The 138,335-nt window shown below is 34.8% G+C and overlaps 18 protein-coding genes, 1 long non-coding RNA gene and 1 pseudogene across 34 annotated transcripts; 12 read left to right on the top strand and 8 right to left on the bottom strand.

Annotated features, from left to right (window-relative positions):
- Nucleotides 1-1,812: 1,812 nt before the first annotated feature.
- Nucleotides 1,813-5,551, top strand: LOC8287408. Of its 2 annotated transcripts, none has more exons than XM_048375084.1 (7): nt 1,813-1,831; nt 2,858-3,248; nt 4,125-4,266; nt 4,359-4,489; nt 4,831-4,893; nt 4,999-5,067; nt 5,178-5,551. In XM_048375084.1, the coding sequence occupies exons 2-7, from the start codon at nt 3,057-3,059 to the stop codon at nt 5,259-5,261; spliced, it is 681 nt and encodes a 226-aa protein (XP_048231041.1). In that variant the 5' UTR covers nt 1,813-1,831; nt 2,858-3,056; the 3' UTR covers nt 5,262-5,551. The 2 variants fall into 2 exon arrangements, with proteins under 2 accessions (XP_048231041.1, XP_015584290.1); XM_015728804.3 differs by lacking the exon at nt 1,813-1,831 and adding an exon at nt 1,842-2,092.
- Nucleotides 5,552-7,508: 1,957 nt separating this feature from the next.
- On the top strand, nt 7,509-10,131 carry LOC8287407 (probable E3 ubiquitin-protein ligase RHB1A). The gene is made up of 5 exons (XM_002509786.4): nt 7,509-7,730; nt 8,066-8,201; nt 8,615-9,047; nt 9,197-9,306; nt 9,404-10,131. Exons 2-5 carry the CDS (start codon nt 8,136-8,138, stop codon nt 9,431-9,433), a joined length of 639 nt encoding a protein of 212 aa, XP_002509832.1. The 5' UTR covers nt 7,509-7,730; nt 8,066-8,135; the 3' UTR covers nt 9,434-10,131.
- Nucleotides 10,132-17,426: 7,295 nt separating this feature from the next.
- Nucleotides 17,427-23,334, top strand: LOC8287406 (AT-rich interactive domain-containing protein 2). 4 transcript variants are annotated; one of them, XM_048373972.1, is made up of 4 exons: nt 17,427-17,458; nt 17,744-17,836; nt 18,107-19,221; nt 21,828-23,334. In XM_048373972.1, exons 3-4 carry the CDS (start codon nt 18,145-18,147, stop codon nt 22,719-22,721), a joined length of 1,971 nt encoding a protein of 656 aa, XP_048229929.1. In that variant the 5' UTR covers nt 17,427-17,458; nt 17,744-17,836; nt 18,107-18,144; the 3' UTR covers nt 22,722-23,334. The 4 variants fall into 4 exon arrangements, with proteins under 4 accessions (XP_048229929.1, XP_015571454.1, XP_015571452.1 ...); XM_015715968.3 differs by lacking the exon at nt 17,427-17,458 and having other exon boundaries at nt 17,575-17,836; nt 18,139-19,221; XM_015715966.3 differs by lacking the exon at nt 17,427-17,458 and having other exon boundaries at nt 17,576-17,836.
- Nucleotides 23,335-24,926: 1,592 nt separating this feature from the next.
- Nucleotides 24,927-29,889, top strand: LOC8287405 (ubiquitin-conjugating enzyme E2 4). The gene is made up of 6 exons (XM_002509784.4): nt 24,927-25,096; nt 25,201-25,280; nt 25,779-25,893; nt 26,013-26,065; nt 26,237-26,365; nt 29,213-29,889. Exons 1-6 carry the CDS (start codon nt 25,053-25,055, stop codon nt 29,341-29,343), a joined length of 552 nt encoding a protein of 183 aa, XP_002509830.2. The 5' UTR covers nt 24,927-25,052; the 3' UTR covers nt 29,344-29,889.
- Nucleotides 26,373-29,200, top strand: LOC112537179 (annotated as a pseudogene).
- A 780-nt stretch (nt 29,890-30,669) lies between the features above and the next one.
- Nucleotides 30,670-36,466, bottom strand: LOC112536496. Of its 2 annotated transcripts, none has more exons than XM_025159270.2 (5): nt 36,329-36,466; nt 32,731-33,354; nt 32,295-32,625; nt 32,069-32,187; nt 30,670-30,901 (listed from the first exon to the last, which is right to left on the bottom strand). In XM_025159270.2, the coding sequence occupies exons 2-5, from the start codon at nt 33,351-33,353 to the stop codon at nt 30,889-30,891; spliced, it is 1,086 nt and encodes a 361-aa protein (XP_025015038.2). In that variant the 5' UTR covers nt 33,354; nt 36,329-36,466; the 3' UTR covers nt 30,670-30,888. The 2 variants fall into 2 exon arrangements, with proteins under 2 accessions (XP_025015038.2, XP_048230157.1); XM_048374200.1 differs by having other exon boundaries at nt 36,325-36,455.
- Nucleotides 36,467-47,257: 10,791 nt separating this feature from the next.
- LOC8287400 lies at nt 47,258-52,030 on the bottom strand. 3 transcript variants are annotated; one of them, XM_048373500.1, is made up of 3 exons: nt 51,434-52,030; nt 51,160-51,329; nt 47,258-50,436 (listed from the first exon to the last, which is right to left on the bottom strand). In XM_048373500.1, exon 3 carries the CDS (start codon nt 50,366-50,368, stop codon nt 47,369-47,371), a length of 3,000 nt encoding a protein of 999 aa, XP_048229457.1. In that variant the 5' UTR covers nt 50,369-50,436; nt 51,160-51,329; nt 51,434-52,030; the 3' UTR covers nt 47,258-47,368. The 3 variants fall into 3 exon arrangements, with proteins under 3 accessions (XP_048229457.1, XP_002509825.2, XP_048229456.1); XM_002509779.4 differs by having other exon boundaries at nt 51,676-52,030; XM_048373499.1 differs by having other exon boundaries at nt 51,160-52,030.
- A 5,544-nt stretch (nt 52,031-57,574) lies between these two features.
- Nucleotides 57,575-66,188, top strand: LOC8287399 (puromycin-sensitive aminopeptidase). 7 transcript variants are annotated; one of them, XM_048374036.1, is made up of 33 exons: nt 57,575-57,725; nt 58,547-58,627; nt 58,749-58,786; nt 58,959-59,099; nt 59,177-59,252; nt 59,374-59,450; nt 59,825-59,938; nt 60,067-60,141; nt 60,242-60,349; nt 60,440-60,652; nt 60,756-60,817; nt 60,955-60,982; nt 61,075-61,161; nt 61,285-61,310; nt 61,568-61,631; nt 61,719-61,799; nt 61,896-61,943; nt 62,043-62,061; nt 62,210-62,214; nt 62,327-62,338; nt 62,441-62,497; nt 62,616-62,725; nt 62,830-62,910; nt 62,994-63,177; nt 63,597-63,745; nt 63,832-63,970; nt 64,111-64,257; nt 64,340-64,421; nt 64,514-64,689; nt 65,028-65,138; nt 65,233-65,349; nt 65,450-65,521; nt 65,710-66,188. In XM_048374036.1, the coding sequence occupies exons 4-33, from the start codon at nt 59,037-59,039 to the stop codon at nt 65,788-65,790; spliced, it is 2,664 nt and encodes an 887-aa protein (XP_048229993.1). In that variant the 5' UTR covers nt 57,575-57,725; nt 58,547-58,627; nt 58,749-58,786; nt 58,959-59,036; the 3' UTR covers nt 65,791-66,188. The 7 variants fall into 7 exon arrangements, with proteins under 7 accessions (XP_048229993.1, XP_048229995.1, XP_048229991.1 ...); XM_048374038.1 differs by having other exon boundaries at nt 58,742-58,786; nt 59,005-59,099; XM_048374034.1 differs by having other exon boundaries at nt 58,742-58,786.
- A 3,072-nt stretch (nt 66,189-69,260) lies between these two features.
- LOC8287397 lies at nt 69,261-72,373 on the top strand. Its single transcript, XM_002509776.4, has 2 exons — nt 69,261-69,570; nt 70,730-72,373. The coding sequence occupies exons 1-2, from the start codon at nt 69,448-69,450 to the stop codon at nt 71,984-71,986; spliced, it is 1,380 nt and encodes a 459-aa protein (XP_002509822.1). The 5' UTR covers nt 69,261-69,447; the 3' UTR covers nt 71,987-72,373.
- A 990-nt stretch (nt 72,374-73,363) lies between these two features.
- LOC8287396 (BTB/POZ domain-containing protein At5g41330) lies at nt 73,364-75,144 on the top strand. The gene has a single exon (XM_002509775.4). The coding sequence runs from the start codon at nt 73,555-73,557 to the stop codon at nt 74,977-74,979; it is 1,425 nt and encodes a 474-aa protein (XP_002509821.1). The 5' UTR covers nt 73,364-73,554; the 3' UTR covers nt 74,980-75,144.
- A 12,411-nt stretch (nt 75,145-87,555) lies between these two features.
- On the top strand, nt 87,556-88,215 carry LOC125370036. The gene has a single exon (XM_048373612.1). The coding sequence runs from the start codon at nt 87,556-87,558 to the stop codon at nt 88,213-88,215; it is 660 nt and encodes a 219-aa protein (XP_048229569.1).
- A 4,197-nt stretch (nt 88,216-92,412) lies between these two features.
- On the top strand, nt 92,413-94,862 carry LOC8287395 (cytochrome P450 86A22). Its single transcript, XM_002509774.4, has one exon. The coding sequence runs from the start codon at nt 92,875-92,877 to the stop codon at nt 94,510-94,512; it is 1,638 nt and encodes a 545-aa protein (XP_002509820.1). The 5' UTR covers nt 92,413-92,874; the 3' UTR covers nt 94,513-94,862.
- A 3,939-nt stretch (nt 94,863-98,801) lies between these two features.
- LOC8287394 (mitogen-activated protein kinase kinase kinase YODA) lies at nt 98,802-106,162 on the top strand. 3 transcript variants are annotated; one of them, XM_002509773.4, is made up of 12 exons: nt 98,802-98,976; nt 100,031-100,798; nt 100,916-101,632; nt 102,050-102,137; nt 102,258-102,320; nt 102,617-102,777; nt 102,895-102,970; nt 103,129-103,188; nt 103,273-103,380; nt 103,527-103,766; nt 104,086-104,177; nt 104,920-106,162. In XM_002509773.4, exons 2-12 carry the CDS (start codon nt 100,260-100,262, stop codon nt 105,431-105,433), a joined length of 2,658 nt encoding a protein of 885 aa, XP_002509819.1. In that variant the 5' UTR covers nt 98,802-98,976; nt 100,031-100,259; the 3' UTR covers nt 105,434-106,162. The 3 variants fall into 3 exon arrangements, with proteins under 3 accessions (XP_002509819.1, XP_015571189.1, XP_048229707.1); XM_015715703.3 differs by having other exon boundaries at nt 100,003-100,798; XM_048373750.1 differs by lacking the exon at nt 98,802-98,976 and adding an exon at nt 99,014-99,902.
- Nucleotides 104,518-105,027, bottom strand: LOC112534452. The gene is made up of 2 exons (XR_003078741.2): nt 104,897-105,027; nt 104,518-104,798 (listed from the first exon to the last, which is right to left on the bottom strand). It is a non-coding gene; the product is annotated as an uncharacterized LOC112534452 (long non-coding RNA).
- A 757-nt stretch (nt 106,163-106,919) lies between the features above and the next one.
- Nucleotides 106,920-109,474, bottom strand: LOC8287392 (short-chain dehydrogenase TIC 32, chloroplastic). The gene is made up of 8 exons (XM_002509771.4): nt 109,084-109,474; nt 108,699-108,930; nt 108,517-108,596; nt 108,147-108,294; nt 107,869-107,947; nt 107,709-107,793; nt 107,246-107,292; nt 106,920-107,164 (listed from the first exon to the last, which is right to left on the bottom strand). Exons 1-8 carry the CDS (start codon nt 109,187-109,189, stop codon nt 107,000-107,002), a joined length of 942 nt encoding a protein of 313 aa, XP_002509817.1. The 5' UTR covers nt 109,190-109,474; the 3' UTR covers nt 106,920-106,999.
- Nucleotides 109,475-109,786: 312 nt separating this feature from the next.
- On the bottom strand, nt 109,787-114,813 carry LOC8287391 (short-chain dehydrogenase TIC 32, chloroplastic). Its single transcript, XM_002509770.4, has 8 exons — nt 114,505-114,813; nt 113,244-113,475; nt 112,929-113,008; nt 112,443-112,596; nt 112,183-112,261; nt 111,454-111,538; nt 110,314-110,360; nt 109,787-110,176 (listed from the first exon to the last, which is right to left on the bottom strand). Exons 1-8 carry the CDS (start codon nt 114,608-114,610, stop codon nt 110,012-110,014), a joined length of 948 nt encoding a protein of 315 aa, XP_002509816.1. The 5' UTR covers nt 114,611-114,813; the 3' UTR covers nt 109,787-110,011.
- A 1,828-nt stretch (nt 114,814-116,641) lies between these two features.
- On the bottom strand, nt 116,642-119,657 carry LOC8287390 (probable aquaporin PIP1-2). Its single transcript, XM_002509769.3, has 4 exons — nt 119,174-119,657; nt 118,603-118,901; nt 117,061-117,201; nt 116,642-116,949 (listed from the first exon to the last, which is right to left on the bottom strand). The coding sequence occupies exons 1-4, from the start codon at nt 119,499-119,501 to the stop codon at nt 116,854-116,856; spliced, it is 864 nt and encodes a 287-aa protein (XP_002509815.1). The 5' UTR covers nt 119,502-119,657; the 3' UTR covers nt 116,642-116,853.
- Nucleotides 119,658-123,152: 3,495 nt separating this feature from the next.
- LOC8287389 (signal peptide peptidase-like 2) lies at nt 123,153-130,175 on the bottom strand. Its single transcript, XM_002509768.4, has 14 exons — nt 129,928-130,175; nt 129,093-129,251; nt 128,818-128,929; nt 128,175-128,294; nt 127,805-127,956; nt 127,508-127,690; nt 127,224-127,258; nt 126,378-126,534; nt 126,159-126,212; nt 124,788-124,880; nt 124,547-124,689; nt 124,025-124,095; nt 123,760-123,843; nt 123,153-123,655 (listed from the first exon to the last, which is right to left on the bottom strand). The coding sequence occupies exons 1-14, from the start codon at nt 130,066-130,068 to the stop codon at nt 123,531-123,533; spliced, it is 1,629 nt and encodes a 542-aa protein (XP_002509814.1). The 5' UTR covers nt 130,069-130,175; the 3' UTR covers nt 123,153-123,530.
- Nucleotides 130,176-131,418: 1,243 nt separating this feature from the next.
- Nucleotides 131,419-135,774, bottom strand: LOC8287388. Its single transcript, XM_002509767.4, has 2 exons — nt 134,759-135,774; nt 131,419-134,025 (listed from the first exon to the last, which is right to left on the bottom strand). Exon 2 carries the CDS (start codon nt 133,864-133,866, stop codon nt 132,094-132,096), a length of 1,773 nt encoding a protein of 590 aa, XP_002509813.2. The 5' UTR covers nt 133,867-134,025; nt 134,759-135,774; the 3' UTR covers nt 131,419-132,093.
- Nucleotides 135,775-136,081: 307 nt separating this feature from the next.
- On the top strand, nt 136,082-136,999 carry LOC107261514. The gene has a single exon (XM_015721449.2). The coding sequence runs from the start codon at nt 136,082-136,084 to the stop codon at nt 136,997-136,999; it is 918 nt and encodes a 305-aa protein (XP_015576935.2).
- The last annotated feature ends 1,336 nt before the right edge of the window (nt 137,000-138,335 follow it).

Below are 138,335 nucleotides of genomic sequence, written 5' to 3'. Positions count from 1 at the left end.
TATTCTAGAGTACTAATATGGTTCTATAAAAATTTATTGGAGCTTGTTAAATGATATTATTAAATAAAATATCATAATATTACCAATACTTTATAATTTTTATATTCATACGTACTATCATAGATGTAGAAATATCTATTGAAATTTATTTATTACAATAAAATTACAAATCTTAATAGATGATAAATATTTTAGTTTTTGAAAGAATAAATAAACATTAATTTTGATAAAAAATCAATTTAATAAACAGAAAAGACTTTGTATTTACAGAAAGAACTATTATTCCACAGAATTTTAGACATTATTATTATTATCTACTCGAGCGAGAAAGGGGAAAAAGGAGGGAAACGAGAAATTGAGAGAGAGAGAGGGAAAGTAAATGAGAGCATGTGAGAGGTGGGGTCCAGCCTTTGAATCCGAAAATCAGGAAGCGGGATTCTAGAGTGCGCTCCAGCTGCAACACCGGACTTCAAACCCAATTTCAAATTTATTCATTCTCTATTCTGTTTTTCTCTTTCTTATTTTTCAAATTAAAATGTTCTAATGTATTGTAATAATACATTTTAACTTGCTCGGATAAGATCCGACAGCTGGTTTCTGACACGTGTACGTCACTTTCCTTTTCTTTCTCAAGTAACCGGTTTTCATTGACTCCCCTTTTTGTTCGGCTACTTGGCTCGGCTTTTTTATTCTTTTATGACCATATTGCCCCTGAAGGTGAACTCACTTCCTGCTGGATATTGTTTGCCAATCCTGACCGTTTAAAATATTTTGCTGTCGGATTATTTGTATACATTCAATGTTTCTGCTAAATATCTCCGACTCATCTGCCAATTTTTTGTCAGTATATTCCTTCAGTTTTCTTTCTTAAGGATCAGCAACATAAAATTAATATTATATTTATTTATTTGAAAATTCTTGCTGCTTAATTTAGATAGGTGGCCAAAGTTATTGGTGAGTATCAATTTAATAATTCATGTTTTGCAGAGCTTAAAATGGAAAATAGAAAACATATGGACCACATAATTTGTCGCCTGTTAATAAACATGCATGCATAGAAACAAGTCATGATTCGATTGAATTTACTTAGCTGAATCATTTGGGTTACATCTAGGATTAATTCATTTTAATTTGCTTTGTCACAATTACATTAAGTAAATCATCCATATTCAAGTTGTAGATGAAAAAAAAATATAAAAAAAACAGTAAGAGATAGAAGTTATAATGATTTAAAAAAAATACAAAATAGTTACCCCTTCATGGTATGATTATATATAAATATTCTGATTGCAACATCAGGAGGAGTAGGAGATGACTGATGTAATTATAGTCAGCAAATACAAAAATGATATAAAAATTAAAAGAGTCTCAGAAATGACAATCAAGGCCTTAGCCAGAAAAAAGGAAAAGAAGAACCCTTTTCTGGATTGCAAAAATCTAAAATTATTATTATGAGTAATAGCAGCACACAACAAATTAATTAATTAATTAATTAAGGCTCTGTACACGCACAACACGACACACGTGAACACATTCCATTGGCTAAAGCTTGCCCCAGTTTTCAAATCTCTGGGCCCACAAAATCACGGCGCTACAGTACCCAGATTTTATCATATACGACAAATTATATAACTTAAAATTCAAAAAATTAAAAATAAATGCTGCACCGAGCCGAGCCATTAGAGATTGCACAAATCTCAACGTTCCTCTTGGGAGGGAAAGGATGCTTTTTCCTTTTTCCTAATGATAATGACCGGTAAACCGGTATCGCCTGTAGCAGAAGTCGAGACCGTACAGCACATGGCAGGTCGTTTGGTATCCATGGCAGTTGGTAAGCATTTAGTGTGTGTGTGCTTTTGCTCTTTCTCTCTCAATGATATCTGTTTTCTCTCTCTCTCAAAAGCTGTGCATTTTTTCACTTCTCACTTTCAAAATTTTTATATCCTTTTTCTTTTTCCTATCTTTCTCTCTCACACTAGCTCAACCCCATCAGATACACTTCTCAGATCCGATTTGTTTATTCTCCAAAATCCGATTTCTAGTCCCCGAAACAATCCGAATCGCTGGCATTACACTCTGTTTTTTCTTAAAGGTACAGACTGTACATTTCTCACTCCTTCCCCATCTCCCACTAGAGCTTTCTGTGCACAAATATATATATAGATGGAGAAAGACTAATTTTGAAATTGTTTTCTTATATTGAATTTTCGTTTTTACTGTTTTATAATAATATTTAGGTGAATAGTTTAGTTATAAGTAAAACAACTGAGTTGAATTTAGCAATTTAATGAATCTGCTTAGTGCTGTGCTCGAGTATAATTGGAAGACGAGCTGAGTATTTTCTTTCTTATTTTTCTAATTTTCCTTGTTTAATTGTATTTTTGTCGAAAAATGTTTTCTTTTTTAATTGAAATATGTTTGTTCGGTATTGTAGTTATGGAGCAACTTCACATGTCCAAATTTGGATTTTTTGCGCTGCTATGCTTACTGTACTGAAGGAATCAAAATTGGGTTTCTTGGAACTAAAAGAAAAAAAGATAGGATCTTGTGTTTAAAATTGGTTACATAATCACTTGAAATTTAATAAGTAAATCATCGTAGTTATAATTTTTTTAAGAAATTATTGATTGATATTGGTCTATTTGTATTTAATTTGATTGATGAGAAACACCCATTTTGATCTGATATCAATAGCTGTTCATTTATTGAGCTCAATCTTAGTCCGTGACTCTAAAGTGATTATTCGACATTCGAAGTTTTTTCTTATCAGCTCTCTCTCTCTCTCTCTCTCTCTCTCAATTAAGAATCTAAAATTTTATCTAATCCTGCTTTTTTCTTTTATAATTTCTTTTTCCAGGAACAAAAGTTGGAACTTGGAAATTGCTAAAGTGAAGAGTAATTGAGAACTATTATTCTTCTTTCTACCTAGATATGATGGGTTATCCTGCAAAATGTCAAGGGTTTGGGTAGTGGCTTACTGTGTGTACCTTTCTATCAAAAAATTTAGTGGCATTTACATTCTGGGTTTCTTTTAATCGGAATTTCTGGAGGTAAAAATGCTAGAAACGGAGCTTTATCCTTCTAGGTTACTTTCCCCGTTTAGAGAGGAAAGTGGTGATGAAGAGCTCTCTGTGCTTCCTAGACACACCAAAGTCATTGTTACTGGAAACAACAGAACAAAATCTGTACTGGTTGGTTTGCAAGGTGTGGTCAAAAAGGCGGTTGGTCTTGGAGGCTGGCATTGGCTGGTACCATACTTTAGTTAACTTGCCTATTGTTTCTTATTGCTAGTGTCATTCAATAATATAACAGAACCTTTTGTTTTCTCTGCACCATTGAAGGTTAATTTTATATCTTATAGATCATATCATAGAAGACTGCTACTAAACCAATACAGATGGGTGACATAGTTACTTCAGACATATTTAGGAAGTCAATATCTGTTAGATCTCAATATACTATTCAGGACAAAGAAGTATTCTATATGGAAACAGGATTGCTAATGATCTGATTTATAGGATCTCAGAATTTGCTTTCCCTGATTTGTTTTTTGTTTTCCTCTTTCACTATTTTATTTTAAGTTGGGGAATTTGGTGGGCGAAATTCTTTTGTACGGTTTTTCTTTTTTAGGTGATTTTTGTAACTGTCAACTGTAAAATTTTGCATGGGCATAATTTTGTGTTTACTTGTGGCAACAATGCGTAAATTTGACAGAAACATTCTCTATATAGAACACAAGCTTGTTTTATAAATGCCATTTTTTCGTTAAAATCATGTGTGATGTGTTTTGGGAGTTCTAGTTCTTCAGTCTCAGCTTTGGAGCAATTTCTTGCTTTCTCGCATCTCTAATTAGGTGGCCAAATCATGCTAGAAGTATTTTGTTGAGGTCTGAAAGTACAAACTACCATAACATAACGTTAACGGTAAATTTGTGTACTAAATTAGCTAGGTTAATTGTTTGAGGTCTGAAACTTGTGAACTGTATTATTTATTTGCCCTGATTGGGCCTAAAGATTGTGATGTTTTGACTCTATGAATCATAAGAGTACAAACAGTATGGTGCAATTGTGTAATCAGGTTAATTTTGCTTATTACTGCTCTATTTGATTTTGCATTACTTTCAGGTTTTGAAAAATGGTGTTGAAGTTAAGTTGCAAAGGAATGCATTGAGTGTGCTGGAACATCCTACTGGGAATGAAGTGGACGAGGATAATGACTTTGATTCTAGCAGCGGCTCTGACATGGGTGAAAAAGACCATGATTTCTGTATGTTGATAATACTGCAGAATTAGTTGAGTAACATTTTTGTTGTTTAGTTCTATAACATATTATTCTTATTCTTGATAATCTGTGGGCAGCTAGTGGCGGTGAGTTCCACAAAATAAGCAAGCAAAGAGTTCGGCCTATGAGACCATGCATGCCATCAGTAAAATCAACAAGTCGTAGCAGTTACAGAGATGTTCAGTCGATTATTCACCCACCCCAACTGGTAAGGTTTGGATATTTCAAGCTTTGGGTTCTTGGTCAATTCTTGTCGAACAATTGAGCCACAAATTTGATACATAGTCAGCTTGTATTACTATTGTGTGGAACTGGAAAAACTGGCTGGTTATTTCGAAGCAAAAAGAGTTGTGCATACTCGGGCTTTTGTCATTGTAGCTATCATTCAGACTACTGGACATCTTTTTCTTTATCTTCTTACTAAATTTTGATGTTTGATTTTGGTGCTTCTCTCTTAGAAACGTGGTTATACTTTGCCAGTAACATGCACAATTTAGAACTTTGCAAAAAGTGATATTAACATGTTGGATAATTTATGTGGATATTCAGAAGGTGAACTTGGCAAAACTAGGAACAGAATCATTACGAAGATATTGCAGGCGATTCAACCTTGTGAGTTATCACTTGGCCATTCCATCTGTTTATTTATTTTTTAATCAAAATTCACAAGTTCTAGAATAATATTATAAATTCTGTGTTATTCAAATTGTAAATTAGGTGGGTATCCATTCGGATGCATCAAGGGAGCAAATGCTTAATGCCGTGCAGAAACATTTTATTTCACAGGTCTCTTTTTTCTTGGCCATGCATGTTTATACATTAGCAGATTGAGAATAAGGGGGGAAAACCTATGTCGCTCTATCATCCTGTAAATTTGATATTTGTAATTGTTGCAGCCGCCGGTGGATGAGGTGCGAGTGATTGCAGAATTTGCACATGCAGCAAAAAAACTGAAACCAGCCGACAAACCAACAGAGTGAGAATGCTGAATACTGGAGGCTTTATGTAATTACGTATGTATATGAATGAACTCTAACGTCTAGATTAGATTGATCATATATTGATATGGGAGAATAGTTACATTGACGCGCGCACACATTTCTCCTCAGTTCCTAACCATGTAACATTTAGTTGGGCTTATTCAAGGTATCCATCCATTATTAGCTGGCTGGGAGTGCTCTCTCTATATATATAAGACTTAACGAAGTAAAAACATGGTAATTAATTGCTGAATTTCAGCAATTTTTAATCTTGGAACTTCTCTTTGCAACTGAAGCTCTGTACATTTGTAAAGTAAGGGATAGGAAATATGCACTGTTCAAATTCTTATCAGTGTTGCTATCTGTCTTCAACTGTAAATAGAAAATCTAAACATCATCCATAACTCGCCTTTATTTGTACAAATGAAGTTAATTGCTTGGGCGTTTAGATACCCATGGAGTTGGCCTCAACTCAGTTGAGATAATAATGATGATGGGCAAGTAGGGAAGGTGTCGCGGAAAGTACCTTAAATAATACGGTAGTGTTGGTGAAAAGGCCAGGCTGGAATTTGGTGTTGTACTGTATAATGATATTGTTTTTTTACTTAAACAGTTTGGGGGTGATGGAGACTTGTGGGACAGGACGTTTCTGTGAATTATGTAGTGTACCCTAAAAAGAAAGCGTCGTCTGGTCCTCTAGTGTCACCTCTTACTTGCCGTGCTCGGGTGTTGTTTATATTTCAAAATCAAATCAAAAACGACACAACGCTGCTGGTATTATTATTAGCTTGCTTTTGGTCGCTGCTAAAAAGTCAATGCCATTCTGACCCTTTTTTGTTTTTAAGCCACTATTGGCTACGGGCAAAGATTTTATACCAAAGGTGTTTTCTTTACCTTTTGCTTTTCTAGATTTCTTTTGGTAGCCGTTTATTTTATCTTATTGTGCATTCTCTTAATTCATAAATTATTTGAATAGACTAGAAAATCTTATCCAAATAAAACTCAACACTATTTTAAAAAAACTTTTATCATGTTCTACCAAATACCAATTTATAAAGAATTGTTAGATGAAACTATTATGCGCCTAAATTATGAAAACTATTTGTGGACTTTTCATTGGAAAAGAATGTTAATGATATCAACGAAATAAAACAATCAATTGCAATTTTAGATTATTACTGGTCGTGAAATTTCTAAGATAATTTGTAATCATATCGTGTCCTTCCCATTGCTCTGCTCTTATTATCTCCGACATAATCCCTATATATATTGTGAAAGAAAGCAACTTTTCTTTTGCTCTCGATTTAAACATTGAAAAAGAAAAAAGGAGGAAGAATTGGAGACCCATGAATTCACAGCCCATTTTCCATTCTGACAGCCCGCATCCAGGGTTCCTTGCACAAACAACGATGTCATCATTTAGGCCAGCCCAATCTTGTGGAAGATCTTTGTCCAATAATCCATCTTAGCATTCTGCATGTTGGATGATGAGTAAGCCTAACATATGGGTCTTTCTCAGAAAACAAAATTCATTACAGAATTTCAGTATATGGAATCTCTTTTCTGAAAAAAGAGAGAGTAAAAGAAAAGAGACAGGGTGATGAGGAGAGTATGAAATGAATTTTGATAAAAGGGAATTAAATCCTTATTGTATTTTAGGTGATATCTAATTTTTCTTTTAAAGATCTGTGAACATGGTACAGCCAGTTGGGTGATATCCAATTTTGAAATAGAAGGAAAAGGATAAAAATGATTTGGTATACAACTCTAACCTACTTTGTTTTTCTTGCATATCTGTTTTAACAGAAAGTCAGCAACCATTTTGTCTTTTATTTATCTTTAGAGTTTTATTATCAATGCTTTAAATATTGTTATCCTCTCAAGGATTAAAAAGATATACATTTATGCCACTATATTTATATTTAAATCTTGTCAAAGAAACATCATTAGCAATTAGTTTTGAAATGAAATATTTTAAAACAATATGGGTTCCTTCGAAATTACTTTTAAAAAAATAAGTATATTGGTGTTTATTTCAAAAGTTTTAAAAAAAACATTATAAAGATTTTAATTTATTAAATTGTAAATTTAAAATTAATTTTTCAACATTAAACAACAACCTCAAGTCATCTTGTACGAAGAGGAGGTGATATAATTGTTTATTAGATAACTTTATAATTTATTAAGAAGAAGATTATCTAATTAAGTTAAAAATAATACTAATGCAGCATGATTGGCAAAAAAAAAGTCTTCCTTTTTCAGTGAAAGTCATTCTCTTGCACACAAAAGAACGCCTCTCTTTCTCTCTCTCGCTCTCTCTGTCAAAGAGAAACCTCTTTTAAGGCTCTCCATATTCAAAACTATTCATAAAACAATACCCAATTCGATTCCTTTTTTATTTCTTCATTTCTTTTCAGTTTTCAGTTCCTATTGCACTTCAAAGTCTCATCAAAATTTCAATCAAATCAGGTACTGTTTCCTTTTTTTTTTTTTTTTTTTTTTGTATTTGTTATAGCTGTAATTTTGATCACTTACTGTTATTTGATTATTTATTTATGAGCTCAAACAGATTAGATGTATATTTATTAGTTTCATTTTACAATTTAGAAAAACAAAATTTCACTTATTGGGTTTTATTGCTCTTGAATTTTGATTGATTGCTACAGTTTCGTGTGAGTTTCACTAGGGTTTTATTGGGATTTAATCGATGGTCTTTTATATCTTCAGATGTGTTTTTTAATAGGTTTTTAGAATTTTTATTGGATTGTTTTAATAGAGTTGATAAAGTTTGTTGTGGATAGCAGGTAGCAGTTTATGGGGCAGCAAAAATGAGTAAAATTTTAGATGGGATATTGGAGATAAAGTAAAAGGATAATGGGAGGTTGCTGTTGCTGTTCCTCTAAGGGAGCTGAAATAAATAGTGCACCTGCTTATTATTATGTCAGTACTTTACTCTTTGCTTCTCTTGTTTTGATTAGATGCTTTGTTTCTTTTAATTGTGTTTTGTCTCCGTTGGAAATATATGTATACCGTCTTTCTTATTGTGAATGTTAAGGTTATTTTGAGAAAAAAAGAATAAAAATTGTCTAGCGTTAGTGTGTTCAGCTAGTAGGTGCTGCTCGGAGAGCATTAGAAACCAGTTGAGATACTGTATGCACTGTTATTATTTCATTTTGACTTGGTGGTCAATTCCCTCATGCTCAGAGAAAGAAACTCAATCTATTGCTAGATATCTCGTTGTGTTAATTCTTGATACAATGGATTCAGTTGCTCAGTTATGGCCCTCTGAGAGTAAAGAAATTGGATATGTTATTTGTTATAGTAATTACTAGGAATTCTCACTCCTTCTGCAGTACCCTAGAGCATCAGAAGAGCATGTCCCGCTATCATCTCGCCATGGTTCTGTGGCTACCCTCTCAACAGGACTCCTGGTTGATACAAACCTTGACACATCAGTCCCTGATGCTTATAGGCCACCCCCTCCTCCTATCCCATTTGAAATGGCTATAGGATGTCCCCAAACACCACAAGGGGCTCAGGAAACTTCTTCTGATAAAGATGATGGAACAGTGCAAACAACAAATTCTGGTTCTGTTCAAGAAACAACCTATACTAATACTCGAGAAACTTCAATTAAGTGTGAGGATGTGAAAGAGCCGGACTGTAAGGCACAAACTAATTTAGAACTTGATTCAGCAAAGGAGCTAGAAGTTGAATTCTCAAAGTCAGTTGAGCTTCTTGTTTCTGCAACAGAGGAAGAGGATGTTTGTCCCACTTGTCTAGAAGGTAATGTTACCATATTTTCTTTTCATCTCTTGCAAGTTGTATGCTTCTTATTGTAATAAAATTACTTCCTTTTGGTTGTTTTAGGCGTATTCTACTTTTTGTTGTGCTGGTACTGATGCATCATCTAAGCTTTCTTCTGCTCTCTGCAGAGTATGATGCGGAGAATCCAAAAATAACCACAAAATGTGAGCACCATTTTCACCTATCATGCATTCTTGAATGGATGGAAAGAAGTGACACGTGTCCTGTTTGTGATAAGGTTTGCCTAGTAAAGTTTATTCACTGATCATTTGATCTGATAATATCTTCCATTAGCATTGATGGGTAACAGCATGTTTTGCTTTCTGGAAATGCAGGAGATGATAATTGATCCTCCTCTTGATTAGTGGTTAAGCAGAAATTTCAACCTTGATCAAGTTCCTAGCTGTTTGAAATTTAAGTATGAGAAGCGAAAATATAGAAATGCACAAAAGTTTTAAGTTCTGTTGCAGCGACTCTTCAATGGTTGCCACAGATTTGGCTGCAGCTATTCGTTTTATTTTTTTAAAGTCTCAGTGCCATGTCAATGCAGAATGTGTTAATTTTTGCAGGAAAAAGAAAATGGGGAAGGAAAAAAATAGGGGGAAAAAAAAGAGAAGAGGAGAGGGGGATTGGAGGGAAGAAATAGAAATGACAATAGGGAGCAGCTCATCCTACACCATTCCTTTTGTCCATTGCTTCCGTACTTGTTTCAAAATAGTGCAGGTGATATAATGCCTGAAATCACATAGTTTGACCAAATATTTTGTTATTGCCCACAGAAAGAAGTCAACAGTTGGGTTCTCCCCTTCATTCCCCTCTCTCACAGTATAGCTTTTCTACAGTTTGCAAATTGAATACCGATGACAGTTGCTTCTTTCTTTTTAACTGTTTATGTAAACGACGTATGGCTGTTACTGTTGTCTTCATTTTATCTGCTTGTGGGGTTACATGGTCAGTGTAAGGAAGGATGAAAAAAGGAGTCATTGTTTTTCTGGATGATTTATGTATATAATACTCGGTCCAATTTTTACATGAAGGTTTGGTTTTGTTGATTTGCTGATAATGATATCCACCACATTTTGAAGCCTTCAGTTTACTGCAGTTGACATGGGAACTTGCAAATGCAAGTTACTTGGTGTATTGACATTGATTTAAAATGCATACATCCTTTTTTCTTTCATTTTTTTTTTTTCCTTTTCCACCTCTGTTAGATACAAGAAATTTAATACACCAGGGAATGACTATTTTCCTCTTGTTTCAGAAGAGATTCTAATAATTGGACCTGCCTGCTACAGAAGATTCTCACTTAATGAGCGGGTAAACAGTTATTTGTGGAGCAACTTTCATCTTTATGCTCTTTTTAATACCATTTAAATAACTACGGGAAAAGCTTTTTTGGGCAGAGAACATGTTCTATGATGCAACTGGTTAGGGCATCAAATTTGAAAGATTTGCTTCTCTCTCTTCAATCAGAAAAGTAAGAAATTATAGGTGTTTATTTGTGTATTTACACTGCAACTTTGAAATTTTAATGTGACTAATGATAATGGACTACTTATGTAATTTAATGGATTAATGGAGAATTAAAAGAATAAAGAGAGTTTGTATTGTAATCTGTAAAAAGCAAAAAAGAACAGCAACAATAATAATAATAATAACAAGAAGAAGAAAGCTTTCCTGAGCTGGGTCTTCGTGGAACAAGATGAACGGAGGTGGGTCGATTTTACATAAAGAGCCCATCACATATGTCCTGATCCGGGCAGGACTCTTTTTTTGAGAATGAAGACTTTTTCTTTGTAATATATGAATAATTTTTCTTTTTTCTTTTCTTGTCTAAAATAATAATAAAAAATACCTTGTAAACAGGTAGTTTAAGAAGGCTGCATATTTATATGAGAACAAATAATCATTTAAAGCAAATAAAACTTTTCTAATCTTATAAGTATGTATTTCTTGAAAACTTGAAATAATGCAAAAACAATTTTTATTTCTTATGAATTTGTTATTAGTATACATGCGATAAAGACATAAATATAAAGATATGTATTTTTATTTAATTTTTAATCTTTTTATATTTTACACTGCCAGAAAAAAAAAAAAAATTTAAAAATACATAATTAATCTTATCAATAGATTAATCGAGCTACGTCATTAATTTTAAAAAGAATTTTGGCTCTTTTGTATTTGTATTTAATCATTGAATAAATGATGTATAATTTGAGTATCTTACTTAAACAATAAAAAATATTTATCCATAGGAAAACTTAATAAATGATATAATAGAATTTTAGGGGCTCTTATCTTCTCATAACAATAAAGTTGAAGAGTTATCATTCCGGTCATAAATAAAAGAAAAATATTCAAAATCATAATAATCTAACTCTATTTTCATGTTTTTGAAATTATAATTACCTGTCCCTCAATGAAATTTGGACGATAATCAGCAATTAAAAGAATAACCAAGATCGTTTTCTTTCTACAAAACAAGTTGTGATTCCCTATTTAATTTATATATTTTGTTCAAACTTATTAAAATACAATCAAAGTTTTCATTTTGTTGATTCCACTTTGAAACACAAAGGAATGAAATTAATTTTTTTATTTTAATTTTTAAAGAAAAAAAAAATCATTGATACAAAATGATAAAATTTATGTGTACATCGAATGAACTATTATTATAAGTTTGATTATAAATTATTTTAATAAATGACATAATTTCAAAAATATTGCAATCAAATTCAATAAAATATTTTTAATATTTTTAAGAATCTTTAATTATATTTAAAATGACGAGTAATAATGTAATTAATATACTACATTTAGGCTTATAATTATAATAAATGATGACAACAATTTGTCAGTTAATATATAATTATATTTATATATATTAATATTCAAATAAAATATAATACTCGTGATTTGTAATTAAAAAAGTAGTCAATTTTATTTATATTCACTGCCGCAAACTTCTTTTTTCTCCTCCTTTGCTAGTGTCGTCTTCTTCTTCTCATTTCTTGTTGTCGATGACGAGTTGGAGGAAGGAATATTTCCTCCCTCGCTGCCACCGCAAGAACAACCACCTATCATTGCCCTCTCGCCTGTCTGACGCTGGAATCAAGCTCCCCACCGTTGACAACCCTAAACCAGCTCCTCCCCGCCGTTTTTCCTCCGCCAGCAGCCTCAGGAGAGTATCACCGGAGCAACTCCCTTCTCACCGCGATCTAGCGGCTTCCAGCAAGGATTAGGCAATGGTTTTGGTGTTTCTAAACTCCTCGCAACTCAAGCTTTGCATAGATATCTCCGGATTCGAAATCCAACACTGTTGGCGGTACCAACTTTTGGACCCTAGTGTTTTTCGCAGAATTTTGGATTTCGACTTGGTATAATTTTATTTAGACCTTGAAAATTATTTTAAAATAATTAGAAAATTTTTGATGTATCAATTGTTAGTTATTAATAATTAATTAAATTATTTAATTAATTAATAGCTTGATCCTAGAAATATTGCAGATTAATTATAGAAGGAATTACTATTTTATTGTGTAAATTGAAGCTGTGATTAATTAAATTAAATGCGAGAAAATAATTGTGTCGTGAATAATATTATTACTTTGCGAGACTGTTAATTTTGTATTGTGATTTGAGTTGTGTTGCAAAGTTGGAAAATAATGCAGTTTGGGTGGCCCAACTCCCATTAAATAATTGTGAAATATTTGAATTATTTCTAGCAGGCTCTGGACCCGTTATAAAGGAGGTAAACGTTCATATTTTAGAAAAAATTCTGCCGAATTTTCGGTAGAATTTCTTAGACAATCTAATCTAGGAGTCCAGGTCTATAAAAAATTATGAATATCTTATTAATTAAGTTATTTTCGTGAATAGATAATTCGTCAGTATAGCCGGCTCCATCCGAGGCATAGGAGCAGACTGCGGAGCGCGACAAAACTGTGAGTTAAAATCATATATCATCTACATATGTGCCATGCCAAATTTTATAGCATTTTTATTAATAATTATTACGTATATTATTATCATCGTGTATATATATTGTTACGATGGATATTACTTTAAAATTTTTATTATTTCTTATTTTATATTTAATTAAATGATTCATAAATTTAAATTATTTATTTATTAATTATCTAATTTATTATTCATCTAAATAATCGATTTATGGAATTAATTATCTATTTACTATTTACCTAATTAATTAAGTTTATGTGTTTTTCAGTATTATTTAATAAATTATTGAACAATAATTAAATTGTTTGCTATTTATATCATTTTTCATATTGTTAATATTATGATTTCATATTGACTCAGGATGAGACGACAGTAGAATATGCCACCTGATGGGTTGCATCATGACCGTGTGTGCACCGGTATTAATCAGAGGCAGGAAGCAAAAGAATATTTTTGAAATTTGCCCTGGTTGAGTATAACTTTCTGCGCTGTGAGAATTGATTGCCGGAGGAAAGGTCTCTAGTTGAGCGTTGCTGTCTGGGCGCCGGCTATATTGAAAATCAAGAGACCATGTTGGATTTAAGGACCCTGGTTGAGCTTCGCTCTCTAGACTCCAATCCTATTGGAATAAGAAAGCCAAATAGCTACTAGTATTGAGGTTAAGGTTTTTTTGAAGTGCTAATCCCTTATGAATTAAAAATTATTTATTTTTAAATTATGTTATGACACGTACTTATTATTTTATAATGTTCTACATTATTTTATCAACTATTGCATATGTATATTTATGGATGCTTTACTTTAGATATTTGATTTTAACTCACTCCCGAGACTGACAGTCTCAATTTTAAATTTTTCAAGTGACAGCTAGGTTCTCCACCGACTTCTTTTTGTAGCCCGACTTCCCTTTTCCTTTCAGACTTATTGTAATTAAATCTTAACTTTTGTATTTTAAATTATTTGGAATTCTAGACTCTTCGTAATAATATATTTTATACCTTATATTTTAATTTGATCTGTTAAAAATTATGAAAACTTTGCTAGTAAACTAGTTGGAGGATTAATTTAACTATGTGTAGAGTTGTGAGTGAACTGTTGGTTTATTTTAATAGTATATAATCATGTATGCGTTTATTTGGATCATTGGCTAATTAGACTTGCTATGAGTTTCGGTGGTCTTAAGTCTACCAATTTTCTAGCGCCGGTCACGGGCCCACATATCGAGTGGTGACATATTCTATATCTAATTAATTGATTTATAGATTTAAATTATTTATTTATTATTTATCCAATTAATTGATTTATAAATTTAGATTAGTTATTTATTATTCATCTAAATAATCGATTTATGGATTTAATTATCTATTTATTATTTACTTAATTAAGTTTATGTCTACAATATATGTGTTGTTCAATATTATTTAGTAAGTTATTGAACAATAGTTAATTTGCTTTCTATTTATATCATTTTCCATATTGTCGATATTATGATTGCATATTGACTCGGAATGAAACGGCAGTAGAACATGCCATCTGATAGGTTGCATCAGGATCTCGTGCACACCGGTATTAATCAGAGATAGGTAACAAAAGAATATTTTTGAGATTTACCCTGGTTGAGTATAACTCTTTGGGTTGTAAGAAATTGATTGTTGGAGGAAAGGTCTTTGGTCGAGCGTTGCCCTCTAGGTGCCGGCTATATTGGGAATCAAGTGACCAAACTGGATTTAAGGACCCTGGTTGAGCTTTGCTTTCTGGACGCTAGTCCTATTGGGATAAGAGAGCCGAAAGGCTGCTAGTATTGAAGTTAGGATCCTGCTGAAGTGCTCGTCCCTTATGAGTTAAAAATTATTTACTTTTAAATTATACTATGACACGCACTTATTATTTGGGATGTTCCATATTATTTTATCAACCATTGCATATGTATATTTTTATGGCTACTTTATTTCAAATATATGATTTTAACTTACTCTCGAGATTGACAGTCTCAATTGTAGCCCGACTTTAATTTCCTTTCGGGTTATTGTAATTAAATCTTAACTTTTGTATTTTAAATTATTTGAAATTCTAGACTCTCCGCAGTAGTGTACTTGGTACTTTATATTTTATCTTGGTTTGTTAAAAATTATAGAAAATTTTCTAGTAATCTAGTTGAAGAATTAATTTAATTGTGCGGTGATTTGTGAATGAATTGTTGGTTTATTTAAAAAATAGATATTCATGTATGCGATTATTTGGATCATTAGCTAGTTAGGCTTACTAATGGGCATTATTTTATACATGGTTATATGCCCAATTAGTTACATTTTTGTGCATAGTTATCTTGTTTTATACCAGAATCACCTGTGTTTTGGTTCCTTTTATGTTTCAGGTCATTATCGATAGACATTATCAGTAATCGAGAGAAATACGTGTAATTACGGGCCAGAACCCATCAAAATTGAGTAAGGACTAGCATCCCAAGGTTGAGCACGGCCTGGACTCTGGCCGTGCTGAACCATCAAAACTTGACCCTCAAGAGTGCCATTTTGGCACGATTTTCGAGGCCACCACGGCCCGCGGTGGCTCAGCACCGGCGAGGACATGACTAGAAAGAAGCCTTAAGTTGCGGGACACGGAGGTCCAGCATAGCATGGACTCCGCCTGTGCTTATCAGCACGGGCTTGACCACGGCCATGTTGAGAGATTTATATAGGCAAATGCGATTTATTGATTTAGGGTTCGATTTTCTCACTTGATTTTACACATAAATGCATAAGCCATCTTTTTTTAGACTTCAATATTCGACTTTAGGAGACTATTTCATCTATTGAAGGAAGGATTATATTGGTTTTTAACATCAAATTGAAGATCAAGAGTAGATTTGGAGGCATTCAAGAGGCAATTTAGGGTTCATCATTCAGAATTGGGAATTTAGGATTTTTCATCCAACTTGAAGAAGAAGGGTGTACATGCTTTCAATTTACTTTTCTAAATTTATTTTTTATTTTGTGTTTGCTTATTAGTATGAGTAACTAAATTTGTTAAACCCATTGGGGTTCCTATGTTGTTGGATTGTTTTTAATGTTTATGAGACTTTGATTATCAATGCTTATCTCTTCTTACTTTCATTATTAATGAGAAATCACATTATTTATGAGACATTGTGAGTTGTGGTGTTTATATTGCTTTATGTAATTGAGAAATTCATTTAGTAATTAGAAATTTGAATAGCAATAACTGGTTAATGATCACTTAGAGATAAAGGTAGTTGACTAGCCGGATTAAGAATTAATAAAGCTTAATAGAGGCGGATTAAAACTTAATGCTAATTTAATAATCGATCGTTAGGAAGAGATTCCAACTTTAGATTCTTAGATTTAGGAATTCGGCTACCTCGAGATAGAAACCGAATTCAATTAAGAATTCGTCCATGGGTAATTGCAACTAATAATCAATATCATCGCTATCTTCACTAAAATCCAACTAGCTTAGGTCCTTTTGGATTTGCTTTTTTCCTTTGGCTGTTTCACGAAATCCTTTCAGTTTGTCTAACACTTGGTTAATCATTTGCTTACATTTAATCATAGAATATCAACTTCATTGATTTTATTAGGGTTAGATATCATAAGACGCTATAGTAGTTCTAGGATCACCCTTACCCGAGAATACGATATTAATACTCACCGTTAGTACTAGTTTGCATTGATAGGTTCACTGCCTTTAGCTACACAAATAGCTTATCACTTACAGTGGATTTCATAGCCTTAAACTATCCATTCCCTAACGCCGGTCACGAACCTATAGATCGGATCATAACATAAAATAATTACATTTTAAAATTATATTTATATATTAAAATTATTACTTTATATTATAGAATTTTTAAAATTTAATTTATCTATCTATCAATTTCTCTTTCTACATATTAAAACATTATATAATATTATTATTTTAACATATAAAAGTTTCTTTATGTTTTTGATATTAAATTAAGTGTAACTTTTATATTAATTTACTAATCAATATTTTTAATTAAATAATAATTAAAATTAAATAATATTTTAATTATATTAGCTTATGTATTACTTTATAGTAAATAATTATATATAGCCTTCAAAAGTAGCATACTAATAATATTTATAGTATCAATTATGTATTTAAAATTTACAAAATGGTAAATTAAATTTATGTTTATAAAAATTTAATAATTAATATTATTAACACTATTATGAGTATATGGAATCCATTTATTTGTATTCATTATATTATTTAATACTTTGTCCAATATTATCAATTATGTTTATAAATTAATAATAACATATATATATATATATATATATATATATATATATATATGTTACAGTTATGGTCAACTGCTTTGTTGTCAAATTAAATCCCAAACCCTTGTCCTACTTTTTACATTCACTATAGCATAACCCCAGGTAAAAATAAAAATGGAAAAGAAAATTAATTATATACCTATTTTATGTTTTGTTTTCTTGTAAAGTTGAGATTTTAATTGCTTGTTATTAAGTTAATTACCATCTATAATCTTTATTATTATTGAGAATTGAGACCCTAATCATAAATTTTATCTTTTGTCTCTTTGTATTGTTCAGTTAGATCCCACTATTTTTGCTTTCAATTTTAAATTCTAAATTGTGTTCTGCTTTTTCAAGAATCCAGATTTCTGTATCCTTAATTTTGGGTTGTTCTCTTTTGTACAGTCTCTTCAACTTTCTTTACATGAATTTGGTGGCTTTGCAAATAAAGAAACATTGCTCAGAAGAGCAAATTCAATTCAATACCCAGAAAATGAGGTAAGAATCTTTGAAAATGAAATAGGGTTAAAAAGCTGCCAACTTTGTTTGGCCTTAATAACAGTAGCATGCCATGTTAAGAGGATTTCTAGATTTATGTCAACTTTCTAGTTCTTTGTCAGCTATGAGTTAATTTTGTTGTATGATTTTCCTGATACCAATTTGTGAAAACGGCTTAAAGATGAGAGTTTTGTACTCTTTATTTCTTATTTCTTATTTGTTGTGGTTCTGGTTTTGGTCTTGTCTTTTATTTTGATTTATGATCACAAGGACAATGAGCTAAGAAGAGAAACAAATAGTAGGGGCTTATGGCAGGATGGTCGATGTTAACCAACGGGTCTTCTTTAGATTGTGCTGATGTTACCAGTGGATTTAAGGATAGTACTTGTCGCCCTGATGTGAATCATGCTGTAAAGGATCATAATGCTGTCGAAGAGTCTGATGATGATCACGAAGTTAAGCTCAGATGCCTATTTGATCAGGTTCTTTCGGTTTTTGCCAACGAGGCTGCTGCTAGAGGCAGCTTTAGGCCCATTCCAGCATTGCTTGGCGGTGGGAAATCGCTTGATTTATTTAAACTTTTCCGGGTGGTAAGAAAGAGAGGTGGATTTGATTTGGTCAATGGCTTCTGGAGTTTTGTGGTGAAAGAGCTAGGGTTGGATCTTGCAGCTTCAGCTTCAGTAAAATTAGTCTACTTTAAGTACCTGTATGAGTTGGAAAGGTGGTTGAGGGGAAGCAACAGTAGTAGGAGATTGGGAAATGGGCAGTGCCGACCTGGTGGGAAATTTAATTGCTTATCAATGGAACTAGAGGCAGAGTTTAGAAAGTTGTTATCAAATGGGTCTAAAAAGGGGAAAGATGGAAAATATAAGAAAAAGAGCAAAAATTTCGGTATCAATGTTGTGAAAAGTAAAATAGGCCTGCCAGATACTAAAGATGTACATAGTGCTGGTAGTAGACATACTGATGATGATGAAAATTTTCAAGAATATACTGGCAAATGCAAGGGAAAGTCTGCAGACATATGTGCCCATCCTCCCCCTACCCCTGCCCTAGCCGAGGAGCACCTTGTGCGCCGGGTGAAGCCTTACAATGAAAAATGTTCTACCGATAATGATGGCGACGACGTTGTGATCTTGGATCCTAGTATTGGGGAGAAATTGTTTAGTCCACGGAAGAGAAAACGAGAATCACTATCAAGAATGCTGAACTGGGTGATTCAAGCTGCAAAATCTCCTGACCACCCTTCAATTGGGAACATACCACCATTGTCAAAATGCAAGGACAATAAAGGCAATGAGTTGTGGGCCCAAGCAATCAGGGCACGGGATGCTCTTGTGCGAAGAAGGCAGGTTAATTCAGGCTGCGAAAGGTCTCTCTTGCAGGTACATCTCATCCATTGTGTTACGTTCACGTTTTTTCTCATCTTCACTTCTCGAACTCTTTCATGGACAGTTCTCTTATGCCTAACTAGAAGTTCTAATTCGGGAGTTGCCAACAGTAATAAAATGTGGCTTTATTATGTTGCGTTTATGATTTCCTTCTTTATGTAGTAACTTATGGAATACAGAATGCAAATAGATTCTTAACTGGTAAACAAACATTACAAGCATTTCTCATATTTCAAAGAAAGAAATAAATCAACATTAACTGATTTTATTTACCTTTGTTTTTCCCGTTCCACACACTCCTTTAAGTGATTTGTTTTGTTGTGTAGGTCAATAAATACTTGCATTTTAAATTATAGATAAAAAACAAAGACATGAGAAAGTAAATAAAATATTTTAAACCTAATGAACGCCTTTTAGTTCAGAATACTTTAAATGTTAGACACTATTAATTTTGTTAGATTTGTATCTTTTGTAGAAACTATATATTATTATAGTAAAAGGGGGAGCATAAGCATGGAGTATCTAAAGGACTAGATTTAGAAGACATATACACTAATGCTTCAAAAATTTTGGGAGGACCCTTGCCTCTGTCCGGATATGGCTCAACCACTGACTATATCTCTACGCTTTATATCTGCCTGAGGTTCTTGCATTTTGTGTGGGGTACTAACCTACTACTAAATGCCATTTCCATAGGTTAGTTGTCATGATTCGCACCATTTTGTTCTCTATTGGTTAGATTTGTTGGCAAAGGCTCACTGTCGTCGTTTACTTCTTTAGAATGATGTGGGAGCTAGGTAAGATAGTAAAGCCTGCTTTCTTTTCCCTATGGGAAGGGTGAAAAGCACCAGTTGAGTTATTCTTATTTAGGCTTCTCATCTTCGTTATTTAAATCAACATCCGGCAGAAATCTCGTTATCTTTTTCAATTGTGACTATTTTTTGCTATACCTATAATTGGAAACCTATATTAGTATTACTAGGTCTTAATAATAGATCATGCATCATATTAGAATCTCAGATCAACTGATTTGAAGGGTTATATTGTGTTGTGCTGTGTGAAAGTAATTGCCACTCCTTTATGATCTCAACAGGTATATGACTTAACATATCAAAGTTTACAGTGTGTTATGCCCTTGGTCTTTTTTATAGCCGTTTGTTACGATACTGCTTAATTTCTAGAAGAACATTGGTTGAGATATGGCTACCAATGGAGATGTGAACAAGCTGTTTCAATTTTGTATTTTAGGAGATTGAATCAAATTGACCATGAAATTGGTTTTTATTTAAATTTAGTTTTGAATATATTGAACACTTCTTTTTTTCATATGATGTAAGGCAAAAATATTGCAATTCTTTTATTTCCTTTTGGTATAAATTTATAGTTTTTATTTTATTTTATTTATATTAAATGTGTTTCTTGCAACAATCAAATTAATATGGTTGGCTTTGTTTGGTTTGTCGAGTTGTGCTAACATCAAACTCGATTCTGCTCAATTTAGTTTTAGTCCTTACGTAGTCTGGTTCATCTGTGGTAATTTTCCTTTGTTTTATTCAGTTTAGGGTTAATTCCAAATAAAAGTCTTAATGCTTTTAAAATCATTTTTCACTATTTTTCCACCCTTATCATCTCGATCTAATTCGCCTTCTTTTTCTGGTAGCTTTAATATGTTTGACCTTCTACTGAATTTGTTTGTCTACTTTTCAGTTGCTCACAGCTTATTTTCATCAGCGCAGTTTCCACCTTGTTACAAATGCATTCATTTCCTATCAATGTACACCTACACATCTACAGCATCCTCATCTTTGTGCACTAGTTTTATGGGCATGTTGTTTCATGACCACCTAAAACTTGCTGCTGTGCCATTTATAATTGCAGTAGAACCTCCTTGGCAACTTCCTGCCAGGTTTCTCAGTTTCATCCCTCCTGTTTTAGTCCTATGGTTGACATCATTCTCATTCTTACTTTCACTTCGTATAGTATAGTATAGCCTAGTTATAATAAATGTGCGCTTTACAAGATATTTTGCATCGTCTATATTAACTCCACTTGCTTAAATCCCCTGACTCCTCTATGACTCCAGCGTTCATGCTAAATCAAGCTTATCAACAAGCAACTGCATCAGGGAATCTCTTTGTTATGCTTTTTGATGGTTCACAACTAAAGCAAAAGATACAGGCTTAAGGCTGATCCATAGCGTAAACCTATAACCATAGAAAATTCTTTGTATCCTTCAATTGCATGCAAACTATTAAGGGGTTGTTTGGCATTTCTAACTTAAATTTTTATCTTATTTTATTTTATTAGTTTTGAAAATTGCTTTTGCCAAAGGCAGGTAAATGATGTTTTTACTAAAAGCAGGTTTGAGAAAAACAGTTTATAAAAAAAAAAAAAAATATTGAATCAAAAAATTCTAAACCTGCTCTTCAACACTCAATAATAATCCCAAACACAATCTAACAACTGCTTTGTGCATATTTCTTAAAACGTCTATGCATGTGAGAACTAGATGAGTAAATTTTAGTTAGTGAAAAGAAATCCATACAGAAGTTATTGTCACAATACTTGTTCTCTTATGAAACCATTTAAACTTGCTACAGAACCATCAAAAGATCCATCCGTCCATGTACAAGGATGCTATTCCTCCCAGTGATCCTTCTTCAGAGAGGGTAAGATGCAGTGAACGGCTCCCTGCTTTAGTAAAACCTCGTTCCTGCTCTTGTTGCAATTCATGTTCAGCCCCTAAAAGTCAATTGATAAGTCCTCCCAAGACAGAGTTGGAGAATGCACCCAAGGCGAAGGTGCTTATGGCTGAAGATTTATCTGCTGCAACCGCAACACTCAGCTCATCTGGGGATATACACATCCACAGGCATGTTTCAGTGGGTCGTCGCTTTCAAGCTGAAGTCCCTGAATGGACTGGCTTGGTTTCTGAGAGCGAGTCTAAATGGCTAGGCACACAGGCATGGCCTTTGGAATTTGGAGAGCACAATGCCATGGTTCAAGAAGATACCATTGGGAAGGGAAGACCCGAATCATGTGGTTGTGAACTTCCAGGTTCTGTTGAATGTGTAAGATTTCACATTGCTGAAAACAGAATAAAATTGAAAATTGAACTAGGCTCTGTGTTCTATCATTGGAAATTTGATTGCATGGGTGAGGAAATTGCACTTAGATGGACTGCTGAAGAAGAAAAGAGGTTTAAAGATGTGGTGAGGTTTAATCTCCCATCTTTAGACAAATTCTTCTGGGATAACTCGAGAAAGTATTTTCGTAGAAAGACAAAGGAAGAGTTAGTGAGTTATTATTTCAATGTATTTCTTGTTCAGCGACGGAGTTATCAGAATCGTGTGACTCCAAAACATATTGACAGTGACGATGATGAATCAGAGTTTGGATCCTTAAGTGACACTTATGGTCAGCAAGCAGTCACGGTTCCTGGCACCAAAATGTTGATGTGTTCAGAGAATAAGCAGTGCACTGATTTCAAGTAGTCAAGGAATTCACATTTAAAATTAGTGGCTTAGATTTGAAACTTGAACCATTGATGGTTTTACATCCCTTTGCCAGAGGTCAAAACTGTTGTGTTCTTATCTAGCAGTTCAGCATCGTTCGATGTTGCTGAAAATTTTGAGGGAATTAGTTAGTCACTTTTGAGATATGCAGTTTTGAAATATGCATAGTGTGGTGGAGGCAGCTGGTTGTGATTTTGCTGGCTCTAGAGCAGTATGCATAATGTGCTAAAATTCCCCTCTTATACATTGGGTATTACTTTTCAACATCTGGCGGGGAGCTGCGATACAGTTGAGATGGCGGTATCTGTTGGCTGTCGGATGTTAGATCTTGGTTGAAGGGGACAAATGAGGGAGAGAGATGAACACGGCAAAATTCTTCAGAGTCAACTTTGTAGTTTCTTTGTTTCAAGATGTTCTGTATGTGTATGCTTAGTGTCATTGCCATTTTATTACATCACGTTTCAAGGTGTTGGTGATGGGATATGGCAGTGGTGATTTTGATTCTCTTGCTGAATATTCATGTATCAGTTTGTTGTTTTGCTCAAGGTTCTGGATGAAGATCAGTACAGGAAGGAACAAAGTGGTTCTCACAGTGACTTCTCAATCTGAAAAAGCCTGGAGTGGACTCGCATTCTTCAGCATTGCTATGCTATTCAGTTAATTTATTAGGATAAAAACTAGGTATTGACAGCAAGTGATTAGCATAGCTATCTGATTGGAAGGCTAGATTAAACCCAAAAGGAATCTAGTTTTATCAAGAAATAGAATTTACTTTATTTTCTAGGGCCTTGAAGAGTTTAAAGAATAATAATAATAATAACAAGGCAGGCAGATTCTCTTCTGTACCAGTAAAATGTATATACATTACAAGATAGCGTGCCGGGCGAGACGGATTGGTGATGATAGGTACCATAAGCCAATTTTGTTATATATTAAAATAGAAAAAGCCAAATTGATAACCAAAATGATTATTTGGGTGGAGACGAGATAGGCATAAAGAACCCACTTGGGATGGTGGCTTTTGCTAAGTGGTTCAATAATTTGAGTTCAAATTTTGGAGGATGGCTTCTTGAGAATATTGTTTTAAGTGAGTTTCTATGTCTGATACCAAAGGTGGTGCTGCGTTAAAAGCTTTGGAAACTAGCTAGAATTGCTATATTTGATCCTCCTTTCCAGTTAAAAAGGAAATGCATAAAATAAAGAGATAAAGAATGTGAGATGAGTAATCAGCCTGCAACCTGTGTTCATTCTGGGTGTTCCAACTTGCATAGCATTTTATCTTTTGCCATCTATTCAGGGGAAAGAAAACAAATAATCCAACTTATATGAGATTATTGAGACTTTAAATCCTTCAAAACATAATTAGTCAAGGCCAGACATCATCAAAAGATTGAATAAGTCTTTATTACATTGGATTAACACCTACATTTGACATCCATATTCCATTGTTGTCCAATCTTTAGGAGTTGCGTTATGAAATTTTGCTCTATAATGTGGAAACTTTAAATGGCATATTCCCATATATAATACGCATAGAGTTTCCCTACTAAAGGCATTTGCTTATGCCTTTTTTTAATTTAAACTTATGGTTGTTATCTCAATTGGTGTTCTCACCCAAATTTATACTGTAATGTCTGCATAAAAAGAAAATTCATGTGTTGCACATATGCATATATATTCTAACAGTTTCAAATAGAAGTGTAATTTACATGTGTTTAGTGCAGTATATACAATTAATGTTTCTGTTAAGAATACACAACATAGCAGCATTGATGTCTCATGTAAAAATATGGAAAAGAATTTGCTATCAAGGATGAGTCATTATCTTGACATGATGATTAGCCAAATAATCACACTTATACTAATAATTCTAACATATGTTTAACAAACTTCTATGATCTATTTGTTGTTTCATGTGATTTTATTAGAATTGCCTTTAAGGCTTTTAATGTGATTTTATACAGTTCAAAGAATAATAAAGAAAACCCAATAATTGTGTGGTTAAATAATTAATATTTGGTGAATAACTATTTCTTAAAGTGTCGCTAAATATTTAACTAAGAAAGAAATCTTTAAACCAAAAAATTAAAAGAAAAAAGGGGAAGCAATAGTAAAGAAGGAAAATTACAGTGAGCTACCATGGACTCCAAAGTGGCAAAAGTGTAGATATATAAATACTGCCTACTTTCACTCATTGATGTCTGAACTACTTCTGGGTCTCTCTCTTTTCTTTCCATTTCAAAAAAAGAAAAAAGAAAAAAGAAAAAAAAGCTATCTTTCTCTCTCTTAGAGAAAAAAAGAGAGGCAAAAATGTCTTCTCCAAGCAAACGCAGGGAGATGGATTTGATGAAACTGTAACTTTTTCTTTTATGTTTCTTGTTAATAATTCTTTATTTGATTGTTCTTTTTTCCTTTTTCAAGATTATTTCTCTAATTTGCTTTTCTGGGTTTTGATTAGGATGATGAGTGATTATAAGGTGGAGATGGTCAATGATGGCATGCAAGAATTCTATGTTGAATTCAATGGACCAAAAGACAGTATAATCTTCTTTACCCATATTTTCTTTTTCAATTTCTTTTAACGATCTATTTTGTTTAACTGATGTTGTTCTTGATGTTCTCTTTGTGGGTTCTTTTTATTTCTTGTGTTGATTTTTTGTATAACTGTGTTGACCTCGTGTGGATACTTTGAGCAGTAGAGTTTTCTTTGGCAATTATAACAAGTTAAAGTTTATGCGAGTTGAGTTTGTTGTTTTGTTTCTTCTGTTGCCTTTTTCTTCTTGAGTTATTTCTTGCTGATAAATCAGTAATTGATCACTGATGGACGTCCAGACATGTGTACTTTTTCTTTTGGCGTAAAGTGTGAGTTTGATCAATGATATTGCTATTATCTGAATTTTTCTTTTCTTTGAGCTGCAACTTTGTTTTGTATTTATTTTCCTGAATGAGAATGAAATATATTGATGGATTGCTTTTAGGGAGTTTCACAAAGATGTTTTTCCCCTTATCTTTATTGTTTGCTTTGGAACATAATAGGTCCTTATCAGGGAGGCTTGTGGAGGATAAGAGTAGAACTGCCAGATGCTTATCCTTATAAATCTCCTTCTATTGGCTTTATCAACAAGATCTATCATCCAAATGTTGATGAAATGTGAGCTAGTTTACATTAAAGTTCTCGCACTTTATTTTGTTTCTGTGTTAAATTGCTTATATCTGGTGAATTTTAGACCATAAAATTTGACAAAAGAGCTGTCTGTTTTCGAGTTTCAGGTCAGGTTCAGTTTGTTTAGACGTTATCAACCAAACTTGGAGCCCCATGTTTGGTAAACCTACTACATTATTCTTTTCTCTACAAATAATTCATATGTTATTTGGGCAGCTGCTAAATTTGTTTCTTTTATTTGTAGATTCTTTTGTTATTTTTAGTCTTTGAGGTTATCATCTGAAGATATAATCAAATATGAATTTTCTTTTCCTTCTAAAATCCTTTCCAGATCTGGTAAATGTATTTGAAGTGTTTCTTCCTCAGCTCCTTTTGTATCCAAATCCATCTGATCCATTGAATGGAGAAGCTGCTGCTCTTATGATGCGCGATCGCACTGCTTATGAACAAAGGGTGAAAGGTAGCAACTCTAAACTTAAATTATGAACCTGCACATTCATACTTGTTGCTGTGAAAAACTCTCAACATACCTTTTTCTTTTCTCCTCATAATATTCAATATTCATTCTACAATTGCATTTAGAATTAAAAAAAATATCAATGGGATTAATGCATCTAAGAGGCTGGAGATAGAAATCCTTTTCTCTCTAGTCCTCCTTCATGTATCCTAATCAGACCACTTTGGAGGTTTGTGTGCTCAGTGTGGGAAACAAACTTGCAGTTTAATTTTTAAACCTGATGAATAGTAAGAAATGATTCAGTTTCTTTTTCTTAGAAATTTTGCATCCCAACTTGGTCTTTGTGGTTTCTTTAGCCAATGCGAGTGAGAACTAGCTTATGAGCTGCTAGTACTTGCCAATTTCCACAGCTCATTGGTTGCTGCCATCATCTATTATATCTGCATTTTAAGTTTCTTTGCATCTAAGTTACTTGTACACCATTATCATTTGAATTGCCCCTTTATTTCCAATATCATTGGAATTTGACCTATTGCTCTAGAAGGACTTGGAATATCTTCAATATCATTTGAATTGCCCCTTAAGGGAGAAACTATTCTGTTCTTTTAGGATAATTTGCACAGACGGTCCCTCAAATTTGCTCCATATATCACAATAATCACTAAATTTTAATTTGTATCACAAAACTCCTTTCCGTCAAGCTCCGTTAATGCACAAAGAAAATATACTTGGCGTCACATGTGGGTATTTAAAGAAAAAAGATTAAATTTTTTTTGCCACATCAGTATATTCTTCCTTCTGCTCTCCTTCTTCCTGGCGGTTCTACCCCTTCTGATCTCCCTCTTCCTTCTGCTCTAAGCCACACCAAGATTTCAAATCCTAGCCAAATAAACCTCTTCATATTCTTATACTCTCTCTCTATATCGGTCGCGGAAAGACTGCCAACTCTATTCACAGACACTGTCCCATACTCTAATCCCACCAAACTGTCCAGCACAGCAGATTCCATGGGAGGGGGCATGCTGTCAACAATTTTTTTTTTTTATTTCTTGCTGTTTTTCTTATGTAGTACGATCAATTCTGAAATGACTGTTGAGTAAGTACTTGTTTAGCATTCAATTTCTTGATAATTTTTCATCAAATTTTACAATTTTCATATTGAAATCTTGGAATTGTTAAAGAGGGATATGGCGAGCACAGCATGTTTAATAATCATCAATAGGAATGATATTCCTATTTATGAAGCTGAAGTTGGATGTGCTGCAAAAAGAGAAGACGCGGCTCAGCTACATCATGTTCTTCAAATTAATTGATAAGTTTAATGATCTGGTGGTTTCAGTTTATGTCACTGCAACCCTCGCAATGATGATGAATGAAGAGATTTTTTCATGAGGTTCATGAGCTTTATATTAAGATTCTTCTCAATCCCCTCTACGTGCCTGGTTCCTGCATTACATCATCACATTTTGATATGAAATTCCATGCACTTGCAAGAAATTATCTATGAACATTGTTCTTGCAGTTTGGATACAATTGTTATCTTGAACGGAGGTAGTTAGAGCTGCCCAATCCCATACAATTACAAGGACAAAGAAAACCCAACCCATAACATCACAAAAATCAAAATAGAAAGTCCTAGTCCGATCAGAGAACTCCCGGCCACCTGGCCACTGCCTTGCAACGTCAGACTCTGTTTACCATTGTATTTTTGTGGCGGCGGCCTGTTGACTGGTATATGGCTTGATTGGATTGAATGGTAAACAACGCTGTTGTTATGCTGGAATCTGAGACCCTTAAGTTTCCGATTGGTTTCTTCAAATACCACTACGATTATTCTTGTTGTTATTCTAAGATAGTATAGAGACCCTCAAGTTTGCCGTATAAATGCATAAGGAAAATGGAAAAGCAAAATGGAAAAAGAAAAAAAAAAAAACAGATCCAGAGAAAGAGAGAGGAAGGAAGATGGATGACATGGCAAAAGTTAATGAGGTGTATTTTATTCTATTTTTTGAATTAACATGTGGCATGCCAAGTCATATTTCCACTTGTGCATTTCACAGAGCCTGATAGAAAAGGATTTGGTGATACCCCGATTAAAAATTCAGGGAGTTTTGTGAAACAGTAAAATTCAGGGATTATTGTGATACATAAAGCACACTTGAGGGACCTTTTGTGCAAATTACCCTTCTTTTTTTTGTGGCATTAGTGGGGATCAGTGCCTACTACTGCCTTTTGAATTGACCCACTAGGTTGCAACCTACATTCTTATTTTGTTCATAGATTCAAAATGACGAAATAGATATTTAGGTGAGGTTCTTATTGAGTTTGCTAGACAAGGAAATCATGCCATATAAATTATTGGGAGCCTGTAAACAATTCTTAGCTGCTAAAGCTTAATGGTTCACTATCCTGGTCAATCTTCAGTTTCCTAATGCCTATGAATTTGGTTTTAAAATCGGAACTTTTTGAATGGATTTCAAGGTTTTGCTGAAAGCTTGTTATTAAATCCTTAGTCCAACTATTATCACCCAATTGGTGACCCCTGTCAGGCTGCATGCATCATGCTATCAGTTTGGTGTTTTTCTTTTCCCTGCTCTATAATCTGTATACATACTATCCAAGATTATTGGAAGCCAAGCATTTGTTCAAAGCGCTTTCTTGCTGTTGTCAAGTACCATTGATGCACTAGATCGCCACCACGGCCCAGAGCTTTCTCTTCTGACACCATTATCCTGATTGCACAGCACCACACTAATATCAAACAGTGCTGCACTCCATTTTCTGAATTCCTAATTGTTATTTGTTAATTGTTATTTGATCAAGTCATATAGCTGACTTTTATCTTTACAGAATACTGTGAGAAGTATGCGAAACCAGAGGATGTTGGGATAAAACCAGAAGAAAAATCAAGTGATGAGGAGCTGAGTGATGATGATTATGGCTCTGAGGATGAGCAAGTTGCTGGCAAAGCTGATCCTTAATTGCTGCTGCAAGCAATCTTATCTATAGATGATATTCAGCTATTGGAAAATGAAATCCAGAGAGGCTTATGGAAAAATTCCTACACCTTCTGTCTTTATTTTCCATGGATGTTTGTGTAAATTACTCAACTCTGGATAATGCCTTTATTATTCATTTATTGTTGTGATGAAGTTGCTTGCACCCTTGAAAGTCTTCTATGGCCTAGGTTGAGTGGCATCAAGAATTTCTGATAAATACCCAAAGAAAAATTCACAGGGTCATACTTGGGATTAAGCTATCAAACAAAGATGGAGAACTGGGAAATCTAGACGACCTATGCATCTAAGGAATGTAGCAGCTTTAGGAAGGCATGTCTGGGACTTGGTGAGCTTGAAGCACCTGAACTTCTGGGGGATTACGAAGCCTTATGATTGTGTTTGTAATTGGAGTTGGAAGTTAGCTACTCTTAGAGCTAAGATTATTAGGTTCTTAGTATGGTTATCATCACGATGTATCCTTTGTGACTCACTTCATGTGGAAATCGAATGGTATGCAGAATACATGTACATGGATAAAGTGCCAATTGCCTTTTAAAGTTCATATAGTCAATGGTCAATTAACTTATATTTAAATTATCTAGTAAAAATGATTAATTCAATCCAATTAAAAGATTCACAAAAATTTCAATTTTTTCTTGACGTTTTTTATTATCTTTCTTTTATCCTCCCTAATGAACAAAGGGTTGGACCACCCTATTACTTATTCTAAATAAAAAAATAAAATAAATTATAATTTCTACTAAATATTATATTTTATAAAAATAATTTTCTATTGAATTAAAATAAAATTATTTAATTTTAATATAGTTTACTTTTATTATCTAATAAAAATAATAAATAATATTTTAATTAAAAATTTAGATTAAATAATATTATCAAATTCATATGAAATTATTTTTTATATAATTTAATATTTTCAAACTTTATTTGAAATATTTTTGAAATTCTTTTAATATAATAAATATTATAAATTATCATAATTAATAGTTATGGATCATAAATATTATCAGAAATTTTAAAATAATTAAAATTAAAAAGTCATATATCACATAAAATATATGATTTGTATAAAAATTATAAAGTAATATCATAATATATTTTAATTTCAACAAGAATATAAGAAAACGTAATTGTCAGTTGAAATTAAACTATTTTTAATTCTAAATATATAATATTTTTGATAATATATTTAATTAAATAATTATCAATTAAGATAACTTAATATTGTTATATAAAATAATTTAATATTATATAAAATATTTAAATTTTGACAATATTTAAATATAAGAGAAATCCATGAGAGCATAAATACAGTTATGAAAAATACAGCCACAACATTTTACAGTCTTCAAATCCGTAAATATTATAGATCAAAAAGCAAAAATGGAAATCCTTCATAATTTAACAAATGATTGGATTTAATACAACACTCGCGCGCACACAAAAAAGAAAAAAAGGGAGTTCGTTGAGCTGTCAAATGTAACTGATGCATCATATTCTTCAGTTTTACTCACCTGACCTGACCATTATATAAAATGCAATTCATTTCATTAGAAATTACATGATAGGTGGATTTTTTTTTCCCCTTATTATAATGACTACTTACTTCTTGACATTTAGTTTGATATAGGAATCAGTTTTTATATTTTTCATTATATTAAATTTTTTTAAAATTTTACTAAAATTAATTACTATCCATTTCGTGTTAATTGAATGACTAAACTAATAATTTAATATTATAATTTAATTTTTAAATTTATTATCAAATACTAAATTCGTTAAAATTAATTTTATTATCAAATTAGAGTAAAGTCTTACTTTAATATAAGTTAGTTTTAATGTTATTAAAATAATACATTTTATATTTTTATACTTTAATTTTTAAATTTAATACAATTTGTTTTAAAAAAATTTAAACATTTTATAACTACTTATATTTATAACAAAATTATTAAATTACTATATTGTTTTATTTTATTTATTAAATATAAAATAAATAATTCTAGTTTAAAAACACCATTATATTATTTATTTTATTATATATTATAGTTAAATTATATTAAAAATAAAAATTAAATTAAACAATATGTCTTAATCTAGCGAAATAATCTATACATTAAGTTAATAAGTTCACTATCAATAAAAAAATTATGATAATTTTGTATGTTAAAATAGAGTTTTTTTTATCAACTATTCAAATGAGATTAATACAAGTAAGATTTTTTATTTTAATATAATTTATGTCAGTGTCTAATAAAAAATAAATCTTACCTATTTATTTTATTTAAAAAATTAAAATTAATTAATATTATTAAATAAGAAATAAGTGTTCGATACGTTTAAATTTTTTTAGAATTAAGTTATACTAAAAAAATAAAAAATAAAAATAAGTAAACGAGTATTAAATTTATTATTTTGATTAGACAATAAAATTAATTTATGTTAAAAATAAAATTTTACTATAATTTAATAATATAATTAATTTTAGATAAATTTAATCATTGACAATAAATTTAAAAATCAAATTAAAATTTTAAATTATTAATTTTAATTATTCGACTAAGACGGAAAGAAAAAAATAGTTAGTTTTAATATAATAAAATAAATTTAAAGACTGATTCATGTATAAGATGAAAATTTAAAAATATAATAAAAAAAATAAAGTGTATGATTGCTAGTGACGAACCTGAATTCTGTTAGAATACCATCATTCGTCCATAGTAGTTTTTGAAACTGTGCTATTTTGTCCGCAAATACGTGCATAACCATCACGTCGATATCCCGGTCATTAAATGCATATCCATACTGTGGAGAATTATTAAAAAGAATGAATAACTTTGGAAAATAAAAAAAATAAAATTCGGCAAAACCAGTCGCAACATTTTATAAATGTGGATATTATGTGGACTTACAGTTTTTCCTTTTTCTCTTAAATGAGTTCCCAAGTGCCGCCAGCATTTAATTAATTCTCTATTGATTCTCTCCTTATTACCGCTTCGATCATCAAATCCTCCATTTGTTCTTGTATGATAGTCGTAGCAATCGTATAGAGGACCAAGTGAAGTGTCGGAAATTCGTCCAGTCCAATTTTGATTTCTACCTAAACCTCTGGTTGCACGCTTATAACAGCCTTGCTGGTTCTTCGGTAATGAATGCTGTCTTTCCCAGCAATCAGTGAAGAATGATACTCTTTCGTCATGTGACATGATTGCAACATGTCTTGAGATTAAGTATTCATCTTCACTGTATGTGCACACAAAACGTAAATAAATTAATAAATCATCACCTGTATAAATTTGATTTTTTACTAAAACAAAATCATCAATAATATAAGGGCTTCTGATTCACCTTTGAGTACCAGAAATAAGAAGATCCAAAAAGTGCTGCATTTCCCGAGGAAGATGAAGATGTTGTTCGCCTGAGAACAGAGATTCCACAACTCGGTGCAGACAAATGAAATCATTATTCTTCGATCCCATCGACGCTGTAATGAATTGGACTTTCCAGAACTTCACTACTTCATTTTTTATTACAATGTTGGGCATGCCAAACCCAGCGGTAGAATATCCAGCATCATGAATATCAACAAGAAAAGTCACCATTGATTTGATCAGCTTCCTGTACTCATTGGGAACGTAATTTGCCGTATGGTTTGGGATAGTAGGTCCTTGACGATGTGGGATGGGATATCGTGCAATAGGATTGATCGTTTCACGTTTTAAATGGTTAATCCATTCTTGTAATGTTAAATCACATCTTTCATGAAGGATATTTTTCGAAATTCTGTCTATAATATAACATCTCAGAAAATTATCATGTGTGAAGCTGAAGGTAATACTACTTGTACCGGCATTCCATTCTTCTCCAACAGTGTCATCGTCTAGAGTAAACTCAGTCCCAGTGTCATGCAACACTCCTAAGAGAGTGTATGAATTATATTCATATGTTACATCAACCGATCTGTTCTCCATTCTGCATTACATACATATCAAATCATCCAAATAAATTATAGATACATACCAAAAGATTATATGCCCACATTATATAATACATACATAATTTAGTTTAACAATTTTAGTACATTTTCACTAAGGCCCTGATTGAAACTACACTAAGCCAAATACGCTTTACAATTTTTTTCTTCTTTAAAAAAGAAATGTCAAAAATAGAAGAAGATAGTTAATTTATATCAAGGTTTTAACATCCTCCAAAGAATTTCAAATATATCCTAAACCAGATGCAATTTCAATCATCGTATTAGTCAATACCACATGCATTGGTTTTGCTCATCTAGTAATTTCCTTGTATTAAAATCTCATCTAAAATGTCGGATAAGTATACCACCGTTAAACAAAGAAAGAGCTAAATTAATCTTTCGGTATTAACTTTTTACATTTTATATTTAATTGATATTTATATCTTTTTTATTTTTAGTACTAGTATTCTTTTCTTTTCTTTTCTTTTTTTTTTCAATTTAACTACCTACAACTCTTCCAATTTATTTTTGCTAACATATACTTCATCAAAAATAGGATATTCTTAATTAATTAACTACATCAACAATATATATATATATATATATATATATATATATATATATATATATATATATATATATATATTAATTTATGAAATCTAAATATTTTTAACATGTATATTTAATTTTTAACATATGAGATTTTTATTTTTACATGTATACTTACTTTTCACACATAGATTCAAGTTTATGTATAGTTCTATAGTTTTTCTATTATTTTATTATTTTATAAGTTACATTTCTAGTTACACATTAATTCTAATTTTAAAAAATAATATATTAATTATATTTTAATATTATATCAACTAATGAATAGTTTTCTAATCAGATAATAATGTTATTTTTATCCTAAAAAATAGAATTTTTTTACAATTTACTGTTTATATTTTAATATTATTTTTTTGTATTTTCAATATAAAATTTAGTTAATTTATAGTTATTTAGCATTCTCAAGTTCATTTTTAGTATATAACTAATTTTCTAACATGAATTATAAAATAAAAACTATAAGATAAAAATAATTATTATTATAATTGAATATAATAACTATTTAAATAATGTTGTGATTTTTATAAAAAAAAAAAAGATCATGCCTGGAATTTTTTAAAATTTGTTATTTATATTTTAATATTATTCTTTTTCAATATTTTCAAAATAAAATTTATTAAATTAGGATTATTTTAATGTTATAAAATTATAAATCAAAAAAATTAAATTTGAAAAGAAATAACATGGCACTTTTATTTTCCAATTTCTTTTATAATTGTATATTAATATCAATTTTTATAATTTACAATCATAAAAGAATTATAATAACTATAAAATAAAAATTTTGAATATATTTTTAGATAATTATTAATATTAATATAAAATTATAAAATATAAATAAATAAATAAGCCAAACATGGTAACGTACATGCGGCGGTTATATGGTTGAAATTAAACCAGCGAACCTTCAAAACGTGATTTAAAAAAAGAGTAAAATACTTAGCCAAAGATCGACAGACAAACTGTTTGCTATGTATGATTTGACTTTTTCCACACTACTGCCTGGGAATAAATAGCATATATAAGGAAATATGGAAAAAGGTGCATTTTTACCCTTAACATTTATAGTTAGGAGTACATTTGTTCCTGAATTATTTTTTTAGGTGCAAACAAGTAACTAAAGTTTTTAAAACCTGTAATCTAAACCCCTTAGTTAGTAGAAAAACTAAACAGTAGTAAATATTCTTTGAACTCATTTTCATTTTAGACGAGTCAATTCAATCTTCTTTTACAACATTCGGATTGACCCTTTCTTCTTAATAAAATTAGAATTTTTTTTTGTAAATCAAGAAATACCTCAAATCTGGAAGGAAAAAGAAAACTCATTATTGAACCTCATATAAATTCAGTATCATATTAAAAAACGCCAAGCGAGGAAGAGGTACATGTACAAGAACAAGTAGAAATACCGAGAGAAAAAGATCAGTGAAATCAAACCAAGAAAATAGTCATACTTGTTGGTTTAATATGTTGTGACGTGGTGGGTTTTACAATTTCTTTACAATAAAAGACGCCTGCATTTTTACCTCAATACTCTACTGAGGCAACAATAAAGCATCCAGTCGCTTTTGTATCAGGGAATGCTACTGCTACAATTGAAGTGTGGGAAGGTCACCGGTATGTTGATGGCTTATTTAGGAAATGGCTCTGGGGTGGAACTTTTGGAGAAGTATATAAGAGGTATGTATGGTCGAATTTATTTATTTATTATTTGTTTATTTTTATATAATTTTTTTATGTTGTATATTTGTTTGATAAAATGGAATTATGAACTGGGTGGTTTCTTGCTGTATATAAGAGTTGTTTTAATTATCAAAGTATAAATTTTTATTATTCATTTGTCTATCTGGAGGCAATAGTTGTTGAATGTTTTATAGATCTTATAATGTCGGGTCACATGTGCTCTAGAGGCCGCACTCTCTACAACACTTATATAAGGAATTATTTTCTTTTTTTGACATATTTAAGTAAAAAACCCAAGTCGAGATGCGTCAGTAGCCAGAATGGTCGTAACCATTAGAAGTTTGTCTTACTCTGATGTGCTGGTTATGAAATTTTTGATCCGACAAAAACAGATTTAAAGTGGGAAAATGAATCTCGTAGATACAACGGTTGAAAAAAGACAAACTGTATGTTAAGAAAACTTCCCTCAGGTCAGGAGTGACTACTAAGAAACCAAAAACTATATTTTATATATATATATACAGAGAGAGAGAGAGAGAGAGAAAGCAGCAAAACAAATATTGAAGAATGCATGGAGGATCACAGAGACTACTACTCGATGGCAGAGAAACGAGCAAGATGCAAAAAGACATAAGAAAAATGAAAGGGATATTAAGAGAGGGAGATCGACATACATACCCGGCTTCCTCGTGTCCCTCTACTCTAAAAATTATATATATGTGTGTCTACTGTGGCTTTTGTTTGCTTCACATCGAATTCATTTAAGCAGCCCGATACGGAGACGAGATCACTCCCGGTCTTCATGAATATACGATCGTCAAGTGAGTCTTCCCTTTTGCCATTGCTGTTTTCCAGTTTTTTTCTTTTTCGGTGTTGACTTTGAATCTTCCTTCCGGTCTTGAGAGAGTCGGTAGAGTAATCTTGTGTTTCTGTAACTAGTATAAAACTATTCCTTATGAGAAACGTGAAGATGAATGTGACTTCGTCTTTGTTTAACTTATATCAATTTGTGAAGGCTTGTCATACACATTTGATCCACCTATCAAGTCATTTTAAATTCATTTCTTTTTCTTAAAGATACCGAGCACATCTAACTTTTGAAAACTTTAATGTCATAGAAAACTCCTAGGCCCCTGCTTGGCATTTGAAATTTCATTTCTCCGGATACTTTCTCTCCACCATTATCATTACCATCGCTGCCATTCACACTAGTCATGATCAAAGAGAATAGCAGTATATAGATTGTTAAATAATAAGCCAACAGCCTAACCACAAACCAATATGGCCACAACAAAATTGTCAAAGCGGTCAGCTTCATCTCTGATCTCCTCAGACACCGCCTCATCGTCTCAATCAGTGCTAATTGTTTGTTACTTGATTTTCGATCATGAATCTACTTATAGCGATAATCAGCCTCTGTACTCTATATACGCTTTACATCTCAATTCGGGCGGTAACCGTGATTATGATGATGATGTTCTGCCATCGGAAAAGTCTTCCAATTCCGATCCTAGTGGTACTAGCACAGATGTCAGCAGGAGCAGTAAAGTTCAATTATGGAGAAGTTTACTTTGTTTTGCTTTAGTTGTTCTTTGGTTTCTTTTTAAGTTTGTTCTAGTCTCTAGGTGGGCGTCCTCTCATCATCTTAATTTGCTCCCAATATCTCTATTCCTAATAATCCTTGTTCCCCCTTATCAAAGAAAAGGCACAGATCCTAGTTATGATATTGTCCCGTTATTGGAATCTTTAGGTCTTACTGCTTCTAGCTATACTAATAACGATAATTCCGTGCAAACGAATCAATCTGGTATTCTGGAACTGGATCCAATCATTCAATTGGATAAAAGATATCCAGACGGCATGGCTTTTGCGGTTTGGAAGTCCAAACTGTATATGTTCGGTGGTCAATACACCAACCTATCTTCCGATGATGATTCTTCGGATTCTGATTCTTCCCAAGCAGAAGTAACAGGAAAGGAGGAAAAGAAATTCAATTGGGAGTCTGATATGTATATCCATGATATTTCAATTCCTGATGATAGGATTATGTTACAGAAGAGTGAGCTGAGTCATGGTCCACAGATGCAGGCTGGAAAGGTTGCCCCTATTGCTGCGGTTGTAGCTGATACTATTTGTGTTTTTTCTTCGCTACTATTTTATGCAAGGAGCGATCATTTCCAATTCCCTAACTTTGAAGTTTTTGATCTAGTACATGAGTGCTGGTTTGCCCTTCCTGAACCATTCAACTACTCAAAACGTCGCAGATTCGATGATTATTATAGAATCGAGTCGTATTCTGTTCAAAATTCAAGCCTGTATATTTCAACTAACCGTGGTATTTATGTGATTGATGTGAAGCAATCTGCCAAGACATGGAGATACCTTGATGTGACCTTAGGTGTCCAACGATTCCCTTTTCAAGGTGGGAGTGTTTTCATTGATGACATATGTTTCACTCCATTCTTTGCTTACGACTCCAAGGCTGAAAATGGATTTGATAATCCGATTCCATATTTATATGGTGATGATGGAAAGGTTTCTAACAATTTAATGTTAACATCTGGAGATGCATTTGTATCTGTTGTGGGAGAAGGTAAACTTTGTGTCGTGAAAGTCGGCCTTGAACAGTCGTCAAATCACTCCGACTATGCAATCTGTCGTCATCGTCTTCTTGTTAATGTTGTAAATATAACAAAGAATGCAACTGGTGAATCTGATCTTATTAGCAGAATTAAGATTAAGCCTTTTAGATATGTCATGGATAATCGTTGCGAAATGGTGAACATCAGTGGTTGTTTCCCAATATCAATGTAAGCTAGCTGTAAATTCTCTGTTCTGTTATGTTTCTTTGGTGGCTGTTTTGTCTCAGTTGTAGATATTTGTGTAGTAGATGTTATCAACAGAACTTGTACAACATTATTGCTTTTTATACAAATAAATCTTGTGCTATTTAAATTCGTTCCTTTCATCCATAGACTTTTCTTTCATCTTGTGCTATTTCATTTTGTTATAGAGTATTTTCTTATGTTGGGTTCTTGACATCACCGATGGATGCCCAGACATGAGTAGTATTGCTTTTAGTATAAAGTAGAGAGTGAGTGATTTTAATTGTTCCTTCTTTGAGCTGCAACTTCTTTTCTTCACCTATGTTCGTCAGTGAGGATAAACTATACTGGTGGACTGGTTCTTAGGAGTTTTACAAAGATGTTTTCTTTCCCCTTCTCTTCTTTTTGTATTCTCTGCGGTCATATTGCTGCCATCATCTATTATTTCTGCATTTTTAAGTTGCTTATGAATCGGCCGGTGGACCAAATGTCCATCATGCACAACTGAGATCAAGTAGAAAGTTAAAACATCAAAAACCTCAACTAAAATTCCTTTTCTGGGCCTTCTGAAGGTGTTTTGATATGCTAAGGCCGTGGTTCTTTATACTTTGATTTCCTATAGCCCTGAAGTTGGCGTATGATTCCTTGAAGGCATGGGAAAAATAGACCAGTTATGTGACTTTTCTCTGGAAAATGTTGATCAAACTGCCCTTTGAAAAATATGTTTCTTTTCCAGCAGAATTACTTCATTGAAAATTCAATTATTGCTCCAAGAGGACTTGGTGAGAGTTTCTTAAGGGAAAAACTGGTTACCATTTTTATTATTATGTAGCATGATAGGTGTTGAAAGCCTTTCTTTTACTGCTTGTTAAATGTCAAGATCCTGGCTCATAGAGTGGATTGCAGTGGAATAAGAAATAGAAAATAAGAGAAGCTTAAGAATAAGAAAATAGAAAGAAGTTTTTGAGAGAAACTGTCAAAAATGACTTGATATTCATTGATAAAATTCCATGTCCCAACCTCTCAAAAACAAGAAATAAATAGCCTATAATTGGCAAAAAGATAAATTAAAATAATGGTTTAACAGCTGTCATATTCAGCTAATCATTTCCACAAGAGAAATGGAATATTGACAAAAGAGCGACCAACAATACTACAGCAATAACAAACTCTAGCTAGCAAACAAATCCATTCAAATAACAACCGACAGCTCAACATCTCTTTCCTTTAGCTTATCATCTGCTATTCCTTAGTGACTTGCACCTGAAACGTAGGGCCTTTCTCAACTGGGTTTTTAACATTACCCCCTTCTTGAAGAACTTCCTTGTCCTCAAGGAAAAAATCTGGAAATTGACTTTTCAGAAATTGCACATCCTCCCAAGTAGCATCATCTGCAGATAGATTAGCCCATTGAACTAATACTTGTTGAACTGGAAGCTTCTTTCTAATAACTTCTCTGTGTTGAAGAATCGCCAAAGGAAATACTTTTAACTCTCCACTGTTGTGTAAAATTGGGGGTTGTGATGAACAACTAGTGGAGTCTCCTTTGAATTGTCTTAGCAAGGAAACATAGAAGACAGGATGAATCTGGGAACCTGCAGGCAATTCAAGTTTATAGGCCACAGGACCTACTTTGGCCAGCACTTTGTAGACAGTTTTATGCATTTTCTGATGGCTACAGAATTCTGCCGATAAGGTTGCAATTTTAAAAGAACTAAATCCCCTACTACAAATGCTCTTTCACTTCTTTTTTGGTCAGCAAATTGTTTGTACCTGTTTTGGGCCACCAATAATTGATCTTTGATGATCTGGTTCATTTCTCTTCTCTATTGCAGCAATTCATCCACAGTAGCTACAGAGGTTGAGGTAACATGCACTATAGTGAGTTGTTGAGGAGGATGCCCATATAAAGCTTGATATGGAGACATTTTTAGGCTAGTATGGTAAGTAGTGTTGTACCACCACTCAGCTAGGTAGAGCCATTTGCACCATAAGTTAGGCTTTTGGAAAGTCATACATCGCAGGTAATTTTCCAAGCACATGTTAACTCTTTCGGTTTGGCCATCAGACTGAGGTGATAGGAGGTGCTCAAATTGAGTTTAACTCCTACCATTTTAAAGAGTTCTTGCCAAAATACACTAGTGAAGATCTTGTCTCTGTCTGTAGTTATATCTTTAGGCAACCCATGAAGCTTGTAAATATGGCTAAGAAATAATTGTGCCACCTTTGAAGCTGTAAAAGGGTGAGACAGAAGTATGAAATGATATGAAGTCCATAGAAATAGATTCCCAAGCTCTGTCAGGAATTGGCAAGGGATGTAACAAGCCAGGGAATGCAACATTCTCGGTCTTACATTTCGGACACACCTCACACTGCAGTACCCAAGTGTATATATATCAGACTTCATTCCTTGCCAAAAGAAAAGAGCCTTAACCCTGTCACAAGTACTTTTGATACCAGAATGGCCACCCATAGGAGAATTGTGACATTCTCGCAAAATTTTGGACCTCAAATCCCCATTGGCACCGATTACAATTCTGCCTTTATATTTAAGAAGGCCATTAATACAAGCATATGGCTCCTTGGACTTACCATTAATAAGCAGAGCTTCTAGGATACTTGAAATTGTTTTGTCACCATTATAGCTGCTGATAACCTCTTCCATCCATAGTGGTTGTATAGCAGAAATAAGAATAGCAGCTGCCTACTCCATCTTCAGGCCAACCCTTCCTTGAAAGGGCATCTGCTGCCTTATTTTCGACTCCCTTGTGATATAAGATACTATAATCCAGCCCTAGCAATTTAGAGAGTCATTTTTGTTGTAAATGTGAATGAAGCTTCTGCTATAAAAGGAACTTGATGCTCTCTTGGTCAGTCTTTATAATAAATGGAGCATTGCATAAATAATGTCTCCATTTTCCTACCCTAAAAAAATATGGCCATTAGCTCTTTCTCATATATTGATGCATCCATCTGCTTGCTGCCAAATGCCTTACTAATATAAGCTAAAGGTTTCTGGTTTTGCATTAGTACCGCTCCCATTCCTTTTCCACTGGCATCAGTTTCTAAAACAAAGGGCTTGGTAAAATCAGGTAAGGCTAGTACTGGAGCAGTGCACATGGCTTGTTTGAGTTGTTGAAATGCCTCTTCAGCTGCAGAGCTCCAATAAAAGGAATTTTTCTTGAGTAGCTCTGTCAATGGTCTACTGATGACTCCATACCCTTTTATAAACTTCCTGTAATAGCCAGTCAATCCCAAGAATCCTCTTAAGGATTTAATTTCAATTGGAGTGGGCCATTCCCTCATCACTACAATCTTGCTAAGATCAGTGCTGACACCTCTTTGATCAATAATATGTCCCAAATACTCCACTTGAGGCTGTGCAAAAGTGCATTTCGTCAGTTTGACAAATAATTGGTGCTTCCTAAGCAGCTGTAAGGCAGTGTTCAAATGTTGAAGGTGGTCCTCTATGCTGCTGCTATAAATGAGTATGTCATCAAAGAACACCAATATGAATCTTCTAAGATAAGCACCAAACACTTTATTCATTAGAGCTTGGAAAGTGGCAGGAGCATTTGTTAGCCCAAATGGCATAACCAAGAATTCATAATGACCATGATGTGTGCGAAAGGCAGTTTTAGGAACATCAGTTGCTTTAACTCTAATCTGGTGGTAACCGGATCTTAAATCTAGTTTGGTGAAGAAAGAGGCTCCATTCAATTCATCTAGAAGATCGTCAATCACAGGAATTAGAAACTTGTCTTTTACTGTCTGAGTGTTAAACTGCCTATAATCGACACAAAACCTCCAACTCCCATCTTTCTTTTTAACAAGGAGTACAAGAGATGCAAAGGGGTTGTTACTTGGTTGGATGATGCCATTATTCAACATTTCAGCCACTTCTTGTTCAATCTCAGTTTTCTGAAAGTAGGGATACCTGTAAGGCCTTATGTTTACTGGTTGAGAATCTGGTTTTAATGGAATGGCATGATTAAAGTTTCTTATTGGTGGTAGTGTCTTGGGTTCTGCAAACACATCAAAATAGTGCTGCAACAAGTTTTGGATTGGTTCAGAAATCGGTGGATTTTTAGAGGTAGGTTTGAGTGTTTGATTTTCGGGGCTGGTAATACATGACACAGAAAATAATTGTCCAGTTAGCTGATGCCACCCTTTCTTCATCAATTTCTGCAAACTCTTACAAGTCATAGACCTTAATTCTCCCTTTTTAGTAATACAGCAAGAATCACATTCTCCTCACCATACTTGAATGACAATGTCATTTTCATAAAATCAAAGGACAGGGCTAAAATGCCTCATCCAATCCACACCTGAAACCATGTCATGCCCTCTCAACTTTAGAACCCTGAAACTATAATCAAATTCATGACCATGCATCTTCCACCTAAACTTCTCACATGTTGTTTTGTTGATCATATGCTGTCCATTAGCAACAGTAACCCAAAGTGTTTTTGCCTTAGAAATAGGCCAATTTATAGCATCCACAAAACTATGGGTGCTTCCACTATCAACCAAAATCATTATTTGCTTTCCATTCACCTCCCCTTTAATTTTCAAGGAATTGGTTGCCTCAGTGCCCTCAGTGGCATGAAGGGATATCTCAATACTATCCTCTACATTTTTTGACTCCGTCAGTCTCTCATCCCCTTCTTTGACTTCTTCTTCCTCTGCTTCTACACCCGTGAGCACATTTAGTTGCTTATTACATACATGCCCCACAAAGTACTTATCACCACATTTGTAACACTGCCCGTAATTCTTTTTTGGCCATGAATTGGTTTTGGAAGTGTCGGGTTGACTAGTGTTTGAATTGGAAGGGTTAAGTGTTTCAGGTTTAAGTGATATTTTGGTGCTACTAGAGAAATTAGGTTGGTTTTTAATAAAAGTGGAGGATGAACTTTGAGTTTTGGTAGAGGTAGAAAACTTTTGTTTTTTTAGGAGAGCTTAAAAGGACTGCTCTTGAAGTCTTGCTTGCTCACAAGCTTGTATTAAAGTATTGGGTTTAAAAAGCTTTACCAAGGGTCTCAGCTCCTTCCCTAATCCACTGATGAAACTAGAGACAAAATAGTGTTCATCTAGCCAAGGATGGTATTTAAGTATCAAGGATTTAAGTTCCTCAAATTTTTCCAGGTATTCTAACACAGAGTTCTTTTGCTTTAATTTATTGAATTCTTCAACAACATCCTCAATTGTTAATTCCCCAAATCTCCTACATAACTCTTCACTAAACTTACCCCAATCACTACTTCTAGTTTGAGCCTGCCATCCTTGGTACCATATATCAGCTCTATCCCCTAAATACAAAGATGCTATATCTATCTTTTGTTCATTTGGAATAGAGTACAGCTGAAAATATTTCTCACATTTTTTGATCCACAGTCTAGGATTATTCCCTTCAAAGTGAGATAACTCCACTTTTGGAATCCTGCCTCCCATACTTCCAAAACTGGAGTTCCAGTTTGTCTGCCCAAATTCTGCGGCAGATTGACCAATTTGTGGTCTAGTTTGCCCATTAATATTTCTATTTATAATAGAGGGAGATGGAAGTATACCTCGACTATCGTTGATGGTACTACCATGATGTGTTTTTGTTTGAGTTTCAATGTTTGCATTGCCCAGATTGATGTGGCGTTGCCTGCCCTCAGCTGCTACAGGAACTGGTGGCACTGATATAGGAATTGATTGATGAACTTTGGGAGTTGTACTGGTAGACAAAGTTCGAAGCATCTCTATCATCTGTGCCATCTGTTGTTGCAATGCTTGCTGAGAAACTTGTGCCCTTTCCTAGGCTTCTTTTTGTGCCTGGAACTGCTGATTTTGCATTTCCAATTGAACAAAGACCTCCTTGCGAAATTCTTCAGACCTTTGATCCAGTATCTTCATTTGTTCCTCCATTGATTGGAGTCGAGACCCATCATTAACCGTAGCTTTCTTCTTCACCATAGCGGCTATAGTCTCACCCAGATCTAACTGCTCTGATACCAAACTGTCCAGATCCTGGCTCATAGAGTTGGATTGCAGGGGAATAAGAAATAGAAAATAAAAGAAGCTTAAGAATAAGAAAATAGAAAGAAGTTTTTGAGAGAAACTGTAAAAAATGACTGGATATTCATTGATAAAATTTCATGTCCCAACCTCTCAAAAACAATAAATAAATAGTCTATAATTGGCAAAAAGACAAATTAAAATAACGGTTTAACAACTGTCATATTCAGCTAATCATTTCTACAAGAGAAATGGAATATTGATAAAAGAGCGACCAACAATACTGCAGCAATAACAAACTCTAGCTAGCAAACAAATAAATTCATTCAAATAACAACTGACAGCTCAGCATCTCTTTCCTTTAGCTTATCATCTGCTATTCCTTAATGACTTGCACCTGAAACGTAGGGCCTTTCACAGCTGGGCTTTGACATTAAATTGACGCACTATTAATGCCCTAAAAAGCCACCACCGTCCAGTGCTTTCTCTTGTGACGCCATTTATCCTGATTGCACAGCACCGCACCAATTTCAAACAGGGCTTCCCTCCATTTTCTGAATTCCTAATTGTCATTTGCTAATTGTTGTTTGATCAAGTCATATAGCTGTTGCGTACAAACTTTCACCTTTTCAGAATACTGTGAGAAATATGCGAACCCAGAGGATGAATACTGGGGAGAAACCAGAAACAAAATCAAAGTGATAAGGACCCGACTGATGATGATTACGGCTCTGAGGCTGAGGAAGTTGCTGGCAAAGCTGATCCCTAATTGCTGCCTGCATATGATACAATCTAATTATCTGTATCTGCAGATGATATTCAGCTCTTGGAAAATGAACCCCAAAGGCTTATGGAAAAGTTCCTGCCCCTTCTGTCTTTATTTTCCATGGATGTTTGTGTAAATTACTCAACTCTGGATAATACCTTTAATATTCATTTATTGTTGACATGGAATTACTTGCACACCTGAAAAATACTCGATACATCAGTCTTGTGTGATGCCAAGAATTTCGGATACAATGCTCCAAACAGAATCTCGTGAAGTCACATACTTGGGAGTATTTGCTTCTTATCTGTTAATAAATCTTGATAGAAGGAAAACCCAGAACAAATAAACTAAAGACTAATACTGTCAGTATACAATAAAATTACAACTTTGCCGATCAACTAATCTAAAATTTCTATGTACAAGCTATTTTAGTCCAACCATAATCGTTTCCTAGAGCAGAAACTGTTCTGTCATGGTCTGACCGAGTTTTCCCAAGGAAATGAATCTCTTCTGTTCAGAGTATGTAATGGTAGGCAATCTTCAACGCTATGATTTACAGAAAGCAGAATCAGATCATGACTCTTCCCTCTCTATACAGCTAGTGCGGTTAAGGATAAACCATTATAAACTTTAGTCATAGGACCAATACAAGGCTTAGCAAAACACAGTAAACAAATGAACTATAAAGACGTAAAAGCTTTGCAACAATTAAACCATTGCAGCAGCATGTGTAGAAAATTTGGAATGATTAAGCATTTTGGCATATTGAAGATTTTTTCCAATCCAAGGTAAATAAATTTTCTGTTAATTGGAACCATGGAATAGAAGTTTCATGGACACAAAATAATGTCTTTTCATTGATAACTTAGAGGAAGCAAAATCAAAGGAACCAAATATCATTAAACTTTGGTTTCTTGTTTCATCATATTACTGGTGGGGAATGTGACAGTTGTAGGCTGCTGGCGTAAATAATTGCCATGGGTACATAAAAAGCTCCTCCCACTCTGAAAATCCTTGTGCTTTGACAGTGACAAAGTGTGTGTTTACTGTTAACCATAACTATAACAAAGGTATCTATACCCACTGAGCAGTTCATGAATTACAGCTGGTTATGCCTTGTCACAACAATATGGCTTCCCTTATTCTTCCAAAAGTTTTCTGCAACTGAATTTAATCTCTGACCTGCATTGGAAGTAGAAATATTCTTTAATAGATCAATCTCAACAAAGAAAAAAGAGAGAGAGAACAACAATAAAAAAGAGCTTTATCCTGAATTATGTATAACCAAGAAGAGCCCTAATGGCATTCTTCATATGCCCCATATGATACTGATTTAAACACTGTTCTGCAAATCAGCCAAAGAAGGCCATATCCTTAACAAATTGTTTGGATCTTTAAAACAAATACAGGTACACGTCTAGGATTCAAGCTATACTGTTTTTCAAAATTTTCTGTACATTTTGCCAATAATCTGAAATGTCATGTCTGAGATTTTTTATACAACATAGCTACTTTAGGATAAGTGAACCTTCCTCTCATTATCAAGACGTTAACTGCAAAGGTAAATCTGCAGTACACGGAAATTCTTGTAATAACATTTGAGGATAGAGAATTACATTAAGTAACCAATTAATTTCCACAGTATCAGTACAATATTAAGACAACCAAGTTGAATACTGAAAATAGTTGAAATGTTTTTTGGTTAGCCAGCTCCAAGAGTTTCATCAGAACTGAACCTTGGCTGAAAAGTAAAATATAATAAAGTGGCTGCGGGCAATTGAGTTCGCTCACTTTATGAAAAAAAAAAAAGAAATCTGCAGCAAGTGCTCCTTGACCAGCCTTCATATTTACAGTTTTTTCTACAAGCAAACAGATGAAGAAGGTTATGCTAAACTCAAGTCTATAGCTAGCGTCGCCATTTCCAATCAGCTGATATATATGCATATATAGCACTCTGGCGCTTGTGATAAAATAGAAAAAAAAAAAAAAGAGAAATCAAAGAACATAATCTTCAGATTTTAAAATGGTATTTAAAAAAATTTCCTCTGAAATGTTTACAGCAGTTTTATTTGAGAATTTTGTATAATTCTAAAGTAACTTTTGCTTACAAAAAATATAGTTCTATGGTGAAGTGTAAATTTGAACATTGGCAAGAAGCCTGGTGAGTTTGCTTAAAGTTTCACGAGCAGACACGGTTTCTGGATGATCATCACCGCATATTGAAGTTCTAATAAAAATAACCTTCCTTATCAAATCATCCCCAATGTCAAACTGTCCCCCTCTTAACATGAGCTTTGCTCTAGTTTCCAGAACAGTTGCTCTTGAAAGTGCTAGCTCCTGCCAAAGATATGGATTCAGCTGAGCATTAGTCTGGATTGGCCTCCAACATAGTGATTTGTCTAACCACTTCTCAACTGGGGTAACAAATGCTTGGTCCGCTGCTTCCAAAGCATTAGTGCATAGACGCAGGAGCTCCAAGGCAGCATTGCATCGAGAGAATGAAATGAATGTCCGTATTGCAAGAGGCAAAACCATTTCTCTAACAAGGTACAATAGTTCCGACACCTTCAGCTCGACAGCCTTGGGGTCATTACTAAATCCGAAAAGCAAGAATAATGCCGCCCATATATGTTCTGAATGGTGAGATATAGAACCACGACTGATGACAGCTTGAACCATGGCCTGCGCAACAATTGCAGTTCCTCTTTTGCGCATGTAAATTTTAACAAGTTCATTAACATGGACATAGCCTTGCTTTGTACTACTTTTTGCAATATTAAATCTCAACAACATGGAAGATGCTTCTGCTTCTGATCTTTTGGTGTATGATGAAGAAAGGCCACAGCTCAGGGAACGCAATAACTTTCTCCATAGCTGAGTTCCCCTATGTTTCTGCGGTATCTTGTTTGCAGCTAGGGCTAATAGAGAAACAGGAATAGCAGCTGGTGCAAACCAACCACTGGCCTGGACCATCCTGGTCGCCAAGCTCCTTGGTCCATCAGCATGATCAAATATTGAGAAACATACCTCAAAGAGTTGCAAGATGAAACTGTTTTTGGTCAATGAATTAGCTTCCCTACCACTCCATGAGATTTCTCTCAATGGCATTCTATTTATGGTGTCCAATAGCCTGCTTGGATTTATAGGGAGCTCGGATAAAATTGCTCCTACTATTGCGAGGCCTAAAGTTAACCTTCCTAGTTTCTCCTCAATAACCCTGAGGGCCTCAATTTCTGCAATTGAGTAGTCTTTCCCACTTCCTTGCATTATACATGTTGCCTCCACCCCAGACAAGTAAGAAAGTTTCAAAGGTTCCAGATTCATGACACGAGGGAGCCGTGTAGAAATTATAATATGGGTCTCTCCGCCAAAACGGGGAAGGAGATCCATTACAAGTTTGTGATCCCACCAATCCTTTTCACTCTCCAAGTTATCAATCACCACCAGAAATGGTATGTTTCTCATGAGCTCTTTGCGAACTCTAGAAATGGCTTCCTCTTCCTGCTCCTCAAAATTTCTTATTCTGCTTTTCCCTGGACAATTCTGAACCCCCACATCAACTTCTAAGAATGACCAGAGATTCAGATAATTATGCCTAATATACCTGCTTTCTCCTCCAATCCACAGGACCATCTTGTACCTCTGGTGATATCTATAGGCAAATTCTAGGAGAAGCTCTGTCTTTCCAATTCCTGACTCCCCTGACACACAGGCAACCCCCTTCCCGTACACAATCTTTGTTGATCTTTTCCTCTTTGCATAACGTCTAGCACCTTTAGTTCTTGCGTGGTGTTGCCTGTGAGGAATTTCAGTGCTTTGCATCTCAATCTCCTTTTCAGACTCCTTCCATACAACTGGTTCTTTACCCTTCTTGGCCCTGTTCTCCCATTTCCAATCCCTTCGTTTTTCCTCCATTGAACTGCTCTTACTCCATCCAATTGTCAAATTCTTTCTCCTGGGTTTAGTCTTAAGTTCAAAATAATCTCTTTCTGAATCTCCACTGACATCACCAAAAAGTATAAACTCTAGTTCAGACAATTCTTTCTTCCTGCCAATGAAGTTCTCATTTCGGGGGAAAGGGAACTCATCTTTATCCACCTTCTCTTTCCACTTGGTCATCCGTTCTACAACACTTCTCCTTCCCAATCTCATTGCCAGAAGTGTGACAGCCCTCAGAATGCAATCTCTCCAGTTACCCTCCTGAGCTTCAAGTTTCCACTCATCTACCCGAGAAAGGCTGTTAACAGCTTCCTTCCACTCATTCTCTAACCCACCATACAAAAGCCATAGTTCACCTCCATGTTTCTCCCATAACTCTCCCCTATTCTCAACTATGTCCCTGACCAGGCAATCATCTGGACTCAAATCAAAGAATAACGGGACCAAATTCTTTTTGCTTGTGAAAAATCGCAATTCCTCAATAGTGTACGGGTTCCTAAAGGACTTCTTTGTTAGGATTACAATGCCAAAAGAAGAAACGTCCATTGCCCTCTCTACTAAACCATGTTTCCGCGAGTTCCTACATCGAGCTCTGTCAGATATAAAACAACTTATCCCTTGAACCTCCAATTCAGCACGAATCCAATTAGCAAACCTCAGCAAAGAAGGTTTTCGACCATGCAATCCTATGAAGACGTCACAGCTCCTCAGTCTGTAAGAGGGTAGGGAGATTGAAACTGGAGTATATAATGTTCCCTGGCTTCTCTCATGCTTTCTTTGCTTCTCTCTGAACCCAGAATAACCAATGTCATGCAAATTGTTGTAACTATATGGAGAGCTATTAGAAATGCCAGTTGAGGAAAATATTCGATCAAGCTTCTGAAAATCTGTTCCAATTTCGGCAACTGGGTCCCTTGACATGTCTGACACGGCATCTCTGACATTTGCAGGAGATGTAAGTAATGGATTTCCTGAACTGGAAGTAAGGTGCTCACCACTTAAATGAATACTATCACATTGAGCATCCGACCTTGTTGATTCAGAGATTTGACAGGTTGGTGATCTTGGAGAGAAGAAAGGTGACTGGTTTGCTGAAAAAAATGCTGAAGATGATGATGACATATTCCTTAAAGTTGAAATTGTTACTGAGCCAAACCTGGAGCTATCTTCTCGGAGATCCATAGTTACAAGAACTCCCTGTTCTGAGGGAATCAAATAACATGCATTGGCTTTAAGTAAGAAAAGCCATCCTGAATGGAGAGAATGATATTCCTTCAGTAAAATAATTCCCCAAACAGAATATACACATCGAAAATGCACCAGCAGAAAAATTGAAGGCAATTCACAGTATCAGTTTTAATAACGAAGTAAATAGACAAGAGTGTTGTCTGCATATCAAAAGCAGCAGATAGAATTTGAAACCTCACGAGGAGCAGAACTAGGCAGCTTCATCATGAACAAACTACTCATCTAAATACAATAAATAAATAAATAAACAAATAAAAGAAGAAAGGCAACTTATAACAACAAACATGGCACACACTTGATCAAAGAATTTGAAGCAGATAATCTGGAATGCTATTAAAATGTCTTAAAACTGAAAGTTCAATACCTAAAAGGGTAATACAAGAACCAGTAAATAATCAAAGAATTGGAAATCTAATACCTAAGCAAGTAACTCAAGGGTAGCAATAAATGGAATTTCACAAGATTGGAACTTCAATGCCTAAAGAGGTAAAAACTAGTAATGGCAATGAATTTATGATCCTGTTTTTCTTTAGGAAGTAATTCAAACCTGCCATACATTGAGTATATAAAGAAACTAGAGAAGTCACCATTAAACTTGAACGTTAGGACATTATAGATCTAATCAGCAAGTCAATATTCAAAGAAACATTGAAATAAGACACTCCATATAAGATTTGAGTGGAATAAAATAAGATTTTAATGATAATTCAGATCTGAGTACTTACTTTACTTGGCTTCGAATCTTGAATTTGGTTCGGAAAATTGAACTTTAGCCTTAGAACCAATAGACCCAGTTTAAAAACGACTGAATGATAAACCAAAAAAATTCAAATTTCGAGGAACCCGGATAATCTCTCGAGTGTTGTTTGTTATCAGTACAATGAACTGAACCAACCTGCAAAAAAGGAGACACTAACTTGACATACATAATTACCACAAGCAAATAAAAATAAAGAAGACAAATGATTATTCAATCACATAAGAAAGAGAAAGTGTTACCAATGAGAGATAGAGAAATAGAGCATAACCAGTATTAGCACTGTGACTTGAAAGTAACTGTGTTTTACTACTATTTAGAGTTAGATTTTGTCTTGATGATAGTGACCCATTTTCAAAAAAAGATCATACAGAGTCTTAAAAAAATATATATTCCTTTGTTAAAAACCCATTGCAAAGATTTGCTTACCATTCCAGTGAAAAAAAAAAATCAAAAGTAATAATAAGTATTATAATTAGCTCACCCAACAAGAAGACCCTTTTAAAAGATATGTAAGTCTTCTTTGTCTAACTAAAAAGACAGTCTTTCCCTCTCAAGAAAGATTTTTTAACTTTCTCTCTATTTATGCAAGAAGTGAATAAATACTTTTGGTTTCAATGTCAATGAGAGAAAGTGGGGGAAAATGGTATCTGAGTGTAAGGAACACAACAGAACAGAAGCCGCTGTTGAAGTAGGGAATTGGGTCAATAGAATGGATCTGGAGAGGTATGGGTTTGTTTGTAGGCTCCACATAGAATGACATATATAGATGATATAGACACAAAGTCACTAACACAGACAGAGACACAGAGACACTAGCCTTTTTCTTTTTATAGCTGTGAATTTTCAGGTAATCCACTGTTTGTTTCACACTGCCTTTTCCTTTCCTTTCCTTTTTCCCCTAGAGTTTCCTGTTGGTGATATTCAAGGTTATATTTTTTAAGGCCTGTGGTTGTAAAAGAAGTTGCTAATCTTCTATCATTATTGGTGGAAAGATTCTTCCCTTTTTGGGGATAATGTAATTTCTAAGAATGTTATATTTATTTTAGTTACATTTTATTTTACTAGGATTATAAAGGCATGCAATATTGTAATAATAGTTTTCTTTTTCATTTAATTAGTAGGTGAATAATTGAATTGTTGCTCACAGTAATCAGTAATATTGAATGATAAATAAAATGGGAGACACAACGGAACATTCATTGCACTTAATTATAAACTATGAGTCTTTGATGGGTATTAAAAGAAAATGAAAACATGGTGGGCATTACAATTCAAAAGCTATTGTTATTTGTAAGCACATAGTTGAACCAGCTTAAAAGTCTAGTTACAATGTGCCAATGATGATGAACAGAGAGCTCAACCAATTATTTGGTAAAGGATTTTGCTGCCACCTGTGCATGAAAACAATTAATAAGGCAGGGTGGTCCTGAATCCTAACCAAGATCAAGAAAGAAACCCATATGCTTTCTTCTGCCAAGAATTAATATGATCGAGGATAAAACACGCACAGTTCACCTCCTTAATGACAATTGCCATTCTTTCCTATAAACTGTACTCTGACCTTGTCCTTTTTTCTTCTTTTTTCTCATAGTTAAGAATTAACTTATATATTATGTGAAAGCTTCTAATTACTCCCCCTTATTTGCTTAAGATCCTCCTTTTGAACTCTTTCCAATATCAAATCTGTGAAATTCTGTCATTTATGGTCAGTATTAATGCCAATCCCTGATTTTGGAGAAAGAAAGAAATTCTGACTTTAAGTATCAATCTTTGGGTCAAATGAGAGACAAAATTAGGAAATAGTACTATTTTAAGCTCTTGTTACCTTGGCACACCATTGGTTATGTGCATGAAACTCACACACAAAATTAGCTCTTTCCCAAAAGGAAACAAAAAAGAAACCCTAAAAATTTAAAATCATTGATGCAATAAGATAACGTCTCTCTCCGACTCTGTATTCTCAAAGGACTGTAAGGTTGACTTAGAGGGATATTGGATTTGGCTCTTTCAACATCAGTCCAAAACACTCTTTTGACACCACTTGGGTGCACATGCTTACATGTGACGCCACATACTGATGGATGGCTGAGATCTATTCACACTGGTATTAATTAATTACACATTGCATACAATCAATGACTTAGGTTGCAAACACTTATTATACCCACGAAGAGGCTCTATTTTTTTTATTTTTCTTTCATTCAAAACACTGTCTATGTTCGGATTAATTAGGAGAATCCAATTTTGAATGATAAATTAAAAATTAATATTCATCGCAACAGTTGGTAGGGCTAATATGCTCCCTATCCTATCATTTAAGTGTTGAAACAGAAATTTTACAATATATACATATTAGGTTTTAAAATATATATTTAATTCTACAAATAAAATTATTAGTAATAATATATAAAACATAAGCATATATTAAAATTAAAATTTAACAATAAGTAATAATTACTGAGATTATAAGGACGGTAATATAAATATATGGACAACAAATTAATAAAAATAGAACGTCAATAACTTGAGAATTTTGAAATTTAAAGAAAGACACTAAAGTATAAATTCTGACACATCAGTATAACAAGATCAAGACACCAGCAAAGAGAAATTAAGACATCAGAAATCAATAGCTTGTGTATCACAATCTTCTTAAAACAGATTCGCCCCTAATCATTGGTATTTGAGCATGAGACGACATCTGTTTTCCAAGATATAACATATCAACACAGTTGATGAACACCACAATAACTGTATCAACGAATTTGAAGTATGTTTGAGTTTTTTCACACTTGAAAAGTAAAGAAAAGAAGATATAATGATATATTTTCCATATTTTGAATGAAAGAAATATGGATGATATATATAGAGAATAGCTAATGTAGGAAAATGACATTTGACATATCTTAAGACTTTTGATATATCATGATTAATTATAATTAATTCATTACCTTTGACATACTATGATTAATTCATCATTAATCGACGATCTTTGACATATCATGATTAATTCACCATTAATCCATGACTTTTGATATATCATATGACATTTGGTATTTCATATGACTTTTCCATATCAACATTCAATGGATATCAATTTATCATTCACTCATAATTCATTTTGAGTGGGCTCTCCTGAAAATAAATCATCGTATGTCTAGTAAATATAGCCAACTTTAAAAAAAAATGTATAAATTAAAGTGTGAAGTGTGCACAAAATTATGGATAATTGATTTAAAAAGAATAAAAGTAAAATATAACTATGGGGACTAATTTTGTAATTGCCCACACCAAGGCACCAAGAAAGATGGGAAATTTGAAGTTTTGAAATACATTGCATCAGGCCACACTAGAGCATTGCCACCCCACAACTTATGGACAAACTTGAGAGTACAAGAATACAAATCATAAACTATCATATATAGTGCTTGGTAGCTGCTCACAAGACAAAAGCTTATAATATTTATTATTATATAATACAATAAATGTTTTGCTTTCTAACACAATAATTTGGTATGGTCATTTCTTCTATACTCTGCAAATTTAAGTGGGCCATGGAGAAAGAAAATTGTCACCATCCTAAGTATGATCCATCAACTCCATGCATACATTAATTGATTATTGTCTACTTTTGAGAAACATATCCAACCAACAATAAACACCTAAGTCCAAACTATCTAACTGAGAATTTTTACTACAATGAAATCAAGTTTTCCTCACTGCTTGTTGGCCTACAAGCTAACAAAACCAAGCCATGTGTCTTGGTTGATGTAACCCTTAAAAGTGCATTTTTAGTGAAAATTGACTCCTGCATTATAACCTTTAAACCATAGAATGTTAAGGAACAGTTGTGTAATTGACTTTGAAGCATCATTGTTAGACACAAACAAACAAAGAACAAGAAAAATAGAAAAGACAGGTTCAATAATCCAACTGGTAAAGTTACTGTTCAAGGCAGTGCCTTCCTATCAAGACACTAATGATGAGGCCCATAATCAGAAAGCTGCCTGAGGCTCTCTTCTTATTTTTTAACAAATAAATAAAGAAAAAAAATGGTGGATTGGTAATAATAATTATAAGGGAGCACAAAACTTAGGTGGCTAGCTCATTAAATTAATCCCTTGAGCCACATGCACACTGCAAAGGGCCAATTAGCTTTGATTTAATTTAACAACTTATATTCTACCAAGGAAAAAAATATAATTAAGACATTATCGAGTTTTTAATTAATTTGCTAACTAATGACGTGGCGGGTTTCGATAGGGTACCCATATAATTATTGTTCAAGATTTACTCCACTTATTTGTTTAAGTAGCTGAATCGGACAGATAGATTTCAAATTTGAAAGAATGGAGAACTGCTTTGGACTCTGTATCAAGTTAACAAATGCAAAATGGTCTCATCTCTTTGCGCAATTGTTAATATTAATAAACACCTCAATTATTTGACTTATGAAGATTTTGGTCTATTAGTGTATAGGAACAAAAGTGTTTCTCAAAAGGAACACCTACCCTAATATCTTTTGCCTGAATTTGCTCCAAATCAAGAAACTGATAGCCCATATAATAATGCAAACCGTGCAACCCCATCTTTACTCCTCCTCAGTCTCTTTTGCTACTGTTTGTGGAGGATATTAATGAAAATTCAGTTTATTTGTTCAAAGAAAAATCATCCAATTGAATTAAACCCACATTTAGAATAACTTTTTCTAAACAAGTATTTCATTTTTTTTTCAGAGGCTACTTTATTTTTAAATTATAGAAAAAAACAATAATAAAAAAAAAAAAAGCAAAATCAAAAGCCAATTTTTTCATTTAGCTGTGCCAAAAAGCTTTAAGATTTTGAGATGTCTCCCTTATGGTAAGCTACAAAGAAGAGAGAATTGAATGATGTAGGTTCAAACAACAGCAAATGCAATTAAATTTATTTAATTTTCTGGGGGCAGCTTAGCTATGTAATAAAAGGAGACAGTGCAATAGGAGACAGGTGTGAAAGGACAATAAGTTGACCCTATTAGACCATAAATCAAATTTCAAGATCTTAACGTTCCTATTTTAGATTTAAGGTTCATGTTATGGGCCAGTAGTTGACTCGACACTCTTTTAGGTTGGATACATTGGTCACATTATTTTGACTAGGTTAGTGAAGCATTTGGCTCTATCCCAAAATTGGAAGGCAATTAGCGTAAGGACAGGGATATATAATTAAATCCCTTCAGCAATCAAGTCAATCAACATTATCACTGAGAGGTTTGTATTTGAATTACAATAGGAAAAAGTTAAGAAAAGAAAAAAAAAAAAAGATTATACGATTGAAGCTTAATGATACGTTTATAGAGAAAGACAACCGAAGAAAATAGTGTCAAGACTAATTAAAACTTTAGTTAACTAATTAGATTTGATGTCAATCCAAAGACTCTATAATCACGATAAAATAATTTAAGAGTTACATTTCCTCTTCTTAAATTTAAAGAGCGAGAAATAACTCTTAAATGACTTTTAAATATATTATATTGTATATTTATTTTATCTATTTTATATTTTTTAAATTGTATGGCAATGAAAAGAAACCAGAGGAGAAAGTATTTAAAAAAGAAGAAAAAAAAGATTGAAACAAAGGAAACATAAAATATTTATCATATTGTATTTAGTTACACAAAAATAATTATTAAAAAATGAAAAGAAATTAATTAATTTTAAATTTTTTATTGTAATAATAGAAATAAAAAGAATAATTAATTAAGTTTTTTTTATTTTTTTAATGAGTTTGAAACTTTTTACATCTTAAATTAGAATGTAATTAATTTTAATTTTTATAAAGAGATGAAGGGGAATCATTCCCCTCTAATTCTTTTTTCTTTTAAAAAATTAATTAGTCAAATACAGTCAAGACTAATTTTCTATTTATTTTTCTCATTCTTCTTAAATTATTTTTTATTTAGATATAGTGTAAGAATCACATTTTTCATATATTGTATTTATTTTTAGTTTTAATAAAAATAACTAAAAAAATAAAAATATTATTAAAATATACATATATTTTAAAATAAATTAAAATTAAAAATTAATTATTTATAATTTAATAGAAACAAATAAAAAATATTATTGAAATGCTCTTATGAATATGACTATAATTTGGAGGCATTAAACCCACTTCTAATTTGGGCCAATGTATCATCATGGCCCTCTGTCTTCTTCTTATGCAGATCCAATTTGTGGAGTATAGACCGTTGATAAGGGCTCTGACAATTGTCTCTAATGAAGTGACATCATCTTCAAGAAGTAAACTTGCTTACTATTGGATTATCCAGAGGCCAGAAGAATAATTTCCTTTTAATCAAAATTATTATTTTCTGTTCTTAAATATTTGGAGAAAATAAAATAAAAAATTTATTTTTCTTAAGAAGAATAAGAATAAATATATTTGGCATTGCGGTTCTAGATAAAGATCTGTCCTTTTTATTCTATATATAAGAATTTTGTTTTCTGAGAAAATACACTGTTTTTCATTTCAGCTGATCATCATAACTAGGTAATAATCCAATCTCTCCCTTCACATTCATCTTTAATTCATTTTTTTGGCATAAAATAGTCCTTTTATTTTTTACCCTTCTTGTTTTTTTGCATTTTCTTTGAAAATTTCTTGTCCATTATTTGAATTATCCATATCTCCTTTTGTTTTATAAGAGCCCTTTGCAGCCGTGTGTTCTATTTATGTTTTTCTCTTTCTGGGTTTCTTTAATTTAGGCGTTTAGAGGCTTTTGCTAGGTTTTGGCCGTCTGGGTATTTTTTTGTTCCATCAAAAGTTTTAATCTTTTTATTGCTTTGCCAAGTGGTCTTTTCACTCTCAAGTAATAGATCATAGTAGTTTATATACGATCTTTTTTCAGTTTAAAAAAATGGCTCGGTTGATTATACCTTGCAAAAGTTCGTGTTTGACAAAGACTAGTCTCTTGGGTTTGATCTCGTCTGCTCCTGTGATTACTCATATCCCATTCCCTTATTTACTTCTGTGCAAAGACTTGTATGTGTATTTTTGTCTATGTGCTATTTTAGTGACTTTTTATGGTATTATTTAGAGGTCAATAATTGGGTGTAAATGCTATTTGTACCTTGCTCAAAAAGATTCATTTTTGTGAGTAGGTCAGTGGTGGAATGGTGTTTGGACTATTGGGTTTGAGCTGACCTAGGTAGAAGTCTTTCATGGTCTAAATTTATGTGGTAACTGCTATTGATGATTTGAGACTGGTTATGTCTGAAGTTGTTGCTGAAGTTCATTTGTGCTAAGTTTAAGATTTGGCTACTGATTTATGTACGTAGTCATTTATTCATTTGTTTTTTTTTCTTTTGCAGTTTCAGGCTAAAAGCAGAGCTAGTTGCTTTCAGAATTCAGTAAAAAATATCTCCAAGTATAGGCATTTTCTTAGTTCAGAGGTCTGGAAAATTTCATCTTTGTAACCATCGAGACTAATGATTTTATTTGTCTGTTTATTTTTTTTCCCTTTATTTAAGGTTCCTAATTCTGATTTTGAAAGTTGTGGAATCTAGGTCACAGTTCAAAGGAATTATTGGTTCACATATCCTGCATTTCATGTAAGTTTCTGTACTTCATGTAAAACCACTCACAAGCACATGCATGCTCATACACATAGTTGGGCTCCAACATAGGCCTGCAATGATAATTAGCTTTTGGAATAAGCTATGCATTTATGATATTCTTTGGGATAATTATGTTGGGTATGCACATCCCTAAAATTTATTACAGAGAGCTAAGCAAGATAGGAGGAGGCTAATTTGTTCAGTCGCCACAGAACCCTTGCCAAAGCAAATTGAAGAATCCAAGATGGATGCACCAAAAGAAATCTTTTTGAAGGATTACAAGTTGCCAGATTACTACTTTGATACGGTATGGAAGCTTACTTCATAATTGACTATTAGTAATATGAAGCTTTTGTTTATGTGTTTATGGCTTAATTATTTCAGGTGTATTTGCATTTTTCTCTGGGCGAGGAAAAGACAATTGTTAGTTCTAAAATAACTGTTTTTCCTAGAGATGAAGGTAAGAAGGCATTCCTCATGCATATAATGTTATTGGATCATGCATAGAAAGTGTTAATTTATCTTTTTCAAAATAAAAAATGGCTCTATCTGAGCAATAATTAGTTTGGGTTGCCGGACAGGTTCCTCTTCCCCACTGGTTTTGGATGGGCGTGACTTGAAGTTAATATCAGTTAAGGTCAATGGTGAAGAATTGAAGGTGTGCAATTTCTTTTACCATCCCAAAAGATGGTTTGGGCATTTCTTCATATTTCTCAGCATAATTGAGATTTAAAAGCTTTCCGCCTTCTTTATGCATGGGAATGGTTGTCTAACACTCCTTAATATAGAGAGGTTTCCAGTTCTGTTGTCCGTTTCACTAAAATATGTTTTCTTAGTCCTGTGACATTCTTCTAACTTTCCCTTATTAGATTTTTGTCATTTAACGATATTTATATGATTCTCAGTTTCAACAGGTATTCTCTTCTTGTTTTATTTTGTTCTCAGTATGGATGTGAGAGAGTATTATGATTCAGTAATTCTTAATCACAATTGATTTCTCTTCTTCTCTCCCCTCCTCTCCGTGTTCTTTAGGATGGAGATTATCATGTGGACTCACGCCATTTAACAATCACGTCACCCCCTGCTGGTACATTTTTATTGGACATTGTTACTGAGATATATCCTCAGAAGAACACATCCTTAGAGGTGATGCATATTTTCTTTCTTCAAACCAATCCTTGCTGTGGCCTGTGATGTTTTCTTTCTTTCTAGAATTCCTTCTATGATGGAGTAACTTTTAATGCCTTGTCGTGCTTTTTAACTTATCTCTGCAGGGGCTTTACAAGTCATCTGGGAATTTCTGCACTCAATGCGAAGCAGAGGGTTTCCGCAAAATTACATTCTATCAGGTTAATTAATTGAAGAAGCTTTTTTAATTATATTATTTCCTATTACAATTTTAAGAAAAATACCAGTCAGCCCACTTATTGCATTCTTATTTGCTAACAGGACCGCCCTGATATAATGGCAAAATATACATGCCGGATTGAAGGTGATAAATCACTATACCCAGTATTGCTGTCTAATGGAAACCTTATAGAACAAGGAGATCTTGAGGTAAATACTGGTTATGCTGCATTGCTCTGACCTTCCCTGTCCAATTATTGTTATGTTCCAGTGCTTATTTTGCTGTCTGGTTCATTCCAGGGCGGAAGGCATTATGCTCTCTGGGAGGACCCATTCAAGAAACCTTCCTACTTGTTTGCGTTAGTTGCTGGACAGTTGGAGAGCAGAGATGACACATATAATACCCGCTCTGGTCGGAAGGTGGCACTAAGAATTTGGACCCCAGCCCAAGACGTGCCTAAGACAGCACATGCTATGTATTCACTTAAAGCGGCAATGAAATGGGATGAGGATGTCAGTATCTTCAGTCTTGAGCTTTTTCCCAGTTGGAATCTCAAAGTTATTTAATTGTTGTGTTTTGAAAGTTTGGTTTGCTATCTTATAAATGCACAAACAGGTTTTTGGTCTTGAATATGATTTGGATCTCTTTAATATTGTTGCTGTTCCAGACTTTAACATGTAAGTTACTTGTACTGTTTGCTAATAGCTAATTCCTTGCCTTTAGTCATGCGCTCCCTATACTCTATGATATTGACAAATATCTTTGGCTCTTCTATGCTTTAATGATTGTTACAATGATTTTGATCAATTGTCAGGGGAGCTATGGAGAACAAAAGTCTGAATGTATGCCTTCTTTACTTTTTCTTGGGTTTATTCTCATTGATGTCTGATTTCTGTGATCTTACAAATTTTTTATCTCAATTGCTTGTCAACAGATTTTCAATTCAAAGCTTGTTTTGGCATCTCCAGAAACCGCTTCAGATGCAGATTATGCTGCAATCCTGGGAGTCATTGGTCATGAGGTTGATTATTTATATCTATCTGTAACATGAAGAACACTGGATGTTTTTTCTTTCACTTACATTGGATAAATCTGTTATTTTGACTTGTTCCTTTTTCTTTTTATCCTCCGGTTCTGTATGCAGTATTTCCACAACTGGACAGGCAACAGGTTGTTCTATACCCTATCCACACTCATTCTTTTTCAAAATATGCATCATATGTTGCCTTTATTCCCCAAATTTTGCTCTTGTCCTTTACTTTTCTGTCATTATATTTACCATGGCGAGAAATAAGGTTTGTTGTTCCATGTCACAATGTTCTTGCCATCTTTCTATCTTATATTGTTATGGAGTTATTCGCTGTATTTGTTGATATTGTCCAAATATGTGATGAAATATGATCTAAGTGCTAAGTAAACAATTGCAGAGTGACTTGTCGTGACTGGTTCCAGCTCAGCTTAAAGGAAGGTCTCACTGTATTCCGGGATCAGGTACAACTCTCTTCTTTTCTTTGTGATGACAATCATTGTATCCTGATAACTGAGCATTTTACTTAATATATCTTTTGTAATGGGCAGGAGTTTTCATCAGACATGGGTAGCCGTACCGTCAAGAGGATTGCTGATGTTTCAAGGCTTCGAAATTTTCAGTTCCCACAGGTTTCAAATTACTCTTCTACTTGATGTTTAGAATCATTTCATGTGGATTTATATGGAATATTAGGGTTCTGATAAATCTATTTTGCAATAATCCAGGATGCTGGTCCCATGGCTCATCCTGTACGACCACATTCTTACATCAAGGTCTGTGATCAACTTAAAAAGTACCAGCTTTCTTTAAAGCTTAGTTAAGTGGTAACTTGTGTTCTGTATTAATTTTCTTGCTTTATTTTGTTCCTGCAGATGGATAACTTCTACACAGGTAAACTGATGTTCTCTTTGACTTACTGAGTGAAAGCTTATGTAACACACTGATCTTGGAAGGGTCCTTTGCCATCTAATGTTTGGCTTGCTTTTCTCCATGTTGGCTTGATTCTGATATGCGGCTGGCTGCCAACTTCAACTTGCAGTCACGGTATGCTTTGGCATATTATTGTTGCCTCTTTTTAACTCATGCAGTTTCTTTTTCAATGAACAAGATATCTATTGTTCTTTTCTAATCTTTGATTATTCATTTTCATGAACAGGTGTATGAAAAGGTCTGGCTCCTTTACTACTCTATCTCTGTGTGTTGTGTGTGCCAGTTTATTTTGGCAGAGGGATGGAGTTGATAGGATCAATCATTTACTTTTGTGTTTTAGGGAGCTGAAGTTGTCAGGATGTACAAAACCTTGCTGGGAAGTCAGGGTTTCAGAAAGGTATAGCACAAGCATATGTCTAAACCTTGATTCTGATACTTGCGGATAAGATAACTATCTTCTAGAATGACTGCCCATCCTGAACAAATTGGATATATGCGTGTTTTTTGTGTTTTAGGGAATGGATCTTTATTTTAAGAGGCATGACAGTCAAGCTGTAACCTGTGAAGATTTTTTTGCTGCCATGAGAGATGCAAATGATGCAGATTTTGCAAATTTCTTACAATGGTAGTGACTTCTTTTATAAGAATATTTCATTTACATTTTTAAGATTTTCCTTTGATTATTTTGATGTTGATTACTTGATTTTCGAACTGCAATATAAATTATAGGTACTCCCAAGCTGGCACACCTCTTGTGAAAGTTACCTCATCTTACAATGCTGAAGCGCGCACTTTCTCATTGAAGTTTAGGTATAACGTGCTAAAAACTTTGTTTTGAAAAATTTGGCTGTCCTTCCTTAGTTAATGATATAACCAATCTAACATTTGTGTAGCCAAGAGGTACGACCTACTCCAGGCCAACCAGTTAAAGAACCCATGTTTATTCCTGTGGCATTTGGTCTACTTGATTCAAGTGGCAAGGACATACCTCTCTTTTCTGTGTATCAAGATGGAATTTTGAAATCTCTTGCAAGCGACAATCAACCAGTGCATACAACAGTTTTGAGAGTAACCAAGGTGAGAGGGGAACCCCTCCTATACTTGTTTATATTCATATGCTTATCCTTGGATGTCCTGGTAGCTATGCAAACCTTGGCTGCCTTTTAGTTTTATCCCAGATAGTCAAGCAGCACAGTCTTTTCCAAAAGTTATTTTGGTGAGTATTATGTTACAAATAAATAAAACCTTGCAAAATGTAAAATTTTCTAATTTGCCGTTAAAAGAGTGATTAGTAGTTATTTAAATGGTTGACCATAGAATAAACAGTATATCTACCTTTTGTGAAGCAACATAGCAGGTTACAATCATTGTATAAGTAATATAATGTAGTTTATTATAGCTATCTACTAATTACCTTTTTTCATTGGCTAAAGAAGCTCTTGTGCTTTTTATTTTTTCTGATAGCAAAATGTAACTTTTCTGCTGGTGTTGAGCAGAAAGAGGAAGAATTTGTCTTCTTTGACATACATGAGCGGCCAGTTCCTTCTATATTAAGGGGTTATAGTGCTCCTATCCGTCTTGAATCTGATCTCTCTGACAATGATCTGTTTTTCCTCCTTGCTCATGACTCGGATGAATTCAACCGGTTTGTTTTCTATAAGCTTAAAATCCTTTTATTTTACAGTCAAGTTGACTGGAATAATTGGTTTACTTTATGGCTTTGTGTTTTAGTTGGGAGGCTGGACAGGTTCTAGCAAGGAAGCTGATGCTGCGTTTAGTGGCTGATTTCCAACAAAACAAACAATTGGTTCTAAATCCAAAGTTTGTGCTTGGGCTCAGAAGCATACTTTGTGACTCAAGCTTGGATAAAGTATATTGACAGTTCCTTTATCTTTTTTATTCCCTTCTTCTTGGTTTGAGGGGCGGTGGGTAAAAATGAACCTAATGAACAGTGGAGATATATGAAGATGACTGCATTGATCAACTTAAATTCCTTTAATTGTTTGCTAGGAATTTATTGCAAAGGCAATAACTCTGCCTGGTGAAGGGGAAATAATGGACCTGATGGAAGTTGCAGATCCTGATGCTGTTCATGCTGTTCGATCCTTCCTTACGAAGCAGCTTGCCTCTGAACTGAAAGCAGAGCTTTTAAGCACAGTACGATTTCTTCTGCAGAATTACAGTTTTATATATTCTCACTGATTTCTTTTGCTAAGAACAAATTTCTGGTACCTCACAGGTTGAAAGTAATAGGAGCTCAGAAGCTTATGTGTATGACCATCCTAACATGGCTAGGCGTGCTCTGAAAAATGTTGCCCTTGGTCTGTTGCTTAAAATCAGGTTTTGCATCTTTCAAGATATTGTATTGAAACAATCCTTTGCTAACTATCTCTGCATTTTCAACCATCTGTAGCGTATCTTGCATCCCTGGAGGATGATGACTTAACAAAGCTTGTGCTATGCGAGTACAAAACTTCTACAAATATGACAGATCAATTTGCAGCTTTGGCAGCCATAGCCAGAAGCCCTGGTAAAAATCGTGATGAAGTCTTGGCTGACTTTTATAACAAGTGGCAGCACGACTTCTTGGTGAATCTCTAACTCAATAGCCTTTAATTGCTTAAATAAATTCGTTCCATGTGTTTGTGATTGTGGCATGGCATCTTTCGTCAAAAGGATAGTGTCTAGATCGTCTTTGGAAGCAGTTCGGAGGAGAAAAAATACAAGTAGTTTAGTTATAGCAAAAAGCATTGTTCCGATGATTTCTAACCTGTAGATTATCTTTTTGAATCTAATTCATAACTTTTTCCTGAGGATTTGTTTTATGTTCCAAAGCATATCTGGTTTTCTGAAAATGCATGATTCTGGTTGCTGCATTGGAGCCCCTACAGTGACTTTCTGGATAATTTTTGTTGTCTCTCTGTCAGGTTGTGAATAAATGGTTTGCTCTCCAAGCCATGTCTGACATTTCGGGTAATGTTGAGAATGTGCGAAGCCTCTTAAATCATCCAGCATTTGACTTGCGCAATCCAAACAAGGTAATTCAGCAATGTCTTTGCACACATTTACAATCATGTGCCTCCATGTTTCAGGTTTTAAGGCTTTGTTGAATTTAAATAATTTTTGAAATAGGTGTACTCGCTCATTGGAGGATTTTGTGGTTCTCCTGTGAATTTCCATGCAAAGGATGGGTCTGGTTATCAGTTCTTAGGGGAGATAGTGATGCAACTAGATAAAATCAATCCTCAGGTCTGTTCCAAAAGCCATCTTTCAATTCATAAGTCGGTTGTCATTGTCTGTATGCATCTATAGGTTCATTTACATCCGTCTCTAACATTTATGATTGCAGGTGGCCTCCCGGATGGTGTCAGCTTTCTCAAGATGGAGGCGCTATGATGAAACCCGACAAACCCTTGCCAAGGTAACTAGCGGGTGCAATTTTAAAAGTTAAAAGTTTCATGTATAAAACCCTTGGGAATGACCATGTAAAGGGGGCAATTATTTATGAAGCAGCTATTAAGAAACCAATCAGACCCTGTTTGATCATTGCCATTTTTTTTTTCATTATTGGCAAATTCAAAATATGCAAATTCCCTTGGTGTTTTGCAGGCACAGTTAGAGATGATCATGTCTACCAATGGTCTGTCAGAGAACGTATTTGAGATTGCCTCCAAAAGCCTGGCTGCTTAAATGCCAGCAGTGGTCGCTAAAGAAATAAGTACAACGGGGCTCGGCTCAATCTCTTGAGACCGCAATATAATAAGGATGTTTCTACCCTTCTTCACTCGTCTGTGGTGTAATGTAGAGGTGGTCCCTGAATTCTGTAGCTCTCAGAACACGTTTTTTTTTTTTTTTTATAAAAGTAAATCCCAGATGTTATTTATATATTTCTTCGTTCCTGGTGGGACGGACTAGAATGTTACAGGCTGAAGAAGCCTTTACAAGACCTGACTGTTTGTAAAGGATTTAAACATGACTGCTAATCAGCAAAAAAATGAAGCTACATGAACATATGCTTGTAAAAAGCATTGCATCCTTGAGATGGATGACATTGAGAAAGGGTGAGAGAGGCATCTTGTTTGATTTGATTTCAGGCATCTTGGAACAGCCGGCTGATTCACTGCCCAATAGCTTTGATCTTCATCTTCATTTTCAAAACTGCATCAGTAATCATAGTTATGAAAGGTCCACCATCCATAGTTTGGCACATGCATAATCAAAATCTTGATATATGCATGCATCTCCCATTGAATTTCTACTGGTCGTCTATTTGATAAGGTTAGGTGATAGCACTTTCGCCTAAAAGTTAGGTGTTTCAGCTGCTTATCTTCATCAGTTTTTATTTATTATTATTATTATTAAATAAATCTTTGTTAGATCAAAATTGAACTTCATTTTTAGGTCTTAAATTTGAAAGTCGAGAAAATTATATACTTCCTGTCCCTGTGCCTGACTAGTTGAATAGTGGATTTAAGATGCAAAAACTAATTGAAAATCGTTGGCAATTAAGCAAAGGACTTTTCTGTAGCATCTTCTTAGGAAATTCAGACAGTGCCTTGTGAGGAAGGATTATTGTAACTACTTTTCACTGGTAGGTATATGTTGACACTTTAAAAAAAATTGGTATCATCTACTATTTTTTATGGTAGTTTATTTCATATTTTTTTATAATTTTAGTTAATAGATAATATACTAAAAACAACAAAAAGATTTGAGAACATTATTACAAATTATTTAATAATAGTTGGAATACTATATTTTCCTTATTTGTGATAATTAGGAAAAATATCTCATTTTCTTTATTTTTAGACAATTAGAGTTTATGCTTTCTATATACTTATAAATAAATAAGTTATTATCTCTTTTATATTTATGTCACAAATCTCTATAATTATTTGATTCTTTATTGAAATTAAAAGGCTCCTGCTGCTTGGATTTATTTTTTCAAAGTTACAGGTTTAAGATTTTAAATTTTGGTCCTTATAGAGATTTTCTTTTTATTTCTTATAAGATATCTTTTAAAACGAGTATTTTAAAATTAATGTTCATCTTTATTTTTTGGCTTCGTAATTTATTTGTTACTTAACAATATAATATGATATGAACAGAAAAATTAAGAAAATGACAGTCACCATTAGATAAGAGAAACATAAAAGTAGGAAGGCAAGTAGTAGCCCATCATTTCCCATTTAGAACCATGCAAATATTATAATTTCAAGTCAAGGTTAATGATAGTTGGAGTACAGGTTTTTGATAGGATATTAACATGTTCCCTCCAACATCTGCAATTTATATATCTAAATTAAGAAAATACTAATGATAATACATCTACTATACCTTAATCATTTCGAGAATTATAAGATAAAACCTTCTCATGTAATGATTACATTTGGGGACCATCAGAAACAGAGATTAAAACGATGTTCTAACTATATATGTAAAAGCATGATTTTACAATATCCTACCAAAGAAAAAAGGGCTATGGTGGGTGAAAAATAAATCTAAATGAAGGCAGGTTCTTAGTGGACCCTGGAAAGTAAACCTTAGAAATGATTAGTCTTTTCATATTCGTACCTGAAGAATGAAAGTGGAGAGAAAAAATTGCAGCAAAAGGAAAGGAGAAGAACAAAGTGAAAATTTAATATTTATGTGTAAAGAGGTCAAAAGACAAGGCAAATTTTAGTTACAAAATTGGAAAGGCTCTTTTGGCATGTGGGTTCATTGAGATAAAGAATGGCATATAGGCTTTTTGGAGGCATCAACTTCACAAAGCATAGGCAAGGGATAGAATGGTCCAGAATTAGAGTAAAGGCATTTTTTGGGTGGTTTAGATGCTTTTGGTCAAATTCACATTAAAACAAGTTTCTTTTGTTGAAATGGGAATTTAGATATTATTTGTGAGCTTATCTTCTTCTTCTTCTTTTTTTTCTTTCTAAATTATGGGATACATACTAAATATTAGTGAGATTAGAATCTGAAATATCTATTTTTGGATACATACTAAATATGAGACTATTTCAAATGTTAGAATTCTAGACAAATCCTAAATGTTTTCAAACTTAGAATATGGGTGTTAGATAACTTACAAGAACTAAGGCCATGTATTCATTCTAGAAGACCACAGCAATAAAAATGGAAGGTAAATTAGAAAGCTAATTCTTGAGGTGAAAAGAAGAAATCTAATGAAGTATGGAAACATAATGAAAGAGGATTCAATAGAAAAGGGAGTCAAAAGTAAATTTTCTTTTAATAAAACAAGAAAGAAAAGCTAGGCTTTGATGGGTGGGGTTTGATTTTGAAAGAAGATGAATTGAATTAGGGTCTGCAAAAAATCTCCAATTATATTAATAAAAAGATGAAGAGGGTGAGTGAGAGATGGACCAACTGTTACAAAGTTGGTTTAATTTGGCGGGTAAAGGGGAAGAATTTTGGAAGGTGAGGATGGGCCCCACCCCTTCCTACCTTAAATGCTATATGCTCACCAAAGCTTAATTTCACTAGTGGACGACTCCATACACACGTGCACACTTTTGATTATTACATAACATTTATGATTTCTTTTTCTTTTATTCTACAAATTACTTTCTTTCTCTTTTTTTTTTTTTTTATTTCGAGAAAAAATAATTATCTAAAAAATTAAAATTTTAATTTCATATATATATGAAATGGAATGTTAACCATGCTTTTTATTTTTCTTTTAAACTAAAGTCTCTTTCTATCAATTTTTCAGATTACTTTTCTGCATTAAAATAAATGTTTTTTTTATATTTAACTCAATTAATAAAGAAATGAAGCACTTTCTTTTATTAACTGAATTAATATTTATGAATGCGCAAAGTTTAATATTAAATATTATTACAAATTTAGTATTAATCTTCTAGCTTCCGTAACTAAAGTTTATATTTCATAATTATTTTGATTTATTAATTATTTTAAATTAAGAAATCGGAACATGTTACTCTTTTTCGTGTTAATTAAGATAATAGTATGTTGCTATAAAGATAATGAAATGTATTATAAATAAAAATTAAAAAGCATAAAGTCCGGGTCGTCGATAATTACATAGAGAAGCAAGCAAGTCATTGCCGTGTTTGACCTCAAAAGCGTTACTTAGTAATTCTATTATATATATATATATTTTTTGGAAGTTTATATTTATTATTTATATTACATTTAGAGGGAGAGAAAGAATGTGTTCGGAGTTAGAATATAAAATATATAAATATTTCAACAACAAACAACAACAACTACTACTGCTACTCAGATTTCGATTTAGATTTTCTCGAGAAAATTCAAAACATTTTCCTGGAAAACAAACAATACAATACAGAACAGGACGATAATAAAATGATGAGAAACGTTAATGGAGGAGCAGATTCGAGACCTTCAAACAACGCTCTTGATACTATCAACGCAGCTGCTTCCGTCATCGCTTCTGCAGAGAATCGTGTTCCTCAAGCTACAATTCAGGTACTTCACTTCCTTTCTATTGAGATTTTCTGTTTTTTGCGTCGTTTCTTTTATTTACTTTTTGCAGTTTTCATTTCCATTGATTTGATCATGCATATTAGTCTATTTCACCTTCCGAAAAGATTGAAGCTTTGTGTTGAAGTTTTTTTTTTTTTTTTGAGATCTATTAGTGATTGGTTTTGTTAATTATTTGTGTTTAGCAAGATGTTGTTTCAAAAATTGAGGCAGAGGCAGATTCTTGCTTTCTAAAGAAGGGATGTGCTTATAAAATAGTATTGATGATGATGATGATGATGATTAAATCTCCTTTTGGTGTTTAAAGTTTGACTTGTGTTTTAGAGAAAGCATGTTGCTTTAGTATGAGGTTTTTAGTTTTGAAGGTAAAGTTTGGTGCTTTCTGTTAGGTACAGTATATATATATATTGCTGAATAATCCTTTTATGCTTTCTAAAATTTTCATGAGAAACTTGATCTCCTTTGATTTTTTCTTTTTCTTTTTTCTTTTCATTTTTGGAGCATAAAACAGGGTATTTCTTTCTGGTCTAGTTTTAATTTTGTTATCTGTTAATCAAGAAGTTAAGTTTAGGATGGGCTACACAAGACGGGATAACAGTGTGAGCGATTTGTTTCAGGGTAAGGGTGTGATGTTTTTTATGATCTATTTGAAAGCTCATGGAGATCAGTGAGTGATGATTTGGGTATAACACTAAATAGGAAGGGTTTTATAAGCGAAAGTATGGAGAAGAGAGATACTGCATCAGTTTTCTCAGGGTTTTGATAGCTGGTTTTCAAGATTAGCACAATACTTATTTATAATCAAATATAAAACTTAAACATTTGGGATTATTTGTTGTACTAAAATGCTACAGTTTTGCAGAGTTGCGATGAGGCAGAGCTTCTGTTATACTTTTCAATTTGATTTTCATCTGTTAATGCGATCTATACTTGTATACATTAATTTAAATTTAGTTTTTCCTGTCAGTAGTTAATTATTTTCTGTTGATGTCATACTCACTTGTTTAGTTAAGGATTTGGTAAATTATATGTCAATGAATAATTGAAAATGATTTGTAGTGTAGGTTCCATGTTAGACGGGCCTGAAGTGCTTGCAATGTGATTTCTATCTGATTTCTTTTTTAATATCTTTTGGCATATGCAGAAGAGAAGATGGGGAAGTTGCTGGAGTGTATACTGGTGTTTTGGATATCACAGACACAGAAAGAGAATTGGGCATGCTGTTCTTGTTCCTGAAAATTCTGCTCCAGGAAATGATTCTTCTGCAGCTGAAAATCCAACAACCCAAGCACCTACCATCACTCTTCCCTTTGTTGCACCTCCCTCATCTCCTGCGTCTTTCCTTCAGTCAGAACCTCCATCTGCTTCACAATCACCAGCTGGTATACTGTCACTCACCTCTGTATCTGCCAGTATGTACTCTCCAAGTGGGCCTGCCTCCATTTTTGCTATTGGCCCTTATGCCCATGAAACCCAGTTAGTCTCACCACCAGCATTCTCAACTTTCACCACTGAACCATCAACTGCTCCTTTTACTCCTCCTCCCGAGTCTGTACAGTTGACTACACCATCCTCGCCAGAGGTGCCTTTTGCTCAGCTACTTGAACCCAGCAATAGGAATGGTGAGGCTGGTCTTCGATTCCCATTTTCAAACTATGAATTTCAGTCTTACCAGTTTTATCCTGGAAGCCCAGTTGGCCAGCTGATTTCACCTAGCTCAGGAATCTCTGGATCAGGCACATCGTCTCCATTCCCAGATGGTGAGTTTGCTGCTGCTGGTCCTCGCTTTCTTGAGTTCCAAATGGCTGTCCCTCCAAAGCTCTTGAACCTTGATAAGCTCTCCGTCCATGAGTGCGGTTCACGTCAGGGTTCAGGAACTTTGACTCCAGATGCTGTAAGGGCCACATCATGCAGCTTTCCTCTAGATCGTCAGTGCTCTGATATAGCGTCAAACAGGCATTCTGACAATGAAAATAAGGATGATCAAGTTGCTGACCTTAGAGTCTCTTTTGATCTATCTGCTGAAGATGCATTGAGATATGCGGAACCAAAGCCAGCATCCCCTGTTAAAATCATGCCAGAATCTATGAAAAATGAAATAGCAGCTGAAAAGGTTCAAAAGTCTAGTGAGATACGACATAATTTTGAGTGTCGCGTTGGTGAAACATCTAATGGCATACTGGAGCAAGCTTCAACAGGTGGGGAGAAGACACCACGACATCAAAAGCATCGGACCTTAACACTTGGCACGTTTAAAGAATTCAACTTTGACAATGCTGATGGAGTTCCTAAGCCTAGTGCAGGTCCTGACTGGTGGGACAATGGAAGTGATGTCGGGAAGGAGGATTTCACTGCCAAGAATTGGTCTTTCTTCCCTGTGATGCAGCCAAGTATAGGTTAGCTAGTATAGAAATGCATCTCCTGGTCCCTTCGAACAGGATCTCCATCAACAGCACAGAAGCACCGCACTTCTTAAAGCCAAAGTTTTAGGGTGTTGTGCGAGGATCCAGACTGACCTTGAATGAAGGCTGTTTTTAAGTCCTTCCTGACCTTAAAAACAGGGATAGTAGCGATGTTGCATTTCTTTTCTTTGGCTTAGCTAGCACTTCTTGTATTATATATCTACTTAGGCAGAAAGATAAACTAACAATATTTGTTAGATATTTCTTTGTTGTCGTCTTTTTCATATGTAGTATAAATGACGAATAGAAACCTACCACACTAATACTTTCAATTAAGATGGAGATTGATTCTATGACGTGCTAATGAAGATGCAAATTCTGCCAAATGGGTTAATGTTCTTGTGGTGCACGGTGGTCAGTCCAGTAGTACTTCGGCCATGTTGAGCCAGCGCTAATCTCCCCCTATTCAACCTGAACACTGGCAAGTATATTGCAGATGCTGATATCTCTGCTTCAATTAGCCAGAGAAATGGCTTTATATATTTCCTATTAAACCAATAGCTGCATTCTGAAAACAAGACAACAAAGTATGAACCTTGTGTTGATGCAATCTCTTCTTTAACTTAAGAGCTGCCTTGTTTGGGTTTCAACTATTGCTGAGGACTGAGAAGGTGTCTTAAATTTGAAGCCTATTCTGTTCGGCTCACCATAATTTATTTTCAAGTATCAACGCAAGCTGGACTCGTGTAGGATAAATGACTTAGCTAAAAATCAAACTTGCAGACAAATGAATCAGTCAACATAAGATCGAACACTATAAGATTGTATTGAATATTTATAATATATAATGTAAACGATAAATAATAATAATAATTGTATTTTATAGTTGCTTGGAAACAAAAATGATTATGCATAGAGGGTGAAAATAAATAAAAAAAGAACCATTTCATTATCAACTAAACTGGGAATCGTCCAAGGGATTGCTCTTCAAGATCTGTTGAACAAAATGGAACTGGTCATCTGGCTGCTCTGTCATTTGAGTTGACAAAGGGGCAGGGCAACAAATATCTCTACATAAGCCATGAGTCATGACAAAAACAAAATCCCATGAACTTTTATATTCTGATTGTTAGTAACTTTATTTATAAATCTCGACAACAATCTTTTCCTAATATGTGTAATTAAATGCTCAAAGCTCCTTAATCGTTCATAAAATGCAGTGGATAAATTAGAAACTTGGCAAAGCACGTATAACCCATTTCTTTTTTAGCTGTCAAAAACGGCAAAAACAAACACATGGTCTACAATGGACGGCTCTGTTTTCAAGTTTCATTCAACACACCCTATTCCAAACTCCCCGAATCAAGATAAAAAGATACTTGCCAAGAAGCTTCCAATAGTCCAAACCCGCTCCACGTCTCAATATTTGACCATAAACACAAACCCTGTTATGACCTTCTAGAAACCACAATATCCTTTCCTCCTTATAAAGTCACGATCCACCATTTCCACCACCGCTAAAACAACAACAACAACCGCTGCTATCATCCACACCACCTCAAAAAAGATGCCACCTTTTGCTTCAACCATGGCTACTCAGTCCCAGAAAAACCTTAATTTCCCCAACACATATAGCCCACAATCAGAAATAATTACTATTGATGTTGGTGGCCAAATCTTCCAAACTACAAAGCAAACTCTATCTTTATCAGGTCCCAAATCGCTCTTTTCTCAACTCACCGAATCAACTCAACTGGGTCCTCGATTCATTGACAGAGACCCAGAATTGTTCTCTGTTATGCTTTCTTTGTTAAGAACCGGTAATCTCCCTTCAAAGGCTAAAGGTTTTGATATTGAAGATTTGATTGCTGAGTCCAAATTTTATAACATTGAGTCACTTTTAATCAATTCTTTATCAAACCCATCTCAATTCGATGCTTTTAACCTGGAAAAATCTCTAACTTTACCATTAAACGGCCGAGATTTTGCTTCTACCATTGCTACGACACCATTTGGGACTCTCCACGTTGCTCATGGCAGCAAGATAACATCTTTTGATTGGTCTTTAAGGAGAAAGTCGACGATTTTGACTCAATTCACAGCAATTGACTCTCTTTTAGCAATTTCCCCAAATTTAGCAGCTGCTGGAGCCACCGATTTTTCCGGGATGCAAATTCTTGATCTTGAAAAGGGTTTTGTTAGAGCAACTCTGTGTTGGGAAAACGTGACCCGGTCTAGCTCTACGGTTCAAGCAATCGGGTCGAGTTCGGAGTACTTGTTTACAAGTTTTGAATCTGGTAGAAGGAACTCAAATTCAATTATGGTATATGATTTGCATACTCTGTCTCCAGTAACTGAGATTGGACATTGTGAGATTTATGGGGCTGATCTTGACTCAGCAATTCCTGCAACTAAATTAAAGTGGGTAGAGAGTTATAATATGGTAATGGCATCTGGATCTCACAGTGGACCTTCTGGTATGTTGGGAAATGTTAGATTATGGGATATAAGGTCAGGAAATGTTGTTTGGGAATTAAAAGAGAGGCTTGATTGTTTTTCTGATATTACTACTTCTGATAGTTTATCAGCTATTTTTAAAGTTGGTGTAAATTCAGGAGAGGTGTTCTATACTGATTTGAGGAAGTTAGGTGATGGGGAGAGTAGCAATCCTTGGACTTGCTTAGGTGATAATAGGAAGGTTTTGAATGTGAAGAAAGAAGGACTTGGATGCAAGATTGAGTCTCATGGAAATCAGGTGTTCTGTAGTAAAGTTGGAGATGTTGAGGTTTGGTCTGAGGTGGCGATGAATTCTTCGAAGAAAGGGGAAGATGAATTGCCTAATAGAGTGTTTAGGAGGAATTTGATGGGGAGAGTGAAGGATACGGGAGGTTCAAGGATAACCAAGTTGGCTTTTGGAGGAAACAAAATGTTCATGACGCGGAAGGATCATCAATCTGTCGAGGTTTGGCAAAGTTCTGTAAGGGGTTTTTAGATTTTGAAAATTGTTTAGTTAGTGATTGGTGGAAAGTTTTAGAAGATGAATATTTGTTGAAAGCTAGGCTCCTGCTCTTGTGTTTTAGCTCGTAGTTTGATTCTTACAATTGTAAATGCTTGTGTATTTCTATCTAAATTATAATATTATTATTAGTTTTCTTCATCACTGGTGTGAAATCAACAGTCTCTTGTTTTTTTTTTTTTCCCTGTTTGCTGCTTGCTGCTTGTATGGATAATCATTGCCTAGAAGGAGATATTAAACCTCAGTTTCTTGGTTAAAACACAGCATCCTCTGCTATGAACTGTGAGATAATATAATTTGGAATATTATCTTTTGACTTTTGGATTTTATCAAAAAGACATCAGGATATACAAACTATGAACTTTCTTAACTGCATTATCATTTTGTAACAGTGTTCTATTTCTTGACGCAAAGAGGATGCTTTATGCTTTGTGGTGATATCAAAATCTTTAGATGCTAATTAATCCAGTTACTCTTCCCCATATGTTGCTTCAATTGTTTGATCTCTGAAATTATATGGAATATTTCTTACCGTGCTAAATGTGGAAGGTTTCATATCTAGATGTTTTTAATTGGTCAGGGCAGCATAGCTTAACTTAATAGTTATCATTCTATTATGATGAGATGTTAGAGAAGAGTTGGCGGCATTTACATAAACTCCACTGTGTACCCCATTAGGCTGTAATCTTTATACTGGGAACTATTTAAATTTGCTCGATCATTTCAATACCACTATCATTAAATTGCTAGATTCTGCTTTATTTCTGCTCATGAAGATTGAACATATCGATTTGGTAGGTTCCAGGATAACTGCTCCCATTCTCTTATAAAAGATCAATTAATATTCTGGTCACATTTCCTATTCGTAACCTTTGGTTCTTGTGCTTTAGAAACTGTAATTTTGCATTGTTCTGTTTCTTGGTGCTTATGGAGCTGTTTCTTTGTTTTCTTTTTTTAAAAAAAAAACCATGAATTTCACCAAAAACCTTAGTATTTAGGAACATGAAGAAGTGGACGAGAAGATTGTGTGTTGCAGTAGTAAAGGTTTTGCGTTATCTAGTGTCTTTAGTTGGCAAGGACCATTGTTTCCCCGGACAAGTTTTTGTGGGATAATTTGTCTTATCTTTTGCACCCTTTGATGGAGTGTTGCTTGCTGATACACAAGGGTAGTAGCATTCATACCAACCCTTTGATCTATTTAATGTTAATACTGGTATTTGCTTTATCACTTCACTGATACATTGCTAGTCTCCAGAATGTGTCCTGGACTTTTGTATTGCTTTTGTCCAAGGTTGTTCAACTTTTGCAAGCTTATCACGCTCTATTAGATCCCTAGAGCGCGATGTTTCTGTGAACCAAACAGGAGTCTCAAGGAAGGTGGGAGCACAAAACTTTTAATTTGCTGGAACAAAGAGCCGTCATTCAGTAAAATCCTATACAAGTTTCATAAGTTTCAAAACCACTTTTCAAGTGGCTGGAAGCGCAAACCTCTCGCAACCTGAACTGGGAAGTTGGTAAGTAATGAAGATAAATTCCAGATTATCGGCCGGTGGTTGATGGCTCTGTGTTTGCACAGAGGCTATTGTTCTGTGGCAGTGCCGAGTGCTCTAACAAAGATAGAATGCTGTTGCCATCTAATGCCAGGATCAGGCATGCAAGATAAGGCAAAAATTGTTCTGCTCTAGGAATTACGAGTCCGAAATAGAGGCTGTAGTTAATTTTTGACGGGGAGCTTCTTTCACGTGATGTGAAAAAGCAGTATAATCTTATTCTTTTCGGCATTCTGCAACTTTTGGTCGGTTGCAGGGGATATTCTTTTGGCAATATTCGAGTATGATCAAGTTGATAAGATGTGTACCGTCATGCCAGCTATGAGCTTCTTCTTTTGCTGGAGCCCATTCCTGTAGCCATGGGAGTTGATTTACTCAGAAATCACTGTCAGGGGTCAGGATAACGAAATTATGTCAAAAGAGCAGGCAATTTTAGGTGGGAGATGCAGTCCGCTGTAAAATCAAAACAGAAGAACTGGGTTGTACCTTGAAACTGAACCCGGAATCTGTAAGGACATTTCAGCAGCGATTGCTGTTTTCTTGTGCTAGCATCAATTTCACATCCCAGTAGTTGAATTTACAGTGATGATTACATTTCAAACTTTTTAGTTTACGGAAGAGGATAGGGAGAAATCAGGGTTAACGTTTTTGTCTAAATTGAACCGTGCATCTACATAACAATTCATCTTTGATTTACCAATTATTTAGATATTTCCCTTTCGGAATGAATCATAAATATATAATTTATGATTACATAAATATTGTACATCTAAATGTGCTGATTAAATATGGTCTGGAGTTTGTTGATAATCTTCCTCAGCTGGAATGCACTAAGCTTGAGGACAAGGACCCCTAACAGCTTTTGCATGACCCCCAGGGACCATTACAATACTAGAGGCTCACATTCACCAAAAATCTGAAAGGCATGCAATCGTATAGGTTGTCAAGTTCTTATACCTATGATTTCATTTTGTTTTATGTCAATCGTGATAGTATTAATATCTTCCGTCTCAAGATTAATATATAAATATTCCGCAAGAAAGATAGCCCGTATGATGACGTCTAAGCAGGGTTTGCCAACTTTCGCCCTTCGTTCTCTCTCCCCTTTTTGTTGCAGAAACAAATAATAGGATTAACCTCCACAAGATAATCTAACTTGCAAACTTAATCCACTTTTAGATAGGCGATAGGGTGTCTAAAATGGCAGAGTACCGCCGCTGAGATTCAGCTCTGGAAAACTAAATCTACTTGTACCGGAGTTTCAAAATTAAAATTGGAAATGTCAGAAACTGGAATTTTAGAAAATCTATACCTCCAACTCTAAGGATTATGGATGGGATAAAAATCAAAGAAAAGCAGCTGATTAGCTAGCTAATGACAGACTGTAGATACTTAATTAATTATGCACACCGTTACTAAGATCAATTTGTTAAATACAGCATCAATTAATTACCGACAATTAGAATTTAACTAATTACGTATTGAGGCTGCAACTGAAAGCGAGGCTAAAAGCATTCATTTTATGACTTCTTCTTCTTCTTCATGTCAATGGGTGGGTGGAAATTGCGTAGTTTAGCTGACTTTCTGCTCGGCGCCTCATTTGTCGTCGCTTGCCCCATAAATAACCGTCTGTTTTGGAAGTTTTATCAGGCAAAGAAAAAAGAAAATCAAAAACTATATATTCGAATTATTATTGTATTGAGATTTAAAAAAAAAAAAAAAAGGAAACTATATTTATTTTTTATCTAAAAAAATATCGCGATTTTACATATTGTTTTATTTTACTTATTATTTATTATTATAGGATGATTTTACAAATAATACTGTCTTAGAATTATAACTCAATAAATAAATAAATAGAACCTTACCCATATACTAACATAACAAAGTCACTACTCGCCAGAGTTATGGCTCAAGTAATTATCCATAAAGAAAGATTGTAATCAAATTGAACTGAGTTGAGTGGACTTAACTGGTTTGTTATAAAGTCGAGTCCAATACCAATTCACTACATTTATTCTTAATTCATAAGTCTAAAGAAACTTAATCGAGTCTAAATAGATGATTGCATGAGAACTTAATCGTGTGAAAGTAAATGATTGTTTGAGAATTAAAAACTGAAAGCTCGAATGTATCGTTAAAAACAAATCTTAAGGATAGATATAAGGCATTGGATCTGATTGATTAGTCGTCGTCGTCTACATTTTGCACTATCTCCACTACTTGTTAATAAATTTCACCGCCTGCTACTAACTTCCATATTCTGTAAATGTAAAATATGTTTTCACCTTTCACTTTCCACTTCTTCACTTTTTTTCTTTTTTTTTTATCTTTCTCTATTTGTTTATCAACCTAAAAGTACTTCCCACGACTCTTTAACTATCACACTCCGTTCCGGCTTTCTTTTCTTAACGTCCTTAATTTCTTTCCCAATTTCTAACAACGTTTTCAAGTGATTTAATTAGCTTTTTTTCTTCTTTTTTTAAAACTTTTTCCTCCACTGCTTTCACATCTTTAACTTATAATTATATATTAAACATCATCAATAATTATTAACTAACTCTTAGCCCATGAGTTGAAGAATTAATATGGTTCAAAAATTGAGTCATGGGTTACAAGTTTATCAACTTATGCAAAGGGAGCCGAGAGCTGTTCATGGCATAATCCTCATGCTGTAAACTCAAAGCATGGACGAATCCTCAAGTTAAGACACAAGCGGCCTCTTGCCATGGGGGTCTTTCTACTCTTTTGGATCTTTAAATTAGCTGAGTTAGCTCTTTTGGATTACACCGAAATGTATTAGAACGTACCATTGGATCAAGAGAAGAGAAATGAGAAAGTTAGAAAGTCATAAGAGAATGTAGAGAGAGTTTTCTTAGAGAGACTTGTTTTGAGGAAAACTTGCTTGCTTCTTATTATCAAAGACCTCTCCTTATATAGAGTGGAGAGTCGGTAGAAAATATACAAAGGTTAGTGGGTATCCCACTAAGACTAATAATATGACTATCGAACAAAGGTTAGTGGATATCCCACTAAGACTAATAATACAGCACTATCAAACAAAAGTTAGTGGATATCCCACTAAGACTAATAATACACTCCACTTACATAATTAGGACAAACAATAATATAAAAGAGTGGCCGACAATTGTATGTGGTCAGAAGACGTCCTCATATGAGTCATCATCCATTGGCTGGGAGTCTTGCATGAGGGCTTCTTGCTGTGACCTGGTTAAGGTAGGGTCATCCAGAGGAGTTGGAAGATCAGAGAAACAGAAATGTTCAATGGATTGTTCAGTTGATTGATGTCCATTAAAGGTGCAGACTAATGGTGTAGACACATTAGCTGTCCTTAGTTCATTCCCTGCATCGCAGGCCCGTTTTAATTCTTCTGTGATTGGTGGAGGAGCAAGATGTAAAGGACTATCAAGTGTTCTCCAATAGTGACAGATATTTTGAGTTGCATAGGTGTCTTCTGATAGTCGGAGATAGGGCCTGTGTAATATGAAAATAGCATGGTATTCCAAAGCTCTGGAATTATTGTCTGAGAATAGCTGGTGCTCATGAATAAGTTTAAGGAGATCTCCTGTCCATTGGTATGGAGTTTTGAACCAGGTAAGGAATCTCCATGGATAAGACCCCGAGTTAGCTTCATTATTAAAGAAGTGTAAGAGATTCATAATAGGCACCTCTATAGCATGATGACAGACTGTAGACAGGCACCATAGAAACCATAACTCACTTTCATGCTTTGGATGTTCAGGAGATAAGTGGTAAATCAAACACCAAGGATAGTCTGGAAAGAAGAAGTCGGGTTGGATTGGGAGTGAGAAGATTTGTTGAAAAGTTGTCAAATAATGGAACATCATGTTTCTGGCAAAGTCTGTGACTTGTTTGGTTGTAAGGTTATTGGGAAGGTCTGGTGGTGAAGGAGGTTGCAGGTTGGATCTGGAGGATGAGGAGGCCATAAAGATTATAGGAAGATTTATTGTAGAGGTGAGAAGAACCATAGGCTGATTCTGAGGCTTAGAAAGTCTGGATAAGAAATTCGGGATTAGGTTTCTTATCCCTTTTATATGCTCAACCTTAAAGTCATACCTGCTGAACCATGATTTTAATCGCAATAGTTGGGGCTCAGGCAAGGTCTTCTGGTTGGATTCAAGAATCTTGGGGAAGGAAGAGTTGTCCATCCGAACCAGGAAGTCTTTGTCAATCAGGAAGAATTCAAACTTTTTTATCCCGTACTTGACTGCCAGAATTTCCTTGTAGGTCGTGTGATAATGTCTTTCTGAAGAGGAAAACTGACCCGATGCATATCCACACAGTTGTTCTTTGTCGTGAAGCTTTTCTAGGAGGATGGCCCCCCATGCATAGTCAGATGCATCTGTTTGGAGAATAAGTTCTCCTGCTGACGGGATTGTAAGAGGTGGCGGATTGTGGGCCGAGCTCTTTTAATTTTTGACAACGTTTGTTCCGCTCCCCATGGAGGAGGGTTCTTCTTGAGCATCTTTGAGAGGTGGCACGTGTAACCAGACAGGTGTGGAATGGCCTCTCGAACATAATTCAGGATTCCAAGGAACTGTTGAATTTGTTTTGCTGATAAATTTTCTTCTGGAAAATTATCAAGTTCCTTTGTCAGGTGGGGACCATATGTGTCGGCCATTCTTGAAATGCATTCAGAAATTCAATTTCTCGTTGGCCAATAAAGCTCTTCTTTTCGGATAGCATAATGCCATATTTTTGGATGATGGCAAGGAACTGCTTCCGAGAATAGAAGGATGTCGTCGATATAGATCAAAGAAGAGTAAAGGATAGGCCCAAAGATCTCAATCATTGTCTTCTGAAATTGAGATGGGGCCGTCTTGAGCCCAAAAGGCATAACAGTCCACTGGTATTGGGCATTAGGGATACAAAATGCAGTTTTGTATCTCTCTGTGGGCTGGATACCGAGTTGCCAAAAGCCTGCCTTTAGGTCAAATTTGGAATAGTACTGGGCCTTTTGGATGTGGACCTTGAGATTTGAGATACGAGGGAGAGGGAATTTGTTGTCTCGAAGGAAATGGTTTAAGGGTTTGTAGTCTATGACAAGCCTCTTCTTTCCTCGGATTCTTTCAGACCTTTTCTCCACATAAAAGGCTTGGCAAGCCCATTGTGAAGTAGTGGGCTCAATTAGACCTTCTTTGTAACAATGTCGGGCATTCCCGATCGGGCAAGGGCTAGGTCATGGGAGACATTCCCATGTGTGTGGCTTTAGTAGGGTTAATATCTTCATTAAGTTTGAAGGGAGGCTGATATAGAATTGTGGATTTTTCCACGGAGGAAGAGGATGTTGGAAATGTGAATGGGATTCGGACAAAACTGAAGGAATTTTTCCCGTGTATGAAAGGAATGGAGGAATAGTATTCGTCACGAAATGATTTGAAGTTTCAGTGTATGACCTAAACTGTCTCTTGAACTTTATACCAGTTGGAAGGATTTGGAGCTTTTGAGCTTGGTGATAAACATCAAATCCTATCAGAATATCCTTACTTGGAAGATCTGAACCAATGATGTGCGTCCACACAACGCAATCAGGAAAGAACTGAATTCCGATCTTCTGTCTTGTGATCAGAGTAGTTTTGAAGGTTTGACCGTTGGCTGCCCTGAAGAACTGATCATGGGGCTTCCAATACTCTGATGGGAGAACCATTGGGTTCATCATGCTTCTTTGAGCTCCAGTGTCAAAGAAAGCTATAACTGGAACAGGCTTGGAGTATTTTGAGGACAGTATCTGTATGGGAATATATGGGACTGGAGGAGGTTTTGTAGTAAATTGAAAAGTTTCAGGAGGTGGGGGAGAAACAAAGAAGGAAGATAATAGGGTTGGAGAGAGAGGATATTGTATTGCATCTTCCAGAATATCCTTCTGACTTTCTTCATGCAGACCAATCATCAAGATTGGTATTTCACTATCATCTGAATCAAGAAGATTCTTGTGAAGACTCATGGAGTCCGAGAACTCCATTCTAACCCAAATAAGCTTTCCGGGGTAAGATCTTCTTGCTCCGAAAGTAGGGACTCTATTTCCTCTTGAAAAGAGTCTGCAGAGATAAGGACATGCTAACTTGTTGTATCATCTTTCACGCCTTTTCCGGATTCCTGGGACAATTTTTGCATAATGTCCTTCCTTTTCGCAGATGAAACATCTGTCGGACTTGTACCCACAGTTCCGTTTTTACGGAAGTATTTGAATTTCTTTGGGTTCTTTTCCTTGAACTTTTTGTTGCTGTATTTCCCCGGAAATGATGTCCGGATTTCTTCTTGTGATTTGAAGCGGCTTTGCACTTGATCTTTAGGTGATTTTTGTTGCAAGCCTTTTGGACAATCAAGTCCCTTTGAGACAACCTTTTGAATAATTCTGTTGATCACACAGCTCTTAATGGAAGAGAGTGTGAATTGCCAGATTTCTCCAAGTGTAATAGAGGTGGTGGCCTCTTTGTAGCAATCATATTGTTAACCTCGGGTTGTATCTCATCCGGTAGAGAGGTGATGAAGGTATACTTTAGTGTATCATCACCATCATGTCCTCCAAATGACATAGTAGAGCTTGGACATGGCCGAATAGTGCTTTTCCGGATCCTTCATCTTGAATGAGCGGCATTTCGATCAAAGAACTCTTGTTTCTGCTGTCTTATGACAAGGTCATAACTTCCAAGGAACTGGTTATGGAGGATCGTTACTGCTGCTGATGGAGTCGGCAGAGTGACAAATTGAAGCCTAGTGTATTCAGGCTGAGACTGAAACCAATCTCTTAAGCTTCCGGTAAACCTTGTGACAAATTCGGCAAGGACTTTTTTGAGCGTGGCCCCTTCAAGGGTCATCTGAAGATCAATCCATGCCAAGAATTCAGAAAGTTTATCCTTCCATTTTGATGGTGGCAAGTCATCAAAAGTGAACCAAGGTCCTGCGCTAGCTGGCTTTGGCCTTGGGTTTGGAGCTCCAGTGGGAGCAAAGAATGACTGAGCATCTTCATCTTCGAGTTCTACTACTACGGGTGGGATCGATGGCAGAGTGTTCATGAAATTTCGATGATGTCCGCCATCTCTGAATTGTCCGAAGAAGATTCTGAATCATACGGACTGATGAGAGATTGCTCTGGAAATTTGTCTTTAGGGGCTAGAGGAGGAGAGGTTTTCTTTTGCTGGGTTTCTGAGTTTTTTGGGTAAAGGTGAGAGAATGTGCCAAAGGGCTGATAAAGGGTTTCTTGTGGTTGATCTGGTTGTGAAAGAAAAGGGAAAGAAGAAAGGTATGAAGGAGTAATAGCCGATGAGGTTGAAGTACCGATATGAATGTTGGAATTGCGATCTTTCGGAGATCATTTTCAATTTGATCTATTTGCTTCTTCACCGGAAATCTCCTTTGCTTTGCATGAAAGAGGAGGTAATCGGTACCGAGGTATCCGGAGTTCTTTGTCCGAGCTTGATACTTTCTTTAAGGATGAGTACTGCAAGACTTCTTGTGAAAAAGTATCCAGCCAGGATCCATGTTTTGAACCAAGTGCGGGCTTGATTCGGTTTGCCATCTATCTTCTTCAAGTAAGTGTTTTGGACAATAGAATTAGATGTCCGCCGGTTGAGAACTTCTTCAGGGGGTGTCAGTTCTAAGTTTCCAGAAGGTGAAATCCGTGTAGGAAGGATTTCAGATCTTTTGTTCTCTGTTTTTCCCAAGGGAGGGAAATCCTCTGGTTGTAACATGAAACATTCTTGAACCAGGGGTTGTACCGCTGATAGAGATGAAGTAGGTCCAAAAGTTCGTGGCGTTGTTATACCTGGCCCAACGTTTTGTACCTCCACAAAACCGATATAAACCTTTGGATCTGACTCAATCTCCATTCTGCAAGTTGCAGAAGGGGGTTTGCCATATTCAATGTTGAGTTGTGCCATAATTTCTTTGAACTCATCATAAGAAACGTCAATGACCGTTTTTCCTTCTCTGGCAAGAAACTCAATTGCCTCGTCGAACATTGGCAGTGGCTTTTTATTCTTTTTCTGGGAACCATCTGGATCCCGATCATCTGGCTTAGGATGAATCTCCGAACAAGGAGTATCTAGAGACATCCTTTTCGGATTCTTCTGTTGATGCTGAAAACAGGGTTCAGCATAATCCATGTCATCATGACATAGGCACTCTGGCATGCACATTTCTGGGGCTACATCCCAGACAAAGTGTCCTCTGACTTGTGCAGCATAAATCTGGTTGCCAGATGCTTGAAAGGAGTGAATAGGGACCTTCTCCCTAGGCCGTGATACTGGTTGTATCATTGATGCTTGGAAGATTGACGGTGCTGAGGAAGATTCCTCAGTTCTTGTAAAGATCGTCTTAAATTCCATTCTTTTCTTTGTATAAAGAGGGGATCTGTGGCTTGAACTGGTTTTGATTGAGCTGCCTGGAGCTTTTCATCTCCCATATTCCTGATAACGTACAGATAGAAGATACTCTAGTACCTATCATCAACCCTTACAACATATTCAAAAACAAAACTTTGTTAGAAAAACCTTTAACCAAATCATCCACAAAAACCCCTCACCATAAAAAGAATATGTTCAATCCTCCTCACTTTCTCGTTGTTCACTTCACCGCTACTTCTCAAGAGCGATGTTACTTTAGAAATCCCCACCTCTTTCATAGAACAATGGCGGAAGCAAGGCTATTCTCATCTCCATCCTGAGTCATGAGACTTGTCCTTTCCTATCATGGAAGGATGGGATTGCCTGCTACAAAGACGGATGTCGCTTTTGGACACTCGTTACCTCAAGTACGAGCATGCGTTGATTGGGACAATAGTCACAACACTCAACACTGGTAGTGTTGTTTTGACTTTCTTTCCAAACTTTAACCTCTCTTTGAGTGATCCTTATCTATCCACTGCCTTAAAAGTACAAGTCCAAATCACGGGAGCTAGCCAAGTTGAAAATGCTCTCTCAGCGACTCTTCACCATCAGATCGTTTATCGATTGCAGGATCATGCACTTAACCTGCAGATCCCAGGCTTCCAAGCCTCATCAGATGCTTTGTACATCATGGCTGATTCTGGTCAAACCCCTACAATAGTTCAAGCTCCTCGACAGCTTGAAAAGGAAGATCTACAGAAACTAATTCCTATTGAGTGGGTGACAAATTATGAAAAGCTCCAGGCAGCTCAATCAAAACCAGTTCAAGCCACAGATCCCCTCTTTATACAGCAAAAGGATGGGACTGTTAAGACGATCTTTACAAGAACTGAGGAATCTTCCTCAGCACCGTCAATCTTCCAAGCATCAATGATACAACCAGTATCACGGCCTAGGGAGAAGGTCCCTATTCACTCCTTTCAAGCATCTGGCAACCAGATTTATGCTGCACAAGTCAGAGGACACTTTGTCTGGGATGTAGCCCCAGAAATGTGCATGCCAGAGTGCCTATGTCATGATGACATGGATTATGCTGAACCCTGTTTTCAGCATCAACAGAAGAATCCGAAAAGGATGTCTCTAGATACTCCTTGTTCGGAGATTCATCCTAAGCCAGATGATCGGGATCCAGATGGTTCCCAGAAAAAGAATAAAAAGCCACTGCCAATGTTCGACGAGGCAATTGAGTTTCTTGCCAGAGAAGGAAAAACGGTCATTGACGTTTCTTATGATGAGTTCAAAGAAATTATGGCACAACTCAACATTGAATATGGCAAACCCCTTCCGCGAACTTGCGAATGGAGATTGAGTCGGATCCAAAGGTTTATAGGTCGGAAACCCGACTGGCCCGCTTTGTACAGGAGGTACAAAACGTTGGGCCAGTATAACAACGCCACGAACTTTTGGACCTACTTCATCTCTATCGGTACAACCCCCGGTTCAAGAATGTTTCATGTTACAACCGGAGGATTTCCCTCCCTTGGGAAAAACAGAGAACAAAAGATCCGAAATCCTTCCTACACGGATTTCACCTTCCGGAAACTTAGAACCGTGACACCCCCTCAAGAAGTTCTCAACCGCGTGACATCTAATTCTATTGTCCAAAACACTTACTTGAAGAAGATAGATGGCAAACTGAATCAAGCCCTGCACTTGGTTCAAAACATGGATCACAAGCTGGATACTTCTTCACAAGAAGTCTTGCAATCACTCATCCTTAACAAAGAAAGTATCAAGCTCCGGACAAAGAACTCCGGATACCTCAGCCGATTACCTCCTCTTTCATGCAAAAACAAAAGGAGATTTCCCGGCTGAAGAAGCAAATAGATCAAATTGAAAATGATCTCCGAAAAGATCAGTCTGCTGCAATTCCAACATTCATATCAGCAGCTTCAACCTCATCGGCTATTACTCCTTCATACCTTTCTTCTTTCCCTTTTCTTTCACAACCAGATCAACCACAAGAAACCCTTTATCAGCCCTTTGGCACATTCTCTCACCTTTACCCAAAAAACTCAGAAACCCAGCAAAAGAAAACCTCTCCTCCTCTAGCCCCTAAAGACAAATTTCCAGAGCAATCTCTCATCAGTCCGTATGATTCAGAATCTTCTTCGGACAATTCAAAGATGGCGGACATCACTGAAATTCTCATGAACACTTCGCTGATCGATCCCGAAGTAGTAGAACTCAAGATGAAGATGCTCGGTCATTCTTTGCTCCCACCGGAGCTCCAAACCCAAGGCCAAAGCCAGCGCAGGACCTTGGTTCACTTTGATGACTTGCCACCATCAAAATGGAAGGATAAACTTTCCGAATTCTTGGCATGGATTGATCTTCGGATGACCCTTGAAGGGCCACGCTCAAAAAAGTCCTTGCCGAATTTGTCACAAGGTTTACCGGAAGCTTAAGAGATTGGTTTCAGTCTCAGCCTGAATACACTAGGCTTCAATTTGTCACTCTGCCGACTCCATCAGCAGCAGTAACGATCCTCCATAACCAGTTCCTTGGAAGTTATGACCTTGTCATAAGACGGTAAACAAGAGTTCTTTGATCGAAAATGCTGTTCATTCAAGATGAAGGATCTGGAAAAGCACTATTCGGCTATGTCCAAGCTCTACTATGTCATTGGAGGACATGATGGTGATGATACACTAAAGTATACCTTCATCACCTCTCTACCAGATGAGATACAACCTGAGGTTAACAATATGATTACAAAGAGGCCAGTCACCTCTATTACACTTGGAGAAATCTGGCAATTCACACTCTCTTCCATTAAGAGACTGTGTGATCAACAGGAATTATTCAAAAGGTTGTCTCAAAGGGACTTGATTGTCCAAAAGGCTTGCAACAAAAACCACCTAAAGATCAAGTGCAAAGCCGCCAACTGCGTCTGTACAAATCACAAGAAGAAATCTGGACATCATTTCCAGAAATACACGCGCAGCAACAAAAAGTTCAAGGAAAAGAACCCAAAGAAATTCAAATACTTCCGTAAAAAACGGAACCAGGGGTACAAGTCTGACAGATGTTTCATCTGCAAAAGGAAGGGACATTATGCAAAAAATTGTCCCAGGAATCCAGAAAAGGCAGCAAAGATGATACAACAAGTTAGCATGTCCTTATCTCTTGCAGACTCTTTTGAAGAGGAAATAGAGTCCCTACTTTCAGAGCAAGAAGATCTTACCCCAGAAAGCTTATTTGGGTTAGAAATGGAGTTCTCAGACTCATGAGTCTTCACAAGAATCTTCTTGATTCGGATGATAGTGAAATACCAATCTTGATGATTGGTCTGCATGAAGAAAGTCAGAAGGATATTCTGGAAGATGCAATACAATATCCTCTCTCTCCAACCCTATTATCTTCCTTCTTTGTTTCTCCCCCACCTCCTGAAACTTTTCAATTTACTACAAAACCTCCTCCAGTCCCATATATTCCCATACAGATACTGTCCTCAAAATACTCCAAGCCTGTTCCAGTTATAGCTTTCTTTGACACTGGAGCTCAAAGAAGCATGATGAACCCAATGGTTCTCCCATCGAGTATTGGAAGCCCCATGATCAGCTCTTCAGCGGTCAAACCTTCAAAACTACTCGATCACAAGACGTAAGATCGAATTCAGATTCTTTCCTGATTGCGTTGTGTGGACGCACATCATTGGTTCAGATCTTCCAAGTAAGGATATTCTGATAGGATTTGATGTTTATCACCAAGCTCAAAAGCTCCAAATCCTTCCAACTGGTATAAAGTTCAAGAGACAGTTTAGGTCATACACCGAAACTTCAAATCTGCTTTTGACGAATACTATTCCTCCATTCCTTTCATACACGGGAAAAATTCCTTCGATTTTGTCCAGAATCCCATTCACATTTCCAACATCCTCTTCCTCCCGTGGAAAAATCCACAATTCTATATCAGCCTCCCTTCAAACTTAATGAAGATATTAACCCTACTAAAGCCACACACATGGGAATGTCTCCCACTGACCTAGCCCTTGCCCGATCAGAATGCCTGACATTGTTACAGCAAGGTCTAATTGAGCCCACTACTTCACAATGGGCTTGCCAAGCCTTTTATGTGGAGAAAAGGTCCGAAAGAATCCGAGGAAAGAAGAGGCTTGTCATAGACTACAAACCCTTAAACCATTTCCTTCGAGACAACAAATTCCCTCTCCCTCGTATCTCAAATCTCAAGGTCCACATCCAAAAGGCCCAGTACTATTCCAAATTTGACCTAAAGGCAGGCTTTTGGCAACTCGGTATCCGTGAGAGATACAAAACTGCATTTTGTATCCCTAATGCCCAATACCGTTGGATCGTTATGCCTTTTGGGCTCAAGACGGCCCCATCTCAATTTCGGAAGACAATGATTGAGATCTTTGGGCCTATCCTTTACTCTTCTTTGATCTATATCGACGACATCCTTCTATTCTCGGAAACAGTGAGAGGACCATCACCAATCGCTACCTTGCCATCATCCAAAAATATGGCATTATGCTATCCGAAAAGAAGAGCTTTATCGGCCAACGAGAAATTGAATTTCTGAATGCATTTCAAGAATGGCCGATACATATGGTCCCCACTGACAAAGGAACTTGATAATTTTCCAGAAGAAAATTTATCAGCAAAACAAATTCAACAGTTCCTTGGAATCCTGAATTATGTTCGAGAGGCCATTCCACACCTGTCTGGTTACACGTGCCACCTCTCAAAGATGCTCAAGAAGAACCCTCCTCCATGGGGAGCGGAACAAACGACAGCTGTCAAAAAATTAAAAGAGCTGGCCCACAATCCGCCACCTCTTACAATCCCGTCAGCAGGAGAACTTATTCTCCAAACAGATGCATCTGACTATGCATGGGGGGCCATCCTCCTAGAAAAGCTTCACGACAAAGAACAACTGTGTGGATATGCATCGGGTCAGTTTTCCTCTTCAGAAAGACATTATCACACGACCTACAAGGAAATTCCCGGCACAAGGGATAAAAAGTTTGAATTCTTCCCGATTGACAAAGACTTCCCCGGTTCGGATGGACAACTCTTCCTTCCCAAGATTCTTGAATCCAACCGGAAGACCTTACCGAGCCCCAACTATTGCGATTAAAATCATGGTTCAAAGCAGGTATGACTTTAAGGTTGAGCATATAAAAGGGATAAGAAACCTAATCCCGGATTTCTTATCCAGACTTTCTAAGCCTCAGAATCAGCCTATAGTTCTTCTCACCTCTACAATAAATCTTCCTATAATCTTTATGGCCTCCTCATCCTCCGGATCCAACCCTGCAACCTCCTTCACCACCGGACCTTCCCAATAACCTTACAACCAAACAAGTCACGACTTTGCCAGAAACATGATGTTCCATTATTTGGCAACTTTTCAACAAATCTTCTCACTCCCAATCCAACCCGACTTCTTCTTTCCAGACTATCCTTGGTGTTTGATTTACCACTTATCTCCTGAACATCCAAAGCATGAAAGTGAGTTATGGTTTCTATGGTGCCTCGTCATCATGCTATAGAGGTGCCTATTATGAATCTCTTACACTTCTTTAATAATGAAGCTAACTCGGGGTCTTATCCATGGAGATTCCTTACCTGGTTCAAAACTCCATACCAATGGACAGGAGATCTCTTTAAACTTATTCATGAGCACCAGCTATTCTCAGACAATAATTCCAGAGCTTTGGAATACCATGCTATTTTCATATTACACAGGCCCTATCTCCGACTATCAGAAGACACCTATGCAACTCAAAATATCTGTCACTATTGGAGAACACTTGATAGTCCTTTACATCTTGCTCCTCCACCAATCACAGAAGAATTAAAACGGGCCCTGCAGTACAGGAATGAACTAAGGACAGCTAATGTGTCTACACCATTAGTCTGCACCTTTAATGGACATCAATCAACCGAACAATCCATTGAACATTTCATTTCTCCGATCTTCCAACTCCTCCTGGATGACCCTACCTTAACCAGTCACAAAGTAAGAAGCCCTCATGCAAGACTCCCGTACCAATGGATGATGACTCATATGAGGGCGTCTTGACCACATACAATTGTCGGCCACTCTTTTATATTATTGTTTGTCCTTATTATGTAAGTGGAGTGTATTATTAGTCTTAGTGGGATATCCACTAACTTTTGTTTGATAGTGCTGTATTATTAGTCTTAGTGGGATATCCACTAACCTTTGTTTGATAGTGCTGTATTATTAGTCTTAGTGGGATACCCACTAACCTTTGTATATTTTCTACCGACTCTCCACTCTATATAAGGAGAGGTCTTTGATAATAAGAAGCAAGTTTTCCTCAAAACAAGTCTCTCTAAGAAAACTCTCTCTACATTCTCTTATGGCTTTCTAACTTTCTCATTTCTCTTCTCTTGATCCAATGGCTGTTCTAATAGTTGCTACGATCTGTTTCTGGTGTAATCCAAAAGAGCTAACTCAGCTAATTTAAAGATCCAAAAGAGTAGAAAGACCCCCATGGCAAGAGGCCGCTTGTGTCTTAACTTGAGGATCTGTCCATGCTTTGAGTTTACAGCATGAGGATTATGCCATGAACAGCTCTCGGCTCCCTTTGGTATCAGAGCCAAATAAAAAACAAAATACATATTATTTATTAATTAGTATGTAAATGAAAACATACCTAAAATATACAAAACTTCTTAGTTTCATCAAAATAATGGAACGAGAGCTTGTTGTAAAAGCTATATGGTGTGAAATTTCCTAATACTTGTGTTACACAGATGTGTCAAATTGGATTTTAGTAGGGCCACCTGGAGGGCTAGGTTAATATAATATATAGGAAAATTGATATTTCTACCCGAAAGAAAAATGAAAACCTAAGTTTACTTATATCAGAAGTACTTAATTAATTAAGAAGATTAGTTTCAAAATGCAAGAAGTTCCAAACTGTAATCAATTTTCGAAGTACGTTTTCTATTGTTTTCAGCAATTAAAAACGACACCGTTAAAACAGGTGAAACTGCAAACTAGCAGCAAATTTATGATGGAGATGAACAAGCCACATGTAGAAGAACCTCCTTTTTCTGTCAAGTCTTAAGTAGAAATTAAAGCTGCCAATTAATGGACATAGACCCCAAATAACTCCTTCTGTCTATTTTATCCTTTTTCTTTTTAATTCGATATTACATATAATTCTTCATACAAAAGCTCATACTTTTATATATTCCCTGATCAACTGTGATCTTCTTTCCTCCTCCTTCTTCTTTATTGAACGCAAGAATTAAAGAAGTGAGGCGGCACTTTACTGCAAAATTAATTGGGTGAGCAAATTTCTCCTTTTAGAGATAGATTTAATTAATTAATTACTTTGCGATACTGAATCATATAATATAAATGTATGGCTTATCTGTCAAAGTGAAGAGGTGGGTTTTTTGCGTTAATACCTTCAACGGCCTCAGTTGGCATTTAATGGCCGTATTTTTTCAATTTGCATGGCTATGATGATCGTGCGTCAATTCAACGAAAATCGAAATGAAAAAGGAAAAAGAAACTATCTGTCATCTCTTCCCTTATGTATTGCTTCTTCTTCCTCTATAAAAAACATCACTTTCTTTTCATCCTTACCTCACACTACACACTCCTCCTTCCTTCTCTCTTTCTTTCTTTCTCTCCTTCCCCTTTCTTCTTCTTATGATCTCTTTTCACTTTCTCCTCTAGACTGTTTAACATTCTCAAGAAACACAATCCATGCATCTTCTTTCTCTTCTATCAAGAACTGATCTGGGTTTTTCTTATTTTCCCCATTGTTAATGTTTTAGCTCCATGTTTCTTGTTTGAAGGTTGAAGTGACATTACAACAATCGTTACATTTTGTTGCATGCTTATTTTGTTTAGGGTTACGTATAAGTTTTAATAAAAGCATGCTCCCCATGGATGTTTCAATGGCTCCGATGATCTTGTTAGCTATAGTAGCTTATTTCCTCTGGTGGAAATTCATCTCACGGCCACTCACTGGTCCACGTTTATGGCCCTTAGTGGGTAGTCTTCCTGGTCTAATCGAGAATGCCAATCGTATGCATGATTGGATTGCACACAATCTCCAATCCTCTGGTGGCACGTATCAGACTTGTATATGCGCAATTCCTTTTCTAGCGCAGAAGCAAGGTCTCGTGACAGTCACGTGCGACCCCAAGAATCTAGAGCACATCTTGAAGGCCAGGTTCGATAATTACCCCAAGGGTCCTACTTGGCAATCTGTCTTTCACGATTTGCTTGGTGAGGGCATCTTCAACTCTGATGGCGACACCTGGCTGTTCCAGCGCAAGACCGCCGCACTTGAATTCACCACTCGGACTCTTCGCCAAGCCATGGCTAGGTGGGTTAACCAAGCAATTAAGCATCGGTTTTGCCCGATACTCAGGTGCGCTCAGCTACAGGCTCAGCCAGTTGATCTTCAAGACTTGCTTCTTCGGCTCACTTTTGATAACATTTGCGGCTTGACCTTCGGTAAGGATCCACAAACATTGTCCCCGGACCTTCCGGAGAACGGCTTCGCGGTGTCGTTTGATCGTGCCACTGAAGCCACTTTGCAACGCTTCATTTTGCCAGAAGTAGTATGGAAGTTGAAGAAATGGTTTCGGCTTGGAATGGAAGTCAGGTTAAGCCAGAGCCTTGAGCACATTGATGCGTACCTGTCGGGCATCATTAATACACGTAAGCTTGAGTTGTTGAATCAGAAAAATGGAGTTGGCACTGGAAAGCCCCACGATGACCTGTTATCTAGATTTATCAAGAAAAAAGAATCCTACTCGGATAAGTTCCTTCAACACGTGGCACTAAACTTCATCCTGGCTGGACGTGACACGTCATCGGTCGCATTGAGTTGGTTTTTCTGGTTGGTGAGTCAGAATCCGAAAGTAGAAGAGAAAATTCTGATTGAAATTTGTATAGTTTTGATGGAAACACGAGGCAACGACATCTGCAAATGGTTGGAAGAACCGTTAGTTTTTGAAGAAGTTGATCGACTGATATACCTTAAGGCAGCATTATCAGAAACCTTAAGGCTATACCCGTCAGTTCCACAAGACTCCAAGCACGTTGTCTCCGATGACGTTTTGCCGAATGGAACCCATGTCCCCGCAGGATCATCAATCACATATTCAATATATTCAGTCGGCCGCATGAAATTTATATGGGGAGATGATTGCCTAGAATTTAAACCAGAAAGATGGTTATCCTTAGATGGCAAGAAAATGGAGGTACAAGATTCATATAAATTTATCGCCTTCAATGCAGGTCCAAGAATTTGCTTAGGTAAAGACTTAGCTTATTTACAAATGAAGTCTATTTCGGCAGCGGTGTTACTCCGCCACCGGCTTTCAGTGGCGGCAGGCCACCGTGTGGAGCAGAAAATGTCATTGACATTGTTTATGAAGTATGGATTGAAGGTTAACGTGCACCCAAGGGACTTGAAGCCTCTAGTGGAGGTCATAAACAAGAAAGGCAATATTATTAATGGCAACCGTGAAGGGATTGAATGGGTAGCTGCTGGTGCTTAAATGAGTTTGGTCGAACACCTATACAATTTTATATATAGTCTGTGAAGGTAGGTTTCACAAATTTGAGAGTTACCATTGGAGATGCACAAGTTATTAATACTGAAGGGATTTGTATGGTAAACATTCAAGTCCTTATTTTGGAATAAGTATTTATATACAATTTATTATAAATGGGAAAGATTCATATATGAAAGTTGTGCATGACAAGCTATAGGTTTCTGCTTTGATTAATATGATGATGAATTGATAATGCTGATATTATTTTGGGCAGTTTATATATATATGCATGCATATGATATCAATATTGTTACTTCATGGATTTAATACCAAATAAGAACCTTCTTTTCTTTTTTCTTTTTTCTTTTTGCTTGATTTTCTTTTATTTTAAAATCACAATGATGTCTCTCTTTCTCTATGAATAAATATTTGGAAATAATTGGTTAGTTTTCAAAGAAAGAACATAATCAGTTCATACTTCATAATCAAGTTTATTGCTCCTATGTATATATATATATATATATATATATATAAAGAGTTCATTATTTATTATTTTTCATTATTCAAATGTAAAGACTCAAAATACAAATTATTGATCCAATTATTTGAGTACAATATGCTTGGAGTAATTGATAACTTTTATTGTAAGTTATTTAAAGTCACTGGTTATTCTACCTAATATTCGGTACCATCGCATCCTATGAAGGCATTATTATATTCATGACTTATCAAGTCAACATAAATTAAAATTTTTACACCCAATCTCTGGAAGATTTAGATGTTCGTCAGACTCAATTTCATTAGCACTTATTATATTTATTTCTATGTGAAAATTTGATCAAATTGGTGGATTTCTTATGCAACTAGCCATACTTAAATAAATCCCACTAATTCTGCACAACATGCCTTGTTTCTTAAGTTACTTCTTACCCTTTATTTCAAGAAATTTATGCACACTGTTTAAGATAATATATAGTAACAAGTTGTTCATTAGAAAACTCAGGTGATATAAGTATCATATAAAATTACTAAAGATCAAGAAATCTTTAGGTGAATTTAGTATATTGTTTGATTATGAATTAATTCAATAGTGTTTCTGGTACATCAAAGAAATTTTATGAATCATTGAATTACACAAATGTATGTTGTCATTGTAAGTAGCATTATTTTTGCAAATATGACATGCTCCTATTGAATTAGTCTGTGTCTTTTTCTCTTCTTTCTCCAGATTCAGTTATTCATTAATATTAAAATAGTGAGGACCAATTAAATGATTGGTATTTGATGTCTCTCAAATACTATTGATTCTCCATGTGGACCAACTCAAATTCAATTTGTATCTTTTTAGTAGCTGGCTTTCAATTTGTAACATTCTTCTTAAAAAGAAGAAAAAAAATAGCAGATGGGGGTTAATTGGTTTACAGTAGTAAAGAGAAAAAAGGAAAAACAGAAAAGAAAAGTAAAAGATGGTGACACAAGAGGAAAGCAGCCATAATGATATTGAGCTGGATTTATTGGGTAATATTTGGGCATTGTTTAGACCCAATTAATTAAAGCTAGAAAATGAAGTGTTCCTGCAAAGGTAGCAAAGTTCTATGATTTTGGTTAAACCATTAAGGGCCTAAAAAATAGCCTACCCCCTCAACCAATTTTTGACTTTCGGTGTCTCCAATCATATTCATATACAATTTTTGAACGATTCAACCAAACACTTTGTTTACAAATTTTGTTAAAAAAAATTATAAATGCAAATATTTAATGCTCCATTTTTCCAATCGATTTCAGTTCAAAAATCGGTTGTTCCCCCCACTCTAGTGCTAATATTATAATTGAAATAATTTTCGTATTTTCTGATGGGTCGTGATTGAGTGACTCCAGCCCAGCCCGGCCTAGGAAAATTTATCCAATTTCGTAGTACTCATAAGAAATTGGAGGGCCCACTTCCGGCACTGCTTTGATGATGAGTTGAGCTGCTCTCTATCTATCTGTTATAATAAGCAAAGTGAAATGATCTTGCTTAATAGTTTCAAGTTTAATCGCATGCTTTGAATTTGCATTTATTGGTTTAATTCTAAATTAGTTAGACCATCTGTATCACTTTAACCCTAATTTTTTATAAATTATAAGCAGACTGATAATTCAATTTAAGAGGGGAAAAAAGAGACAGAGAGAAAGAGACTTTCACCCAAATATTCTAATAATTCATTTATCTTTAACCAATATTACTTGCATACAAATAGAATTTGATAAAAAGCACATAATATTTTCTATAATATCATTAACAATTAAATCCAAAAATTAATAGTCTTAAACACCATTCAAAATTAGTATTTGTTATATACGGCTGCCAAACTCTTTATATATATATATATATATATATTGGATATCGAATAAATAGCCAAAGAAAAAAAGAAAAAAGAAAAAGGAATCTCAAAACAGAATGGATGTTTCATTTAATAAACCAACCTTTTTTTTTTCTTTTTTGAAAAAAGTTATTTATTTTTCTAAAAAATACAAATATAGATTAATAAAAATAATGCCATGAACAAGAATTCTGTTTTCTTTGTAAATAAAGCTATTTTCTTCTGATAAAATAATATACAATAGATCAATAAAAATATAATAATATTACTTGCGATTGTGATTAAACTAATTATATAATTCTTATAATCAGCATTAATAATGTAAATTGATTTACATTAAAATATATTATCAAATGGATTAGTATTTTTAAGTGAATCTATGAGAATATTAATTAGATTCAGGTATTGATGAATAAATTAATTGAATTTAATAAATAAGTATAACAAATTATAATTACTCAATTTAATAAAAAAAAATAAAACGTAAAGTACATTTTAACAAATTTAATTATCAATGTAATAACTAGGTAATTAATATTCAATTAGAAGTATTTATTAATGTATGAAAGTTCTTTTTACAGTATTTCCTATTTTAAGGTGAGTTTCATGATTGACTTTTTCCGAGTGGCATTACCAAATAGTGTGGACATTAGATGCTCATTATTGCCCATTGCGAAATGAGCAGAACGCCACATTGCATTAATTCATTAATAATAATAATAATATCCATCTTACAACAAAGCTACTTTTAACAAAGAAATAAGAACAAGAAAAACAATTTAAGGATAATAATATTATTATATACAGCCTTCTTTTTTCGTTAATTTATTTATGTGTGCAGATGCTTATGGGACACGTTGATTATAGGAATAATCTAGAGGCATTAGGGTTGGGAACAATTAGCATGGATTCAAAGTGAGTGATCATTAAATAAATACCCAATATAATAATAATAATAATATGCACTGAAATTCTCAAAAGTCTACTCTTTATACCTTAGAAAATTGAAAATAAATACCAAGAATTATAAATGCCTTGAATTAAATACAGATTAATTTTTTATTTATAAGAATAATGCCCTTCTGCATGCAAAAACAAAATAATGTTACGTTGGATCTTCTTTTTGAATCTCATTTTGGTACAAATATATGAAAACACATGTATATATATATTAAAAATAAATTAATTATCCATTAAGGATCTACAGCACACAGGAAAAAAGAAATTATATACTTATAAATGGTATTTAAAATATAATTAGTATCTTAAACTTTCTTACAAGTCCATTGACTAGAAAATGTCAAGATCAAGAGAACAAGTTATTATTCCAACAATATTTGACCAGTTAGTATAATTTGGTATTACTTATGTGCCTAAAATATTGGACGTGATTATATAATAAAAAATATTACTTTTATTTTTATGATAAAATCTTATTAATATTATAGGTAATGGCATTAACACTTCAATTAAAAGAAACTATAAAAATAAAATTATTGATTTTCTACATATACAAGTAGCTCAATTGACGCCAAATTAAAATAAACCAAAAGAAAGGATCTTGTTCATCATCAATCAACATTTTAAAAAAAAAAGAAAAGAATTAATTATTGAAATGAAAAAAGAAACAATTGCGTAAAGCATGATAAATGGAATATATTGAGTAAGACAGTAAGTGCCCTTTTTTCCTAAGTTTTAATAATTATACAAATAAGAAAAAAAAAAATTGATGATCCCATACTTCACATTTTACTATAACCTTAAGTTCATTTCCATCGTTCACCGTAAATAATTCCTGGTTGCATATCAAAGTCAATCTCATGTCAAACCGACGGTCGCGATTTCAAATTACTAATTTATTGTCATACGTCTTAATAAGTCTTACGTGGTGGGGTCTTCCCGTTTTCCAATAATTTATTATTTTATTACAATTAACGCTAAGACATCTCTCTCTTGTAAAAAGAACACACTCTCTCTCTCTCTCTACATTTTTTTGTTCTTGATTTCTTTCTTTTGTGACTTTTGAGCTTCTCTTTTTCTTCTTTTGGCTGTCTGGGTAGAGGACTGACACTGTTGTTTTGAGCTATACATTCATTGTAAAACTGTAAGTAATGATATGGGTGCTTTGTGCTTTTGTTTTGTGTTCTTCTTAAACTCATTTTATTTGAGCTATGAAAGCTTCAATTTTTAAGAGAATTTTGGAGTTTTTTAAGTGTTGACAGGACGTTTCAAGTGAATTTGGATATGAATTTTTTTTTTTTTTTTAGTTTTCAGCTTATTTTTTTATACCTGATTCTTACTTGAGCTGTTTAGCTTGTTTTAAATTTGCCAGCTTTGTATCTTTTGTTGTTATATATGTTTGTCGCGAAAATTGAATTTGTAGATCTGGTGTTATAATTTGATTAAGTATGTTTTGGGTTTTGAGGTTGTGCATGTTAATGTTAAAAGTGGGGTATTGAAAGATGGATCTAATGTAGTAGTGGTTATTGGGTGTTAGATGTTTCTTATATATGTGTAAAGTGATGTTATTTCTATCTTTTCTGGCTCTTTCTGTTTTGGTTCTCAAAATTGAGCTGGATTGGGATATACAGGTTTGAGAATTGGCAAACTCGTTGCTAATATGGAATAGACGATTAATGCTGAACTGAGAGGTCAAGCTAATGCTCTTTCATGAGAAAGGAAAAAAAATATGTAGAGACTAATTATATTAAGTTAATGCATGTGTGTGTATCGGTCGCTAGCCAAGGAATTCATTAAGTAATTTAAAAACCAATCCATGGATGGTGGATGATAAGACAGGAGCTACTCATATAATCCAGGGAAAACCATGATGCATGGTGCTTAAAATTGCTATGCTAGCTGTAAATAGTCTGACTAGAGCTTGCAAATTCTATTGATGGCATATCCTTGGGGCTATAGCTACATGGTCAGCCAATATGGATATCCGATTTTTATGACCGAACCCAATTTCTCATAAAGTCTAATGCCACTCCAATGCAGAATCTTTTCTCCATGTTGTGGAATGTGAATGTATGTGGGTGATGAATTCCTTAGCTCTTTCTTTCTAAATGTGTACCATATGTTTTGCTCTTGTAATATTCATTGATTTTGACTACTTTATTTTCTGTAGAAAAGCTGATAATGAAACATTTAAACAGGTCCATATTGACTACGTTTCTCTTCGAGACACCGCCACATCTAACATCCGAAAAAAGATTCATGGACATTTGTTTAGGCTCTTTTCCTGTGGTTTGTTGCAGACAAAGGAACCTTATTCAATTTATGTATTGCAAATATGGTTGCTGAGTTGGACTACATGTGAGCTCTCATCGTAAGTAGGTAGTACATCTTAAGTTAGACTTTGCAGTTATTTGATTTGAAGTAAATATGCCTTCATGGTGGGGAAAGACCTCATCCAAAGAAGACAAGAAGAAAGCAAAGGAAGGTATCATAGATGCATTGCAGCGGAAATTCAAGATTGCTTTGGAAGATAAGAGCAGCAGTAAATCAGGAGGATCTTGGAGACGTTCTAGTGATACTGTTTCTGAGAGGGGATCTAGATCACGAGTGCCTTCAAGATCGCCATCACCTTCAACACAAGTATCACGCTGCCAAAGTTTTGCAGAAAGGCCTCATGCTCAACCACTTCCACTTCCCGGGGGGCGCCATAGTGGCATTGGGCGGAGTAATTCAGGAATTACAGCTTCAATAAGACCAGTATTAGACGGAGGCTCCAAGCCTTTGGATTTGCCCCTTCCAAGACCTGGATGTGTCCATAATAAATTAGACCATACTTATGCTGAGGGAGATTCTGTTTCTAGTGTTAGCTCTATGGATAGTGAATACCCATCTGATTCACGTGTTCTTAGCCCCCTTATGTCTGATTATGAAAATGGGAACAGAACTGCTACAAACAGCCCTTCTAGGTGAGTTACTATATGCGCACTTGGAAATGGTACTTTTTAAAGGTGCTCTAGTTTGATGTTCTTTAGGTTGTAGGTGTTGATTTTTCTCTGACAAATTTATCTTTATGTCTTCTATAGCGCAAAGCAGAAAGAGCAATCCCCGATTGTCTGTCGAAAGAACTCCAAAGAGACACTGAAGCCTGCTGATTTTTCACTCAATAATCAGATTCCTTCAGTATCACCTAGACGGGTACCTTTAGGCAGCCATGTACAAAATCTACAGATTCCTCATCGAGGTGCATTCTTCAGTGCTCCGGACAGCTCATTGTCAAGTCCTTCTAGAAGCCCGATCAGAGCATTTGGCCCTGAGCAAGTTCTTAATTGTGGTTTATGGGCAGGACTAGGCTCTGGCCACTGCTCAAGTCCAGGTTCTGGTCATAATTCTGGGCATAACTCAATAGGTGGAGATATGTCAGGACAGCTATTTCGGCCAAATAGTCATTGTAGCCCTGAGTGTTCTCCAATACCTAGCCCTAGAATGACAAGCCCTGGTCCCAGCTCCAGAATACACAGTGGTGCTGTAACTCCTTTGCATCCACGAGCTGGAGGTTCTGCCATAGAGTCACCTACTAGCCGACCTGAGGATGGGAAGCAACAAAGCCATCGGTTGCCCCTTCCACCAATAACAATCTCTAATACTTGTCCCTTTTCACCTGCATATTCAACTGCAACGTCTCCTTCAGTGCCCCGAAGTCCTAATAGGGCAGAAAATCCTACGAGTCCTGGTTCTCGATGGAAGAAGGGTCGTTTGCTAGGGAGAGGCACATTTGGACATGTTTATCTGGGGTTTAACAGGTTAGTTCCAATAGTTCTATTCTATATATTTTAGTGAGCTCAGAGAGAGGAAAAGGGCGTAAGAGGTATCGTATGCTTATTTTATCTAAGCACTATATAGTCCTGTTTTACTATAAAATGACTTGTGTAAAGCAATGTAGAAGATTGAAGTTACTTATTGTATTGATGAAGGAAACAACTAGAACTTCTCTAAAAGTTTTTGGCATAGACAGTTTTAACTCTTAGACTCGTGTTGTTTTGAAAATGTGCAATGCCATTTCCTTGTTTTACATCACAATTAAATCTTGAATTTGAAGATGTTGTTGAAAGAAAGTAAAGTTGCTTCCATAGAAGTTGAGTTATCAACAAATTTGTTATGCACTAGTTCTTTTGCTTATAGAATTGTGCATGTCTCATTTTATTTTGTTTGGACTTCAGGGAAAGCGGTGAGATGTGTGCCATGAAAGAGGTAACTCTATTTTCAGATGATCCGAAATCAAAGGAATGTGCACAGCAATTGGGACAAGTAAGTTTGCTTTAGCACATCTGGAAATTAAATGCTCTTTTTTCTTTTCGATACACAATAGATTCAGAACCTTTCTCTACTTTTTAAGGAAGATTCCATAATTTTATATTAAATCTGCAGGAAATAGCACTCCTAAGTCGATTGCAACATCCAAATATAGTGCAGTATTATGGGTCTGAAACGGTAGGTATTTTAGCCATTTGCTTCACTGTTATGAACATTGTTCTAACAAGTCCTATTTAAACTGCTTTAATGTTCTTCCATTCCATGAAAACAAGTATGCATTCGAATATAGACCTCCTTTAATTGTTTGTTTAAAAACTTCTTAGACTTGCAAGAAGTTGCAACACCTTGAAGTAGATCTCCTTTTCCAATAATCTGTGATTTCTATTAACTTTCCATAATAATATTCACCTGGTATATGGTAAATGTGTTGTAATGATAATCTGTTTCCACTCTGTTCATTCTTCATTGATCAGGTGGATGATAAATTATACATATACTTGGAATATGTTTCTGGTGGTTCAATATATAAACTTCTCCAGGAATATGGTCAGTTTGGTGAAATAGCCATTCGTAGTTACACTCAACAGATCTTGTCTGGGCTTGCTTATTTACATGCTAAAAACACTGTGCACAGGTAAATATCTTTTTTTTTTTTTTTTTTGTCCATTTCATGGTTTTGGATGTGCTAGAAACATAGTTTATAAAATATTGGAGCATGATTGTGCTTATGTCCAGTTCTTATCATATCCAGAGACATTAAAGGAGCAAATATACTTGTAGACCCCACTGGCCGTGTCAAACTGGCAGATTTTGGGATGGCAAAGCATGTGAGTGATTTTCCAAAAAATGCTGATGTTTATGTATTTCTCATTCTAGAAATGCTAGCTGTTCATTTTATGTCGAAAACAAGAATGAGAAGAAACTTTCGTGCATGTTAACCTCGAGGCTATATGTTCTGACTTATTTTAATTGAACTTATATCCAGATTACTGGGCAGTCTTGTCCGTTGTCATTCAAGGGTAGCCCATACTGGATGGCACCTGAGGTCAGCATTGTGTTACTGCATACTTCAGTTCCACCTTTCTTTGTGATGTTTTCTATTAATTTCTTGATATGCAATTGTTATCAGGTGATAAGGAAGCCTAATGGTTGTAATCTTGCTGTTGATATATGGAGCCTTGGCTGTACAGTTTTGGAGATGGCAACAACAAAACCACCGTGGAGCCAGCATGAAGGGGTTAGTCTAATTTATCTTCAAATTTCAATTTGTTTTATCAAATAGCTTATGACACAAGTGTAATTACTTGTACTTTTGAACATCTTTCCTCTTGAATTGTGGATTGTTGGACCTACTTTTCACCTCTTATTTTCCTTCCTTGGTAGGTTGCTGCTCTGTTTAAGATTGGAAATAGCAAGGAGCTTCCTACAATTCCTGATCATTTATCAGAAAAAGGGAAGGACTTTGTTAGGCAATGCTTGCAACGGGACCCGTCACATCGCCCTACAGCTGCTCAACTTTTGGAGCACCCTTTCGTAAAAAATGTTGCTCCATTGGAGAAACCAATTCCAACTGCTGAGCTCTCAGAACCACCATCTGCAGTTACAAATTCGGGAAGATCAATGGTATTTGGAATTTTCTTTAAATGCTCATGCTACCTTGATGTTGTTACAATTGTCAATATAAAGACTAGAGAGGCTATTTTCATCTTTGTGTTGATTATATTACCATAGTCAAGCATGTATAACCTACTGTAATAGTTAGAGCTTCATCCTTTACCGATATTTTATTTTATTATCTTTTTATACTTTGCATTTGCTCTATGAGGCACTTGCATGGATAATATTAATCGACTTCTTTTCCTTTGTCTCTGTATTCTGCTTTTGGCATTAATCATCTTTTTTTGACTTGACTATTGGGTTGCAATCTTGGATCTTCAATTAGGGGATTGGAAGTGCAAGAAACATTGCAGGTTTTGACTCTGAAGGGGTTGCTATCCATCAATCCAGAGGCTCAAAGAGTGGTGCAGGATCCAGGTCTCTATCCTCCCCTTCCCTCCCTCTCCCCCACCACCTCTTCTTATTTATATGCATTAAGATACATGCATGTTTATGTATATGTAAAGTATCTGTGTATTAATTCTCACACAAGCACATCAAAACACTCCCATACTCTACTTGCCCAAATCATGTTCAGGTTTGTAAGATGAATTTTGTGCAAAGTATGAAAGATATTTAGCAAGTCCACTTTTAGCTTCTTTTAAGCCTGACTAATATATACATTAAGTTTTAGCTGAAATCAGAAAGGGGTTTCCTATTTTTCGAGCATGCGAGTTATGTTTCTCATTGAATGGCAATGAGGATTAGTTGTCATAGATCAGCATAAAAGGAACTTTATTGCCAATCACTATTAATCGAACTGAAAAAGTTAAGCATGGTGGAATAATTCGTGGGTTCAGAAGCCAATAGTAAGTTTATGGCCTGCATTAATTATTCTAATGAGATTGATATCAAAAACTTACTTTTGTTGACCTGGTCCTGTGACATATCCCTCCTCATTGTCCCATGTTGAATATTTGGAAGAAAGCCTTCAGCTTTAGCATTAATGCTTGTGATCTCATAGTACCATGCAAAGTTTCTAGAGTTCTGACCCTGCAACTAGTTGGTATATGCCATGTCTTAATAATCTTGCCGTCAGAACATGCAAAAATGACTCTTATATCTATTTAATGCTTTTATTCCAAATATTTCCTCACCAAATTTCCCCCATCTTTTCCAGTGAAGTCCATACACCGAAGAATGCGTCATGTTCAGTTTCTCCTGTTGGGAGCCCTCTAATACATTCAAGGTCACCGCAACATATGAGTGGAAGATTGTCTCCATCTCCTATATCTAGCCCTCATACTGTATCTGGTTCTTCCACACCTCTTACTGGTGGTAGTGGTGCAGTCCCATTTCATCACTCCATGCAGCCAACAACTTACTTGCAGGAAAGCATGGGAATGATCCAGAGATCCCAAAATATCTTGTACAGCAATAGCAATTATCAGGAGCCCAACCCCAATCTATTTAGAGGGATCTCACAAGCCTCTCATGTTTTCCGGGAATTGATTGCATCAGAGAATGTTTTTGAAAACCAGTTCGGAAGATCTGGTCATGAGGATCTCTATAGTGGGCAGCCTGTCCTGGCTGATCGTGTGTCTCAGCAGCTCCTAAGAGATCATGTGAAGTTGAAGCCATCCTTGGACCTGAACCCAAGCTTGTCAATGCTTGGTCGAACCAATGGAATCTAGTGTGCACCAGAGTCCTTGGTCTGAAAATAGTGTCCAGGCATTTCATAATGCTTCATATACTTCCAATATGTACCTGTAAAGTTAAGATTGGCCAAATGGTCAAGTTAGATATTCTGGAAGCTTGAATGGTGGAAGAGACTTTTTGAAAGCAGAATCTGATTGTTCAGTTGCAGAGTTCATACAGTAAGCAGTTTACATGATATATAGGAGGAGAGGATGTCTATTCGCAAGCAGTCACATATTCTTGAAGCTACCCAGCAAATACAATTTCACCTTTATCATTATTAGAGCATATTTTTCTGTCAGCTGTAATGATTCCAGTAAATGCACAAGTTAGCTCACTGCCAACAAAAACTGGTTATACAGAGAAGAAGCTGTGGAAGAAGAAATATGCTGGTGTAAAGAACTGTATATGTTATTACACTTGAAACACAGGAGTTACAAGAAGCTATTACCATATCTGGACCTTTTCTTTTCCTTTCACTGTATTTTTAGGGTGGAAGGATGGTGATGGGAATTAAATACTCAGTTGTACAGAAAGTTGGAGTCCAGATTTTGTCCGAAGATGACAGTTGAGGATGTGCCTGATCTATAATTTCTTTTCTTTTTTCCTTATCAGTTTAAGGCAGCTCAAAACACATACTGGGGGCTGTCCTGCTGATTATTTTGTATCTATACTTTTACACATTTGCATCCAATTGAAAGAAAAAATCTAAGTTAACCTGTGTACTCGATGCTTCTTGGTTGCTCTAGACAATGCAAGTGCAGAATAATGGTACCCCAATTGAGGGGTGGGTGCAAAGTGACAAAAAAACAGTTTTTGCTCCCTAAACTGAGTGTTTATTTATTTTGCCTGGGATCATCCGATTCCCAGGGAACTGAGTGTTATTTGTTTTGCCTGGGATCATCAGATTCCCAGGGAAGGATTCACTTAATTTATAACCAAGTTAACACAATATTTACTCATTAATCCATATTATGCCATTCTATTATTCAACGGGTATGAGAATCTCCTAGTATCGATCCGGCTCTAGATTTGGATTATGATAAAGTTGGTCTTCCTGTTACTTAGTCCTCTCCGGATTAAAGCAAAAGAACATGCAAATAGATAATTTCTGGACGAGAGTTGAATTGAAATCCGTGTAAAGAGAAGGGAAGCCATCTGGAATGCAGGTATAGTAATAATGTCTTCCCCTTTAGAACCTTGCTCATCCAGCTGCTTTCATTTTTAAAGCTAACAAATGGTTTTAATGTACAATTTTTCTCTTCTTTGTAACAGATTCAGAGCAAAATTCCTAAGGAAAACCACTCTGCTCTCCATCTTCTTGAAGAGGAAATATTTAGATTTGAGGAAAAACCAGCAGCGATATGTTGATTTTTAATCTTATATTTTGGAAATTCTCACAGGTTGAACAGAAATCTCTTCCATGGTCATGCTGTTATTCAGCATTCCGGGATTGCCTTTTTGTCTAGCAATTAACTATAATTTACATGGAACAAACAAATTCTTATATATAATCAAAATAGATCAATATGTAATTAGGTATAAACCACAATATTAATAACTTAATTCTTGTTGATTAAGCTCAAGCTGTAATCCCACAATTTCTTAGCCAATTCTTCATCTTCAACAAGAGAGTTTGGTTTTCCTATGTTACAGTCCACAAAGTATTGGCCGTTCACACCCTTTACTTGTGGATTCAGAGCTACATAACATGAAGTCGCTGCTCCCTACAACCATTTCCAACACATAAATTAACAACTCCATTTTTTATTCACGCAACAAATTTAAGGTGGAAAACCAACAATTACCTGCTGGACATTTTTTAGTAGAAATTTATTAGCCAAGCCAAAAATGACTGCATCAAGCCCAAAGAAGAAAGAAGATTTCAGTATAAGAACTACCCTGCTAATACAGTAATTCTTATAATCCAAGTGGTTAAAGTAATTTGTTGGTGTAGTTCATATACCATACACGATTTGATAAGTTTTTGAATTTCCAAGGTTTAATAACTGATAACCTCATTAACCCTCCATTACAGAAAAGATTCTCAGCTGAACTCAATTTATCATATAAAATTATAAATTATTCAACCCATGTGTCATTATTCATTGAGTGATATGATAATATTTCAAGTGGGTTTTATTTTCGATTATGTTACAAGTTGTAAATTAGAAAGTTCATAATGATCCATGTATATTTGTAATTATCAGCTGGAGCATGATCGATATATTATGGTACTTAGGAGTGGTTACATGAAAAAATCAATTTTACCTCTATGAAAAGCATTGTGGCGCAAAATATTAGTAAAAATAAGTCCAGGATGGAGAGAATTAGCAGTTATGTCAACCCCTTCTTCCTGTGAAGAAAGAGAGATATGAATATTGCATAGATTGAGAAATTTGTTGGATAATTAAACATGGATGTCATGTACCTTGAAGCGTTTTGCAAGTTCATTAGCATGCAATACATTGGCCAACTTTGATCTTGGATAACCCATGCTACTGTTATGGCTGATAATTTTACACAGGAGACAATTTCAAGCATTAATTAAAAATCTAAAAAGAAAAATAACAGAATTTTCTATTTATTAACATTTTTTACCTCGAGAGAAATTAATAATTCCTTCTGTAACAAATATTATAGGTACAGTAGTTGGTTTACTTGTTTCTTAAGGTATCATAAAGAAAAGAATAAAAATGAAGTATGTACCTTGATATCTTATTGAGTTCATCAAATGGAATATCTCTAGCAAAAAGGTGACCTAATGATGATACTATGATGATCCTTCCTTGTATGTTACTTCCCCCTGCTGTGTTTTTCATCGTCTCCAGTAACAGATTTGTCAAAAGGAAATGACCTGCAATTCAGTTGCTTATATATATATATATATATATATATATATAAATAGATATATGTCTGTTCTCAAATATCATGAGGAGTAATTAAACAACATTTCACATAACATACTGTTGACACCACCCTAAAAAGAAATGCCCTAACATGGGTTGGAAAATAGACTGGAGAAAATAAAAAAGAAGAAGAAATTAGTGGTTGGGTATTCTTAGAGGCAAACACATACCTAGATGATTAATTGCAAAATTAATTTCTATATTATCCTTGGACAGCATTTGTTTCGAGGTCGAAATGCCTGCATTGTTACTGATCAATAACAGCAAAAAAAAATTAAAAAACATTCTTATGTTCATGTTCTTGTGCTGTGGTTCAACAGAACTTGTAATAAATTTGGTAATATATACTTACATGAGAATATTCAGGGGAAGTCCCAAGGAAATATATTCTGATGCAAAATTTCTGACTGATGATATTACACTCAGGTCTAATTCCATGACATCAATTTTAGCAGTTGGGATATTTTCAAGTATTTCCTCTTTTACGGTTGTACCGGCTTTTACATTCCTAACTGCCATAATTACATGGACGCCTCTCAGTGCAAGAACTCTTGCTGTCTCTGCTCCAATTCCACTTGATGCCCCTGATATAAATATACAGATAGTTTAGTAAACAACACACAAACATAGATACATAGTTATCATGCAACTAATAAATCTAAGTGATCAAATATACCATTAGAGAAAGCTTAAAGAAAGAAAGCAGATTGAAAACAAGTAGTATAAAACAGAAATACCTGTAATAATGGCAGTGAGAGAAGATCCATCAATTCCTTGGGTGACTTCTTCAGCAGTGGAAGAGGCTGAGAACCCAGATGGACCCTTCCACCCAAATTTGCTCATCTTACAAACTTACAGCTCCAACAACTTCACTTTGAAATCAATACACAATTGGCATTTACCTACTTCCATATATATATGGCATGATGGTATAATGGTGCACGCAAACCCTTTATTTATAATATGTTAAATAAATCTCTGGCCATTTAGTATTTTAAGAATCAAAGTCAACTACAATTTTTCCACTTAACTGGAATTGCAACTGTCTCACTCATCAATATTATCTTCTTCAACAGGAAGAAGATATTAAGAAGAAAAAAAGACAAAGTATGCATAAAACAAAAGGGTTTCTAGTCTATAAAAAAAATGGATCCAATTAATTATGTAAGAATAAAAATCGGATTGTTATGGATGGAATATGTCTGTCCATATAATTTCTGTTTTATTATTATGATTATGAAAATATAGTTTTTTAGTCTTCAGATTTAGCTTTTTTTTAATCTTTTTATCTTTAATTATTTTTATGTTCAAACATCAATGAGCTATCGAGTTATTGTATAAATGAAGTCTCCCTTATTTTTCATATAAAATCTTCCTATGCATATATTCCAATTCATTGTCGCTTGAATGGTTCCTGATCTAAAAATGGACGCTTACGAGTTAAAGGTCAGTAACCATAATATAATGGTTACTCATGACGATAACGTCAGATAAATTTATTTGATAAGTCTTTATCAAGCTTCTTATGTCACAGGAAGAAAAGGAAAATCCCTGACAAATTAGTTCACAGTTTCTTTGACAATTTCAAGATCAAGTGAGCATACGCAACGAAAGACAAGACAACCAAGAACCAGGCAAGCAGTGCTATGGAATTCGCTGGCTTAGCTACTTGGGATTGGTCAGTCTCACACTGAAATCCCATAGTCTTTTGGCCAAATCTGCATCTTTAGCCTGAGAAGTTGGTGTGGCTATGTTACTGTCTGAAAAGTATTCGCCTGTAACCCCCTTGACTTGTGGATGCAATGCTACATAGCATGTCGTTGCTGCACCCTACAACCATTTGTAGTGACATAAATAATAAAGCTATATTGCATGGAAAGCATTGAATTGGACCATATCAACTGTTACGACTTGCTTATCATAGAAAAAAAGATAAAGAAAAATCAAATTAGATCTGCAGCATGTACCTGTTGGACATTTTTTATGACATATTTAGCAACCAGAGATACAATGCCTGCGTCAAAGTGAAGGGAACTTAATAAAGAAGTAGAACATTCAAACTTAATTAATGAATGATAAGCTTATCCTGGCTGGCAAAGTTTGAACAGAATCCTTCATAGACAAAAATTGAACCAAAAAAAATATTTATAAAAGAAGTCATAGATAGTATTTAGATTTTTATGGCATATTCCAATAAGATGATGTCACACAGGAAGCCCTACATAAAAATTACTTTAGGAAGAACCCTTTCTAAACGCTTGATTAAGCCTCTCTTTTGATAAAAAATCCCTATTTCATAACAAATATATAAATAAAATTTTTATGGGATGTTGAGCTGCCTTCCTGACTTCTATAGTTCTATTCATCTATCTAATTTCTCTTATTTTCATTATCACATGACTTTAATAGCATAAACTTCCTCTCCATTCATTGCTTAATTGTATGCTGTAATTTGCATGCACTCCTAGTTTGAATTGGTTATTATATGGTTTTCCAAAAGTAGAATTAAAGAGAGATGTGATAGCCACTGGTCAATTATAGTTGTTGCTTGGCTTCTATTTTATAAAGCAGATAAAATGTCAGCCATGTGGTGCTACAAAATATAATAATAAGGTCAGAAGTAGGAGGCAACAAAAATTACCATGAGGTGCCCAATTCCTAAGTAACAAAATATGAAAACATAATATTCCTAAATAGCAGCATAAACTGAAGGCACAACAATTTCGACTAAAAGAAATGGATGTTATATGTATAAAAAATAAAATTTGTTATATGCTAATCCATAGGAAGGGACCTTCAGTCTGTCCTTACTTATAACATAGTTTCAATCAGTGCATCTTCTTTGCTTCTGCATCATATTATTGTTAACCGTGAGTAAGTAAAGTAATCAAGTTTTTGCAGGTCTAATATCAAGATCGACCGTTACTTTAACAGTGCATGTTCTGATAAAAGCATAAGAAACATAAAATTTTGTATCTATATGTAGATAAAGCCTCTCATGATAAATAAATAAACAAAGAACAATATAAGAGTCCTTATTAATTTCAGTAGGCCAAGAATGAAATCAGTTAACAGAACCAAAGAAGACTCGAGTCTCGAAGGATTACCATTGATAACACTGTGATAACGAAGTAGATTAGTATCAATTGCTCCAGGATGAAGAGAATTAACACTTATATCCACTCCATCTTCCTGTAAGCAGAAAAAAGATGGCGAAAAGGCTTATCAGACTTCTGAAAAATAATGTATTACTATAAGAACTACCAACCAGAAACTGACAGAGGATAAACAACCATCACGGTCATTTAGCTATACAAACATACTATAACCACATACGGAACACAACACAGCAATAACATGTACAAATCGTCAGCATCAAATATCTAGGAACTGTTTCATCTTATGAAATAAAATAAGTTAGATGAAAATACTCTTTTTATACTGCAACAACCTAAATTTCACCACAAACCGAAAAGAAAAGGCCCCTGAATTCTAAAGCAAATATTCAATATGCAAGGGGTGGGAACATATATGAGGAAACATTTGTGGTAAACCATTAAATATATTAACCTTGAATCAGTTTTTATTATTGTCATTTTTTTCCAGAAATTTTCAAATTAAGCAACAAACATATATCCAAACACATCTACAAAACAGTTTACTGTTCCTGAGAAGAAAGTTATATGAAAATACATTGACTATAAATGAAATGAACATGTTCTCAAGGTCAATCATTATGTTGTCTGGCAAAGAAAGTGTTTCCGCAAAGCTGACCTCTTACATGAATTCTTTCCAAATTGAGCCAGTAATCTTCAATAATTGAAGATGTTAAGTACCTTAAGGCGTCTAGCAAGCTCACCAGCGTGCAAAATGTTAGCCAGCTTTGATTGTCCATAAGCCAATATGCTGTTGTATCTGTAATTGCAGGGGTAAGAGGGAAATTTCAAAAAACACATAGAATATTGTAAATCATATGCCTTATACATGATACAAACACCTTTATGTGCACTTGAGTAGGCACATAAGTGTATATTTTACAGCATGAACTTAGCAGCACTAAAATAAAGGATCTAGAAATGTGAAGCCATACTCATACCCTGCTTCATCATTTAATTTATCGAAACGAATCCCTTCACGGTATGTAAAGCGGTGACCAGCTGAAGATACATTAACAATTCTCCCTTCCCGACTGCTTTCACGTGCTGTGTTTTTCATGGTCTCCAACAAAAGGTCCGTTAGAAGAAAATGGCCTACAACATGAATATGAAATTTATCAGGACCTTCCCTCAGTTTTGGAAGTCTTCATAAAGCAATCTTAAACAGCTTATTCTTTTAGTGTTCCATGTTTGTGGGTTTCAAGGGATCTGCATTTAATATTCTCGTATCTTTTTATCACAAGGAATTCAAATCTTTGTGCTGGATCATCTTTACTTTGCATTTTCTATTTGATTACATAAAGTGGGACTGTAACATGTCATAATATGCTATCATACTGATATTGCAACCAAAATATATGAAAACTGGAAATTACTATGATTTTTACACCTTAACTGAAACATTTAAATAATAATGCACAGCTTACCAACATGATTCGTGGCAAACTGCCTTTCTATGTTGTCCTGGGAAAGCATGAAAGGAGTTGCCATGACGCCTGCATTATTACTTCCAGAAAACAAAAGAAACCTTTAGTTCTCACTGCCCAATTTTCAAAAGTTTTCTAATCAGTCTAAATAAGATCCATGAAAGAGGATAAAAAATCAACTAGCTAGCAGCGCGACTATTATGGTCACATGCGCATGCAAAACCAGAAAAAATACAGATATCACGCAAAATGGAATATGTAACTAACAGAAATTAGAATTCCTGTTAACTTGAACGCTTCAGTTGAATTTCTTACATAAGGAGATTCAGTGGAAGACCAGAGGAAATGTATTCGGATGCAAATTTCCTAACTGATGCCATTGAGCTAAGATCGAACTGCATAACATCAATCTTCGCAGTGGGGATTTCCTTAAGTATTGATTCTTTAACGTTCCTACCAGCATCTACATTCCTTACTGCCATAACCACATGAACATCACGCAGAGCAAGAACACGTGCTGTCTCCACACCAATACCACTTGATGCTCCTGAGATTGGGGCAAAAGATAAATTAACAGTGGTCTGATATAATACATGTCATCTATATGAGAACTAAGCATTCTACTTAAAGAAGCAGAGAACTTGAGAAACAAGTGGAGGCATGTTTTGCTATTAAAGCCTTAAAAATGCTCAAGTCCGCTAAATTGTTAAACAGTAAGAAAAATACATTTAAGCTGACAACTCTTGAAAAAATAGATATAACCTAGAACCACCAGTAAGAATAGACAGATAGAATGGTCCTGCCTTAAAAATAATACTCTCTATATGAAGTATATAATGCAACCCCTCAAGACATCCAAGTGAAAAGTTTGGAGTGCAAAACAATGAGAATAAGAAACAGAAATTTAAGCTGACAACTATTGATAAAATAGATATAACCTAGAACCATAGAAAAGGAAAAGGAAAGGCAGATGGAAAGGTCCTACCTTAAGAATAATACTCTCTATATGAAGTATATAATGCAACCCTAGAGACATCCAAGTGAAACTAGATAATAAAGTTTGGAGGGCAGAGGAAACCAAACAATGAAAAATAAAGGTTCACAATGGCAAATCAAATGTGCTCTTTAATTAACTCCATCCATTAATCTTGTAAGAACTAAGCATCCATGTTTATTTAAAAAAGAAAACCATAGTGCCGGCAGTATTAATTAACACCCACAATGGAGACTAACACAAATTAAGCTTTTGAGTAATTATTACTTTTCAATCAATTATCAGTCGTTCTTAATATTTGCCTTGAGTTTCTATCACAAAAACTGAAGTAAATAGTTTAACCTTAATAACAATTTCCTATTTCTAAACTAAAATGGCTGAACTGATTTTGTAAATTGTCGAAGAACTAACTTAACGGGAAAAATTAAAGAACATAATAATTCAGACTCAACTTTTAAGATTTAATTTTTATTGTGCTTTACTTGAATCTCTCACCCACCAAATTAATGCTGAAACAAGAAAAAGAAACAAAGGAGCATAATAATAAAGAAACCAAGCAAAAACCCATAAAAAATCAGAGACCTGTGACAATAGCAGTGAGGCCAGTTCCATCTATCCCTTGTGTAACTTGCTCAGCTGTTGAATTAGCTGAGAACCCGGATGGCCCTTTCCACCCAAAAATCCACATACTGGACGGATTCAGAAACTACAGAGTCAGTGACTGTTTTGTGTTCGTGTGTGTACTTCCGAAACTAACAAACATGAAGGATTATTGTTATTGTAAATTTAGGGCGACTGTAGGCATTGTTGGACCTGAAGAAATTGCCTATTATGGCGCGACAAATCAAGGAATATATTAATGGGAATGTGCCACATAGGCTATGGTGTCGTTACTTGTGACTATTGGTCTTTGTCTTTGGTCTCAATATGTACTCATCCATTTTCAACAAGAATAACGTTTAGCGGGAAATTGGTGCTGAGTCCTTATTAGTCAGTTTGAAGAAATTTAGTACTACCAACTTCTTATGGAATAAAGAATGATTTCAATCATCTGCTTCTCAATTGTATACCTTGAGAATATTAGAGCGTTTAAGCCTATATAAATCTTATCTGATATAATGCCATAATTAAATAAAATTAGTCCTAGCCAATCTTCCTTTCATTGCTCGAGAGAAATTTAGTAGAGGATTTAATATATTATGAGAAGAAAAGAGTGGCTTCTTTTTGTTTTCATGGGGAAAAGATGAGTGACATTTTGTAGGGAAAATTTAAAAACAAAAAGAAAAAGACATTGTGGCTCTGTGTTGTTTTGATTTTGAGTGACCTAGATATTGACATGCTATTATAGGTAAACACGATGCAAATTTATATAAATAAGTTATTGGAATACACTTATAAAATTTAAATTTTATATTATTGAAAATATTATTCATTATGATTTAAAAATTATTGATGAAAATATAATTTTATTTTCTTATTCTTAATAAAATATTTTATGATTTAGGAATTTTCTTATTGTTATTATGGATTATTTTAATTTATCGAAATGAAAAAAAAAATTCATATTTTCAGGAATAATATATAAAATTATAAATAAATTATATGTATTTAAGTGAAATTCAACCCATCAACAAAAAAAAAAAGAACATAATTATCTAATAATATAAAATTTTGAAAATTATTGACGAACCTAAAATAACTAAAATTTACATATAGCAATGACGTTAAAGACAAGACCTTGAATGGCAAGCTTTAATGAAATTAGATAGCCTAATCTGGCAAAATTTGCTATACAGTAATGAAGCTTTTCTCGACTTGACAACATAAAAAATTTACATAATAAATAAATTATAATGAAAAATCATTTTAATAGGTTACAGGTTTCATAGAGCATGGAATATTATCTGCTAAAAAGATAACAAATTATTTAATCTAATGGCTAGGATTAAAAGATTTCAATATAAAGTAAAATTTCTGTAAATGTATATTACACCTAGGTACTACAGAATAACTCACTCCTTGTGTGTCGTAACACGATGTTGACCTTTGTGTTCATGAAGCCCATTTTGAGAGATTCTGTACAGAGTTGGGTTGGACAAAAACAAGTAACCGAGTAGATATAAGTCCAGCCCACTACATGAAAATTATAGACTTTTTATTGGTAGAAATAAAACCAACCTGCGCTCGAATGAGAGGAGTTATATTATGAGATATGGGATGGGATTTTGTAATTTTGATACCGATCACCCGAATTACGTGTGTGAATCGGTAACGCCAGGTGGGCGTCTTGTCCAAGTGACTCCGGCTGCCATATTAGAGTAACACGCTTCTCGGCTTCAACATCACAAATGCATGTTAGTGGTGGTTCTTAGGGTTTAGGACAAAAGCAAGAACAAGAACGGATACTTCAGATTTGCGACAAATACCAGTATAGTTCATCAGGTAGACCTTTCTATACCCCCTGCCCCAAAACTTGTGGTGTGCGGACAGTTCTTGTAATGAAATAAAATAAGATTTTAAAGGTGCCGCAAATACCCTATTTATTTTATTGCCTGCCGGCCAAGTGACGTTCAAAGTTCGATTAATTAGGTGCAAAGCATCAATCAATGGCAGACGGGAAAGTTCGTTCTTTTTACCCGAATATGGATTTTGTAAAGGCAAACCAAAAGGCAACAGCATGATGTAGCACACTAACTAACCAAACCACGAGTGTTCCGGATAAAGATAAAAAGAATTTCTCCATTCAGTTGGTGTCAAACTTAATACAGCACCACTAGATAATTTACACACATAATTTTAACACCTCGGAAACAACAAATTCACATGGGAAAAGCAGCAAAAATACACGACAGAAGTGGTAAAGAAAAAGGAAAAGAGAATTCGCTTAGGGAGAAAAGTGGTTGGCGAGACTCAGCTAGGAAACATAATTAACTAAGCCCTGGACTTGAAAGGAATGGCTCTGATGACTATCTGGTGGTACACAGCAGCAAGGGCAGCTCCGATGAAGGGTCCAACCCAGAAGATCCACTGTCATAATATACAACACAAATTGCAAGGAATCAATATCCACTCATCATATGTCATCAGAAGTGAGATACATATTATATATTCACTTATTAGTCACAGCATAACACTTACATGGTCATCCCAAGCATGGTCTTTGTTGAAGATGATAGCAGCTCCGAGACTCCTTGCTGGGTTAATACCAGTTCCTGTGATGGGAATGGTGGCCAAGTGTACCAAGAACACTGCAAACCCAATGGGAAGAGGAGCCAAAATCTGCAACCAGTTTCGGAGAGTTTTTAGTTAGAGCAAAATACCATGTTTTGCAAACAAATCTTAGCTTCCAAATTTCGTACATGCTCGAGTAGAACCAACAAAATTCCTTTTACTTAAATCGGAGATCTGGACAGAAACTAAGATTGAGCGAGAGAAGCAAAGGTAAAGGCAAGAAAAACCTTCACATTATGGATCCTCTGTATCAGATGAGCTCAAGATTATTTGTCACTCAATATAGATGATCCATGACTGGATGCAATCAATGACATTACCCTTTGACAAAATTTAATACAAATAAATAGATTTAATGACTTTGAGCTTGATACACTCATTCATTCTCTACCTAATCAAGTGCACAAGACTTCAGTAGACCACGTGACTCATGGGTCTGTAGATTTTCTTTGCCTGGACCGGATCCATCATGGACCAAGTCACATGGGTTCACCCCATGTAAGTTTAACCAAAACCTACCTAAGAACTTTTAACACAAATCATGACAATCGAGGGACTCAAGGTATTCTCTACCTAATCAAGTGCACAAGACTTAAGTAGACCGCGTGACTCATGGGTCTGTAGATTTTCTTTGCCTGGACCGGATCCATCATGGACCAAGTCACATGGGTTCACCCCATGTAAGTTTAACCAAAACCTACCTAAGAACTTTTAACACAAATCATGACAATCGAGGGACTCAAGGTATTCTCTACCTAATCAAGTGCACAAGACTTCAGTAGACCACGTGACTCATGGGTCTGTAGATTTTCTTTGCCTGGACCGGATCCATCATGGACCAAGTCACATGGGTTCACCCCATGTAAGTTTAACCAAAACCTACCTAAGAACTTTTAACACAAATCATGACAATCGAGGGACTCAAGGTGGGAGTCGCCTTTACCCACACAGCCACATAACCAAAGAAAGAAATCATGCCAGAAAATATCACCCAAATTCTTTCTCTAAACAGCAAAATTATGGATCACATGGGTTCACCCCATGTAAGTTTAACCAAAACCTACCTAAGAACTTTTAACACAAATCATGACAATCGAGGGACTCAAGGTGGGAGTCGCCTTTACCCACACAGCCACATAACCAAAGAAAGAAATCATGCCAGAAAATATCACCCAAATTCTTTCTCTAAACAGCAAAATTATGGATATGAAATACAAAAAGAAATGCTAAAATGCTAAATCACAAGCAGAAAACAAGGTCTTAGAGCCCAAATGCTAAATTATGAGCAATCTATAAACTCAAGCACCGGTAATTTATGCAAAAATCTAGCTATAACACACGAATATGATGTTAAAGTCTATAAGAGCAGAAGATATAGCAAAAGTTGCAAGTCAAAGAAGACAATGAGGTCAAGAACCTCAAAATAGGAGTAAAGCAAAGAATACATACAGGGACATGGGAGTCTCTGGCATTCCTCTTAGCATCAGTAGCAGAGAAGACGGTGTAAACAAGAACAAAGGTACCAACAATCTCAGCACCAAGACCATCACCCTTAGTGTAGCCAGCGTTAACAACGTTGGCTCCACCACCCAAGGTTTCATACGTACGGTCACCCTCAAAACCTTTCACCACGCCAGCACCACAGATGGCACCGAGACATTGCATAACCATATAGAACAAAGCTCTTGTCAGAGAGAGCTTCCTCGCAAGAAAGAGACCAAAGGTCACTGCTGGGTTGATGTGTCCACCTACCAAAAACATGTAGATCTGGTTAGTGTGGTTCTTGCTAATAATATTCTAAGCAAGGAAGAAGCATAAAAACCAAAACCAACACGAAAAGTGACCAGAAACAAGAAAAAAAAAGATTGTTATTCACACTTTATGATGCAAATCAAGAAACACCCATTAAAACTGAAACCCATATGAAAAATAACAGGAAAAAAAGAAAAAAGAAGGTATCTTTACACTGAAAGACGCAAGCAAAGCACGAAACACCCACAAAAGGAGGCAATTTTAATACCTGAGATGCCAGCAGTGCAGTAGACAAGAGCAAAGATCATACCACCAAAAGCCCAAGCAATACCTTGAGTACCAACAGTGGCACACTTGTTACCAGACTTAGAGACACCCATGACAGTTAAGACTGTGATGTAAAGGAACAAGAAAGTAGCCATGAATTCAGCAATCCCAGCCCTGTAAAAGGACCAGGAAGAGAGTTCACCAGGCTCAAACAACGGAGCTGGTGGTGGCTCCTTGTAGTCCTTGTCAGTTTGAGCTGATGTTCCTATGGGCTGCCTCTCTGTAAACTTGTTAGCTCCAAGTCTAACATCTTCTTCTTTGCCCTCCATATGCTTAACTGAGACTATCTGAAACAAGAACCAAAAAAAAAAAACTCTTGATTCTTTCAGAGCAAAAGAAGGCACACTCGAACAAAAAAGCAAAAGCTGTGAACTTGAAAGAGTGTGAGAGAGAAAAGGTGATTATATAGATAGCAAAGTGTGTTCTTAATTATTTGTCCTCATGAGAAAAAATGAGTTGTCCTTGCCCTCCTTTTTTTCATTTTCTTAATTTATCTAATAATAGTTTCTTTATTTGTTAATTAATTATCATAACCTTTTTATAGAAAGTATTTCTTTTTTTTCTTAGATTTTATTTTCTGGTAGATTCCAATGGTTTTCTGTGTGGTTGGTAGGGACATTACTACAAAATTCACCAATTCTTTTTTAAATAAATTATTAGCCCTTTAAACTCAAATTGATGTAATACACAACGTACTTAAGACACCTTAATATAGTTAATATTCAACTCGAAATTAAAAAAATTAAGTAATTTATAAGTGTAAATATAAAAGATGAAAAATCTACTGATACCTAAGCTGAAAGGTTTTAGTTTTAAAATTTATTGTTTTAAAATAATTTAGGCAATAATTACTATATATTCTTTAAGTTCTAATGAGCTTCAAGAATAATTACTGTGGCACATTACGTTTAATAAACATCACTGCAATAGAATAATATAAATTGTTGGGTTTAGAAGTTCCAACTACCCAGATTAAGTAGATAATTGAGAATATCAAAATTTTAGGGATTTGTTCATAAATTATATTGTGTGGCAAAGAGAGTAGATGGTTGCTTCTTTATTCATTTATTTATTTCTGTGTCTCTGTTTTGTATTATTGTTGCCATGTGATGCCTTGTCGTGAAATGAGGATTAACATAATTAAGTAAAGAGATTATTCAGAAGAGTTAAGTAGGAGCTTGGGGATTGTTCTGGAAAGAGCAGGAGGATGTTGACAGGTTTTGTTTGGTGGTTTGTACCTTGTTCTTATCCTCTCCATGACTGACACCTTTTCCTTATTTTTATTAAATATTAATTCTCTATCATCATCATTATTATTTTGTCTTTACAAAATTCTGGTTTTTGAACTTTTTGTTCCCCTGGTTTATCTGATTACCTGTTCAGACCATTTCACTTAACCAGGAAATAAGCATGTGGAAGGCTAGAAATATAATTTAATTATGTGAAAAGAGATAGAAAAGCAGAAGTTTAAAATAACATCCTATCAACTTTAAACCTTAACTTTTGAATTGTAAAATCTAAATATTTAAACCATGTAGTTTAAATGAATAAATTTTTTAATTTTAATACTCCTGTTCACACATTAGATTGTTATTAGCATAGACATGACAAAATGTGAGAGTTCTAATCAGTTCATATCTCATATTTTATTAACATATAGCAACAAATATATGATATATAAATATTACTATCTTACTAATGAAAATTTTAACACTAATCCTGCAAATAAGTTTTTTATGATTTATCTCAAATATGAATTAGTTTGATATGATTATATTTTATTAATATGTTTGACAGCTAAACCTCATCTAAATATATTTTTAACATGTCATAAAGGAAAAAAATAATATTGAATATTAACAGTCAGATTGACTAATTATTTATTGATTACATTCCAATTATAATTATAATTTTTAAAATAATTTATTAGTACAATAAAATTGATGAAAGACAACTTGCAATGTTAAAGATAATTTATCTGTACATTGATGGAAAATAATGAACAAAGTAAATGTATATAAAGGAGATAAGTTTTTTGAAAAAATTATTTATATTTATGTTTTTTGGTAATTTATCCTGTGTGCCTTGCACTAGAATTTGGAAATGGAAATGCTTAAAAATCAAAATTTGAATCGCTTTCTGATGCACCGATATATGAGGGTAAAATAGTCATCTGGGCTCGAAAAACAACGGTAACCAGAATCTCCTTTTGAAAAAGCTATGGAGCTACAGTGCGTAGCGTCGTAGCCACAGGATAAAAGTGGAAAATAAAATAAAATAAAAGAATTAAAATTAGAGAAAAGAAAAAACGAATGGCCAAAACATACTGACCGTTAGGATAGTGACAGCCACTTTTTAACATAAAAGCACATGGGTCAGGCTAACGGCTATGTCACGAAACGGTCCAGGGGAGTCAAATTACTATTACATCCTTTTTCCTAAGACCTTATTACTAGCTTTACCACAATGTGTTGACACGTGGATAAGGTCTGAAAGTTTCTAGGGACTGGTTGGCTAATGATGACGAGTAATTAGCGAGTGTCAATGAAGTTCAAATTCAATCAAGTGGGCGAAAGGAAATCATGAAATTTCCCCTTCGGCTTTGGGGAAAATAATTGATTGTGAATTTCGAGAAAGAAAATAATTAATTGATTTTTATTTTTCTTCATCTACTTTTATGAGTTTCCTAAACTCAAATAAACACATTAATTAATATAAAAATATAGAATCACATTCAATAAAATCATAAATCTTTGACAAACCAATAACAAACTAAATTTTACCGGAACAATTAATATTTTTATCAAATAAACCAATTGCAGTGAGCAAGCTAACATGACAAAAACAAATGAAAGGGGACCACATGGCTCCTTTTCTTGCATATTATTCTGTTGGGGTAATCTAATCCACCACATACTTGTAATCTTCCTGTTTAGCTTTATATATGAAAAAGGAAATAGTGTTATCATGCTATACAACTCACTCCTCTTGCTTGCTCTTGTGTCCACTGTCTCTCCCTGCCCTGCCCTCACATGCACCACCAGCCCCACCATGCCAACCATTTTTTGACATGGAAAGTTAGTTTTTTTTTTTTTTTGAAAAAAATATTTACAGCCAACAAACCCTGAACTAGAAAAAGGCAATAACCGGGAAAACCCTCAAATCAGGACCTTCTTCAAGTCACATTACGCTCTCATCTGATGGCTCACCTTGGACACGTGGCGTTCATCTGATGTCAATATTGCTGGTGACCCACTAAACCCACGAGCATTGTACCATGTATTATTGTGTGTGGTCCTATCCATTGCCCAACTGAATATTTCAAGAGGATAAAGGCTATAGAACATGGCATCCTCTGGCTAGAACTTCATTAATTTGATTAGAATGAATGATTGTAATCTTTTTAAGTACAGTTCTTCTAACTTGTTTCTTATTTAACAAAGATTTGTAATAAAAACGTATTGATATAATATATATGTAAAACGAATAAGAGTATATATATATATATATATATATATATATATATTTTTTTTTTTTTTTGAACCAAGAGAATATTTGTATGCCCACAGAAACAGGAAATATACAAGAGCACAGCATCTTTAATAGGAATATTATGAACTGGTTCCTTACTTTCTTGATTGACAATCAATTGAAGGCCCAAAATCCCAATCTTGAGATATGATGGAAACACAATACAGCAGCGATATGGAGAAAACATGGCTTCTTTCATAGGCTGCAAGATACAAGTTAATTATTGAGATCAATTATAATATTATGTCAAACATAAAGTAAGTCTCCCTTGTATTATAAGGTCAATCAATAATGCTTAATCTACAGCTTTAATAATGGAAGCAAAGAAATCTACTCACAAGCTGTTCTTCAGTTTTGTCATTAAATGCAAGTGTAGCTACCACGGGAGCTTTCACTGTAAGCTTATTATAATTATCATATACTTGCAACAAGACATTTCTTCTCTCAGGTTAGGACACAACATAAATAAACATTACAAAGCAGTCGTGTACCCTTCAGACATTTAATTTCCTCAGCTAACACTACTTACATACATAACTATAAAGAGATCCATGTTTTTGGGAAAAATACTTTTTCACTCTTGTTAATTGGTAATAGGCCATGCAGATTCCATTACATACATACATACACACATTTCCATGCATGTTATGCTAATTAATTAAGCTTTGACAAGCTTGGCTTTTCTTCTTCTTCTTCCTTTCTTTATTTTTTAAATCCAGCTTCCCGGCAGAAGATTAATAAACTACAGATCTAATTTACAAGAAATCTTATTTTTCCAAGTTCAGTTCATGACAGTGTTCGAGATGGATATGGGGGCAAGGTCTTTCTGGTTCCCCTCGTGTCCATAAGACGTAGAGATCGCCTCTTTTCTTTCCCAGTGTCAGAAAAGTTCCTGATCAATGTGCACAAAATGTTATTTTCAGGCAATTCTAAAACATGAAGTCATATATCAGAAGTAAACGATTACAACTTCTTTCTCCGAAAAGAAGTACCTACCTAGAGTGAAGGGGACTATGTAGAGCAGAGCTGGTTGGCCATGCCCGTCCATCAAGTTCAGTGCCACATATGTGATGAGAAGACCTGCAGCAGATTCCTTGATTAGGGAAAAAGGATATGCCACTGAAATATAAGCCCCTCAATTTGCTAGCTAATTAAGGTTAATCTGTCAAGTTGTTTTATCATGTTCATCTCTTACTTGTGAATTTAATCCATTTTAACCAGTCCATGATGAGAGAGAGGAAATTAAATTAAAATTCCATACCTAATCCATAAGCAATCATTGCCCACAAGAAGTATCCAGCTCGAAGACTCTTATTTGCCAACCAATCATACCTGCAAAACATGAACAATTATATTTTTAACATACAAATGTAGGGTAATAGCTTATTGACCGACACTGTATGCCCAAGAATAAAAGTAAAAACTTGCACACAAACCAAAAGGATTACATTTTAGAATTTTACCACTAATAAATAACTTGTGGTGCTAATAGCTTCTCTCCTTTGCTTGGCAAATATAAAGTGACAATCACAGGATTTCAAGATAACAATAGAAGCAGATATAGTCAAGAACATACTATAATTTTAGACAATGTACTTAAGTTATTGAAATAGTGATATAGGGGCATGTAAGTGAGTGAAGTCAGCAATTCCAGGACTAAAATTGATGCTATTACTCTAAGATACTGAACATAACACTTAAAATAGTATAGATAAACAAAAGCTTAGGTTGGGAGAATTAATCATTGATAATAAAAGAAACAATATTAGGTTTAAATGCAAACCTAAGAGAAAATGCTATCAACAATCCAGGTAAAAGAATGTCACCAAATCCTATAATACTGTAACCGCCCCAAGGATCAAACATGCGTGGGATCTTTAACAGCATGGGGATACCATCCTCTCCACTTCTATCACCACGGGCAACCTATAGGACAAAAAAATTTTGATTGATCAGAGTTATTTTTTTGGCATTCGAAACAAAAAAATTACTCATGGCAGATGTAACATTAGTTGATTACTTACTACAATCATGACACTTTCATGGAACAACTTCTTAGAAACAAACACCCAAAAGATGTCGTACAAGAATGCACAACTGAGAAGAACTGTACCCACCTGCAGATTGACAAATAACCCAGAATCATATAAGAAGCTCAACTTCTAACTAGTTTCTTCAATCTAAAAGAAAACAATTTTACAAAAGTAAATGTACATAGCACAAGAATACAAAAAGAAGGAATTAAGACCTTTTAACTTTAGCAAACAAATAAGTAAGTTTGCAAAATGTGCAATTAAGGCTTTTTGCATATATGAGCAAATAGCTTCGACTTAGGACAAACTGTCATTAAATGGAAAATTTTTCTCATCTCAGGTGGATTACTGAGATCCTTGGCGTCTATAAAAGTAACTGTCAGCAGATACTGTGAGTTCACAGATAAAAACTTTTATCCTAGATAAGCAAATTTTAAAGAGGGGTTCATAACAGATTCTTAGCAGGTACTTTGATTGTTAACGTATAAAGTTTTGAGGATTAGATTTTAACAGATTAGTCCAAGAGCCAAATTTGTACTCAATCTACATGGCAAAACAGTTAAAAGTCATTCTTTACACTTCATCTCCGTCAAGAGATATTTTTCTTGAAGTACAGGCATAATCAAGAGACTGAAAGTTTGTTAAGCAAGTGTTCAAGATAGCCATGCTGATGCAGCAGCATGACAGTAACCATAGATGTGCTTTTCAAATATGTACCTTCACATAAGAATAAATTTTTATATTGTATTTAGCAACATGGAATGAATTAACTTGTATTGGACAATATACAACAGTACTCATGTCATGTTTTCTCCAGTAATCCTTACCCTTCATTTGGAGGACAGGGAGTAAATGTGAAATATTGAAAGGCTAGCCATACTCAAGCTTATTAGATGTATAATAGTTTTAAGTTTTAATATGTTATTGGTGATAATCTATGGCATAATAGCAACCAATAGCAAGCGAATCATGAACTTAGTTCACTTGTATGTATCACTACCCATACCAAGCACCAATCTAAAGCTATACTTCGTGACCTGCTATATTTGTTTCTTCAAATTTTCAAAAATTAGCAGATTAAGCTTTAATAGCTTATTCTTGTGCATAGCTGGATTATCAATCCTTAGAAAAAGAAATACAAATTATAGCTACAATATACCCAGAGGAGAAGACTTAAATGCTAGTCTGCATTTGAATTATGCCAACAAGCTGAAACAGAAAGCATATGACACACTCACAGCAAATGTATTGGCAACAACGCTGCCATCATTTCTTTCGCTAGGCAGCAAATAATGCCCTCGCATCATGACTATTAACTAAAGAATTTAGAGAAATCCATACAAGCACCTAGCAATGAATTACCTTGAGGTTAGGTACATGCACAATTTGCAGAACCGTGATTATCAGTGCAATTCCCTGATTTAAGAACGAAGAAAAGGAAAAAGATAATTAGTTGAACTGCCTAATTTTATATGATCACTTCACATTAAAAGGATAAAAAAAAAAAACCCGAAGGCATATGCTTCTTGATATCCATCAAAATTTGTGATTAAATGTGACATTGCAGAATTGCATCCTTACTAGTATATCTTGGCCTATCCAGGAAAAGGAGACATTGCGATAGACAGCCCAAACAACAGCAAATGCTAAGCAGAATGGAGAAACAGCCAACGTTAGGTATGAGAGAGCTCCAAAGAAGGGTATTTTAATGTATGATTCTCCAGCATGCTTGAACCACCTGTGAGAGTTTTGAATTTTAGCTCCCAACATTAAATACCAATTTCTTTGACTAATAGGCTGCAGAAGTGGCATCTTAACTTGAAATCTAACAAGCAATTATTGGCAGTTACAAGCTAGAAATCTTTACAACACTCAACCATTTGATACCATCCTTTTAAGCGAATCTTACTCTTTTCGATATCACCATTAAAACTTTTCTTAAGGACATAACAACTGGCTAAGCTACAAGAAAAATAATAGAAAATCAGGTCAAAATCACTCTAAAAGTGTAGAATTGTCAGATCAACACTATCGCCATAGCTTACAGCTTATAGCTGATATTAGGAAGACTGGAAATACTTAGTGATGGCACTGAAAGGCGAGTATCCATAACTTAGAATTCAAAGGAATGTTCAAACAGAATAATTCATAGCTACAATAAAACCATGACCAATTCCATGAAATAGTTTGAATGTTAGAAATTAGTTAAAGGAATACTAGCGTGTTCAGCAATTCTCTTCAGTATATAGCTTTCATTTATGATAATTGACTTCTTAGCAACAAATTGAAACTCCATCTAAGCCCAACCGAGCAAATATAAATCATGGCAAACAATGGACAAGCAGACACGACTTTCAAAGTGATAAGAAGTAAAGCTTTCAAGAACATGTTGTAATCATATCAGAATTACGAGACTGGAAATTGTACCTTGATAATAATGCAACCAGGCAGGTTTGCAAGCCCTGCAAAACGATGAAACTACAGTGTATACATCAATTCTCACAAAATAAGATCAAAAGAAAGAGAAAAAGAAAAAGGAAGGAAAAAAGATTGTGAATAATTTGCCATGGATTCAGTATACGTATATCCCAAATGCCCAGACATATTTTGCATGGCAGTCAACGGAAGTATGCCTGGGACTAATGAATCTGAGAATGTACATAATTGATTAGCATGTATGGTGATTGCAGAATAGAAAGAAAAACTCTCACCTCTACTCCACCTATGCAAAAAAGGACCACCAAAAGCTCAACGAACCAGTATGACATAAGTTTGTAAAGCATGACCAAAAAGCATGAAGCAACAACAACAAACAGGACAGCTGATGCTGTGTTGATGTCTACGATACTACCACCACGTACAACCTTGTCATTTGGTATTTCATCCACAGCATCCTATATGAGGAAAAAGAAAAAGATTTGCAAATCAGAAAGCATAAGATGTAAAGAATCATCACAGGAAAGAAAGTATCAAGTTTATTCTATTATGCAAAGATGAGCAAAAAATACCTTCAATAGCTTGTCCTGTTCAATAGCTGCCTCTCTGGCACTCCATGCAGACCAGTAAGATGCACACAGGATGGTAACAACTGCCATCAACCACAAAAATACTTCGGCTATATCAACCAGTGGCCGCCGAGGGGAGTACAGCTGCACAGACACTGGCAACAAAAAAATTTAAAATAGTTTTCTGGTAAAAAGGAAGCATGGGATAATAATAAGTTGGAAGGAGAGGAGAAAAGTTTTCTTCATTTATAGCGAGAAGGTCAAATGCACAATTACAATATAAAAGATTCATAAACTAGAACAAAGGAAGACTCAACTTAAAGACTAAATTTAAATTTTGTCTGAGATTCATGCAGAAAATGAAAAGGCTTACCTGACGCATTACTCGATAGCATTTTTTCCAAGCTTGCACCAGCATCTTGTGGGAGCATAACAGCAGGTATGTGTATGTCAAGATCAGTTTCGTCTGGCTCACAAACCATCTTGTAAAGCTCTACAGGAGAGAAAACAGGTTTCTTGCAGATGAGCCACTTGACAGTAAAGTACATGTGCCATTACTACGATAAAGTATGTGCATATAAAAATTATTGGCATCTCAAGGTCACTTCTTAGTCCACAATAAAATGCAGTGGTGAACATGCTTGATTTCAATACAGTGCAGGCCAACATGCCTATTTGGATTCAGTGGTGAAGGAGTTTAATTACAAGGAAAGAACCAAAGAAAGACTTCAAATAGAGCAGACCTGAGAGTTAAAGACATAAAAAAGGATTTGATTTCTAATCATCTGATGAAAAATATGGCCCTAAAAAGCACAAAGGAAAAGTATCCATGCAGCCAACTCCAACTAGTTAAACCTAATGATATTTCAATTGAATTGGCGAGGCTAACTTTAAAAAGGTCAAATTTTTCATGGCAGTCCAGTAGAGCAATTTTCCTCATTGACCAAAACTGCCTCTACTAAATTGTCCAGTAAATAATACATGAATGAAATAACAATAGAAAACATGTTAATTACCTTTTTGGTTGTTTATGATAAGAACAGCCGAAGCACCAGCAGCTTCTGCATTATTTGCTTTGGTTGTGAATTTGCACTGGCCTCGATCAACCATGATAACATCCCTCTCAAACTAATAAATCAAACATACTCAATTTTTAGCGAACATCTATGCCATATCCTAGAAATGCAAAATTATTATCACAGATCTTTTTTTGGTCAATCAACCAAAGAGACAGTATTATTATAACAATTATTGGGAGCACATAGTAGTCCAATTACAAGAGCAGAAAAACCTTTTTCTTTGGCGCAGTACAACAGTCTCGAGGATCAGAAAGCGTGAGGTGAGTTTGATTAGCATTTTTCTCCTTTGACACAATGGCAGTGCCAAATCTAGCACCCACACCAACAAATTCAGCATCCTCCACTCCATCGACCCAAGTTTGAACTTTAACCTTGTGAAAGGAAGACGCAAGATTGATGGATAATTATACTGACTAAGTGAAGCTAGAGATAAGTAAAGTTAAACTATCATGCAGAAGAAGCTTAATCACAAGTACGAAGCATTGGCTTGAACATGATCATAATAAAGGAATGAAGTAGCATCATCAAATAACTTTTCTAATATAGCTCACAGAGCACGGCTAGTGAGAATTAAAAGCACAAAAGAGAACCAAGATGATAGAAATTTACATTGACACACAGAATAATTGGGAAAGAAATTTATCATAGATTCTTGAAATTTTATCTTTTGAGCAACCCAAAGATGAATAAACCAAAGAAGCTAATCACTTGACATGCTGATACAAATTTTCATAAAATTAAGAGACCTAGTTAATTAAGAGACACTCGGAAAGCTCCAATTTTGAGAGATCACATTGCTAGTTCCCAATACACCAGCAAAAAGAAAATATTATTAAAAGAAGAAGAATAAATCACATCATTAAGTTAAAAAAAACGAACTATTTGCACTTACTACTAACGCATAGAAACTAGACAATACCAATACCAAATACCAAAAAGAAAAGAAAAGAAATTCAATCACCTAACAGAGAAAATATGCAAGACCCAGTTAAGAAAACAGAAAAACAAGAGAAGGGTAGAAGTTTAAAAGAAGCATTAGAGCTCTACCAATACAAAATCATTCTCACAGCCAGGCTTTTTAGGAGCTAAATCATCATCATGCACTATGTCACCAGCTGTTACAGAAGAAGGATAACAAGCCACTAAAATCACGAAGATTACAAAACAAAGCTTCTCTAATAAATCCATGGATAATATTGAATTCTTCTCTCGCTTTAAGCAAGTTAGTTTCCTTTTAATGCGCTCTCTCTCAGAACTCAAAAGAATAAGAAAGAGAGAGAAAGGCTTCTCTGTTTAGTTTATGCTTATGCTTTTATATTTATTTTTTTAATATTCTTGTTTGTAGTAATGAATAAAACTATATTATTTTCTTTTGTCTGATACAAGAAAAAAAAAAAGACCGACGGTTCTTCCTTTTACTGTTGATTTAATTGTATTTTCAAACAAGAAAAATTAATGATCCATCATTATGCTAATGGATCTGCTGCTTTGTAATCAAATGACAAATATTCTAGGAGGATGTAGCCTCGAAACAACGTCGTTTTGAACCCACACAAATCCTTAACCATCATTTTCTTTTTCATGATTAGAAGTAAGCTTTTATTATATAAATCTAATTACAGGTATTTTAAAATGTTGTTTTCAGTATGTTGACGTGGCTGACTGTTTGAAACTTTTTATGCCATTTGTTTGGAATATTATGCTTCTAAGAGTTTATTTAAAATAACTATCATCATTTTCACAGATTTCAAATTTTAGTTGAATCCAGGAAAGTGAATTTTAATAGATTAATTAAATGAGATGCAAGTTCTAATTTAAGCAGTTATCAATTAATTCAAAATAAATTATATTTTGTAAAAACAAAAATAAAAAATAAAAAAACTTCCCCTAGAAGATTTGGACATGAGACGCGTTAGATGGGCACTAATGTTGTTTGATGTTCGACCAAAGCATGTGGCAATGAAACCCAGTCCTTACCCAAAATGACTCATGTATCCCCCTATAAGTAAGGGCAAAAATAGAACCTCGATACACACCAATTATAAAGTTTTTATCTGGGCAATATTGGAACGCAGCATACAAAATACACAATGATGAAATCAAGGGGGGGGGTCCATTAATTGGTATGGCATGTTTTATAACAAGAAATAGCAGCAGCAGCAGCAGCAGCTTAAAAGTATACTTGCAACTGTCCTTGGAAGATCACAAGAAGGATTTCAATTCCATGAGCACAAATTATTGTACTCTAATAATACACCCATCTCTCATACTTAAAAAATAACAGCTTTCTGCCATTCTACTACTGTCCTGAATAAGGCATCCATTCTGAAATCCAAGAATTCATCAATCAAGCTAAATGCCAAACCAACAAGAATTCTTGCACCATTGAATAAAATTTGGAATCTGTGGTGAAGGTTTTAACATATCCTTCTTTTGTGTTGATGTTTTAGTTATGACTCCCTTTTATTACTGGCAGATCATCAGATAAATTTGCTGAGTGGAAAGGAAGGAATATAATAGAACTGTAGATTTTCCAGCTTCAAAAGAACAGAACCAGTGATTGATACCTTCCCATTAAGAAAGTTGCACTTTTGTCACTGATTCATCAAATCCAAACCAAAGTGACATTAATATTCCCACTACATGACTTCTCTAGTGTAGCTTTAGCATTTCAGCTGCTAAGCAGCCTTTTTTGACCAATACTAGTTCTGAGGGTTATAAGAAAAGATAAAACAGAAAGAAAAAACAAAGCTTATAATGAATTGCATGAAAAGTATTCTCAGCATAAAGAAAAAAGTTCAAAAAAAAAAAAAAAAAGATCTGAAGCATGTTTGATGCATCATTTTCCTTCTTCTGTAGTAAAACCTATGGTGTAACAGAGACAAACACCTAAAGAAAGTTGGGACCAGAAAAAACCCTTGAACATTCAGATCTCCATCATGGGGAAAAGAAAAAAAAAATTAACCTAGTATAGGAAAGAAAAGATCATAAATCTCATAGCCTCAGAAAAGTTTTGGTGAAAAGGAGCAGTTATCGTAGCCATTCTGTAGGCCGACATATAATTATCTTATTTGATGTTTTTAGGCAAAGGATTGTTGAAAATTCCCAACTTTGCTTCTTGCAACAGCTAAACTAATGAACCACCAGCCAAGAAAACTTGGAAGAGATCCTGAAAGTTTCATCTTTTCTGATATTATAGCTAGACAGTAGAACCTACTTTGGCTGTCGAAAACTGTCTTGGTATGTCATTAGTCTGCCATCTGCTCTATAATTTGAATGGCTGTGGAAGTTGTTGGCAATGTAAGGTTCTGGTAAAGAGTAACCTTCACCGGAAAACCTGATAGCTCCTCCATTCATTGACAGACCAAGTGTATTACTATTTTTCCTGGGTAGGCTTTCCAAGTCAAATTGGTTTGGAATGTTAAATCCTCCACTTACAGCCTGCAGAGGAACTGTGACTCCATGTCCAACAAATGAAGTAGTTGTGCCATTCTGGTTAAAGGAACTGATATCGCTATAACTCATTTGAGAGTAGTTTCTACTTCTGTCTTCTGGCTGCAGCATGCTTTGATAGTATCCAAGATAGCTGCTTGAACCTAGTATTGGATCCGATTTTTCTGCATTTATTCCTGCTTGGTTCTGGGGAATTCTTGGTTGAAAATAGTTAATTGAAGAAGTATCAGGTCTATGATTTTGAATATGAGGATTCGCTAGTACAGTTGGTAACGTTAAGTACATCGATGAAGCTGTCTGATTGAAGGAATTAGAAGAAAAGTTTGGCTCCATATATAATCTTGATCTTTCTCCTTTGTCCTTCCCAGTTGGAGCTATGAATCCAATACCTTGGCTGAAATCAACTTGATCATTGGGCACTTGGCAGTGATCATTAGATTTAGCAGCTCTTTTGCCTTTTGCAGACTTCACTGGGGATCCACCGTTGCAATTTTGAGCTCTTATGCCTAAGACAATGCTCTTCTGTTGCTGTGCTTGCAGATTCGAGTCTGAGGGGCCAAACTTAGAAATTGACTTGTCAGGTAATGCCAATCTATCTTCCCCATTCCCTTCAGTTGGTGTCAACAAGACAATCGCGCGACTATAATCAGCTTGATCTTCAAGTACTGGAGTGTTGTTAGAATCAGCCAATTTCTTGTTTCTACTATACCTTTGAGAAGGTCCGCCATTGCAACTTCGACCGCCTGTACCAGTTCTGATCTTGTTATGACGCTGCACTTGAACCTTTTCCTTACAGTTCTTTTGAGGCTGTAATTCAATGTTCTCTTCCAAGTTGATTATCTGCTGCGTCTGGACATTTTTCTCAAACTTGCTCTGGTGATGCAACTGACTATAGTCCTCAAAGTTATTCTGATGCTGGACTTGGATGTTCTTACCAAAGAGATTTTGGTATTGAACGCGAGCATTCTCCTCAGAGTTGTTCTGATACTTCAATTGGTTTTCCTCTCCTCTAAAACTGCCTTCTTTCCTTTCTGATTCAGAAGCTTTCTCCTCTTCCACCAACTTCGCCATCTCTTCCTTCATCCATGATACCAAATTCTTTCTTGTAACTTTAAGTTCTTCCAGCAAAGAGTTCATGTAGTTTTTGAGATCATCCAAAGCAGCATGCTCATCGACACTAGTTTTAGTTTTACCCTTTTTCCGAGCTGCTCCTTTTCGAGTTCTTCTCTTCTTTTTATTTGGAGCCAAGTTGACATTTTTACTTCTTCCTCTTTTCCCTTCCTCAGCTTTTCCAGGTACAATTTGACCTGAAATTCCAGGATCATTATCGCCCTTCTGCTGAAATCTAGTAGTAGCATCAATTTCATCATTGTTAACAGGAATCAGGGCCAGTCTATGCTTTTTATGAGCTGGTTCACCACCTAAACTGGATTTAGAATCATAGCTTGAAGAATCAAAGTCACTGTCACCCCTCCTAAAATCCCAGCGCTGCTGGAATTTCAGTTCCTCTCCCATTTTAAAGTTGGCAAACATCTAAAGGATCCAGAAAAGACTAACTTTCTCTGGAGAATCAAAGCATAGATATTGCCCTACTTGCCATTATCATTTCAAGAGTGCGGAAAAACAATACAGCAGCAAACAAACTTGGAACTCAGCTAATTTCAAGAGGATATCAATAGTTCCAGCAATGCCCTGAGTACAAAATTGTATCATGTCAATTAAAAGGTGATCAAAACTGGAGGGTCTGAAGACATATGGCATATCCACCTACCATTTTTGTTTTTCTATTTTGTTCATAACAAAGAACAACCAAGTATAAGGTAAATAGACAGCAAAGTGGAATGGAGTTTCAAACCTTAGGAAAATTGTAATCTGTCTTGCTGTTCAAAAATAAAACGATTCTAAAAAATTTCTGGCCATGAATATAACTGCCAGGGCCTAATTTTTACAGCAACAGAAACCAGAAAACAATGTAAAAGGAAAGGCACTATCTAGTTTCTATAATGCAAAAAATCAAAAATCATTGTCCTGAATCTAAAAAATTAAGGACAAAAATAAAGAAGGAAACCATTCTTGAATCCTTCATACTTTTCAATGGTAAAAAGATAATCAAATAAAAGGAGAAGCTTGAGCATCAAACTTCTTCAATCAATGGTTAAAAATATAATCTTATTGAAGAGCTCAAAAGGAGCATCAGACAGTACAAAATCATAAGATGTGCTGCACATAAATTCCACAAACAAGATCCGAGTTCGAAGCCATAAACTTTCTCAGATATTACATCTAAAAAAACCAAGAAAATTTATCATAAGCACTGAAGCAATAAGCATTAATAATGAAGAAACATCAAAAACAGCAACCACAATAAAACCTTTCAAGAACTGAGTTAGGGGTTTTTCTTTCAAAGATATGGACATGAACTTACTAGGCTTTCAGTAGATGAAGAAACTCTGATCAAGAACAAGGTGACTGCTTTCCTATCAAAAACACCACCAACCCTCAAATGCACATCTCTTCCATGACGCTGTTCTTTCTTTCAGGCATTTATGTCCTTACTTTCTCTCCGCAAATGGCAAGGAAAGATTCGTCCTTGCCTGTCTGATTAAATGAGTCATATCTGTACAGATACTCTGAGTGTTTCTGTTTGTGTTTTTTCTGTTTATGGAAATAAGTCAGTAAGTTGGCTGGATACTGGAAGGAAAGAGTTATAGGTCCTTTTTCTTTTCTTTTCTGAATATTAGCAATTAGCAGGTTTAAAAGTAAATAAATGCTTTTTAATTTTTCACCAAATAATTATATTCTCAGAGGATTTTAAAGATCTTTTTGTCTCTTATTATTATGTATTTTCTACCAAACGCCTGCATTACTTCTTGGACAAAAGATTTGTGATCTTCCAAAGTTGTATTCTGAATTTAACTCCTTCAGGAGTTACAATCTTATGTTAATTGTCAAGTTACAGCTGTAATGAATTAAGTGGTGGTTCTGTAAAAGAATTGATAATTGGGAAAACATAACATTTTTTTTTTTTTTTATCTTTTCTTTTGGTGGAAAGTTGGCATGAGAAGTTTAGCTTTTTAGCCTGTGATGGAAAGGCAATATAAATAGTTATATGGACCAGTTTAAGAAATGATGTTCTTTAGATGGCCTGTTAAATAAGATATAGCAGAATTGGCATCATAACCATGGAATGTTGCTTCTCTCTTATTTGCATTCTTACAGGGACAAGACACCTGGTATGGAAATAAAAGTCTAGACGATCCAGGCTATATTAGAACAAAGAATCTCTATTTGCAGGAAGCATCAACTTTACTATTTATAATATGAAAAAACTGAGATGCGGAACTCATTCGCACATTGAACCAGAAAAGAGCATTGTTGAAGTTGTACTTTACTTGCTGCAGTTACAGCTGGAGTTTCTTAGCTGTTTATTTTTTCTTATTTTAAATAAATCTAATTTCTTTATTTGACTATTTCAAATAACTTAGTAAGCAGTAGTTTCTGTTATTTAGGGAGTTGTTAGTCATGGAAACGTATTCCATGAATAGTTCATATTTTGACATTTTTCAGTTTCATCTTAAGCTGTATTTAAAGTCTTCACAGTCTAATAAAATAAATATACTTCACACAACAATTTCTTTCTTCTTAATCTTTCTTTTCCTTCGAAACTCAAACAAATTGGTATCAGAGCTCTCTTCTTTAAGAGACCTGTGAAAGAAAAAAATATTATATCTTTTTTTTTTCTTTATCAATGGATGCAGAAACACCATTCACTGCATTGGCACCACCAGTGTTTGATGGCGAAGGTTATCATGTCTGGGCAGCAAAAATGGAGGCTCATCTAAAGGTAAACAATCTGTGGGAAGCTGTGGAGGAGGACTACGAAGTTCTTCCATTGCCTGCAAATCCGACAATGGCGCAGATCAAGACTCATAAGGAGAAGAAATCAAGAAAATCAAAGGCGAGAGCTTCGTTATTTGTTGCTGTTTCTTCTAACATCTTTATTAGAATCATGACGATGAAATCGACGTTTGAAGTTTGGAATTTCTTGAAAGAAGAGTATGAAGGAGATGAAAAAATCAAAGGAATGAAAGTTTTAAACCTGATTAGGGAGTTTGAGGTCCAGAAAATGAAGGAATCAGAGACGGTGAAGGAATATTTTGACAAGCTGCTCAGAATAGCAAATCAAGTAAGATTACTTGGATATGAATTTCCTGATTCTAGATTAGTTCAAAAAATTCTTGTAACTATTCCTGAGAGGTTTGAAGCTACAATTGCTTCCTTGGAAAACTCTAAAGATCTGTCAAAAATTAGTTTGGCAGCATTGATGAATGCGTTGCAGGCACAAGAACAGAGAAGACTGATGAGGTCTGAAGGGTCTGTCGAAGGTGCATTAGCTGCGAAGGCTAGCTCGAGTTATGGTGGAAAAGGAAAGAAAGTTGAAAGTTATAAAAAGGGAAATTCAGGCTTTGATTCTCTCAATACGAATATAGGAACAAAATCTTATTTCTCTCCATATAAACACTATGGAAGAGAAAACCATCCACCTTGGAAGTGTTGGAGAAAGCCAGACCAGCAATGTGAAAAATGCTTGAAAATGGGGCATCATCAAAGAATTTGCAGAAGCAACAATCAACAAAAGACGGTGACGCAAAAGAATGTGCAGTAAAAGAATGTTGCTCAAGTTGTTGATGAAGAAGAGGAGCAGCTTTTTGTAGCCACTTGCTTTGCAGCCTCTAATTCAAGTGAGAAGTGGCTAATTGACAGTCGTTGCACCAATCATATGATATTTGATCGTGATCTCTTCAAGGAATTGGATACTTCTGTTGTTTCCAAAGTGACGATTGGCAATGGAGAAAAATTTGCAGTCAAAGGAAAAGGCACAGTGGTAATTGAAAGTATTTCAGGTACAAAATTTATCAAAGATGTGTTATTTGTGCCTAACATCAGTCAAAATTTGTTGAGTGTTGGCCAGTTGATTCAAAAAGGTTTCAAAGTTATATTTGAAAGTAATCAATGTTTGATCAAAGATGCAAATGACAATGATGTATTCAAAGTTAAAATGAACGGAAAAAGCTTTGCACTTGATCTATTGGAGGAAGAGCAAGCAGCATTCCCTATAGCAAAAGTCCATTCAAAAATTTGGAGAGCTACAGAGAAGCTGCAATTCCGAACTGTAAAGCTTGTCAACAAGGAAGCAATCAAGACTTCCATTCAAGCAATCAACTTGGAGAGCTACAGAGAAGCTGCAATTGATTCATACGGATGTGGCTGGACCTCACAGCACACCATCTCTCAATAGCAGCAGGTATTTTTTGATATTTATTGACGATTTCTCCAGAATGTGTTGGATTTATTTTCTTAGATTCAAGTCAGATGTTGCTGGTATTTTTTGAAAATTCAAGCAATGGATTGAAACACAAAATGGTCACAAAATACAAGTCTTGAGATCTGACAATGGCAAGGAGTACATCTCCAATCAATTAAACCACTTTTGTGAAGAAGCATGGATAGAACATCAACTCACTGCTCCATACACTCCATAACAAAATGGAGTTAGCGAAAGAAAGAACCGCACCATAATGGAGATGGCTAGATGTTTGATGTTTGAGAAGAATTTGCCAAAGGAGTACTGGGCAGAGGCTGCACATACTACTATATTCCTTCTTAACCGACTTCCTACAAAAGTTGTCATAGAAAAAACTCCATATGAAGTCTGGTATGGTTTTAAACCCTCTCTAAAAAATTTCAAAGTATTTGGTTGCTTGTGTTTTGTTTATGTTCCTCAGAAAAAACGGGATAAGTTGGATAAAAAGGCGGTCGGAATCTTTGTTGGGCCTCTAAAGCTTACAGGATTTTCCAACCAAACACCAAGAAAATTTTGATAAGTAGAGATGTGCATTTCATGGAGAATGATGAGTGGGATTGGGATAAAAAAACAAGGAGTTGAATTTCCTGGTCAAGTTTCACAATTTCAACTTGATCAAAATGAGCTGGTTGATGAC

This window comes from Ricinus communis, chromosome 5 (genome assembly GCF_019578655.1).
Source record: "Ricinus communis isolate WT05 ecotype wild-type chromosome 5, ASM1957865v1, whole genome shotgun sequence".
In the NCBI taxonomy this organism is placed as follows: Eukaryota; Viridiplantae; Streptophyta; class Magnoliopsida; order Malpighiales; family Euphorbiaceae; genus Ricinus; species Ricinus communis.
This window is presented reverse-complemented; position numbering and strand designations above follow the sequence as displayed.

What these genes read in the sequence shown, in the direction of transcription:
- LOC8287408 (XM_048375084.1), top strand. Translation starts at nt 3,057, where the DNA reads ATGCTAGAAACGGAGCTTTATCCTTCTAGGTTACTTTCCCCGTTTAGA. An exon ending in TTATTCACCCACCCCAACTG is followed by an intron (nt 4,490 to 4,830) that starts GTAAGGTTTGGA and finishes GTGGATATTCAG; the next exon opens with AAGGTGAACTTGGCAAAACT. An exon ending in ATTGCAGGCGATTCAACCTT is followed by an intron (nt 4,894 to 4,998) that starts GTGAGTTATCAC and finishes ATTGTAAATTAG; the next exon opens with GTGGGTATCCATTCGGATGC.
- LOC8287407 (XM_002509786.4), top strand. Translation starts at nt 8,136, where the DNA reads ATGGGAGGTTGCTGTTGCTGTTCCTCTAAGGGAGCTGAAATAAATAGT. An exon ending in GTGCACCTGCTTATTATTAT is followed by an intron (nt 8,202 to 8,614) that starts GTCAGTACTTTA and finishes CTCCTTCTGCAG; the next exon opens with TACCCTAGAGCATCAGAAGA. An exon ending in TTGTCCCACTTGTCTAGAAG is followed by an intron (nt 9,048 to 9,196) that starts GTAATGTTACCA and finishes TGCTCTCTGCAG; the next exon opens with AGTATGATGCGGAGAATCCA.
- LOC8287406 (XM_048373972.1), top strand. Translation starts at nt 18,145, where the DNA reads ATGGCAGGATGGTCGATGTTAACCAACGGGTCTTCTTTAGATTGTGCT. An exon ending in GCGAAAGGTCTCTCTTGCAG is followed by an intron (nt 19,222 to 21,827) that starts GTACATCTCATC and finishes AACTTGCTACAG; the next exon opens with AACCATCAAAAGATCCATCC.
- LOC8287405 (XM_002509784.4), top strand. Translation starts at nt 25,053, where the DNA reads ATGTCTTCTCCAAGCAAACGCAGGGAGATGGATTTGATGAAACT. An exon ending in ATTCAATGGACCAAAAGACA is followed by an intron (nt 25,281 to 25,778) that starts GTATAATCTTCT and finishes GGAACATAATAG; the next exon opens with GTCCTTATCAGGGAGGCTTG. An exon ending in CATCCAAATGTTGATGAAAT is followed by an intron (nt 25,894 to 26,012) that starts GTGAGCTAGTTT and finishes TTCGAGTTTCAG; the next exon opens with GTCAGGTTCAGTTTGTTTAG.
- LOC112536496 (XM_025159270.2), bottom strand. Translation starts at nt 33,353, where the DNA reads ATGGAGAACAGATCGGTTGATGTAACATATGAATATAATTCATACACT. An exon ending in CTTATTTCTGGTACTCAAAG is followed by an intron (nt 32,626 to 32,730) that starts GTGAATCAGAAG and finishes GTGCACATACAG; the next exon opens with TGAAGATGAATACTTAATCT. An exon ending in TAAGAGAAAAAGGAAAAACT is followed by an intron (nt 32,188 to 32,294) that starts GTAAGTCCACAT and finishes AATTCTCCACAG; the next exon opens with TATGGATATGCATTTAATGA.
- LOC8287400 (XM_048373499.1), bottom strand. Translation starts at nt 50,368, where the DNA reads ATGGATCTCCGAGAAGATAGCTCCAGGTTTGGCTCAGTAACAATTTCA.
- LOC8287399 (XM_048374033.1), top strand. Translation starts at nt 58,093, where the DNA reads ATGGCTCGGTTGATTATACCTTGCAAAAGTTCGTGTTTGACAAAGACT. An exon ending in GAAATTTTCAGTTCCCACAG is followed by an intron (nt 61,800 to 61,895) that starts GTTTCAAATTAC and finishes GCAATAATCCAG; the next exon opens with GATGCTGGTCCCATGGCTCA. An exon ending in GTGACTCAAGCTTGGATAAA is followed by an intron (nt 63,971 to 64,110) that starts GTATATTGACAG and finishes ATTGTTTGCTAG; the next exon opens with GAATTTATTGCAAAGGCAAT.
- LOC8287397 (XM_002509776.4), top strand. Translation starts at nt 69,448, where the DNA reads ATGATGAGAAACGTTAATGGAGGAGCAGATTCGAGACCTTCAAACAAC. An exon ending in TTCCTCAAGCTACAATTCAG is followed by an intron (nt 69,571 to 70,729) that starts GTACTTCACTTC and finishes TGGCATATGCAG; the next exon opens with AAGAGAAGATGGGGAAGTTG.
- LOC8287396 (XM_002509775.4), top strand. Translation starts at nt 73,555, where the DNA reads ATGCCACCTTTTGCTTCAACCATGGCTACTCAGTCCCAGAAAAACCTT.
- LOC125370036 (XM_048373612.1), top strand. Translation starts at nt 87,556, where the DNA reads ATGAAGGATCTGGAAAAGCACTATTCGGCTATGTCCAAGCTCTACTAT.
- LOC8287395 (XM_002509774.4), top strand. Translation starts at nt 92,875, where the DNA reads ATGCTCCCCATGGATGTTTCAATGGCTCCGATGATCTTGTTAGCTATA.
- LOC8287394 (XM_002509773.4), top strand. Translation starts at nt 100,260, where the DNA reads ATGCCTTCATGGTGGGGAAAGACCTCATCCAAAGAAGACAAGAAGAAA. An exon ending in CGTGGAGCCAGCATGAAGGG is followed by an intron (nt 103,381 to 103,526) that starts GTTAGTCTAATT and finishes CTTCCTTGGTAG; the next exon opens with GTTGCTGCTCTGTTTAAGAT. An exon ending in CAAATTCGGGAAGATCAATG is followed by an intron (nt 103,767 to 104,085) that starts GTATTTGGAATT and finishes ATCTTCAATTAG; the next exon opens with GGGATTGGAAGTGCAAGAAA.
- LOC8287392 (XM_002509771.4), bottom strand. Translation starts at nt 109,189, where the DNA reads ATGAGCAAATTTGGGTGGAAGGGTCCATCTGGGTTCTCAGCCTCTTCC. An exon ending in TTTTGCAATTAATCATCTAG is followed by an intron (nt 108,295 to 108,516) that starts GTATGTGTTTGC and finishes ACTGAATTGCAG; the next exon opens with GTCATTTCCTTTTGACAAAT. An exon ending in AACTTGCAAAACGCTTCAAG is followed by an intron (nt 107,794 to 107,868) that starts GTACATGACATC and finishes CTTTCTTCACAG; the next exon opens with GAAGAAGGGGTTGACATAAC.
- LOC8287391 (XM_002509770.4), bottom strand. Translation starts at nt 114,610, where the DNA reads ATGTGGATTTTTGGGTGGAAAGGGCCATCCGGGTTCTCAGCTAATTCA. An exon ending in GTTTGCCACGAATCATGTTG is followed by an intron (nt 112,597 to 112,928) that starts GTAAGCTGTGCA and finishes TTCATGTTGTAG; the next exon opens with GCCATTTTCTTCTAACGGAC. An exon ending in TCATAAAAAATGTCCAACAG is followed by an intron (nt 110,177 to 110,313) that starts GTACATGCTGCA and finishes AAATGGTTGTAG; the next exon opens with GGTGCAGCAACGACATGCTA.
- LOC8287390 (XM_002509769.3), bottom strand. Translation starts at nt 119,501, where the DNA reads ATGGAGGGCAAAGAAGAAGATGTTAGACTTGGAGCTAACAAGTTTACA. An exon ending in CCAGAGACTCCCATGTCCCT is followed by an intron (nt 117,202 to 118,602) that starts GTATGTATTCTT and finishes AACTGGTTGCAG; the next exon opens with ATTTTGGCTCCTCTTCCCAT. An exon ending in ACCATGCTTGGGATGACCAT is followed by an intron (nt 116,950 to 117,060) that starts GTAAGTGTTATG and finishes ATATTATGACAG; the next exon opens with TGGATCTTCTGGGTTGGACC.
- LOC8287389 (XM_002509768.4), bottom strand. Translation starts at nt 130,068, where the DNA reads ATGGATTTATTAGAGAAGCTTTGTTTTGTAATCTTCGTGATTTTAGTG. An exon ending in AACAGGACAAGCTATTGAAG is followed by an intron (nt 127,691 to 127,804) that starts GTATTTTTTGCT and finishes TTCCTCATATAG; the next exon opens with GATGCTGTGGATGAAATACC. An exon ending in TTGATAGCATTTTCTCTTAG is followed by an intron (nt 124,096 to 124,546) that starts GTTTGCATTTAA and finishes CATGTTTTGCAG; the next exon opens with GTATGATTGGTTGGCAAATA.
- LOC8287388 (XM_002509767.4), bottom strand. Translation starts at nt 133,866, where the DNA reads ATGTTTGCCAACTTTAAAATGGGAGAGGAACTGAAATTCCAGCAGCGC.
- LOC107261514 (XM_015721449.2), top strand. Translation starts at nt 136,082, where the DNA reads ATGGATGCAGAAACACCATTCACTGCATTGGCACCACCAGTGTTTGAT.